The 144,179-nt window shown below is 41.6% G+C and overlaps 1 protein-coding gene, 1 long non-coding RNA gene and 1 pseudogene across 7 annotated transcripts; 2 read left to right on the top strand and 1 right to left on the bottom strand.

The window, feature by feature from the left end:
* Positions 1-46,453: 46,453 nt before the first annotated feature.
* On the bottom strand, positions 46,454-132,253 carry Rad18 (RAD18 E3 ubiquitin protein ligase). 5 transcript variants are annotated; one of them, XM_048438542.3, is made up of 14 exons: positions 132,107-132,253; positions 129,097-129,178; positions 122,796-122,857; positions 121,609-121,679; positions 111,388-111,704; positions 109,933-110,032; positions 108,182-108,220; positions 105,995-106,179; positions 101,892-101,968; positions 95,220-95,280; positions 85,409-85,543; positions 79,107-79,263; positions 57,524-57,586; positions 46,454-47,340 (listed from the first exon to the last, which is right to left on the bottom strand). In XM_048438542.3, the coding sequence occupies exons 1-14, from the start codon at positions 132,155-132,157 to the stop codon at positions 47,241-47,243; spliced, it is 1,500 nt and encodes a 499-aa protein (XP_048294499.3). In that variant the 5' UTR covers positions 132,158-132,253; the 3' UTR covers positions 46,454-47,240. The 5 variants fall into 5 exon arrangements, with proteins under 5 accessions (XP_048294499.3, XP_087760573.1, XP_048294501.3 ...); XM_087904447.1 differs by lacking the exon at positions 132,107-132,253 and adding an exon at positions 129,551-129,686; XM_048438544.3 differs by lacking the exon at positions 57,524-57,586.
* On the top strand, positions 81,369-81,555 carry LOC148122646 (Nuclear RNase P; annotated as a pseudogene).
* A 36-nt stretch (positions 132,254-132,289) lies between the features above and the next one.
* Positions 132,290-135,485, top strand: LOC125403274 (uncharacterized). Of its 2 annotated transcripts, XR_007232890.3 has the most exons (4): positions 132,290-132,434; positions 133,054-133,225; positions 133,466-133,577; positions 135,280-135,485. It is a non-coding gene; the product is annotated as an uncharacterized LOC125403274 (long non-coding RNA). The 2 variants fall into 2 exon arrangements; XR_015737465.1 differs by lacking the exon at positions 133,466-133,577.
* The last annotated feature ends 8,694 nt before the right edge of the window (positions 135,486-144,179 follow it).

Raw genomic sequence — 144,179 nt, 5'->3', positions numbered from 1 at the left:
TACATCAAGTTTTGACCTCTTTTGCTGCTAGGGGCATGAAGGCTATGTGGAAAGTAGCCCAGGCTAACCTTCTGGAGGATGAAAGACTGTAGAAGGAAAGATCCAGCCATCTTTCTGCAGTGATGGTGGTGGTGGTAGTGGTGGTGGTGGTGGTGGTGATGGTGGTGGTGGTGTTGGTGGTGGTTTTGTTGTTTTCTTTTGTTTTAATATTGGTTTTGTGGTGTGGGAAGTCCTTCTGGGTATGTATTGCTTTTATTGGTTAATGAGTAAAGAAACTGCCTTGACCTGTGATAGGGTAGAAAAGAGCTAGGTGGGGAAAACTAAACTGAATGCTGGGAGAAAGAAGGCAGAGTCAAGAGACTCCTTGTAGTCCTACCAGAGGGGAAAGATGTGAGCTGCCAGCTAGAATGGGTAGGCCATGAGCCTCATGGTAAAATATAAAATAATAGAAATGGGTTAATTTAATATGTAAGAGCTTTCATCATGCAGACATTGAAATCCCAGCTTTTCAAAGATATGATGCTATTGTGTTCAATTTCTTTCACGCAGAAGTAGATAAATATCAAATATTTTAAATGAGTCTCTGGGATCCTATGAATTCCCAACAACAGCCTGGCACTGTGGTGCAGCGTTAGAATTGCAGAATCACAACACAACAGGGCCAGGCAGCATCAGACAACATGCAGGGCTCAGCAGCAATGCAGGACAGTGCACAGAGGAGCAAGATGGGGCCATCGGCCAAGACGAGGGAGGTGGGGGAGAGGTGACTGTGCAAAGGCATGGAAAGGAGGCAACCTTCTCTAATACTCCCTTTTCCAGCTGGTAACCATGGATGCCTTCCTTGCCTGCAGGATTCCCTTCGGTTCAGAAGTAGTTGTGATCTAGAGACATTCTGCAAGTCTGACATTCTGATACAGATGCTGGTCCCCTGTACAGAGTGGCTGTGCTTCCTTCTCCTCAGGGACACTCGGAAGCTTTCCTTCCTTCTAATGTTCTGCATCCAGGCACCTTGCCACTGCAGAGGAATGTGACCGATTCCAAATGATGCTCATAGGGCACTCTTGTCTTTGATAATGCCCTGCTGATTATTTACCATGCCTCCTGCCTACTTCCAAAAGAGTTGTCATTATCCTACAGACAAGGTGGGGGCAGGTTTCCATAGTCACTCAGCCCAGAATGCGGGAACAGCACCACCAGAGTCCTGAAACCTTATAAACAACTCCATCACCACAACCCTGGAATTCCCCCTTGACTGCAGAGGTTTCCTATCAAATATGAATGAAGAGGAGGTTGGCTGTGCTACAGATTAATAATGTGGGGAAGTAGCTGCCAAAGGCATTCATAACTGTAATTGCCCATGCATGCATTTTCATGAAAGCAATTTCATGTCCGTCAAGGAGGTTCTTTCTCCAATAATACTACAGTAGATTGTACTTTGATATGCACAAGAAATACACTCTGAAAATATGTTTTCGAACTCTTGGAAGCAGGCTTTGCTTTCCCATCAAGCACAGAAGAATGGATCATTTTGTGTATGTATGTTTGTGTGGTGTACGCATTTACATGTATGTGGTGCACATGTGTGGGTATGACTGTATGGACCTGAGGTTGACTCTGTGTGTCTAGCTTGGTCACTCTCCACATTATATATTGAGCCAGGGTCTCTCTGAGCTCAAAGTTCATCATTTCAGCTAGTCTGGCTAGCCAGTTTGCTCTGGGTATTCTGTCTCTGTCTCTCGCCTGCTGGAATTACAGGCAGCCTGCCATACCCTCTTGGTTGTTTAAGTGGGTCCAATGGATCTGAACTCTGGTCCTTAGGCTTGTATAGCAAGCACTTTACCCATTAAGCTATCTCCACTGCCTGAAAATGTATTACTCAATGATAACAGTCTTCCGAGCTTTTGCCTCACTTCTGTAATCAGTTATATAATCATAGATGACTGTATAACGCATGATATTGTACAGAATCCAGAACTCGAGGCAGTTGCTGTGTGATCATCAACACAGCTGCAAATGCAATAGGAACTGGAAAGTGGCCCCAGGATCAGAGGGGTCTGTAGTTCTATCCTAAAAGTCTGCCTACTAAAATTAGGCTAATTTCAGGGGTTACAGAGAAAGGAGAAAAGTGAATGGGGAAACAGGAATAAAGTGCGTCCTTGTGAATGCAAGATTGAACCTCTAATGATGGATTGTTACCACCATTTCTAAGAGACAATGGGAGTATCACTTGAGGTAAGAGCTGGAGAAAAAAGCTCTGGTGGTTCGTGCAACAGATTCTGAGTCACAGAAACAGCATCATAACAGTTTTAAGTCAGGCACATTTGGAAGTTGAACCCTCACTTGGGCTTCCCACATATGGATTATGTATAGTAGTGATAACACTTAGTACCTTACAATCTACTTTCCATATTAGATGTAAGCTTGTTAAAGATACATCTTTAATAAATTCTTGCATTGCAAGGTGGCACGCTCCTATAATCCCAGTGCTTGGGAGATGGAAACAAGAGAGAGTCAAAGGTCATCCTTGGTTACGTTACAAATTTAACACCAGTGGAGTTACATTAGACTCTGCTGTAACAGAACAGGTAGCCCATATAATGTTATTGCCACACTTAAGTGTGTGTGTGTGTGTGTGTGTGTGTGTGTGTGTGCACATAGAAGTAGTTCATAGCCATGAAACTTGAAAATCACAAGGGAGAGATGACATCCCAAATCACAGTTAGCCTTAGACAGATCTGGAACTAGAATTAGAATCTGAACCCAGGTCTTACTAGAAATCCTATATTCTAGCAAAAGCCTCGGACCTGCAGACAGAGTATTCCTGGAGAGTGTCTAAAAGCTCAGTCCACCATGGTGCGGGAGAATTGTCTGTATTCTGTCAATCATGTATTTTAATAAAACGCTGATTGGCCAGGCAGGAAGTATAGGTGGGTCAACCAGACAGGAAGTAAAGGTGGGGCAATGGGAATAGGAGAAGGCTAGGGAGGAGGAAGCTCCCTCCGCCATTCCTGCCCAGACCACCCAAGAGGCAACATGTGAGCTGCCACACTGAGAAAGGTACTGAGGCGTGTGGCTAACATAGATAATGATAATGGATTAATATAAGTTACAAGGACTAATAAGAAGCCTGACCTAATGGGCCAATCAGTTTATAATCTTATGGATTCCTGTGTGTGATTTTCTTTGGGACTTGCCGGATGTGGGGTACTGGGTGGGAATAGATATCCCAACAAGCTGGCCCTCATGTTACACCACCAAAGTAGAGCAAGACCCTGCACGCTAGTCTTCAGTAAGGACCATTCACCTGAGAAACCAGGGTGGACAGTTGCTCGTGGACTCTCCCCAGGAAATCCTTAGAAGCCCAACTTCCTGCCTCCTGCCTCCCAACACTGGCTGAGTCACACTTGTCTGACCATTTCAGTGATCAGAATAGCTTTGTGCCCTGACTCACTGGGGACAGAGAAAAGACGAGAACTGGGTGGCGCTGATTTGTCCCTCATTCTTCCACATCCCTAACAAAGGGACATTCACTCTAAGAGCCTTGAGAAGAATCTTAGAGCAGAAAATTTGCTAAGAGAAGAAACCCTACTATTCAGGGAATAGTTTCCGGTTGCAGCACTCTAAACACCCAGAAAAGTGAAGTCCAGACAGCGGGCTGTAGGGCCATGCTCCAAAGAGGCCTTACTCAATGGCAGAGAAAAATTGGACAAGTTTGCTTGGTACCTTCACAAGCACCATGTACAAATATAACAGCATCCAGTATTGGGAGAAGTTTGTTCTCTCTCTCTCTCTCTCTCTCTCTCTCTCTCTTTCTCTCTCATTCTCTCTCTCCCCCCTCTCTCTCCATATCCCTCAGACTAACAACATGTAGATGCCTAAAATAACCTCTTACTAGTAAAATGGGCCATTATGATTGGATTCAACCAATCAAGATTTTCTAGGAAGACCTCACTTATTCCTGGATTCTTAGGGGTTGAAAGGATGAATGATGAAACAAAAAAGAAGGGGAAAGAGAGAAACAATAATTTCTCCTTAACCTCCCAACAGTGTTGCTGACCAACTTAGATGATTCTATTTGCTGACATCATTAGGTAAACATTAAAGTTATTACAAAAGCAATAAGGCAGCATGGATAGACTTGTCTAATTTAGTAAGATGACAAAGACCTGAAGACAAGAATGTATGTCTGTGGACAGATACATATACAGTAATGTGGACCACAGTGGATTATTAAGTGCCAAGATGAGGTAAATTCACTAATGTGTTATACAGAAGGATTGTGAATAGCTTTATTGTTCAGTTTCTAAGCATCCTGCAATGTAATGCTTAAACATGTCTCACATGCTAATGGGCTAAGGTGAATAATGAAAAACAAACAGACTTCTTACCTTTAAGTATGGTTGAGATACTGAAATGCAAGCAGAGTTCACAGACTGCTAGCTGAGGTCAGGGCTGGAGTCAGGATTAAGGGAGATTCGTCTGAAAAGCAGCTGGGTCGAAGCGAGTAAAGCCTTTGTAGCACTGGGGAGCCTGTCTGAATGGGAGCCTGCACTCTGTTTTAACTACAGTGTGAGAAAAAAAAATGTTACATGGATTTAAACTCAATGTGAAGAATACATTCTGAACACTTGTCTGACATTAAGTACAGCCTCCTTGGGCCACTCAGAGATCACCTCTGTAGGCCTGAGAGGACTGGGAATCACAGACAGTAATAATTCAGAGCCACTAATACAGAGCCACTGACAAATGGGTTTCAGTAGCCAGGATACTAGCTACACTCTCAGCAGAGGTCACTCTCCCTGACGGCTGCTCCGTGGCAGTGGAGCTTCTCATCTGGGCAGCTCTACATTGCAAGTGCTCAGGTGAACAGCAGCACAGTCTAGGTATTGACAGCTAATACTTCTCCTGGACACAGCCCCAACGGTCTTGGGGAGAAAAATGACCTGTGTAAAATAGGCTCCAGATTGACCGCCTGTGACATCGGCTTGAGAAAGGCTTCAGGTATGGAAGCTCAGCCTTCTAGCGCCGATTGTTTTCTTGCAGAAGAAACGCATATTCAGGAGAGTCACAGCTGCCGGCCTTTGTGTCAGGTACCCCGCTATCAATCAGCACATCATATACAGACAACCCCGTTTCAAAATGACATTGAAAACTGTGCCGGCTAATTTCATATCAACTTGACACAAGCTAGAGTCATTCAAAAGGAGGGAACCCCGATTGAGAAAATGCCTCCGTAACATGCAGCTGTAAGGCATTTTCTTAATTAGTGATTGATGGGGTGGACCCAGCCCATTGTGGGTGGTGTCAACTCTGGGCTGGCGGTCCTGGGTTCTATAAGGAAGCAGACTGAGCAAGAGATGAAGGGTAGCCAGTAAGCAGCACCCCTTCGTGGCATCTGCATAAGCTCCTGCCTCCAGGTTCCTGCCCTGCTTGAATTATTGTCCTGACTTCCTTTGATGATGAACTGTGATGTGGAAGCAGAAGCCAAATAAACCCTTTCCTCTCTAAGTTGCTTTGGTCATGGTATTTTATCACAGCAATAGTAACCCAAACTAAGACAAGTTGCTACCTGGATAGTGGGTTTTTAGACCTGACTGTGTTGTCATTTTGGGAGGATTGTAGAACTTTGGACTAGAACTTTGGACTAGAAAAGCCACTGAGTTCTAAGATTCAGTGGACTATTCTCTAGGAGCTTGGATGATAAGAATGTTTAGGACAATCCAGACGCTCAAGACTTGTGAAATTCTAGAGAGAAGCTTAAACACTCTATTAGAATTATTTGGTATTTTGAGTTAAGGTTCTGTGGTTCTGGTTAGCTGGGCTGCAAGAATCAGCTGTGATTAACAAGATCCCAGAGCTACTGAAGTGAAACCTTGACTTTGCTGGGACACCAATGCAGTGAAATCTTCTAAAAAATGTTTCCTGTGAGTAAGCACATAAAAGCTGTATTCCAGGGGTGGCCAATGTTGTACCTTGCACTGGGAGCCAAACTTGGTCATGTGTAAAAATCATCCAGGGGGTATTGGTCTTGAAAGTATGAAAAGGTAATAGAGAGAAGCTGTGAGGGGCCAGGAGATGTCACTGGAGAAAGTGTAGTCTCGGTAGCAGTAGAAGCCCTAGGATTGAAGGAGTTGTGGGGGAAAGTTGAGGCTTTGCACTATGAAAAGAGCCCAGAACAGGCTGTTGGTGAAAGTGCAGACCAGTTGCAGGAGAAAACCCCAGCATTTTGGAGCTACCAGTAACATGGAAGGACCAAGAACAGTAGCAGCAGTGCAGTGGAGCCAGCTGGAGTCAGAGAATAAGCTGTATGTGCTGCAGAGGGCAGAACTAGAGAAATGATTGGGGTTCTTAGAAGAGCCCAGATTGTGAGTGGAATATAGATATTGGACATTGAGTTATTTAGACTCTTGGAGGTCTGGTTTTGCTTTGATCTGATCTGATTGTGACTGTGTCCTGGTACATCTCTCTTGAAGGAATAAAGTATTTAATCTGCTTCTGATTTGACAGGTGCCCACAGTTGAGAGGTTTTGAACTTTTAAATGAAATTTTGGACTTTTAAAGAGACAAGTTTTTAAAAGACTGAACTGTTAATGAGTGAATTGTAGATGAAATTTCTGTTCCACCAATTTTCTGTTCAGTCCCAAATAAACATACAGAGGCTTACAGTAATTATAAGCTGTTTGACCTATTAGCTCAGGCTTATTATTAACTAACTCTTACAACTTAAATTAACCCATAATTCTAATCTATATTTAGCCAAGTGGCTTGATACCTTTTCTCAGTGTAGTATTTTCATCTTGTTTCCTCTGCATCTGGGTGACGACTGCAGACTGAGACTTTCCTCCTCCCAGAATTTTCCTAGTCTGCTCACCCCACATATATTTCCTGCCTGGTTACTGGCCAATAAGCATTTTATTAAACCAGTATGACTGATAAATCTTTACAGGGTATAAGAGCACTATCCCACATCAGTTCCCTTCTTTCTTTTCAAACCAAGAACTCTGAATCTCCTTTATTTAGCTTTTCTTCCTGAGCATTACCAATAACAACTTGTAACCAACACTCTAAACAAAGACAAACATCCATAATCCTATTTTTGGGAATGTGGACATAGTTTTCAAGGATACTTCCTGATGATTGGGGACCTAAAGAAAATTTAGGATTATGATCAAGTCCCCTCTGGAGTATTCTGTGAGGTTTAATCATCTCAGCCAGCAGCCTTGAAGCAGTTCTGTATGTAGAACTCAGAGGAAAATGCAATAGAGGTGCTCTGAAATGTTGGATCATCTGAGCCATCAGTTCCCACTGGAGATTTTTTAGGGGGTTTTCCTTGATCAAACCTTATTTTTCTTAGCCCGGAATGAATCCACAACCTCTCATTTCCTGTGGAAACAAAAGCAAAACCCTTTCTCCAAAGCCATGTATATTTTGACATAGATTTTGAAGTCAAGGCATTTTTAAAAATACATATGTTGGATTAATCCAGCACCATTTATAATCAAATGCCTTTTAGCAGCTGTTGCTCCTTCCTTAGCAGTCAAACAATTCAGAAACAACACAATAACATACAGTATCCAGATTCTCTGTGTGTTTTCCATCTTTGTGTGGCTTTCTTAAAGTCTATTTCTTTTATTTTTATTGTTTAATTTTTACTTTGTTTTGTTTTTCTGAGACAAGGTTTCTCTGCTTTCTTTGGCTGCCCTGTATCTCACTCTGTAGACCAGGCTGGCCTGAAACTCACAGACATCTACCAATAGCATTGTCTCTGGTGGGCTCTGTTTTCTGGTGGCAAGCAGAGGCTTAGCTCCTTTAAGAGAGGCTTCCTGACTCAGTGTTCTTGGCAAAAACTTTGCAGTTCTTTTAGGATGCCAAATGGTGTTTATGAGTAGCTGGTGGCATGCTTTTAGAATCCTTTTTATTTTCAAAGCTTTCTCATGCTTTATGTGGAAATTCTTGCCAAACATTTGGGTACCATTTGTAATCAGAGATTGCTTTTTCATTTCCTGGCCACCCAGACTTGAATTCCTAGATAGCTCTTATGTATGTCTTAAATTAATCAATTTCTATTAATCTGTATATCACCATGAGGCTGTGACTTAACAGTAAGGTTCTGGGCATCTTTCTCCTTTGGCAGCTACATGGTGTCTATCCCGTCTCCACCTTCTCTCTCTATCTCTCTCTCTCTCTCTAATATATTTCTTCAGACTTCCCATCTGGCTTAACTCCACTAAGTCATTGGCCAAAACAGCTTTATTCATCAACCAATAAAAGCAATACATATACAAAAGTATACAAAAGGACATCCTATATCATCTCCCCTTTTCTATCTAATTAAAATGGAAGGCTTTAACTTTAACATAGTAAAATCACATATACAAAACAGTTATTAATCAAAAATTATAGTTACAATATTTATCTCACTTACATTTGGCAAATTAATGAAAATACTCTATAACCTTTCCTATCTTGTGAGGCAAAAGTTTTATATCTAATTTATCTTTTAGCATAACTGAGGAAAACTATAATTATAGCAATCTAGTCTTCAACCCCATCAAAGACCCTAGAAGGCTTTAATATTAGGTAAGTAAACAGGAAGTACATTGTAAGCAACATTTAAACCTCTAGAATTGACAACGACATCCCATTGCCTGGACAATCACCCAAAGTTCTTTTGCAATATTGGGGCATCCATCTTCATCCTACAGGCCCATAATATCCAGCAGACTTTTCCAGGAAATTTGAAATATTGTTTCACCTATACTGGCAGTTTATCAGTCGCTTTCTTCTGTGTCCTGCAGAATGTCTGGCAGACTCTTTCATGAAGCAGGAACCCTGAAGGAGTTTTTCCTTTTGGAAAGTTCAGCAGTCATTTTTCTGTGGGTCCTCCATGTCCAGTTTATGCAGCATACTGTCAAGAAGTCCAGGCAAGAGCAATTTTTGTCCAAATGGCTAGCCTTGTCACATTGAAGGCAAATTCCATTAGGAGTTTCTTCAATGCCTATCAGCCTCTCTGAAGTAATTGGTGCTGTCAGAAGCAGACATGTCTCACTGTTGTGAAAAGTTTAAGTTCTTAAAACATTTTAAATCCCATATTCTATAGGTCTTTGAAGTATTGAAGATTATCTAACTGAAATGTATCTCTGCATATCTAGAAAACCCAACTAACATGACTACAAGTTTGACTATTATAGATGACTATCAATTAATTCATAATTTTTATTTATACATTACATTTTAAATGAGCTCTATAAACATTTAAACAAGAGTAGAAACCTTAAACAAGAGTAGAAATATACATATAACGAAGTTGACCTTCAATTTGTATCAATAAACCAAAGTCCACAACAGTGTAAAGTATTCATTTCTATATCATATCCTAACGCCCCTCCCAGCATTTTTTGTTAGAAAGAGATTTACTGTGACCATTAACCATGTTTAATCAACCCCCTTTAAATGAAAACAAACATTTAAAAACAATTATTTTGAGCAGGCGGATCTTTGTGAGCTCGAGGCCCGAGCATGGTGGCACATGCTTTTAATCCCAGCACTTGGGAGGCAGAGGCATTTTCTTGTGGCGTACTTTCACCAAAAGAAAGCAAATTCCATGTGGAGTTTCTTCGATGCCCATTATCTTCTCTGTAGTAGATTGGTGCTGCCAGAAGCAGACATATCTCATTGTTATAAAAAAAAACCTAGGTTATTAAAACATCTTAAATGCAATTTTCTGTAGATCTCTGAAGTGTTTGAAGATGACCTGTCTATCTAAAATATATCTTTGTTTGATTTTGTAAAACATACCGAATGTGACTACAAGTTCAATTATACTAGGTGATTAACTACTAACCTATATTTCCTTATCATCCTAACAGTTGGTAATAATAATATTCAAGGACTAAAAATTTGCATTATATTGTTAAATGAGTTTTATAGGTACAATACCTTGAACAAGATTAGAAAAGTATGTACAGTATGTTCTAACAAAATTAATCTCAAATTTGTATCAACATACAAAATTTGTATAAAATATACAAAACTCCAATCCAATGTAAAACATTTAAAACTAATAGTTGTTTTTTAAAAGAAGATTCAATAATCTACCCTTTTATCTTGTCATATCTATATCCTCCTTTTTTCTTTTCAGAGTAGATTTAATAATCTACCTTTTTATCCTATCATATCTATATCCCCTTTTTCTTTTTCTTTCATTTATTTATTATTTATTTATTATATTATTTATTGGTTTTTCAAGATAGGGTTTCTCAGTGGCTATGGAGCCAATCCTGCAACTCACTCTGTAGACTAGGCTAACCTTGAACCCACAGAGATTCATCTGCCTCTGTCTCCCAAGTGCTGGGATTAAAGAGGTGTGCCACCACACCCAATTATATATTTTTAAGGACTTTCCTTCTTCTCTCTCTCTCTCTCTCTCTCTCTCTCTTTACTTATTTATTTTGCTTTTCTCTCTCAAGCCTATGTATATTTTTAAGTACACTGTAAACTGTTTAGAATTTTTTCTTTTTTTCTCTTAGAGATTTTTAGAGGTTTTTTTTTCCTTTTTTGTAAAAACTGTGGGGCTTTTTTAAAATATTTATTTATTATGTATACAATGTTCTGTCTGCATTTATGCCTGCCCACCAGAAGAGGGCACCAGGTCTCATAGATGGTTGTGAGCCACCATGTGGTTGCTGGGAATTGAACTCAGGACCTCTGGAAGAGCAGCCAGTGCTCTTAACCTCTGAGCCATCTCTCCAGCCCAAGACTGTGGGGCTTTTAAAGTTGTGTTTTGTATTGTGAAATTAATATTAATGTGTCATCTTGGGGACAAATGAGAAAGGAAAGGTTATAATGGAAAAGTAATGTGTCTGTGTGTGAAGCTGACCAAGGGTCATTTGTGGTGGCTATTATTATGTCAACTTGATGCAGGTAGAGTTACCTAAAGAGAGAGAATCTCAATTGAAAAAAAAATGCCTTCATAAGACTGGCTGTAAGCCTTTTTCTCAATTAGTGATTGATGAGGGAGAGCCCAACCCATTCTGGATGGTACCATCCCAGGGCTGCTAGTCCTAGGTTCTATAAAAACGCAGGCTGAGCAACCATGATGAGGATGTCAGTAAGAAACATCCCTCTTTGGTTTCTGCATCAGCTCCTGTCTCCAAGTTCCTGCCCTGCTTGAGTTCCTGTACTGACTTCCTTCAATAATGAACTATAATGTGGAAGCAGAAGCCAAAAAAAGCCCTTTCTCCCCAATGCTTTTTGTTTTGTTTTGTTTTGTTTGTTTGTTTTTTGAGACAGGGTTTCTCTGTGTCGCTTTGGAGCCTGTCCTTGAACTAGCTCTTGTAGACCAGGCTAGCCTTGAATTCACAGAGACGCTCCTACCTTTGCCTCTGGAGTTCTGGGATTAAAGGCATGCACTACCACCGCCCAGCTTGCTTTATGATCATAGTGTTCCACCAAAGCAATAGCAACCCAACTAAGACAGATTTGTTGTTGTTGTAGGGTTCTGTTTTTCAGACAGGGTCTCACTATGTAGCCCTGTCTGGCTTGGAACTTACGATATAGACCAAGTTGGCCTCGAACTCACAAAAATTTGCCTGGCTCTGCCTCCCAAGTACTGGGATTAATGACATTACTATTTGCTAAGGTCAATAAAAATTTTTACTGTTTAGGGAATGGTTTCCAATTTCAGTATTTCAAGTGCTCAGGAAGGTGAAGCCCTAACAATGGGCTGTGGGGCACAAACCAAGAGGCTTTAATGTTTCCCAAGGACAGAGAAAAAACTGGCTGCTTTCTTGCTATCTTCACAAGTGCCGCCATGTAGCCATAAAACAAGTTCAGCTGCTCAGTGAGGTCTGGAAGGAGGTGGGCATTCTGCCCAGCAGCCATCTTTAGTCTGAAACTTGGCTCTCAGTCTCATGGTAGCAAGATGACCACCCCCACTGTGGATAATGCTCAGACATTACAACATCCAGGTGAAGGGGAAAAAAAAATGTTGATTCTCCATGCCTGCCTCCTTTTGACACTAGGGGAGGCTTTTCCAGAAACATCTAGAATATTTCCTTTTACAGTTCTGACAATAAGCGCACCAAATGCTCATGCCTAAACTAATTGTTGCCAAAGGAAACAAGCTGGATGTTTTTAAAGTGAAGAGTATGGCCTTAACAGGGGTGGACTCAACAAATGGAAGCAGAATTCTAGTGCAGTGGCAGAAGGAACGCAGTAGAGTATTAATTAGAGTGTCACTGTGCCTAAGTACCCATACCCTCGACATTATCCTTTCTCTACAAAACCCCACATCTCTCGCCTCTTCTATATTTAGATGTTGAAGTGCCTGCCTCACCTGAATGACAGCACTGTTAATTGGTTTGATTTCCAATCCACCCAGGTATTGAAAATCCATTTCTCAGAGATGTCTTACTTAGAAAACACAGCTACTTCCACGGAGCTGCTGTGAGCATTGCCTTTGGCCTGGACCCCTTCCTCTGCTGTGCCTTACGTCACTGTCATCCTTGCCTTTGTCCACCTACTGCTTCTGTGGACCATGTGATCGGTCTCTCCCAAGCTGAGAACAAGCATGATGTACAGCTTATGACCCTCTCCACAGCGTCAGCTCTGTTTCTGGCACACTGTCCGTGCCCTGTTGCTCAGTTACAGGCCAATCAAATAGCTGGCTGTGCTCTGCCGATCTGTCTAGTGCATCAGGTTCTGCTACACGAGCCCAATGTCTGTGTTCTTAGCGACAAACCATCTAACGGAGCAAGAAGCATGTGACAAGCTGAGTGGGAGGCTGTGCACTCTATTTGCCTTCAAGTGTCAAACACTCGTGAAAGCCTGCATTCTTGGGAAATTACTAAGCGGCGGAGTTGGGCCATTGTGAGCATCCCACGGCTTCTTCCCTAGCCCTGCAGGGCCCGAGTCATCACATAGCAACTGTCTCAAAAGCACAAGACAATACAGGAAGGAAATGGGTCAGTCACAACTGACCTCATGGCATACCTGGAAGACAGCTGACCCCAGGGTGCTTCAGTCTGTAGAATCTCCAAACTTTTGACTCAGAATTTTACTGTCTTCATGCATGCAACAACAGTCTGAATGCCTGTGACAACTTCCCATCTCCATGGCTCTGCCTCTGAAGCTAAGTCCTGTAACCCCTCTGTCATTGTTGGGATTTCTGTTGTGATGAAACACTGTGACGAAGGGTCTATTTAATCTGACAGCTTTTAGTTCATCATCCAGGAAAGTCAGGGCAGGAACCATGGAAGAGTGCTGCTTACTGGCTTGCTTTCCATAACTCGCTCTACCTGCGTCCTTAAGACACTAAGCACCAGCAGCCTAGGTATGGCATCACCCACAGTGAGCTGGGCCCTCCCACATCAATCATCCATCAAGAAAATGTACAACGGGCTTGCCCACAGGCTAATCTGGTGGACACGTTTTCTTTTTATTTATTTATTTATTATGTATGCAATATTCTTTCTGTGTGTATGCCCGCAGGCCAAAAGAGGGCACCAGATCCCCTTACAGATGGTTGTGAGCCACCATGTGGTTGCTGGAAATTGAACTCAGGACCTTTGGAAGAGCAGGCAATGCTCTTAACCTCTGGGCCATCTCTCCAGCCCCTGGACACGTTTTCTCAGTTGAGGTTTCCTCTTCTACAATGATGATTGCTTGTGTCAAGGTGACATAAAACTGACCAGCACACCCTCTATGTTTCTTCACATGTTAGCAACATCCTCTCAGTCTCCTGGAAGACCTAACTCACCCCCCCAACACCCTGGCTAGGAAATGTCCCCCAAATATTATACAGATGTCACCAAAAACCAGAGCCTGACAGTTGTCAGCACAATAACAGCAGATAACTAGGGGACAAGAGACCCGAGAGTCCTTGGGAAAACCATAAAGCATAGTTTGAACAAGTGGGAAGTTATAGCTGAGAAGCAAAGGTGAGGGGTCAGCAGCTGAACAGTTACTGCGAGGATGCCAAGGCGGTAGCGGTGGGTCCAGCTAAGCTGACCTCACAAGCTTGTTGCTGAAAGCAGGCCAGGTTGAGTGTCCTTAGGGTTTCCATTGCATGGTGAAGAGACACCATGAACATGGCAACTCTTAGAAAGAAAACATTTCACTGGGTTGGCTTGCCTACAGTTCCAGAGGTTCCGTCCATTATCATCATGATGAGGAGCATGGCAGCACACAGGCAGACATGGTGCTGGAGCTGAGAGTCTTGCATCTTGACATTTTGGTCAACTGACCAAAAGGAAGTCAACTGACTGTCACACTGAGGGAAGCTTGAGCAAAAGAGACCTCAAAGCCCACCCCCACAGTGACACACTTCCTCCAACAAGGCCATACCTCCCGGTAATGCTACTCCCTCTGGGGGCCATTTTCTTTCAAACTACCACAATGAGACATATGAAATGGGCAGGTCTCGAGGGGCAGGGTTTCTCACTAAGTTGTCTGTATGGGTTCTCGAGGAAACTTTGCTATGGAAAGAGAAAGCCATGATAAGAAAAGGACCTGGAAGAGCCTGACATAAATCTGATCAAGTGCAGAGTTTTGTTGTAACACAGTAGAGCCTGGTACACAAAATGGTTTCTGGCCAAAGCAGTTTGAAAAAAAAGGGACTTTATGTGGTCCCAGATCACTTCAGGGTCCCAAAGTGTACAGTGTTCAAGAAACTACCCAAATGACCAATTTGGTTGGTTTTCAGTTTGGAAAGAACTTAAAACTTAAAATAAGTTTTAAGTCAGAAAGTCATGGGTTCAAATCTCAGATTTGCCAACAATAGCTGTGTGATATTGGCCAGATCAAAACATCTTATTAAACTTCAGTTTCTTTATCCCTTAAATGTCAACATGACCTAGTTTTTTTGTTTGTTGGTTGGTTGGTTTTTGTTGTTGTTGTTGTTGTTTTATTTTGTTTTTATGGGTTGTTTTGTTTTGTTTTGTTTTTTGGTCTTTGGAGACAGGGTTTCTCTGTGTAGTCCTGGCTGTCCTGGAACTCATTCTGTAGACCAGGCTGGCCTCCAACTCAGAGATCTGCCTTCCTGTGCCTCCTGAGTGCTGGGATTAAAGGTGTGCACTGCTGGGCATGACCTTAATACTTCACAGGTTTGTGAAGACTGAACTAAAATGGATTTCTTATAAAGAACTAAACTACACACTGGAGCACTGGACTGAGCTCCCAAGGTCCAAATGAGGAGCAGAAGGAGGGAGAACATGAGCAAGGAAGACAGGACCACGAGGGGTGTGTCCACTCACTGAGACAGTGGGACTGATCTAATGGGAGCTCACCAAGGCCAGTTGGACTGGGAGTGATGGAGCATGTGATCAAAATGGACACTCTGAATGTGGCTGGCAATGAAGGCTGACTGAGAAGCCAAAGACAAAGGCACTGGGTTTTGATTCTACTGCATGGACTGACTTTGTGGGAGCCTGGTTTGTTGGGATGCTCACCTTTATAGACTTGGATGGAGCGGGGAGGACCTTGGACTTCCCATGGAGTAGGGAACCCTGACTGCTCTTAGGACTAGAGAGGGAGGGAGAGGGGGAAGGGAAGGGAAAAGGGAGGCAGGGAGGAGGTGGACATTTTTAATAAATAAATAAATTTTTAAAAAAAAGAACTAAACTAAGCTCGATAAATGGGTGCCATAGAGTGGTTAGAAACTGAGTTCCTCAAGTTAAGTTTACATATCTGTCTTCTGTTCAGTCCCCCAATACAGCTGGAGCGTGTAGAACCCACAGAATGTCAGAGGCAGAATACCGCTCAAATGCCAACTTATCTCAGAGGTTCTCATCCATAGAGAATCAATAGGGGAGACTTAAAAACACAGTATCTCCCAGACCAAACACTGACCAATTAAATGAATCCCTCAAGAGCCAGGCAAGGGCTCTTGTTTTCTAAAAACACAGAGTGGGAGCCACGGGTCTGAACCACTCTGCTCTCTTTGCAGAAGAAATAGTCCCAGAAAGGTGAGTAAATTTGCTGTTATTAATTTCTTTTCATATTTGATCTTGATTTTAAGCTATTAGAAGACCTTGATTCTATCAGTCAATGTCACAATCTCTTCCAACCAACATACTTAATTGGTTTGTTTTTTGGGTCCTCACCCAATCCTCTATACTACAGACCTTGAAGGGTTGTGACAGGCAGAGATGGGCAAGATGGTAGAGGAGCATTCCAGCTGAAGAGGAAACAGGCACGAGGGACACCAGTAGCAACACTGAATATTCAGAAAGGTTGGGGTGTTTCCTTCGTGCCCTGGCACTGTGCAAGGTGTTCTCCCGGGAGCAAGGCTCACTTACTTCTGCTGCCTGCTCCTCACCTAACGTCACAGCACTCTGGGCCTTACCTCCCGCCTCAGCCCCAGCACAGGTCAGAGAGGCCAAGGAGCATTCAAGAGTTATTTCCTGGGCACTTGTGATGAGCCAGGGCCTCTGCTCGCAAGAGGAGATGAACTAGGAACCAGGTACTAGGTCCCTGCCTTCATAGTGCCATCATTCTAGTGAGCAAGTGTTTCTTCCTGTGGCTGCCCTGCCAGAGCCTTTCCACGGGAAGGAGCTGCCATGTGATGGCTCAGATCAGAAGCAGAGTCCAAGAGAATCTGGAATTCAGAAGCAGGAGTGTTTAGGACCTGGTTGGTCTTTAAGGGCAAAACATGGCTACATTCTAGAAGCTGTTACAGATTCTCCCTTTTCACATTGGCAGCAGAGCTCCGGGGGTGCTATTGCTGCTTAGCTCTTAGCAGCACAACACTAAAAAAAAGTCAGTGATTGGCTGGTTGCTCGTCTTGTCTTCGAGGAAGCATGACTGGCTCTATGAGTCAGTCTTCTCTTCCCTTGATGCTAATGGTAGGGTTATTGCTGGTTCCCCGTCTAGGTCCTTCCTTGGGCCAACTCTGGATTTTAGGCTGGGCGGGCACCCACTACCCCTTAACTTCAGGAGGCTTACAGTATGGCTAAGAATTTGATGAAGTCCTAAAAGGAGAACCCATGGTGCCAGCAGGATGCTTGTTTGGCAAATATTTATGGTGTGAGCTCTAGCTGGTCTAGCCCAAATGAAAGCACCAGGTCCACAATGCACCTAAGCTAATGGCCAGTGGAAGAGCCAAGAGCAAGACGACAAACTGAAGTCTCCAACTGTTTCCACTGACAGGGTCTCAGAGGTCCCGGGCTGTAGCCTCTAAATTTAAAAGTTTAAAAAAATTCTGATTAGCTTTGAAGTAAATGACAAACATGTAAGCTGAGAGAGCAGGGTCTAGGAATCCTGAATCCTGTGGTCCAACTACCAACTAACAAAACAAGATGGCTGTTTAAGGGTGCCAAGGAGAGTGCATCTCAACGTGGATGAACACAGGGAAAAGCTCTGGCTTCCCTTACACCAGGTCCCCATAAGCACCCTGATTCTCATCCTAGAGATGTTGTTTCTGTTCAGTGTTACGGTATGAATGAGGCTTCATCTCGCTCGAGCTCTGCAAGGATTTCAGAACTGCACTTTCTGACCCAGGCTGGGGAAGAGTAGAATGAAAAGACACAGCCTCTGTACCAGAGAGGTCACCTATCTAAGTGGGCAGGCACCCAGCGCCTCCTCCACTATGGAACAACTCTTCAAGAAACCTCTCCAGAGACTGGTGCTGTGAGGGGGTGGCATAAACAGCTCGTTCGTTAATGGCCACAGCAACTAAGGACGGGGAACAGTGCCTGCTGGACCTGAAGGAGGTGATGGAGCGAAGACTGTCCTTGGTGGCGGCAACTGAAATAGCATCAGAGCGTCTCCAAACAATAACAGATATTTAATAGCATAGCCCTGCCATAGGGATATGTATGCCACAGTGAGCTGGATGTGCACAGAGGAAACAAAGGGACAGTTTTAGAGGAGTAATAGGGAGGATTATGTAAAATATTTATAAACAACAGCCCTTAGCCACAGTGGTTAGTAACAAGGAGGGTACTGCCCTGACCCTAGAGAGAGCTGCTGGGCAAATGCCCTTGCAGAAATTGCGTGTGTGTGTGTGTGTGTGTGTGTGTGTGTGTGTGTGTGTGTGTGTGTGGTTTTTAATATACATAAACATGAGATCTTTTCTTTCATGGTCTCTTGCTTAATTTTTTTGTCAAGCAAGAGCTTGACCAAAGTAACCCCAGATAATCTGCTTTCTTATGCCAGCATCTTCCCCTACATTCTCCACACTGAGCTTGTTTGCTGCCCCTCCCAGAGCACACTACCTGTGTGCAGTGGCACTTGTAGACTGACTTCTATTCATTGAGGACACCACGGGCAAGCCATGTGCCCAATGCTGGACATAAATGCGAACACCAAAGAGGGACCTTCGCATGCCCAAGTCAGATAAAAGTGAGTTCCAGGCCCTGTACTAGCTACATCTGTGTTTTACTTCTCTTGTTGTGAGGTAGGTGAGGTTTGTGGCAGAGTTCCAAATTAGCCCCATGATCTTCACCCTGTGCTATAGACTCTGTTAAGCCTCCTTGCTTCAGATGTGGGATGACCTAGCGTTTACTATGGGGTATCACTTCCTTGGTTAGGTCATAGCCATCTGTCATGGTAGACAGTGGTTAACAGAGAATTCTCTTCCTGGCTTAGGAGGAAGGAGCTGCAGTGTTGTAGGGTTATATGGAGAAGAGCTAACGTGCATTCTAAGATTTTAGACAAATCTCCACCTGACATCTTGCAATAAGTAAGAAACCGAGGCCAATAGTGATGCTTGGATTCTCAGTACCACCTGAACGAGCTCGGACAGGGACCCTGAGCTGCAGATCAGTATGCACTTCTTCCAGACACTTGAGTGTTGATTTTGAGACCCTGAGCAGGAAATCCAGCTGTGTGTGGCCCGACTTGTGACCCACAAAGATTCTGAAATTATCAGAGCACAGAATCACTGTATTCGAATTAATCTGATATTCAGAAGTAGAAAACTACGTCCTGGTTACAGTTAAAACACTGAAGAACCAGTCATGCATCAGCACAAGCCAATCAGAGTGGACACAGGCAGAGACAGGAGGTACGATGGGTAGGCCAGGCTGACGTCATGGAGGAACCTGGTCACAGACAAGGAAAGTGATGCTCAGTGGAAGCTAACGAATTAGTAAGAGGAGGGCAGGATCCAGACCCGGGGCTCTTGGGAAGCAATCTATACGGCAGCAAAAAGGAAGGCTTTGCTGAGATGGAAAGAGGGCTTTGAGTAGCACCCGTATGCATCTAGACTTGAGTGGGGCAATGGTGGGACACCGCTCAATCTCTTAGACTCTAGAATAGAATAACCAGGATTTGGCAGTCGTTAGAGCAGTGGTTCTCAACCCTTAATACAGCTCTTCATGTTGCAGTGACCCCAACCACAAAATTATTCTGTTGCTACTTCATAACTGTAATCTTGCTATTGTCATGAATTGTAAGTATCTGATATTCAGGATATCTGAGATGCCACCCCCAAAAGGGTTGAGACCCAGAGGCTGGAAACCACTGCTTTAGAGGAAGGTGAACTTTGGACTTACACAGGGGTTTAATCAGAAAAGCAGAAGGCTTCTGAGTGATACAGAAAGAATATGTCGGCCTTAGGCAGCCCTGCTCTGTTTCTACTACTCTGACAACCAGAGGTGATCAGCTCAGATTCATTCGGGCTCAGTTTGAGTTACCAGTCTGTGACCCCTTCCTCCTCCATCTCCCACTGCAAGGTTTTCCAAACGACCTGAAGATGTCACTCTGTGATCCTGAGCTCTTGTTTAATCTTTGCACAGATCTCCTCTGTGTTATCCCATCAAAGGCCTGGTTTATTTACAGCCTTGGATGATGAGCTCGGTAACTGTCAATGTGGTTTAGTCTGTGGATAATAGAAACAGAAAGATACTAGTTACGTGGAGCTGGGATGTTATCCAGTGGCTTGTGGCTTCCATTGTCACCTTTAACATGTGTCTTAGGGAAAAATACAATTTCTCATGAGTGGCAGAGAATACTGCAGGAACCTAAACAAATTCCCGTCTTGTGACTTGTCTTTGCCCATGCATTTTAACATCCACCGGTGGATTTTGCCTTTGGGAATTAGAATAATCAAAGAACAGCAGTCATTTTTCTATCTCTGTGTCTAACCGGCCCTTAGACCTCAGTACAGCTCATGCCATGATGGATACCATTCAGGCCTTGGAACCCAGGATGTAGGCAGCAGCCCCTGCTAAAATGAAAACAAAGACCTAACCCATCAAAGTCCACAGTTCTGAGGGGAGGGAGTGGGAACTTGGCTTGGGTATGTATAAAGAAAAAAAGATAGCTTGTTTCTTTTTAAAAAAAAATTAAGAAAAGGGAGAATGTGAAGCTAGGAAAAAAAAGTCCATAGTTCTGGAAAAGCCCCTGGCTATATCAACCTTGTCATTTGGTTTCTGTAGTCCCACTTCTGGCTAACTGTTCTTGCTAACAAAAGTGTGTCGACCTAGGATGTGGTTTTTATTCTTAAAAGCTCACCCTGAGAAAGGCTTGGGACTGCACTTGGATCCTGACCACCCAGAGTAGTTGCCAGCCAGCTCATACCTTACATTGGCTTGAACCTATGTCTGACGGGTCCTCTCTGGTGGATACCTCATAACCTGGAGATGTGTCAGTCTCCACAGCTGCAAAACAGAAGTGGAGAGAATTAAAAAAAAAAAAAAAAACATAAAGTGAATTCAGCACTGTGACTAACACGTGCAGAACTCTGAAAATATTAGCTTTTATCACTCAGACACATAAACCTTTCTGCAAAGGGAGACAATACCAGTTAAAATTCCCTAGTCATGTCGGGGTTTCTACTCACCTTCCTGAGTCTAAATGCTGAATGTGCTGTGAGCTGTCCGTCACCATCTGATGGGGCCTCCCTCACCAGGTGCCTGTCCTGCCTTTGTCAATCCCAGATGTCATCCCCTCGGGCAGATCTCACTAACCCTAGAGGCTCTGTGGATGTGGAGGCTGGAGGGCTGAGCCTGAGGGACAAACAGAGCTTTGCCATATGGCAGGAGACACCTGAGAGACTTACGACAGCTATCCTGTAAGTGAGCAAGGGAGATGGCTGGTGAGCTGCCAGAGAGATTGGGGCTCAGATCTGTACCTGTTATCATACCGCTGTGGGCCTTCACCCCAACCCAGCCTCTTCTCATTGCTCAGCTCTCTAGAGGAAGCATTTCAAGAAGATGTCCCTTACCACTATATACTGACTTTTAAATAGCGACAAGTATCCCAGAAGGAGAAGCTTCTAGAGATCAATTGGCCACTGAGAAAACAAAACAAGAGGCCCAAACACTGAAAGTGTGTGGCCCAAAAATCACATGGTCAAGTTGGCTTATAACTCAAGCCCCCTTTGTCTTATGTAATAAAAATCAACCTTTCATTTTTCTCCTTATTCCATTTCTTACTGTGTGTGTGTGTGTGTGTGTGTGTGTGTGTGTGTGTGTGTGCATATGTGAGAGGCCAGCCTCAGATCACATGCTTAAAACTAAGTTGATAAGAAGTCTACCAAATTCTTACTTGATCGACATAGGTAGAAAGTTTCTAACTCAAGTAAAGAGAAGACTAGACTCATCCCTAAGGACAATTTCCAGACTTCGACATGCAGCAATAGACATGTATCATGGAAGTCATTGGTCTTCCCATGAACCCCCATAGTCTGTAGCATCTGGCTTTACAGAACAGAAGGATTGCCTTTCCAGGCTGATTACAGCAACACCTAAAGGGCAACATTTGCAATGAAAGACTCCAAATATGAGGTGGTCTCAGTTGGAGCCCTCTGTTCAAGAACCAGTCTACTGGATGCAAAAGCATGAGGTAGTTTATTGGATACACAGGTGCCTGAGGATGCTACAGCAGCCAAGTTACTGAGCATGCCGGGCTGAAGGCACATTATGTATTTATAGGGATTTAAGAGTTACATAAGAGGCTGCATAGCAACAAGCATTTCATTGGTTCTCAAATTGGCGGGCTTAGCTCACCCCAGGAATGGCCCCATGTCTATTCCCGAATTTCCCCGAAAAACCACAAAGCTAGATAGAGAATCCTGCAGCAAGTTGGCAGTTTCGATAGAATGCCTTTGGGGTGGGGTACTCCCTCTCCTCAGCCTAGTCAGCGAGTCTGCAACCCATAGATATCCTGTTTTAGCATCGGCTGGGCCTGGGGGACTTTCCTTCCATGGCCCAGCTAAATTTTGCAGAGTCATTAGCTGAGCCTGGGGGCTTTTTTTCTATGGCTCAGTTAAGTTTCAACAGAGTTTAACATAGTATGTGGACATGGGGGTCTTTCAAGTATGGGGGGGTCTTTCAGCAAGACTAAGGCAAGAGTCGCTAAGATGCTGCATATTCTCCCAATTAGCATCCAATATGTGGTGCTGCTCTTCAACAGCCAGAATTCATGAGTCCAACAAACAAAAGTAGGAGTGGAAACATCACCACACAGTGGTACCCCTAGCAACCTATTAGCAAGAAGTTTGTTTTCTTTCCCCTTGCTGGTAGCCCCTAGTGCCAGAAGGTGCTATTCAGAGTGCTGGGCTAGCTGTGGACCCTGTGTGCTGATGTGGAATTTCCCTCTGTATGCTGTGATTACCATTAATAAATAAAGAAACTGCTTTGGACCTATAGGAGGGCAGAACTTAGGTAGGCAGGGAAAACTAAACTGAATGCTGGGAGAAAGAACAGTGGAGTCAGAGAGAAACCATGTAGCCCTGCTAGAGACAGATGCTGCTGGTAAGCCACTGCCATGTGGCGATACACAGATTAATAGAAATGGGTTAAATTAATATGTAAGAGTTAGCCAACAAGAAGCTAGAGCTAATGGGCCAAGCAGTGTTTTAAATAATATAGGTCCTGTGTGGTTATTTTGGTTCTGGGCTGACAGGACAAATAAGAGGCCTCCTCCTACAGTGTGCCATACTACTTACTGATTAGTCAGGCAAAATGTGACCACTGGTAAATAATGGCATATCTGTTATGGGAGTAACCAGATACTTTCTGACAGGATTTGAGGAGGGAATTCATTCCCGGTACTGTAAACCTGATCCAAAGTCCATGGCCAGGAGCTGGAGAGATGACTCAGTGGTTAAGAGTTTGCTGTAGGTTGAAATCCCAGCACCCACATGGAAGCTCACAACTCTCTGTAACTGCAGATGCAGGAGATCTGAAACCTTCTCCTGGCCTCTTCTAGTCTCTTTGGGCACTGTGTACACACACATGATACTTAGATATACATGTAGGCAAAACACCCATACATATAAAATAATAAATCTGTGTTTAAAAGCTCATGACTGAGGAGGTTACAGCCCTTAGTGGGGAAACTGCCTTGCTGTGTTTTGTTTTTTGCTAACTGAGTCCAATGTGTCTGCTGTCTATGTAAGTATGTTTATGCCCATAGGTTGGTACTGCTACCAGTTTTGGTTCGAGAAGCTTCTTTCGTCATGGGCAGCAGAACTACAGACTGAAAACTGTTCTAAGTCTAAGAATGATGACTTTGAATGTTCGGCCAAAAATGAGACACCTGTATCATCCTGTAGAAGGTACAGGGAACATTGTGGCAGTGGGGCTGGAAAGAAGGTAAGAACTGAAGGAGGGACAGAATATTATGGAACACTGTCTTATAGACATGAACTTATAGCTGTGGTTACCTGTACAAGATTGGTCCTATCAATATCTTGTAAAGAAGGGAGCAGGGACTTAATAAGGTTGTATCCGCCCCTGATGATTTACAGGCAGTTAATTAGGACAGAAGTCCATGAGGCCCCGTCCTTCCTTGAGGATACGTAAGTAATTACTCGTTTCTGGGGGTGGATAGGCATATTCTTTAGTGGAGCACCCACTGGCAAGGTGCCCACTCTCCTATAAGTAACCCTTCACCCACGTTTCTGTAAGTAACTTTAGTGAAACCCATTGGACCCATTTCAAAAAATTAGAAAAAGACCAGACAATAGAAGGGTGACAGGAAAGGCAGGAAAGCTGCAGGAGTGGAGGGGTCAAGAGAGGGCAAACAGGTGAATATGAGTCATAATACATTATACACATGCATAAAACATTTCATAACAAAGCTCATTGCTATGCATATTGACTAAGACTAAACAAACAAAAAACAATAAAGAGTTTGTTTTGTTTTGTTTTGTTTTGGCTTGGTTCCTTACCTATGACCTCTCTCCTGGCCTAGAGCTCCTCATTCCATAGGAAGGAATGTTTTCATCAAGATGCACAATGAAAAAACAAAAAAGACACACAGTGATTCCATTGACTTGGGAGTCAGTCATGCCCCTGAGTCAAAAGGCAAAGAAAGAAGTTACTGTGGTTGCTGGGCTGGGGACAGTCAGGGACACTCCAGAGCCCTCAGGGCATCTCTGAGCACTGCCCTGTGATTAAGATCAGTGGGAACAGACCCAGAGACTAGGTAATAAGGAGTGGGGGCAGGCATGGCTCTCCTTAGGAAGGAGAAACAGAAGAGATTTCCTGGGTGGGAACTTGAGGGATCTTTTAGGGGGTAGGAAAGGGTAAGCGTACTGAAAGAGACTGGAAAAGGGGAGGCTTTTTTTGGGGGGGTCAGGTAGAAACCTGATGCAAGTGAAACTCTACAAGGATGACCCCAGCCAAAATCCCTAGCAACAGTGGATATATAAGTGGCCACCTCCTGTGATCAGATTGGTGACTACCCCCATCAGAGAGCCTTATCCAGTAATTGATGGGAACAGATGCTGCAGAGATCCACAGTCAAGCATTAGGCCAAGCTTGGGGAATCCAGCTGAAAAGAGACAGAGAGAGAGAGAGAGAGAGAGAGAGAGAGAGAGAGAGAGAGAGAGAGAGAAAGAAAGGATTCTAAGAGCCAGAAGGGTCAAGGCCATCACGAGAAAATCCAAGAAACAACTAACCTCACACAGGAGCTCACAGAGACTGACCTAACAACCAGGGAGTCTTCATGGGACTGATCTAAGCCCTCTACATATATGTGACAGTTGTATAGCTTGCTTTATGTGTGGGACTCCTATCATAGGAGCAGGGGCTGTCCCTAATACTTTGACTCTTAGGAACCTACTCCTCATACTGGATTGCCTTGCCCAGCCTTAATTCAAGGGGAGGAGCTTAGTCTTATGGAAACATGATATGCCATGCTTTGTTGCTGTCTATGGGAGACCTACCCCTTTCTGAACAGAAACAGAGGAGGAGTGGTTTGGAGGGAGGAAGGGGAAGGGAACAAGAGGAGAAGAAGGAGGGGAAACTGTGGTCAGGATGTAAAAGGAATAATTTAATTAAATATAAAAAAGAATTTTTAAAAGATCAGTGGGAATCTTTTCCCACTGGTGGGACCAGTGATCTACTGGTCCAGGAATGAAGGTTTGGGCCACACCATCAGGTTAGGAACCACAGTGGCCTACTATGGCATTTCCAGAAGGTAAATGGGTAGAAGGTAGCTGCAAATAACAATAATGACTATGTGGGCAGCCACGAAAGCAAGGACTCTGTCACAAATATTTCTTTGTTTTGTTATGAACACATCTATATCCTACTTTACATTTATTATTTGTTATAGTAAACAAATGTATTTGTCTTCTTCCCTCTTATGCAACATGTTAAATACCATGCAACACAATATCTAAGCATTGTTAACTTTGTATCATCACGTTGAAGTACTATCAATTATAAAGTTAGAGAGGATATAAATTATTTTATCTTCTTTTCTGGAAATGGGATTAGTAAAATGTTCATTGTATTTAGGATAGCTATATCATGTTTGACAGAATGCCCTTGCTGTGGGTTTTTTTTTATCCAATTACACATAGCTATAGAGATTTATATAAATGTCAAGTTGAGAAGAATGGACCTGTAGAGGTTAATTTTATAGCTGTGTGACAAGGTCATAAATGCAAGGTAAGAATGGGTACGAATGTGAAGGCATTTATCAAAGAGGCTGGCATTGAACTGGGGGCTCAGCAGAAGAATGAGTGGATATCACTAACACGAGTGGGTATCATCCACTCCATCGAGTACCCAAACAAACCCAAAGGTAGAGAATGCTGAAATACTATGCCTGCCCGCCTGCCTGCTGAATGAAGGTACAGGTCTCCAACTGCCTGTGAACTAGAACTACCAGATCCCTTCACTTGCAGAAGAGACTTTTCAACTTCCATAGTTATGTGATCAAAGTTCTTTGATGCTCACTTTCTAAAATGAAAACTCTTATGAGAGATCTGATAGGCGAGTGGAGGTATACATCCTTCTGGATTTATGCCTCCTGGAGAACCCTAATAAATTCTCCCTGAAAACAATGTTTTAAAAGCATTAAAAAATATGTTATAAAAATTTTAAAGAAACTGGCTGTCAGTCAATAAAGAAGGGTGATACCTATGAAGTGAGAAGCCAGCAAAATAAGCAAACTAGAAACAGCTTCTGCTCACAGCCTTGAGATTCCAGGTTGGCCTGAGGCTGAGGAAGACACAGGAGCTTGATAAGGTCTCCCCGTTTGCAGAATACCTGTTTAACTATGTAAAGATGTGCTGCATTTCTTTATGCTGCAGAATATTTATTTAACTATGTAAAGATGTGTTATATTTGTTTAATCATGTAAAGATGTGTTGCTGTTTTACCTTGCCTGCCTAAGGCACCTGATTGGTATAATTAAAAAGCTGAAGCCGGGCAGTGGTGGTATACATCTTTAATCCCAGCACTCAGAAGGTAAAGGCAGAGGGATTTCTGTGAGTTTGAGGCCAGCCTGGTCTACAGAGAGAGTTTCAGAATAGTCTCCAAAGCTGGATAGAGAAACCCTGTATTGAAAAACAAAACAAAAATCTGAATGGCCAAGAGTGAGGGAGGAGGTATAGGTCGGACTTCCAGACAGGGAGAGTAGGTAGGAGAAGAAATTTAGGCTCAGAGAAGAAAGGAAAAAAAAGGATAATACGGAGATGCCAGGGGCCAGACATACAGACATGGAGAAAGCAGAAAGTAGGAAATACAGAATGAAAGACAGGTAAAATGACCCAAGGCAAAACATAGATGAATAGAAACTGTTAAATTAAGTTAAAAGAGTTAGTGGAACAAGCCTAAGCTAAGGTCAAGCATTCATAATTAATAAAACATCTCCATGTCTTTGTTTGGGAGTTGGTTGGAAGCCCAAAGGAAATTCCACCTACAGCCCACGACTTGAGGAGACAGGGCTAGAGAGTCCAGGGAGACCAAAGCCCACGACTGAGAAAACTGCATTCCTACCTTAAGAAGCTTATGGTGACATCCAGTTCAGGAGGTCCCCTCTGAGCCCTAAACATCACCCTGACTGAATCTCCAATCTCTGGCCTCCAATTAAAGCAAGGTCTTGTCTGGCTGTGTACCCCAAAGTATCAGACCAAGGGGGACATCAAATGTTAAGGCAGAAGAAATTCAGAAAGCCTCCAGCTCGGTCCTCCTTTGACCACTGAAGAAGCTGAGGTCTTGAGTGCCTGTCAGTCACTGAAGATCCTCCTAAGTAAATCTGCTTCCATAACATACAGGAGCTCTTTAAAGGGCACTTCCTGTCCATCCTAAGAGTTAGCCAACCCCTTGGGGTATAAACAGACAATCTAATTTCTGGGCTTCTGGGCTTGGAACAGCCATGTCACTAATGTGAACATAAGGTACTCAGAGGAGTTGCTTCCTCTCTCCCTCGGAGGCCTTCACAGGCCAATGTCTGGAGTTCTCTATGAGAAAACTGGCACTTTCCTTTCCCAAGCCCTACAGAACAAGCAGAGACTCCAAAGTCAGGAAGGCAAGAGCAACACACTATGGAGCAGTCAGTCTCTGTGGGCGCCTCTGGATGCCTCCTTAGGGCAGTGGAGGCTCCCATGCGGTACCTTGAGGCTAGAAGGATGAGCAAAGGAAGTCCCTTAAGGAGCCTCTCCTTTGCCTTTGGTGTCAAGTGCTGACTACATTTTGCTTGATTTGACAACCTGAAGCACGATTAATAAAAACTCAGAGAGGGAAATTGGGGTTCAACCTGAAGGTCAGAAAAGCAAAGCAGTCAGCCACTGGCTCCTACCTCGACCTCAGTCCAAAAATGATGATTCCTGCCTGCAGGAATCCTCAGAATGAGACTGAGCCTGAGAACTGTCTCCTCCCAGTCTTATAATCCACAATACTCTCTACAGATGGGGTTAAAGGCGTGCACTATTACTGTCTAGTTTCTATGGCAAACTAGTGTGGCTGCTAGGATTAGAGGTGTGTGTCATTGCTGCCTGGTCTGGAAAGCTGGCCAGTGTGGTTTACTTTTCTGTTTTACTTTTCTGATCCTCAGGCAAGCTTTATTTATTAAAATACAAAAGAAATACCACTACAAGAGCATATTTTCATTTACTGGGAGATAAGAGCTACGGACATGTTCATGCCACCGTGACTGTACACAAGAGGAGAGCTGTGGTTTGCATGTGAAATGGTCCCGAAGCCTTATATGTTCCCAGCTGGTAGCACTGTTTGGGGACACTGTGTTCCCTTTGGGACATGGGGCTTAGCTGGCAGAGGTGGGGCACCAGGAGCAGGCCATGAAGGTTGTATTTGCCTCTGGTTCTGACCTCTACTTCTGATGCCTGATCTGGGCCATGTGAACAGTCATGGCTACATGTCCCCAGCTCGACAGATGGAGCTGACCCAACACCATAGTTCTCTCACCACAATGGAGAGAATCTCAAGACTGTGAGTCTAAATAAATGCCTTGTCCCATAGGTTGCTCTTGTCAGAGTGAGAAGTAGCTAATTATCCACCAAATGTCCTTGGTAAACACCTGGACTCCCATGCTCATCCATGTCCTAAGCATATTTTTGTCCTGGCTGTCACTACAACGTGGGATTTTTTTGTTTTTGTTTTTGTTTTCTTGTTTGTTTCTGAGACAGGGTATCGCTGTGTAACCCCAGAACTCAGTATGTATAACACGATAGCCTCAAATCCAGAGAGATTCCCTGTCTCTGCCTTCTAACAGCTAAGATTAAAGACATGCACTACCACAGCTGGGAAAAAGCTGCTTTAATTAACTGCTTACTTGCTGGTCTCTCTACAGAGACTGAGTTCTTCATAGCCTGGCCTATGCCTTAAGGGCCCTCTGCATTACTGGTGTTAAGAAAGGTATGTTCTGTAAAGACCGTAGACAATGTGCTGAACAGAGTCCAAAGCTTCTTTCATAACATTCCTGGCAGGATAGTTTATTCTGATAGAAATTACTCGGATGAGCAGCTATCAGGGCCACAGGGAGGACACACACACACACACACACACACACACATTTGCTACAGTGACAGTGCTGCACCTCCCCTTCAGTGGGGATTTGTTGCAGACCCTGGAGAAGCCACTGATAAATATCTACACAGGTCATTCCGATCTGGGAGCAGGAGGCTTCCTCTAATGGCCACCATCCTTTCGTCTACCACTCCCTACTGAGCTAGCTAAAATTTTCTTGGCGCACCAGGTCAGGATTCTTCCTTCCCAAGCCTTCCCCTCTCCCATGCTCTCACAGGTGTCCAGAAGTCTCCTAAAGGCTCTTCCTGCTCCCTTTATTTTGGTTCCTTGGGACAGAGTGCCAGGTAGTGCAGGCTGGCCCTGATATACTACCTTCAAAGGTCTAGTAATCTAGGCATATGCCAACATTCCCCTCCCCTTTGTCCTTCACGGACATTCCCTCATTAATCTCTGCGCTGTCCGATCCGATTCTGGTTTGCTCTCCTGACTGACAAAGGGTAACAGGGATGAAAGAGAATGGCTGGGGTTGTTGATAAGTGAGCAGGGGGCAAAGAGTCTGCACTGGTGGACCCAAGTGTCCCATCCCTGTCTGTCAAAAGAAGCCCAGAAACGGCTTCTTGGCTTCCATGTCAGTTTGATGGGAATAGAAAGTGTAAGGTCTGGATTGAGTTTTAAAGCAATCTGCATTGCCAAGGAATAAAAGTGATTTTGACTGCCAACCAGGGGAAGTGTCGCCTGGTCACTCACATCCTGAAGAGCACACTCCTCCCAGAGCTGCAGGCGTGACAGCAGATACACAGGTCGACGCCGACACTGCGGTGATTAATCACTCCTAAAAGCTGCTGGCCGTGTCCAGAAGGAAGTCGGGCACCTCGTGGAGAAGGGAAAGTGGAGACTGAACCAAGATGACTGCTGTGCCGTTTCCACTCCAGTTCTTCGTACAGAAAGAAGCCTCGGGAATGAAACCTTAGCCTCGCGCCTGAGGCGGGGACAGCAGAGCCAGGGAAGGCCATCCAGCTGCAGGACAAGGCCAGATGGGACTGGAAGGAGTGACCCAAGAGGCTGAGGCAGTGGTGTGCACGCACCCATGTCCTGTCCAGCGACACCTTCCTGTCTTTGCTCTTCTCTGATAGGTGACGTATGTGAGGAACTGAGCCCAAAGACAGGACCACCCACTGGTGACCACCAAGTGCTACCGTTCTGACTAAAATACAGTGTGGCAGAAGGAATGGAGGAGTCAAAAACCAGAAAATCAGAAAAGGGGCAGTGGTCAGTGAGGCCACCACATTCCAGCATGATCTCTATTTTGCCTAAAGGAAAATTAAACAAGACTTTGGAGTTTAAATGGCTCTCGCAACAGCTGCTCCTGTCCCCTTATCAATTTTGTCCTCACTTTTCCATTGCCATATTTTAGTGTTCCTTCTCCAGCAAGGTCAGGGCTGGGCTGTAAGTCTGCACCTCCCTCCACTCCTGGGCAGAACAGGGTGTGAAACAGAGTTCAGCAGCAACCATCAATAATTCACAGGGCAGCTTTGCTTTTACGATTTGTGTTTAAGTCTGAGTTTAATTTCCACACATAAAAATTTATACTTTTTGCAGTGGACATGGGACAGTGATGGAGGAGTCCATTTCTTTAGTACAGGCTGATCAAGATAAGACATACAACAAAGTGCATTTGAGACACCCTCTCTCTGGTCTGGCCTGAGCACGGTCCAGGTAAGGTCAATATTGATCCAGGTATTTAGGAAGTTGGCACTGAGCAGAGTACACACACACACACACACACACACACACACACAGAGAGAGAGAGAGAGAGAGAGAGAGAGAGAGAGAGAGAGACCAGGCACAATAGAAGACTGAGGATTTTTTTTTTTAATGTCAACATAGAACCCCTTGAGAGACTACGAAATAGGCTAGCTCAGCCTCACAAATGATCGTGACCGATGACAGGACACCAAGAGGGACAATGAAATGCAGACGATGGTCCTGTATACCTCTGGAAAGGAAAATAACACATCTGTTGCACAGCCAAGTAGGCAGAATGATGGCCACCCAAGAATACCACACCCTAATCTCACAGACATTGAGAGTACTTTAGGGTCAGGGCAAAGGAGAACTGAGGTACACAGGAATGGAATTTACTGTTTTAGGGAGGCCATTCTGGATATCCTAGGTGGATCCAAATGCAATAAATAATAAGGATCCTAAAACATGGAAATGGGGAGGGGGAGTGGCTGAAAAGGTTAGAGAGAGGCAGTGTGGACCCAGTTGGCTATTTCAGGCTTTAAGGACAAAGGAAGCAGCTGCAAGCCTGCTAATGTGAGCAGTGTCCAACAGAGGCATGGGGCAGGCAAGCATTCTCCCCGAAGGCCTCTAGAAGGAATCATGTCCCTGCTGAAATCCTGAGTTCAATCCAGGGAAACTCAGAAGAAGACAATGTACCTGTGGAGCTTTATAACACAACGTTTGTGATAATTTGTTGTAGAAGCAACAGAAATCATAGCCCATAAACATAAGGTATCTAATTATTTCTAGTAGGCGCAAAGTAGGTGAGTCTAAGAACAGAACCAACAGACATGACAAAATTTAACAAGGGAAGGCCATACTAAGGCAGTCCTCCAATGGGGTACTCAATCAAGGCTGGACTCTGAGTGGGTAGTGACTGAAGAAGGCTCCTCCCGTCTCACTGCAGTAGACAGCCTCTCCCTCAGCCGGCCTTTCAATGCCACCTCTCAGCGGCCACCCACTGTTTAAACACAGAAACCCTGAGGAGACAGCTCTTACAGCTGGTTGTTAGAAAGGGCTCCACACTAAGCTGAATTGACTGCCATAGTTCTACTGACTAGTTCTAGTTACACATCTTAGTATATTTAATTTGCTGTAAAGAAAAGAGACAAGCACCACGCATATCTGTCTAACATTTCATCTCCTAAAAGTTCAGTTAGTGTTTATGCTAACAGTCCTTTCTCCCTGTGCCCCCTTTAAGATGCAGCACTCATGGCTGTAACACGAGGGCTGGCTTGTTGGGGTTTCTATCCCGCCTGGTACCCCACAACCGGCAAGTTCCAAAGAAAATCAATCACACAGAGATCTCTATAAGTTATAAAGCTGATTGGCCCATTAGGTCAGGCTACTTATTAGTTCTTATGACTTATCTTAACCCATTATTCTGATCTATGTTAGCCACACGGGCTCAGTACCTTTTTCAGTGTGACAGCTTACATGTTGCCTCTTCGGTGGTCTGTGCAGGAATGGCAGAGGAACCTCCCTGCTTCCCAGAATTCTCCTGTTCTCATTGCATCACCTCTACTTCATGTCTGGTTTTCCCACCTATACTGCCTGCCTGGCCAATCAGCGTTTTATTAAAATATGACTGACAGAATACAGACAATTCTCCCGCATCACATGGCCAAATACATAGTTACACATAAATACAATTTAGGAACAACATTCAACAGTTCCAATCTCAGATGTAAGGGCTGGACCAGCCAGGTCCTCACATGGTTAGGTAAAAGGATCTTGAAGAATGTGTCTAGCCCTAACAGCCCAGATTCTAAGATGAGGGTACTTCATATACTCATTTATCCAACATTTAATTTTAATACTAATTTGCCATGTTCTATCCTGGCACTCATTAAGACAATCAAGGGTTTTACGACCAGATTGGTATGGTGGGGGATTCTCTGTGGTTTGTCAAGTCTCTGCTTGGGAAGAGGGCACCCTGAAAAAGATGGTATCCTACAGGGACAGCTTGAGCTGTCTGAAAACTTCCAAGCAAACACCTACACTCTTCTAGAGGCTTCTGAGTCTTGGTCTTGGGACCATGTTTGATATCTTTACCCTGCAGATCATCTTCACATCCATTTACTTACTGAAGATTTGAAACTGCGGTTCAACAAGATGAAGCCTGTGGGGGAAGAGAGCTGAAACATACACAGATACAAGGCATACAATAGCTCTAGAAAGACCCACCAAGAACTGAGAGGCACTGGCTATTCCCAAAGGTGGGGACCCAATGGTTAGGAAACAATGGCAGCAGGGAGGGATGTAAACTCTGGTGTTTTATGAATAATGAATGTAATAATATTCCGTACGTAGATTTAGTGCATTAGTGAATAACTCTGAGTCACTAATAACACATTGGTGTCACATTAAGGAAAGAAATCAAGGCACACACCTGCCCCATTGTAACATGAGGGACCGGCTTGCTGGGGTTTCTGTCCCGCCCAGTACCCCACAGCCGGCAACTCCCAAGAAAAAATCACACACAGGACTCCATAAGGTTATAAACTGATTGGCCCATTAGGTCAGGCTACTTATTAGCTCTTATAACTTATGTTACCCCCATTATCCTTATCTACGCTAGCCACATGGCTCAGTACCTTTTCCAGCAGGGCAGCTTACATCTTTCCTCTCCGGTGGTCTGCACAGGAGTGGCAGAGGGAGCTTCCTGTGTCCCAGAATACTCCCAGTCTCTTTGCTCCACCCCTACTTCCTGTCTGGATTTCCCGCCTATACTGCCTGCCTGGCCAATCAGCGTTTTATTAAAATATGATTGACAGAATACAGACAATTCTCCCACACCATTTCCCTCTTTTTTTTTTAAACAAAGGAAAATACTCATAGTCCATTTGTTGGGAATGTGGGCATAGTATTTCAGGCTACTTCCTGCTGGTTGGGGGCGCTGATGATCTTATGGGGACCTAAAGAAAATTTAGAGTTATAATCAAGTCTTGACTGGAGTATCCTGTGAATCTTGATCATCTCGGGCAGTAGTCTTGAATCTGTTCTGGATATAGAACTCTGTCATCTGGGCCATCTGTTCCTATTGGAGATTTCTCTGGTGGTCTTCCTTTTTTGAACCTGATTTTTCTTAACTCAGAATGAATCCACAGCTTCTCATTTTCTGTGAAAACAAAAGCAAAATCTCTTCTCCAAAGTAGCATACCTTTTGCCTTTAATTTTGAAGCCAAGGTATTTTCAAAATATCTATCTTGGATTAATTCAGCAGCATTTATAAGCAAAAGTCTTTTAGCAACTGTTGTTTCTTCCTCAGCAATCAAACAATTCAAAGAGAGCATAATAGCATACAGTATCAAGATTCTCTGTATATTTTCCATCTTTATTTTAACCTCTACTTCTTCTATTTTTACTTTTACTTTTTGAGACAGGATCTCTGTGTATCTTTGTCCTGGAATAACTCTGTAGACCAGGCTGTCCTTGAACTCACAGAGATCTGTCTGTCTCTGCCTCCCCAGTGCTGGGATTAAAGGTGTGTGTTACCACACCTTGAGGTCACAGAGGTCAATCTACCCCTGCCCCCCTTGAAGTCACAGAGGTCAATCTACCTCTAGCTCCTGGGCATTGGGATTAAAGGTGTGTAACACCACACCCAACTCCTCTCTTTTTACTTTAAGAACTTTAACTTTTATCCTGCATTTATTTTTAAACACACTATAAACCATTTAGAGGTTTTCTTCGTCTTTGAATCTCTCTTTACTGTATATCTCTCTTTTTCTGACCACATGAGCCTTTAATTTACAAAGCAATACAGAAAGCCGTGGCTTTGACGGCTAGATCCAGCCCATTCCTTAGCTTTCCAGCCTCATGGCAGAGGTACCGCCAGAGCCATTTTTATCGCCACAAGTCTATGGTGTTTTAAGGTCCCTGCCAGCAAGCAAGCTTCAGCATTCTGCTCACAGACCACACTCAGTCGGACTGCCTTACTAAAAGAGTCAGAGTATGTCCTGGCAGGACAGCCGGCATTTTAAAACAGCGCAGCTTTTTTCCTGCTACAGCTGAAAGCCAAAAAGCATGCATTCAGCTTTTCATCAGCACCGTTTAAGTGTTTCGTGGCAGGACCTCTTAAAGAGCTGCAAAGTTTTGCAGCTAAAGCTGAGTCAGGAAGCCTCTCTTAGATGAGAGTGCTTGCTTGCCTCTAGCAAGCAGAGCAGACCCGAGAAATTGCTGCTACCAAGAAAACATGATTTACTCTATTCTTTCCCAAACTTTCTTAGGCTTTCTGTGGATGCAGTTATCCACGTGGGCGCCATATGTAGCATGGAGGCCAGCTTGTTGGGGTTTCTGTCCCGCCCGGTACCCCACAGCCAGCAACTCCCAAGGAGAAATCACACACAGGACTCCATAAGGTTATAAACCGATTGGCCCATTAGGTCAGGCTTCTTGTTAACTCTTATAACTTATGTTACCCCATTATCCTTATCTACATTAGCCACATGGCTCAGTACCTTTCTCAGCTGGGCAAGTTACATGCTGCCTCTTCGGTGGTCTGTGCAGGAGTGGAGAGAGAGCTTCCTGTGTCCCAGAATACTCCCAGTCTCTTTGCTCCACCCCTACTTCCTGTCTGGCTTTCCCACCTATACTGTCTGCCTGGCCAATCAGCATTTTATTAAAATATGATTGACAGAATACAGACAATTCTCCCACACCACCCCATTGTCATTTAACCGGGAGAGAGACTAGATCTGAATTCTCTACTTCACTCTCCACATCTTCCGCCCTGTTTGCCTGGTATATGAGTCTAGATCTGTGCCTGTCTGAAGGCTGTCTTGTGAATCTGTTCCTGTCTGTCCTTGTGCATTTGTGTGCTGTGTCTGTGCGTGTGTGTCCCTAACAAATAGCCTTGTTCTGTCTTTATTGACCAACACAGAAAGCATCACATAGGGGAAGAAACGAAGGATACTTTTCAGAAATCTTTAATTGTTTTACCAAGCGTTAAGTCACCAACCCCAACTGACCCAGATAACACTGTATTGCAAACATCATTACTTATCAAGCAATATCCATAAGCTGTGGTCAACATTTACATCAGATATTCATTTTGTAAGACTGTTTTCAGCCTCTATTTGTTGTTTCCAGAAAATGATTATCATAATACATATGCATTCCTCTGGGTTGGGGGCACGGAAGAGTATATAATTTAAGATTACAGCTATGCGTTAGCTTAGTTGATTACATGGGAAATCCAAGGCAAGTAAAGCTGGTTGTTACATTGCCCGCCCCCTCCCCGGCCCACCCCTGGTTTTTCGAAACCAGGTTTCTCTGTGTAGTACTAGAAGTCACTCTGTAGTCCAGGTTGGACTCGAACTCAGAGATCTGCCTGCCTTTGCTTCTTGAGTGCTGGGATTAAAGCATGCACCACCATCACCCAGCTATCTTGTTCTCTTAAAGCAGTGGTTCTGAACCTTTCTGATGCCGTGACCCTTTAATACAGTCCTCATGTTGTGGTGATGCCGATTCATAAGCTCTTCTTTGTTGCTATTTCATACCTGTGATTTTGCTACTGTTATGAATCATAATGTAAGTATGTGTTTTCCATGGTCTTGGGTGACTCCTGTGAAAGGGTCATTCGGCCCCCAGGTTGAGAACCTCTATCTTAACTGCAGGTTAAACCAACAGGTTGAGTGGAGTACATAGCAGGACAGCAGTGTTAAGTGACCTCAAGGCGTATCATTAACTCTTACTCTCTGAGGTCCAACAAAGTTCCAGACTCCTAGAATGGAAGCAGTATATCTGATCATAACATTGCACTGCCACAGTACCACAGAAGGAAAATATTTTAAATTAACCAATGCCATTAGGATACTGCTATTCCTCCTCTAAAGGGCCAGCACTCTTCTATATACAACTGGAAGCTCAATGAGAACACTCAAATAGCTACCCAGTTCATCAGGATATTTCTCTACAACACAGAAATGGACGGGAAGTCAATAAATAAGAAACATCCTGCAACAAAGATCCCACACCAAGCTTTAACAGCACTTCAGTAACTAACCCATGGCCAGATACAATGTCAGCTCCTTCTAATTTTGTTTCTCAACTGCCTCGCCTTACAAGAACCATCTTTCTCTCCGGACTGAATGGCCACACCTGGGAAAGAACAGCCCCGCACTAGGCAGGCTTCGTGGCTGATTTCAAGCTCCAACTCTTTATGACGACTTGAACTTATGATCAAAAAAGCTAAAGAGCAATCCAGACCTGCTTTCCCAGCTCTGTGACCACAGTCGCCCTAATCCTTCAGACAAGCCCTTGTGCTGTCTCCTGATGAGAATCAATCAATGTGTCCATAGCAGCAGAGCTTTCTATACATAACAAAAATCTCTGTGCTCCTCACCACAAACCCCCCAGAGAAATTTCAGTGCAGAGCATTTCAGTGTGACAGAGGCAGTCTGATAATCTGTTTAACAAAAAGGAAAGCTATTAATAAAATCCTTGAAGGCACCTAGGAAGACAGAGTAATCACTTTTAGCACCAGGAGTTTTTTAGCCATCTTTGAAGATGAATATTTGTGTATTAGATCTGTAGCTTAACACAAGGGTTCAAAGTAAAATGAAGTCCAGGCCCAAAGAAGACTACAGGTTATGTATTCAGTATTTAAATCCAAGACACAACATATCTTCTATAAAAAAAAAAAAAAGGAGCTGGGTGGTGCTGGTGCATGCCTGTAATCCTAGCATTTGGGAGGCTGAAGCAGGTGCAAGTGGATCTCTGAGAGTTCGAGGCCAACCTCATCTACAAAGCAAGTTCCAGGAAATCTGGGGCTGTTACACAGAGAAACCCTGTCTCAACAAACCAAAAATAAAATAAAATTTAAAAAGTACTTTCTATAGTGTAAGTCTTCACTAATGTCCTTGTAACCAGTTTTAGTTGGTAGGGGGTGTAAATTCTAGAAAAACATCAAACTTCCTAGAAACAGAAAAGCATTTAGTGTGTATAGGCTTACAATAAAGATCATCATACAGCTAGTGAGGACACACCCCCACTACTGAAAGCAGTTTCTGATCTATGAAGATTTGGAGGGTTTCCCGTACATGGTATAATTGCATCTTTTTCATTCAATTGAACCAGTCAGAAACCAAGGAAGGAAAATCTCCAAAGAGCCCTAACCTAAGATCTCTTTGCTCCTCTGCAAGGACTCAGTCAGGTCTGCTTTGACTCACCCACTGGTCTCAGATGCTAAGCGGAGCACCGGGAGCAAACATGTGAGCGTCACACAGGTCAGGCCCTGGCCTCAGACCTCACATGCCAGCAATGACAAAGAAGAGGCTCAACCTGCTTAGGGCTTGTTTCCTTCGTCTTTCAACACATAGGTTCTGAAAACCTGCTGTGTACTCGCTAGAACCACCACAGGCCTCGCAGACACAGTAGGAACTGTGATAGACCCCCCTATGCTTCTGAGCGCCATTCAGGTAAGGACACACAAACAATAAGCAAGTAGGCAAAGCAGTGCTTTGGATGGGGTAAGTATGAAGAAGGGAGGACTGTCGGGAGCGGATGACTGCTTGAAGGATGGAGTATCTCAGACAGGTGCAAGGCAGCTTCCTCAAGACAGTAACATGCAAGAGAAGCAGCCAGTCAAGTGAGCAGCCAGGCTGGAGAATTCCACAAGGAAGCAACAGTGAACTCCAAGCCCTTCTGGGCCATAGCAACTATTCACAGATGCATGCAGCTGTGGTCGAATAAGCAGTGGGGGAGAATGAAAGCAATCAAAGAGAAAGGATTGAGTGGGCTAAGTGTGGGTGGAAAAAGACTGGTTAGGAGGTCAGAATGGTGGCCTCCCTGAGAGACAGTGGTGCCTTAATGTGGTAGTCGTGGAAGGCGGAAGGTAAATTGTTAAGTCTAAACCAATTAACCCACAGGACATGAATGATTAAGAGCAAACATGAATTCTAATCAAAACAGATAATCTGATTTAAAAATAAACAAGAGACTTAGGACATGGAAGAAAGAAGATGCATCGCTGGCCAAGAAGCCCATTGGAAGACACTTAGCACGACAGCCATAAAAGAAATGCAAATGACACTCACTGTGAAGTATCACCTCCCACCCAGCAAGATCACTGTCTTGCTACAGAGCTGACTCAGGTTCAGAGCCCTTGCTGGTCTTGCAGAAGACCCAAGTTAGGTTCCCAGTACTGGCATCTGGAGGCTCACAACTGCCTGTACCTCCAGTTCCAGGGGATCAAATGTTCATTCTGTTTTCCAAGGGCACATGTGCATACACGGTACGTATATACAGAAAAACACACACAAACAAAAATCCAAAAATTTGCCTTTAATCCCAGCACTTGGTAGGCAGGTGGAGCTCTATGAGTTGAGGCCTGCCTGGTTTACAGAGTGAGTTCCAGGACAGGTTCCAAATCTACAGAGAAACCCTCTCAAAAAAGAAAAAAAACTTAAAAAATTAATCAGGGAGCTCCAGACTAGCCTCTGGAGTATTTTGATACTCAAGGTTCAAAGGTTCTATGGTTTGGATTTTGAAGGTTGTCCAAAGACTATGTACTAATGGCTTGGTTTCAACCATGGTGCTACTAGTCAGTTGCAGGAATGTAAAAGATGGAGCCTAGAAGGTCTTCCGGTCATTGGATCACTCATGCACTTGAAAGGGATTACGGGACACCAGTTCCTTTGTATTGCCACATGCTCTCTGCTATAATACGCCATCTTGCCATGGGCCCCAAAGCACAGAAGTACACGCCTAGATCAACCTTTATTGTAAACTGACTATCCCAGGTATTTCCTTTGTGATGGAAAGTGGACAAACACAGAAATTATAAATTAGGCAGAAAACAATGCTCCAGCAAAAAATACTGATAGGAGACCAGACTGATAGGAAGGTCAATTGTAGAGGACCAAGTAAGTTTGGTTGAGGGGAGAGGCAAGAGAATTCTTACTCAACTTTTTTTTTTTTTTGAGACAGGGTTTCTCTGTGTAACAGCCCTAGCTGTCCTGGAACTAGCTCTTGTAGACCAGGCTCGCTCACAGAGATCTGCCTACCTCTGCCTTCTGAATGCTGGGACTAAAGTAAGGCATGCACCACCACCACCCCGTTGAACCTAAACTCTTTTATAGGGGAGTAAGAACACATTAGATTTTTGGATGACAGACAACAAAGATAGGATAAGGTCAAAGTAATGAAGGCCTTAGGAGAGATCAGAGAATTGTTGAAAAGTTCAGCGATGTCAAGAGCAGGCCACAGGAGCTGATGGCGGCGGCAGACTACGGAAGTGATTTACCTGCCCAATCTCCATGAGGATTATCCTTGCTTACTGAAGAGGACTGAGTTTAAAGTTGATCAATTGTCCTCACCCTAAACCACTTCCAGAGCTTAAGGCCCAAATGGTCTCCTTGGAAACACAAGCAGCAGCAGCTATGCCTTTGGTGAAGTTGCTGGTAGAGCCTCAGACCCTCAATTCAGGAACCTACAAAACCACCGGCCAGGAACTACCAGACCACTTAGATCCGTGATTTCTCAGTGATATTGAAAGCCATGACATGGAAAGCACTTCCTTCCGGTTCCCTGGCGGGAAGACCTCTATTCAATACTGCTTTCAATGCAGCTCTCAAAACGAGGTTCTTTTTCTTTTTTCTATTTTCCTTTTTTTCTTTCTCTTTCTTTTCTTTGTATATCCTGGCTGTCCTGGAACTTGCTCTGTAGACCAGACCCCAAACTCATAGATCTGCCTGCCTCTGTGTCCCAAGCGCTCGGAGGGTCTGAATTGAGGGATTAAAGGCATGTACCACCACTGCCCAGCTTAAAAAGAGGTTCTTAATCACAGGAAGACTAACCCAATAGGGTCACTCCTTTATAGCAAACTCCAAAATCATCTCAGCCAGAGGCTCCATCTGAGAAACATTTGGAATAATATATAGCCAGAGACCCATAAACATAGACCCTCATTGAAACTAGCTTAGGAGGGGGCTGAGCTGGATGATGACAGCAAAGGCCCTTCATTTAAGACTCTAGATTCCAGTCAAACGCCCTATTCCACTGAAGTAGTAGTAGAGGCCCAGGTAAGAGAAAGGGCTCCACTCCTAGGATGGACTGCTCACATAGCAGGCTTTGTCTTTGTTCGGATTACTATTGCTGTGATGAAATACCAGAACCAAAGCAACTTGGAGAGAAAAAGGTGTATACCTCCATATCGCTGTTCATCATCAAAGGAAGTCAGGACAGGAGCTCAAACAAGGTAGGAACCTGAAGGTGGGAGCTAACACAGAGGCCATGGCAGGGTGCTGTTTACTGGCTTGCTCCCCACAGATTGCTCAGCCTGCTTTCTTACAGAACCCAGGACCACCAGGGGTGGCACCACCTACAATGGGCCCAGTCCTCCATCAATCCCTAATTAAGAAAACACCCTACAGCCAGATCAATTTTTCAACTGAGGCTCCCCCTTCAGATAACTCTGTGCCAGGGTGACAAAGGAGCCAACACGGCTGCTTGGGCTGCAGAGTGTCTCTTCCTTGCACGTTTGTTGTTACTGTGTTCTCATGCAGCGTTCACCAAGTGACTATTCAACTCATCAACTTTTTTTCCCAAAAGGAGGTGAGGCAAAATCACATAAAAGTAAGGGCTCTGGCAACTGAATGGCGGGGCTTGGTGAAGTGTCACTGAAGAGGAAACGATATGGGAAGTGAAATAACACCAAGGCAAATTCCAGCAAAGCTGGCACTGGTCTCTCCAGGGCAACCATCCACTGCCATCCTTCCCCAGGAATTGAACTAAGCCTTGAGCACACCATTCTTCTAGTGCTCTAGATGCGAAGCACATCCCTTTGTCAACGCTAATCCAAGCTCCAGCTCTCGTAAATTCTTACTAATTCACAGTGAAATAAAGGACGAGGAATGTGGTTCAGTGGTAGACGGCATGCTGAGCATGTAGGCCCTGGGCTTGATCCTCAGTAGCAGACAACAAAAACCAACCCCCAAACCCAGGATAGCTAGTGTGGCACAATCGCTGCTACACCCACTCTAGCTGGTAGCGTCTCCTAAAGCCATGTAAGGCCACCAGCCATGGCGGCTTACACCTATTATCCTGGCACTTAGAAGGATGAGGCAGAAGGATGGTGAGTTTGTTAACAGCCTGGGCTACAAAACAAGACCTTACCTAAAAACCAACACCACACAAGTTTGTGTGTGGTAATCTACATACATATTATCGATATATTGGACTTATTTTGCTTTGTCGTTTATAAACAATGCTTTCCTCCCTTTCTCCCTTATTTCCATTTTCAGGCTTGGAACACTCAGAGCTTGTAGTCACTAGTGTTTATTCTTAAGGTTATAGGAATAATATGGTCCTTTCTTAGGCTGTGAAGTAGCCACTCAAACAATGTCAAGGACGGTAGAATACCTTCATAGTTCAACCCCCTTTGCCCAAGCTCACATTGTGGTCTACCGTTTGATTTCTAACTTGTTCCTAAGCATTCTATCCTACCTACCTACGTTTATTTATAATTTGCCAACCCTCTGACCGATTTCTTGGCTCACAAGTTCCTTTAGCACCCCAGTTCTGTTTGGGGCTCCATTCCTTTCAGCTTACATGGCATCCTTCACTAGAATTTTCACTGTACCATAAAAAAAAAACCCTGCCTCTCTTCAAACACTACCTGGCATGGAGAGTAAGTGGATTCAAATAGAACAAGCTCACAACTCTCCCTAGAAAAACAAAACCAGCAACAGCTCTGGACAAGAGATGATTTGGAGGGAAATGTATTCTCAACTTCTGAGCAGCAACGATCAAATTTTCTATGATCTTCCAACAGATCTAGATAAGCAGGCCCCTTTAGTCTCCGCTTCTAGAACTCTGAGACGAAGTGGCTAAGCGCCTCTCCTGGATCAAATGTCAGCACTCCATCATGGATCTCCCTTAAGAGCCCCTCAAGCTTGGCTGTTGCCGTCTTTCTTGGTTGCCTTTTTGGTTTTATTTGTTTGAGACAGGGTCTCACTGTTAGTCTGGCTATCCCAGAATCACTCTGTAGATCAGGCTAGCCTCGAATTTACAGATATCCACTTGCCTCTGCCTCCTGAGTGCTGGGATTAAATCCCCTCAAGTGTTTAACACAGGTAAATCAGTGTCAAGTAATAAAAGCAGATATTAAACGGCTCTTTATAGATATCACACTTTCAGAAACTTTCATTCATGCTGCTCAGTTTTTAAAATCTGCAGATACTCTTAGGATTCAAATGGTTAAAACTGAAGAAATGTACCAGGGGCTGAGGCAGCAGCTTAATGAACCATGGCTTGCCTAGCATGCATGAGCCTCTAATCTGTGTTCTCAGCATTGAAAACGAATTAATTATTCCATTTGAAAGGGTCTTTACTTACCAATGAATTTAAGGTAACCTACAAATACATTTAGCAGAGAAGACTGTTAACAGCCATATAAGTTAAGGCTGTTCAAATGCAGGGGCTACATAAAAGTGGTGCTTATGTGATCCGAACAGAAACGAACAATGCTTTGTGGACCCCTACGCGTTTAAATAGTCACTTGTGAGCTCCAAAGTAAGAATTCAGGCACAAAAAAATTCCCCGCTCTCCCTCTGGGCTCCCATTCAAGCAGAGGCATTCACAGCAGAATGTCAGCCTTGCTTGCTGCTTGTTCACTGTGCCACATTCAATCCAGCTGGGTTTCTTTGGTTAGCGTTAGACTGGCAACAGCTGCAGAATGTCAATGCATTCAGGTGCTGTGCACCCAACTGCTACCCAAAGTCTGGGTCACAAAACAAGAATTTCCTAGTTGTACCTGTCAGAGACCTAAATATCAAAGCTATCATAGTAGAACACCAAGTCTTTTGGACCTTTGCCTGTAACTCCACGAAATTCTTTCCTTCAGTTTTAGGTCCTCCACTTTGCGTTAACAAAGCAAAACAGAAGCACACAGAAAACCTCATGTACTTGCTGAAATCCCCATCTGGGTGCTCCGATTTGTTCCTTAATATTCATGATTTTAAAACACACAGAGCAAACTTGTTTGGAACCTCAGACTGTGGTGCTTCTGAAAACCTGGTCACGTGTTCCTCAAAGCTGTTCTTGTCATTGAATGACTGGGACCCTCGGAAAGTAACCACGTGAAAAAGTGGTAACCTGTTCAGAACCATTTATGGCCAGAAAACCCAGAAGTAACTGAAATGTCTGAAAAAAAATATTTGTGCAAAATACAGCACATATCCCAGAGAGGATATCAGGTGATCAAAGACTATTAACAAATGCACTGTGGAAATGCACTTTATTTCAGACAAATAAAGGCATTGTGTGTGGACATATGCACATGTATACGTGTTTATTTGGGCATGAGTATATATGTGTATTTGAGGGGAGGTAGTCCTGGAGGAGCCAGTTTCTTTCACAATGCCACACTTTCCTTTGCTGCACTTGTAGCTGATAAATGCTTCTCTCTCCCGGTCCACAACAGGGGCTCTTAGGTTTGTACACCACTGAACACTCAGTCCTAATAGCTGAAGAAAGGATGCAAGATGTAAATGTTGATGAGGGACACAAAGGGTCTTGGTCAAGCTCAACTATCAAACCAAAAAGGGCCCATTGCCATCATTTCCACTTAGAACACGGAAAGACCAGGAGGGTCAGAAGTAGACGCTGCAGGGACAACATCCTCAGCAAGACAGGCTCTCTCTGGATCGTTGTGGTTATGCCAGGGGACAGGGTGGAAGTGGGGCAGGTGCCTGGAAGAATTATCAGGAGAGCAAAACATATTAAGACTTGCATCTGTCTGAATTCTGCATGGTCAGAGGCCTGATGATACCTGACAATATGAGGGAAAGGGAAAGGATGTACCCCTAGAAGATACAAGTGGGGGCCACACGCTGTCAAACCTGATGGCCTGGATTTGATCCTGGGACTCACATAATAAAAAACAAACTCCCTGAACACCACTCACACAAACTTTGCGTCACTGCTATTCTGAGCCAGCTGGGACACAGGATAAGAAAAAAATCAAGGGCTTGTGAATGGCAGGAAGAGCCTGGAATTTTACTAAGGTAAATTTTATAATAAGGAGCTTATTGTGTCCAATTCTGGATCAAACATGTATTCGATTCCCCAGACCTTGTGAAATAGGCACACTTCTCCTTCAGCGCACATACAGAGGTCACAAATGCAGTGCCCAGTAAATTTTGCTTTTCAGGCCAGCACATAGTTCCTTTCTGTTATTCTTAATTTTGGTACCACTGAGATTTCAGCCTAGATCAGTGGTTGTTAACCTGTGGGTCCCAACCCCTTTGGGAGTCGAATAACCCTTTCACAGGGGTAGCCTAAGGCCATCAGAAAACATACTTACATTACAATCATAACAGTAACAAATTTACAGTTATGAAGTAGCAACAAAAATAAATTTATGGTTGGGGTCCCCACAACATGAGGAACTATATTAAAGGGTCACAGCATTAAGAAGGTTAAGAACTACTGGCTGAAACAATTACTCTCAGAGGCTAAACTGTGCCCCTCTCAGTCATAAATGTAGGAAGTCTTAACAGCAAGACTATTTACAGACACTCATTAAGAGGTAAAGTAAAATGAGGTCACAGAAAAGGGTCTGATCCAGCATGGGAGGTGTCCTCATAAGGAAAGATCTAACACAGACACGTGTGCAGAGGGAAGACCACGTAAGGACACTCTGGGAAGGCAGCATCTACGAGCAAAGGAGAGAGGCCTCAGAAGACACCCTATTCTATTGATCTAGTCTTCCAGGCCCTAGAACTGTGAGGAAAAAATCAATGCTCACGATGATAAGGCAGGACAGTGTTTGACAGTGGCCCGGGCCTGTGCCCATAAGGTAACGCTCCTCCAACCCCTCAAGTCCTAGCAAGTGAAACCATCTCCCCATTCTGTCCAACTGTCCTTGGGGAACAGACTCCTTCTATTGCACTGAGAACCAGTTTTAGAATGCACTGACTGCTGGTCCTCACTATATTCCAAGTGTTCAGTACAGTGACTGTACTGTTTGGATCCATGTGCCTGGCTCCCCAGCTTGTGTTACATCTCTCCTCTGCAAACTGCTTTTGCTTCCAACTTAATATACAGCATATTATGTCACTTTAAGTGAAACATGGCTTTGACTATAGCCTAATCCTGGTAACTCAGCTCACTTATCCTATAGCAGGACAGATTCAGTGAGTGGTATTGCTGTCCATTTCCCAAACTCAGGGAACTCATGAGGAATACCAATGGTATCGCCAGTGTGAAAACATTCAACTCTTGCCATAATGAGGAAGCTCCCAGCTCCCCCCCCACCACATACACATTGTCAGAAGCCCCAAACCATAAATGGTTTCCCAGCAATAAAGTCACTGTTGTAAACCAGCCATACGTGTGACTGCATGAGAAAGCTTGTGTGTCTGGGATGCACAGTGGCTGAGGGGTCAACGAGGGCAGGCTGGCTTTGAAATGCCAAACAAAGGCAGGGAAAACTGGGAATTGAAGGCATTTTGCACACAATAACAAATTTTATGACAAATGCAATATAAAGATTTATAGCCTTTATTCAAATACAACACACTATTTCAAGGAAATTACAAATTGTGCATTCAATGATAAAACCCATTTGTGCTTTTTTTGTTTGTTTGTTTAACAGCTGGGAGTAAAAGTGTTAGAGATCTGCTGACCCCAGTGGCTAGCGGTAACATTTTTTAAGTGAAGTGTCACTTCAGAAGAATACACACATGCTTCAGACTTCCTACGACTTACCTTAAATTACAATACCAACTTACCTGACTTTTTAAAAATTATAAAAGTAACTTTGTGACTTTACAACATAATCCTATGCTATGAAAACACAAGTGTGTCTAACAGACAACTTAGGTGCTGACCACTAACTGCTGGCGGCCTGGCAACAGGCACTTAGACAAAGAGATTATGGTAAAAGCATGTACATTCTTACTAGCTTATTACTGTCATGAGGATGAAAAAAAGGTTTTTTTTTGGCAAAAAGTGAAAATGACTTAGAAACATCCTGAAATAGAGAAGTCAAACCGAGGCAAACACTCCTGCTGAGGAATGTGTCTGCCGTGCAAAGCTAGGGATTGTGTTTTTAGGGGAGAAATGTCTTAAAAGAAGGAAGCAACTGACCAAGAAGGGTCAAGGATCATTTTATAACTTTTCTTTTTGTTTTCTTTTCTAGAAAGGCAAAGAAGAATGAAATAATAAATTAACTATTACAATTAGAATTAAACATCATCACTGGGCATTGCTAAACATAGCAATAAAAAATATATTCTGGTCACTGTATGGAAAAGCTGGCGAAAGCCCATACTAATTCCTATTCCGCTTGTTTCTTGGCTCTGTCTCGGCACTTTCGGTGGCTCTAGTGCGGTGATTCTGTTGTGGGTTGATTTCTCTGTTCTGATCATTTCTGAAAACAAGGAAAAAAAAAGAAGCGACATATTAGAAAGCAGTGGTCACTGTTCTATGGGAACCCTGTACTAAGTCCTCTCACATGCATGACTGTACTAACACCTACAACTGCCCCCTCTTCTAGAGACATAGTTATAGTTCGTATTATTACTGTAATTATCATTCCCACTTTACAAGAACAATGAATTTGCAAAGACCAAAGAAAGAGTCCTTCCCTTGAGTCAAAATCCAGTAGCTTTAAAAAGCTATGTGTAGTGATAAACCTTTAATCCCAGCACTTGGGAGGCAGAAGAAGGAAAATCTGGTTTTGAGGAAGCCTGGTCTACATTCTGAGTTCCAGGCCATCCTGGAAGTAGGCACAAATACTATATCCAGACCAGGACTCAAAAGCAAACAGAGCTGGGGAGATGGCTCAGTCACTAAAATTTTGTTTTCAGTTCTATCTTTAGAATCCTGTGGTGATTTGAAAAAGAATGGCCCCTAAAGGCTCATATATTTGAATGGCAAGTCATCGGGTAGTGGCACTACTTGAGAATGATTAGGAAGTGTCACCTTGTTGGAGTAGGTGTGGCCTTGGTGGGAAGTGTGTCCTTCCCACCAAGTCCTAATTAAATGTGTTCTTTTATAAGAGTAGCCATGGCCACAGCATCTCTTCACAGCAACAGAAACCCTAACTAAGACAACCATCATTAAAAAGCCAAGCACACTGAGTGGCCTGAGTTTGTAACCTCAGTACTGGGAATGAAGACACATGATTAGAGCCCTGGGCTGAGGCTGTCAGCTGGCCTAACTTACCTAGTGAGCTCCTGACCATAAGGAGTCTTATCTATCGCTGTCTCCCTCCCTCTCTCTCTCTATTTCTCTCACACACACCCCAAACAAAACTCCAAGATAAAACAAGTCCCTCACACAAATTCCCTGACTTTGGGCAGAGCATTAAATAACAAAAGAGAAAGAGAGCTGCTGTGTAATCAACTAAACTTCTCAGGAATCCTTCCTTTTTTTTCTTGATGTTGGTGAATCAAGCCCAAGGTCTTGAATGTGGGATTCCCCTCTGTATGCTGTGATTACCATTAATTAATAAAGAAACTGCTTTGGGCCTATAGCAGAGTTATAGGAGAACAGAGCTAGGTGGGGAAAACTAAACTGAATGCTGGGAGAAAGAAGGCAGAGTCAGGGAGATGCCATGGAGCCGCCAGAGGGGAAAGACACAAGCTACCAGCTGGAACCTTGCTGGTAGGCCACAGCCTTGTGGTAAAATATAAAATAATAGAAATGGGTTAGCCAAAGATATAAGAGCTAGCTAACAATATGCTTAAGTGATTGGCCAAACAGTGATTTAATTAATACTGTTTCTGAATGATTATTTCATGGCTAGGCAGCCAAGAATGAACAGTGGCCTCATACAACACTCAAACATTCTAAATACAAATTTTCACCATGAATTCTTTGTTTTTTTTTTAATTCAAGTACTTTACCTTGTCAAATTTTAATAACAATGTGAGATGTGTTTTTTTTTTTTTTGAGATACTGTTTTATTGTGTAGCTCTGGCTAACCTGAAGCAAACAATGTATGCCAGAATAGCATGAACTCTTAAGTACAAGGTAGCAGTGTGGGAAGAACGCACAAGTCTACAAGCACTTGCAAGCCTCATTCCTCCACTGCCAGAAACAGGAGCACCTATAGAGATAGTCACTGAGGCAGGCAGAAAGCACATCTGCCTCCTGACATGTATCACTTCTGTAAAGAGTAGGAATACACTGGTCCCTGGGACTCAGACAAACATCTGAGTCTCTTACGGAAAAACAAGAGCTGAAGATCTCACAGGTGCTTTGGCCAACACAGCCAGAACAACCAATATAAATCAACTAGGTCAACTCCGGAATCTCCTGGCTCAATTCCCCAAATTAATGGTCACACAGAAGTAAGCTCTTTTCTAGGCACAAACACTATTTACCTCAGTCCCTGAAATCGTTCACAGTATGTTCAGTCTTAGGCTAAAATGGAAGACACAAAAGAAGCAAGAAAGAGACTCCACTGTCATGCACTAAGCAGCTGATGCAGAGGCAGCCCACATACTGGATCCACCAGAACATGGAACTTCAAAATAATTAAAACCAATACATGAAGGTCTCTAATAAAAAAGGTAGGAAACATTAAGAGAATTTCAGCAGACATAGACACAATATAAACAAATCAAATGGAAACACCAGGAAACCTCTAAGGTATCAGAGAGGAAGTATTTCTTCAAAGGACTATTAAGTGTAAGGAACAGAACTAATAAATGCCTCAGATGTGTCGACGGGGGCTGGAGAGAAGGCTCAGCGGTTGAAAGAGCTTGCTCCAGAGCACGGACAGTAGCTCTAACCTCCTTTAACTCCAGCTCCGGGGATGCAATGCTCTCTTCACTTGCTCATACTCACACACACACACACACACACACACACACACACACACACACACACACATAAATAAGAATCTTTTTTTAAAAAATTCAAATTGAAATAAAAAGAAAAAAGTGTATGTGAACGCTCGTGCATGCAAGAATGGGCACACATATATGTATGACTAGAATTCCTGTAGAAGAAACAATTGTGGAAAATGAATTACACAGCTGTGAGTATTCTAAAAATAATGAAAGATATTAAACAAAGACGAAAAGTGGTCAGCCTGCCCCCATTAAAAACTAACAAACAGAAAACACGTAGATAAATATTCAAAGTACTGCAACTCTTTGGAGGCAAGCAGAGAAAAGGGAACATTCTGTAGAGGGATGAGTAAGGTTTGCAGCAGGCTTCTCCTAAGAAACCAGACAGGCCTCACAGTCATGCAACGATAACTTTAAAGTGCCAGAAGGAAAACTGTCAACTCAAAATCCACCCCCCAGCAAAACATCTTTCAAAGGTGAAAGCTAAGAAAAGACATCTCAGACAAAAGCTAAGAGGACTGATGGCTAATACATTTAAGAAACATCATAAGAAACATTAAAAGGAAGCTTTTTACATCAGACAAGCATGATCACCAGCTGTAAATCTGGACGTATTTAACTTGCATAGGAGTAAATATGACAACAGGACCATGAATAGGAAGAATGAATTGGAAACACTGTTGTTAGGTTTTCATATACCAAGGGACATATGTGAAGGCTCATTGTAATAAATATGTATGTCACAAACCCCAGGACAACCACTATTTAAAAACAAAGGTAAAACTAGTAAGCTAACCCTGGACATAAAATTAAATCACATGCCATTGCCTATTGATTTAAAATGGGTTCAGACAGAAGGAAAGGAAAAGGCATTAGGCAAACAGAACATGGCTAAAATAGTCATGCATAATCATTACTGGATGGGACAAAGATTAGGTGTATATATAGAGAAAGAAGGCAGAGTCAGTGAGAAGCCATGTTGTCCCAATGAGGAGGAAACTTTACCTGGTAAGCCATAGCCATGTGGCAATATACAGATTAATGGAGACGGGTTAATTTAGGATATAAGAGTTAGTTAAAAATATGCTTAAGCTATTGGCCAAATAGTATTGCAAATAACATAGTTTCCATGTGGTTATTTCAGTTCTGGGTGGCCAGGAACAAACGAGCAGCCTTCAACAACATAGGTGGTAGGGTGCTTGACCAGATGCGGTCCAGCACTGCATTGACCAATCACATGGGGCAGGCCTGTAATCCTAGCATGTACGAAGCGGAAGCAGGAAGTGAGTTCAAGATCATGTTTGACCACAAGGCACATTGAAGACCAACCTGGAAGACACAATAAAAAGTATCTGCCAACAATTACATTAAATGTAACTGGTTGAACTACCTAAATTAAAGACAGACTACTATTATATCAACAAAAAGTGAAAAAAAAATCGTATGCTATAGGTTTATAAAAAGCAACCTAAACATGTCAAAAACTGGGAAGGGCCTAAGATAACTAAGGGCAAACTACTAAGTTAGCCTGGCAACTTCACAAAAACCAGAGAGTGGATTAGGCTTCTGCAGAAAGTGCAGTTTGTGTTTTATAGCATGGACAGAGTCAGAAGACAGGCATCTGAGCTGCTTAAGACCTGGTTCCCACAGGGTGACACAGAGAGGCCAGATGACACCAGTATGGGCAAGCAGCTCATGTCAGAAAATTCTTTTTAATGCTCAATATTTTGTCTCCTGTTTCTTGGCAGGCAGTCTTCCAATGCTACTTACCATCCAAACACCCTCAATACAAAGATAAAGCATGTTCACCAAGAGCAGTCACTGCCTGACTTTTCAGAACAAATAGAAAAGCAAGACTCTTAAACACATGTCGTGGGAGAATTGTCTGTGTTCTGTCAATCATGTTTTAAATAAATGCTGATTGGCAGGGCAGGAGGTGTAGGCGGGGAAACCAGACAGGAAGTGGAAATGATGCAAGGAGAGCAGGAGAATTCTGGGGAGGAGGAAGTTGATAGACCACCGAAGCAGCAGGATGTAAGCTGCCCCACTGAAAAAGGTACTGAGCCACATGGCTAAAATAGATTAAAAAAAAAAAATGGGTTAATCAAGATGTGAGAGTTAGCCAGTAAGAGGTTAGACCTAATGGGCTAATCAGCTTTATAACTTATGGAGTCCTTTGTGTGATTTTTCTCTGGGACTAAACAGTTGGGGGGGCCAGGCAGGACAGAAAAACCCCCAACAAACAGGCCCCCTCATGTTACATAATGGCGCCCACATGGATAACTGCATCCACAGAAAGCCTGAGAAAGCTTGGCAAAGACTAGAGTAAAGCATTTCAGTTTTCAGCTGAAGCAGGAAAAAAGCTACACTGTTTTAAAATGCCGGTTTTCTGGGCCGTCCTGCCAGGGAAAACTCTGACTCTTTCAAGCAGCAGTCCGGACTATGGAAACACTGTTGCAGCTTGCTTCCTGGCAAGGAGCTTGAAACGCCTTAAGAGCTTTTGAGTGTTGTCTTCTCCATATTCCTTAGCAAATTAAAGACCCATGAGGTCAGAAAAAGAGAGATATACAGTAAGGAGAGATTCAAAGAGTAAGAAAACCTCTAAATGGTTTACAGTGTGTTAAAAATGTATGCAGGCTTGAAAAAAAAAGGTTTAAAGCCTTAAAATAAAAAAGAAAGGGAGTAGTTGGGTGTGGTGGTACACACCTTTAATCCCAGCACTGGGGAGACGGATCTCTGGGAGTTCAAAGATAGCCTGGTCTACAGAGTTATTCCAGGACAAAGATATGCAGAGAACCTGTCTCAAAAAGCACAATGAGGTGAATTTGCGATAGTAAACCCAAGTATGAGGCCAGAATCCCAGACTCAGCAAGCAGAACAATTCTATAAACCATTAGTGGCTACCTCAGAAAGCCACATGGAATCTTGGCAGTGACTCACGACACTTGTAAATACCATCCACCAGAGGCAACACAGCATCAGTCACTTCAGCTAAAATCAAAGAAAACAACTGGATGGTTCTTACTGTAGGAACAGCAGGGTATGCAGACACCACCATTCACATTCCTCTAGAAAGCCCTCCCTGAGTAACAAAAGGCAGCTTCAGTCTGGAGAGCTCTCCACGATTGTCTGAGGGCCTCATAATCTACCAGTGGTGTTTCTTTGAATTCTTAAAAATTGATCATGATCATTCTTCACTAGTGTGTTAGTCATGTTTCTGAGAGAAAGGAAAATTAATACCTGGTTTCCATACAAGCAGCATAGTCTAGGGCACACCCCACAATAGTTCTCCCAAAAAGGAAGTAGTCCTCATGACTGCTGGCTTCCTAGAAATGGCATCAGCATCAGTGGGGTCCGCAAATTGACTACGCTTCCCCTGAGACTGTCTGGTTAGGAAGTAAACATCAAGATAGCTTCTCACTCAGCTCAAATAACTGAATCCACTCCTGGTTTTTGAAGAACCAGCCATTACAACACATTTCATGTGTACATGCCACCAGCAGGGTGGGACAACTGAGAAACAATGTGAGAGTGGAGAAACCAAGGACATCTGGAGGTAATAACATGTCTCTGTGTGAGAAAGGGCAGGATCTGCTGAACAGTTCAGAAGAAGGCTCTGATAAATGAAGAACAAATTATGTTTCAAGTCACCTGACAGGAGAGCAGGCAGGAAAACCTAAGGCACTCGCAACCATCAGGAGAATATCACAAGGGCATTTTTTTTCAGAGTGAAGAGCCTTCCACAGATTGCTCTGAACATCAGAGTCCATCTGTATATTTCTGTCTACAACTTCCTTAGCCTACAAGTTCCTGTGTTTAGATACCAATGTTATTAGTACTCCTTCTCCTCTACAAAACCAGTGTGTCCTTTCGCATTAGTTAGAATGTCAGCTGTTTAAATGATTTCCCACATTAATCTAGTCTTTTTACCCAGAACGGTCAGATGCAGGAGGGATAAGGACATTCCTATAAAACTTAGAAAGACTCTTTATACTCCCCATTTTTGCCAGGGTGGGTCAAGGTGGGGCTTCTTAGCCAGTAATGTACTCAACCAAACAGTTTAGACTTTTCTGATTTAGAAAAAGTGTTAGCAAATTTTCTACAATGGTCCAAATTATTTTGGACTTTGACAACTCTGCTGCAACTACTTGACTTTTCTGTAACACGAAACAACAACAACAAAACCAATAAGAACTGTGGGAGGTGATGTATGCTGTGAACATGTTTTATTGCTATTGGTTAATAAAGAAGCTTCTTTCAGCCAATGGCTGTTGTATGAAGGAGCGGGCTGCGTCCTGCTACCCGACTGGCTTACATCCGGGCTGGCGGGCTGCTTGTCGTCCCCCAGCTAACTTAGGCCTGAAATAACCACACGGAAATTGTATTAATTAAATCACTGCCTGGCCCATTATTTCTAGCCTCTTATTGGCTAATTCTCACATCTTGATTCAACCCATTTCTAATAATCTGTATGTCACCACGAGGTCATGGCTTACCGGGAAAGACTCAGCATGTCTGACTCTGGCAACTCCATGGCGGCTCTCCCTGCCCGGCTTCTTTCTCCCAGCATTCAGTTCTCTTTTCACTGCCTACCTAAGTTTCTGCCCTATCAAAAGGCCAAGGCAGTCTCTAATGGCTTAACAGAATATAACCACGCTGAAAGAGATATGTATAGAGGGTAGGCAGAGTCAGAGAGAAGCCATGTAGCCACCTGCAGGAGACAGACACCTAGACTGGAGCCCAATGGAACCTTGCCCGTAAGCCACAGCCACATGGCAATACACAGATTAATAGAAAGGAGTTTATTTAAATATGAGTTAGCCACAAATACATTTAAGCTACTGGCCAAACAGTATTGTAATTAATACACATTTCTGTGTGATTATTTCAGGAATCTGGATGGCCGGGAAACGAACAAGCAGCCTTCACTCACTGGGTAAAGGAATGTATGGCTATGTTCTAATAAAACTTTATTAACAAAAACCAGATAGAGGACCATATTTGGCTCATGGTTTGTCAATCTTGGTCTAGGGTTACAATAGCCCCCCCCCCAATAAAGTTTAACCCTGGCCAAACATGCACACAGAGGTTATATCAATATAGCCAATCCAGGGATGCTGTTTGGAAAGGGAGGGAGAGAGAGAAAGAGAGAGTGAGACAGAATTGTACACAAGGATGATTCACAGGAGTAGGTTCTCTATTTTTACCATATAAGCTTGGGGAATCAAACTCAGGTCACTGAGCTCAGCTGCAAGCATTTTCTCCCACTGAGTCATTTTACTGGTCCTAGAATCCTGAGTTTTTGAACCGCATAACCTCAATACCATTTTTAAAATCATTAACCACAAAAAGGCCAAAAAAGAGAAGATACCTTTCTGGGGACAGTAGCATTCAATGATCGATTCTCTTGATGCCTTGATCCTGGACTTCAGCCTCTAGAGCTGTGGGAAAAAGCCACCTGCTACATGATGCAGTTGTCCCCCGTGGATGCTGAAGACTTTGCCACTCTCTACTAGGGTAGTCCCATTTTGCAGTAGGTTATCAGAGAGTCACAAACCAGAGAGCTCGGTAGAACCCGCATGTCAAATGGAAATGGCACACAAAAGAGCACAGCCAGCCTCTGGCCTAAGAGTCATCGCAGCTTTACACCAGCCATAGCAGCCATACTACCAAGGAGCATTCTATCCTTTCTCTGTTACCTTACACATTCATCAAAAGTAATACAACAACAAAAAATAAACCCTAGCCATTACATTTATTTAAAAAAAAGTTTCAAATTACCTGATTTAAAGCACTATCAAATAGCAATTACAAAGTGTTAAAAAGACTTCTATATGATCAATAAACACAAGAGTGATTCCAGAAACAAATATATACACACCTATGAAATAGACATGGGCCATCTCTTTAATACCTAATGCTACAGCAATGGGAAAGCCTTATGCAAAAAAGAACCACTGAAACAGTCATCATCACACCTTATGACACTTAATAAGTTCCAAACCTTAATGTAAAACCTAATACTTCTAAGCCATAAAAAAACCCTAATACTTCGAAGCCATAAAAAAAATAGTGACTTTGAATTAGGAAAAGGTTTCCTGGGTTGGATGAAAATAATTAAAACAGACATAATACATTTCATCAAAATTAAAAGCTGTACTTTGAGAAATAGTACCAAGAAAATGAAAAGGCCAATAAATACAGAAAAGATGAGAACGAGAGCCAGGAAGGTCTGCGTCTTAGTGTATCTCAACAGTTCCTGACATAGCACTTTAAAAGAGCAGAGATGGGCAAGTGCCTGGAGAACACGAGGAACTCACAGAGCCAGAGAATTCCCAAGTTCTTTTGTTTTAGGAAACTATTCTCTGAGGAAGGCAGGAAGCCACTGGTGAATGGTGTACCATTGGCATGCAATTCTGCAGGTCCACTGTAACCTGCATGGCCCTCTATCCACAAAGGGCTGTGATGAAAATGAGTCTGTGTCCATGGCAACGGTTTTTGGATTTGTTTTGGTGGGGTGGGGGGATAAAATTTTACTCCGTGTTGTCTATGGTAGTTTTCCATTCCATTTTTAGCTTCATGTACTCTGGGACTCTTGTTACATGCATACATGTTCTCAATCATTTTGTCTTCTTGATAGTTTGAACTTTTCGAGCATCATAAATGTCTTTGGTTCTATTACACTTTTTACCTTCAAGTCTATCTTGTCAACATTATCATTATGTTAGCCTCGTTCAGGATGTCTATGGCATATCTTTTTTCTCTTCTTTTGATTTCAATATATTGGTGTCTTGGAATCAAAAATTTGTTCTTTGTAGACAAAGCACAGGGGCACAATACATTTTTTTTCAATCCATCCAGCAGAGTCTATATTCTGATTGGGTTGTATAACCCAATCTTATAATCATTCATAAAGCAGAATTTGTATGTCCCTTTTCTTTATTTTCATTTCTTTATCTTCTTTGGTGTTATCCAAATACCTTGTATTGTAGCATTTTCATCCACTTTGAATTTGTTCTACTTATCTTAAAACATCATCATCATCATCATCATCATCATCATCATCATCATTTTAAACACAAGGTCTCAGTAGCCCAGGCTGGCCTCAAACTTGATACAAAGCTGAGGATGACCTTGAACTTCTGATCTTCCTGCTTAGTATAAAACACTGCTAATGAGGCAAGGAAAATGAATTCTGAATGGCCTCTGGACTTAGCAATATGGAGGCCGTCAAAGAAGGCTGGAAATGGAAGATAAAGAAACAAATTGCAAGATGACATCACTAAGGAAGAGGGAAGAAGGATCACCTGTGGCTATAGAGGCTGCCACTGCACATTAAAGACAAAACAATAAAGACCCAACTAAAAGGGGAAAGGCTGCCTGTGTAAGATAAAGGACAGAAGAAGGTGGCTCCAAACAATGGGGTAGGAATGAGGCTGAAGGAGAAATTCACCTTAGACATGAGGAAGGATATTTCTTTATGTAGTCAATCTGTGTTTAGCAAATTATCACAATGTCCAAAAAATACCATAGACACAGAAATGAGATCTACAAGTAACTAGTTATTGCACCATGACTCCAGTTCCACAGTGAAACTACACAGTCAAGAAACACAGCAGAAGTCTTTGCTTTACACCTGGATTACTAATCTCTTCCATTGTCAGAAAGCATAAATGTCTTGCATAGAAGCAGCTACACAGAGTACTCATTTCTCAGGCCCAAGCTCACACATTGCTGAGTATGAGAACTCACCTGTGAGATGCTTCCCAAGCTTCCTCTTCTTCCAGAAGGTCTCTTATGATGTCTGAACTGGAACTAAAAGGACATGGATCAGCAATGCTACACTGTGAGGTCTATCCTGACGCAAACATGAGCACTGGGGAGCTAGGGTCAGTGCGGGAGGACAAAGAGGCACAAAGGAATACAGAGGATAGGCATATTCAGCGTCCACACTGTAAGATGGTTTTGTGGTCACATAACTATGTGGAACCTAATCAAATTGGGTCCCATAAATATTTACAATTTATTATATATCAACTAAATTTCAAAAAAGCTATAAAAACTTTAATGAGTCAGCAGTGATTAAAAACAACAAAGAAAGCTTAAATAAACTCTCAACATAAACCTGAGTCTACATAGATCAATGACATGATGCTTTTTACTCTTTTATGTCAATCAAAGATCAAATTACAATTTAGTTAGTTCTCAGCTCTACCAAAAAGGAAAAGAGAAAGAGATTGGGTTTTAAAAACTAAATTCTGGTGATGAGATCTACACGCAGTAGCTAAGTGGCTTTTAGTCTCTTGGTAACCAACATAAAGTAAAGCATAATGCATCTGAGCAGTGCTAATAATGGAAATGTGTTATAAAAATGTGATCTAGCTTAAAATGCTACACTCTCTAGTGGTGCATGGAAAACAAGGTCACAGAGAGCAAAAATTATTCCTTTAAAAGAAAAAAACTGAAGGTTTTAGCATCTTGTTCTTATAACCAATAAAAATTATTTTAGAAAGGCTGTGTGTCCACCAATATCAAACACGCTTCTCTAGACATTCTACATGGAATGTCAGGGGAACCAGATGGCACTCAAAAACAAATGTCACCTAGCAGAAAGAGGAGAAAGCTAAGGTGAGAAACAACTGGGTTGAAAATACTAAATGTGAATAATATCTCTAATGATACACTAATAAATAACAAAAGCTTTAAATTATGAAGATTTAAAGTGTCAATGAAGTACTTTCAACCATTTCTGACAAACCACATTGAAGCAGTATTTGCCCATGATGCCTAGGCAAAAGAGGCCACAGAAAGCATCATACAGAGCTTTGCACCAAATGTTTCACTCAGTGTATTTTTCCAAGTCCTCTAGATTCTCAAGGAGCCTCATGCAGGATCTAGGTGGAGAGGCTCTCCAGTCACACTACATGTGTAACCCCATCTAGTACATTCCCTGAGATTCTGAGAACAAGGAGCTCACTGGTAATAATAATTTCTGGTATCTGTGGCTTGAAAAATATCCATAATAATAAGGAACAGATGTGAATTCAATAATACTTTAGTTGTGTTTATTTGTAGAACAGTACACACACAATGATTTTTTTAAATGGCAGGACACTATGTTATCCACGTCCACAGTCAATTCACTTATCTACGTATGCACTGCAATTATTCCTTTAGGTCCCTGTATTGGGAACCATGATCCAGCCTGCCACAGTACCCATGTATGCACTGCTGTTTTCCACTGAGAAATGGCCCTTCAGTAACACTTCATCAGTCAATTTCACCCAACACTTGTTTGTAACAAACCTTTCCTATTAAACAGCTACTGAAATGGAGCTTTTATTAGAAGAAGAAGAAAGCCCTGCAGGTCAGTTAGTTGATTTCACTAACTTTATTACTCTCTGGGAGGCAGACCCACACAGCCTCTCACTGGGGAAGGCTCATGGCCATTGCCACTGCCATTTCCAAAGAAGCAGTTTTAAACCTTTTAAACTGGTCACAAAATCTCAACTCTGGCTCCTCCTTATTTTGCAGTAATTGTTCTAATTGCAGAAGAAACCTGAAGTTATTTACTCTTTCATGGTCCCTGACAACGTGTCTAGCAGTATTTCTGGGAGATACCTGACTATATTTCTGGCCAGTGTCACATGGTCAGTAGAAAGAATAAAGTCTGCTTCTTGTCCAATACCCTCATCCACCACCAAAAACACTTTAAATGACTTAAAAAAAAAAAAGATAACGGTCAGGCATGGTGGCACACACCTTTAATTCCAGCAATATCAAGTCAGAGGCAGGTGGATCTCTCTGAGTTGGAGGCTAGCCTGGTCTACAAAACAAGTCCAGTTTCAGTCTTGTCCAGAAGCTGGTAGTCTGTGATCAGTTTTCCTAGGTGCTTCCAAATCACCCAGCACAGTCACAGTTTGATATAGGGAACATGTGCAGCGCACAAGGCACACACTTGAAAGGCTTCTGCAAAAATGCCTCAGTGGAAACAGATAGCAGGCTCACAAAGCACACCAATTTGCTGTCTCCTGTCTTCGGTACTGATGCCCAACCATGCTGGCAATTCTCCAATGTCCTCAGTCTTCATTTCTTTCCACTACATCTTAGACCCTCATGAGAATGATCACAAAATCAAAACCTGACTGATACAAAAACTGAGGCAGTGCCACGTTCACTAGCTATGAAGTTCCAGGATCTTTGGTTACTGCTACTTCAATTTTTGTCAACACTGAATGTAACAGTGTTGACAGGAACACATGGCAATACCAGACAAAACTGTTCAAACCTGAAGTAATGCATTCACCGTGTCCTTCTCAAAAGCCAGCTGCCAGAAATTAAGCATTCAGTCTCATAATTAGGATTTTACAAAGGAAATCTATCACAAAAGTTAATGTTACTAAAATTATAACTCAAAAATTTCTTTTCTTTAGACAGAATCATTTAATATTTTTGAAATTTTAGTCATTTTTATATGCCTTGAAGATAAAAAAATTCTAAAATGCTGTTAAGACATCTTTAAAAAAAAAAACTTAGGACAAATTTAATTATTCACTCTGATATACCCAGGGTCAGACAAGTGCAATCCCACACAAACATAATTTTTCCATCTAGAGCAAGTAACGTCAGCATAAACCTCAGCATCTATACTAGCTAGGTTTGTAACATTAGGAAGTTGGATAAGCAGGAGGTCTGGCACATGAAAGCTACAGCATAACTATAGAAGAATATTGAGATTGTGTCCTCTGATGTGACCATCTGTCCAGCTATTGTGGACATTATTATATAAATTACATGTGAGAAAGTTCCACTGACAATTATATGAATCTTTTATATTCTGAATTCCCAACCTGGGTTCTGAAAGATTCTAGTAGGCTTAACTTTCCATCACTTAAACCTTATTTTCAGCTCACACTTAAGAATGATGAGCTAATGCATGTATTAGTGTACACATGCAGCTTGGAATAGCTGAGAATTCCATTCTTGCTCTTTGAACATTACTTTTAAAGAAAAAGCTACTTGCATATTCCTTTTCTAGCATACAATTTCATCTAACAGTAAAGATTTTACTGCCAAACTGACAAGATGTCAAATTCTCCTGTGAAGCTGGGGGGTAGAGGGCATGCACAGATTTCAGTGTCAGCATTGCAAAATTGAACTCCTGATCCTGTCATTGAATGTTCAACCTTAGGCGAGGTCTAGAACCTTTCTAAACCTCCAAGCCCGTATCTCTAGTCAGGACATGTATTTTCCAGGGATATATTTAAGATGAATCAATACAGCACACTAAATGTTAAGTACAGAGGTTGGCACATAGTAAATGTTCAATCAATATTGCCTCCACTTTCATAAAACAGATTTGAATCTGGATTTTCTAAATAACTGCCACAGCACTGCTTCAATTTGCCCCAGGAAACCTGATCACTGTATGCACCACTTTAATCTTTGATTCCCACTGTTTCTATGACACCAGGTACAAAATCATCAGAGCCTGTTATTTATCCAGCTTGGCATGTACTCAAGGAAGCACAGTAGGAAAAACACAAACATTTGCTATAAAAATCCTGTGGATTAAAGATTACTTACAAGTGGAATTTCCTAATAGCTAATACTCACCTGCTTCCACGTGTCTTCACTGTGGCAATAATTTGAATGTGGTTGAGGACATGCAACATTAAAATGAAAACAACCTCCTTTAGCACAAATCACCAGAGTGTTGATTAAAAGGGTATAACAGCCGTCAGACAATGATCCTTCAGTAAACGCTGCCTGCTAGCATGAAACCTTCCACAAAGCATGATTTCTAGTAATCTAGTAATTTCTGCTCTGTAGGGTGAGTCAATAGCTTATATGCTAAATACTTTAGTAGCAGGTTAACAGTAACATAATAAAATAGTCAACATTCATAGATTCTAACAAAAATCACTCAATGATGACAGAGGTTACCATTTTTCTGAGTAACTACTCTTACCAACCACTTTGATAATTACCTTACACACACTAACTTTAATTCAGATTTTTCTAGGTCTCTTACCATTTGCAAAATGGACACAGGCTCAGAAAGATTAAAGCAGGAAAAAACAAACAAACAGAAATACCAAGATCATCTTCTTTCCGTCAACGCTGCTGCTTCAGCCAGTGGAAGCAGAAACTTAAACACTATTCATCTGCAAGAGTTAACAATACCTCCCCTATATTCCTATCAGTAAGGTTTTACCAGACAGTCAACTGCAAGCTTTATGGCTAAAGAAAGTATGAGCTCCAGAAGATCTAGAAAACTAAAATGACAGGTAAGAATGTATTTATTCAATCAGCAATGAAGCTCATATTTAGTTTACAAAGTAGTCCCAATACACGACCAAGTAACCTAGGAAGGCTGGCAAAGGAAAATCAAATTTCATCTAATCAACGAGTGAAAGAAACTCAACCACCTTCTATATGCACAGTCAACGGCTGAGATAACTCCAACAATGGAACAAAGACAACTGACTGCCAGGTACATGGATTTCATGGAAGCAAAGGGAAGTCACAGACTTGATGTGACTGCATCTTGTACAAAGATTTCCTCCAAACTAAAAGAGACTCTAGCTTAGTTATCACCCAGTGATAACTTTTTAAAGCACAAATAATACTAGAAAATTATTCCACATTTTTATTTTTATTTTCTTGCAATTTTCAAACAGCAAAATTCACTAGGTAAATAACTGAACCATTTAGCTTCCAAGAGTACTCTAAAGTTATACATATTGTACCCTCAAAACTGCTATAGCAAAACATCAAACAAAGCATGTTAGTAAAAAAAAATTGTGGCAGTATTAAATTCATAAGATGTCACAGTGGTAACAGCTAAAAATTGAATGCAATACCAAACCCTCCAAGTGTAAAAAGCATTTTTAAAAATTCAATGCCAATATTTACAAAATAAATTATAAAACCTCATCAATACATCTGTCTTACCTCAGTGCCAACACCACCAGCTTTCATTAGTCAACATATAACACCTAAGATACAATGACTTTAAAATTTTATTTCAAAGAATGAAGGTATCTATACTTTTTGTTTAAATATTTACATGGTTTAAAATACAAACATCAAAAGATACACATTGAGAGCTAGAGATATAGCTAAACTGGTAGAATGTTTGCTTAGAACACAAAAAGCCCAGGGTTTGATCCCCAGCACAGCATAAAGCGGGAATGTTGGTACAAACCTGCAATCACAGTACTTGGAAAGTTCAAGATCATCCTCAGTTACCTTACAGATGAGAAATACTTTCAATTTGCTCTTTTATTTGACAAACCATTAGTTTATGGCTTCTTTCAATTCTTCTGTCTGTTTCCAGATTCCTTCCTTCCCAGTTTTCAGGCACTCAGAAAGCAAGTCCACACTTGAATGTTTTCAAAAGAATTAAATCTTTTTAAGTAAGAAAAAGTATTATCATCCCTTCTTTTATATCCAAAGTACTTCTACCAAACTATAGCACAATTTCTTGAATAAGGGACTATTTCTAGGTCCAGTTACCCTAACTGAAATAGTAATTTAATAAAGTTGTCTCCTACAACAGCACAATCTGTTCCCCTCTTCTGATCCCTACTCTGTAACTGTGCCCCTTTCCATGTGCAAATTTAAGCATCTCAGCCACACAGGATGCACCTTTCTCTGGGTCCGAAACCAGGTTTCTAACCAGGGGAGAGTTGGCATTCTCACTGTTGGAAGAAAACCATATGTTTGCTATATGGGCTGATTATTCTTCTTTAAAAACACTACATCTTTCACTCTGTGCTTCCTCTGAAGTTCTGCTATTAAAAGGAATGAACTGGGGAAACTCATGAACTTGTTAGTTTTAATATTTCAACTGTTCAATTGACTTCAACACTCTCAAAACTTTATTAATCTGGCCTTTCTGCTTTCTGAAGACTTGGCGAACTGAAAAATCTAAGAGCTTTACTATTTTGTTGGGGTTTATGAGATTAAACAACTTCCTGCCTCTTTTAATGTACCCTTACTTGTCAGAAATTAGGAAAGGAGGCTCCAATGCTGCTGCTGTCGTCCTACCCAAGGCAGCAGGATTCTATTTGTCTATAAAGACGCTCTCCGTCCACTACTCCACAGCATACTAGGTTAGCAGGTAACAGCACAGCTCCTAAGCAGTGTGCTCTCCCTAGCCCACAGAGACTGGTGGTACACCAAGTTCTAACTTTCAGCCTTTCAGCACCCAGGTTTGGTTAGCTGAAGGCCACAGAAGGCACTGCCAGGCTCCAGTATCCTTTTTTTTCTTTTTAATCCTGGCATGCTACCAAAACACTACCATTTTCTAAGTCTGCTGAAGGAAAGGGTTTAAAACGCAGAGTTAAGGAGTGAAATGACTCTTATGAAAGCGCTGAGAGGCTTTCTTTTTAAAGGAAATCAGAACATTGTTTCTAAATACTGGAATTATCTTGGCTCTCTAGAAGAATTCAAGTTTGAAACAGAATTAAATATTTGTGCTTGATTAACTTGAAACTTAAACAAAAGCATTATCTCTGAAAGATCAACTACCTAATGTAAGGAAAATCATTTTAAATTATCCAAATATTGACTATTACAAATAGGTACCAAACCCTTCTAGTTAAATGGGCACAGGAACAAAAGCACGAGGTGTCACTCTGCTTTTTGTTTTGTTTTGAATGATCAGGGGAATGAACATTTCATGCAAGTAACAACATAAAAACCCAAGATCAGCCCTGCCGCCCTGAGAATCATAGAACAAGCAACAATCCAAAGATGATATTTCCTATCAATGTAAATTAACTAGATGACAAGTTCCTCTGATAATGGGGGTGGAGGGGTCCACTACAATGGTGGTGCTCAGGCTAGCATTGGCTCTGTTCAGCCAGGCCAGCTGCAATTAAATTCATACTGTTTTCTTTCTGAGACTACATCAAACAGTGCAAGTGGAAGATGTCAATATCAACTATCTTGAGTGATATCAGCATGGGCAGAATAACTCTAGACTATGATCCAAGGAGGGCAAGAATTTTAAATCTCAATGACATGACTGAATCTCAGTCATGAGACACTGACCTTCCCTGGGACTCTGTTCCTTTAAGAAATGAAGTACTAAGGCTAAGCCATTAAATGTGTGTAAGAACCATCCCTCCCAAACTATGTTTACCCTGCGCTTCCAATAATCTGATATGTTTTAATTTTATATGCAATATAACCCAATAATAGGTTATAAATGACTCTTTAAAATATGCTTAGTACAACAAGGAAAGCAAATAATGACATCTTTAAGGCTTCTAAAATTGGCTTCTGTGGAATCAACTAAAAAAAATCCTCTGCAAATGCAACCCATCATCTGTAACGCGTGAATTACTCTGAGACACAAGAGCGTTGTGTTCTGCTTACTTGGTAAAATCAATAGAAGAGAGCAAAATCAGCAGTTTACTATGTACCCATGTTCCAGAATGTATCTGGGTAGGAGGGGAAAAGAACAGAGACACTGTGCAAATTAATTTGGTGCTGCCTACTGATGAGGCACCCTGACAACCATTCTGGGAAGAGATAATGGAGTGCTGTCTAGTCATCATGAAGGTAAAAACTGAAAACCAGACTCATACAGGGAAGCAGAGCCCACTTCGCTGCTCTTCACCTAACTTTAACATTCAGTTCTTACCAACTCAGGAAGCAGTAATAATCTAAAATGAAGCCAGATGAAAATCCTCACACTGAAACAGGGAAACATCTGGGCGGGAGGGAATGAGTAGCTTAGGTATCCCTATAGAGAAGAGCGTCAGCTCCTTGACCTTCAGCCTTCATCCATGAAAGCAGTTATTATATTTACGCTTTCTCAACACACTTTCTATTTTGAACACACTTGCATTCCATCCTAGCTCACCCTTTCCTCGGGCTCTCAGGGTTAATACCTACCTGCTCCTCTGATTTAAAGAAAACTAGTGTGGCAGTGACTATAACAACAAAATCCCAAGCAGCCAGCTAAAACCACAAAATTCCAACAGTATAATGTAAATGACACATCGTTTTTACCCCATCCAATTTTATACACCAGTACAAGAATAAAGATTTTATGATTTCAATTTTTTAAAAGTAAATGAGAGTTAGCTGCTAACTGGCCACCACCTTGGGGGCCTGGGAATATTGATTCAAACCATTACTGCATGCTTAACAGTTAGAAGGAACTAGGAGTTCCTTCAGTCTCTCTAACTTTTCTCAAAGTGCTCTGAAAAGCACTTTTTTTGTTCTTCGTTTTTCTCAATGAATAATTAAATTCTTCAACAGTTGAAAATTGATCTCATTTTTATGAATCAAACTAAGCACATGAAGACGTATCTTGGGACAAGAATTTCTCAAGTAATTGTCAATAACCAGCAACGCACTTTAAAAAGTTCAGCTCACCCAGCTGGTGGGCAGCAGACTCAGGCCTCACAGGCAGGGGTCTGACTGTGGTGCCTGCACTGCTCCTGCATCCATCACATACACGCCATCACTAATTGTGCCTTCAGTCCCTACCGCTTCCCCATCTCACTGGAAATCACAGTTTTCTCCATTTCTTGCCTCCAAAGATGTTTTGCTTGGAAAGCTCTTCTCATTCTTTGGTATTCCAGTCAGGTGCCTAATGTCTCCTGCCTACAGCCCAATCAATGGAGGCATTCTTAATTGAGGTTCCCTTCTCTCAAATGACTCTAGTTTGTATCAAACTGACATAAAACTATCCAAGACAATTAATTCTTTATCAATTTGATATACAAACGCATCACTGTAAAGCCGTATCTTTCCTTTTTTTGTTTATTCATAAGGGCACACATTAATCATATAAACATCACAATACAAAACATTTTACAAACTTAAAAAGTCCTACAGTCTTACAAATTCTAACGCTTTAAAAGTTTATTTAAAAGGTCTTACCCAGAGACCTAGGAAAGAATCAAACACAACTGGGGGGAAAAAAAGCATTGTAATGATACCTAATGATATTCTATTATACTCATAAACTGGTGACTAGCCCAATTGCCATCAGAGAGGTTTCATCCAGCAATTGATGGAAACAGATGTAGAGACCCACAGTCAAACATTAGGTGGAGCTTGGGGAATCCTGAGGAAGAGGAGGAAGGATTGAGGGAGGTGGTCAAGGTCATGACAGGTAAACCCACAAAATCAACTAATCTAAAGCTCATAGAGGCTCACAGAGACTGACTGAACCAATAACTATGGAACCTGCATGAGACTGACCTAGGCCCTCTGCATGCATGTTAGTTGTGTAACTTGGTCATTTTGTAGAACTCCTAACAGTGGGAGCAGGGGCTGTCTCTGATTCTTTGCTGGCTTTTGGAATCCTAGTCCTTATACTCAGTTGCCTATGACTTGGTCCCCATGGGGAGAACTCTATCTCTGGTTTTCTGAGGGCAGAAACTCAAGCAAGAAAGGAACCTGAAGGCAGGAGCTGATGCAGAGGCTGTGGAGGGATGCTGTTTACTGGCTTGCTTTCCATGGCTTGCTCAACCTGCTTTCTTACAGAACCTGGGACCACCAAGCCCAGGGATAGAACCACCACCAACAGGCTAGGCCTACCCATCAATTGCTAATTAAGAAAATACCCTACAGGCTTGCCTATAGCCTAATCTTATGGAGGCAACTTCTTAACAGGGTTCCTTCTCTCAGATGAGAGAGATGAGAGAATGAGAGATGAGAGATGAGAAGAAATGGGAGAGATAAGAGAGAGATGAGAGAGATGAGAAGAAATGAGAGAGATGAGAGCAATGAGAGAAAGAGAGTTGAGAGAATGAGAGATGAGAGAATGAGATAGAGAGATGAGAGAGATGAGACGAGATGAGAGAGATGAGAGAAAGAGAGTTGAGAGAATGAGAGATGAGAGAATGAGATAGAGAGATGAGAAGAGATGAGAGAATGAGAGAGATGAGCGTGTGTAAAACTGACATAAAACTAACTAGCACAATCAGATTATCCAAAGAAAACAATAGTTAATTTCTACCAGTGTAAACTACCTGATAGAAGAAATCCCCTTATTTCCTGGCTATATCCTTGGTCAAGGAGCACTGGAGAAGACAACAAACCCTCTGGACTTTCACAGTCCTGAGAGGCACCACTCAGAGCACTGTTACAAGTGTACATGCATTAATAAAGAAGATGGTGACTGAAAAGGGCAAAACACACTGTTTGAAGCCTGCATATCTTCCATTAGGGTAGAACATAAAGGCCAGGCCACATCTCTTATAGAGTGAGATCACTGTGGGCCTCTCCCCAGAGGACATCCAACTTCTAGGTCCCACCCACAGACCATTCTAACTGCCCTAACAGATAGACCCTGTCCCCAACCTACAAAGTAAAAAAAGTCCAATCTCTGGACTTAAAAATCACACAAATCTCCATCCTGGAAAGCTTCACACTGAAAAGTTTCACCCCCTCTCCAAGAAACTATATATACGCCCTGTCTTCTGCTCAGTTCTCCGCTGTTTCTCACCCAAGCAGAGGCACCCACCCTCCTGGTGTTTTCCCTCCGAATCTATCTCTTGTGTAAGGTTTGTTGTGCAGTGTGACTTTGTGGTATCCTTGGCTCCTGACTGTCAGGATATCTTTCCATCCAAGCTGCAATGCTTACAACCACTGTGTGAAAATTCAAAGTACTAGCAAAAGGTAATAAAAGTAACTTCTAAAATAATTATTTTCTCATGCTATGTCCTAAATTTATAACAAAAGTGAATTTTTATAGACTATGTTCAGACAAGATTCTACTGAATTATAAGTGTGTGTGTGTGTGTGTGTATAAAGTATTAAATAAAAGGAAAGTATCAGGCATGATGGGACACACTTATAATACTAGAACTTAGGATAAGGCAGGAAGAGCAACTAGATCCAGGACAGCCTGGTCACAGATCATGTCTCAAAACAAAAACAACCAAATAAAAGGAAAATAGAACATTTCGATAACTAAATTCACTAAAGTTCTAAAGCAGTTGTCCAATTTCTCACAGAAGAAATTGATTTCGATGACATTAGTTTTCCAATACTCAATATTCCCTGAATATTTTAACACTAATACCAATGATGCAGGTGCTAAAGGCACTTTAAAACAACAACAACCTGGGGTTGGTGAGATAACTCAGTGGACAGAGGTGACTGCCATCAAGAGTGGCAATCTGAATTCAATTCCTATAACCCACATGGTGGACAAAAAGAGCTAACTCCAGCAAATTGTCCTCTGATTGCCACACATGTGTTGTGGCATTTGCACGCCCACATACATACACACACAAAAAATAACTTTAACAATTTAAAAATAAGTAAAATGCTGGAGGTGTGCCTCTGTGGTAGAGTAGTTGCCTAACATGCAAAACACCCTGGGCTCAGTTTTCAATACTAAAAGTAGTTCGCTTTTAACTTAAGGGTGATTTTACAATCACAGAAAAGTTACAAAGTACAGAAAGCACCCATATACCTTACTTCCAACTTCCTCCACTGGTAACATGCTACATTAGGGTCATATATTAGTATAGTGGTATATTATTTGTGCTTTAATAAAAAGCTTGCCTGGAGATCAGAGGGCAAAGCAGCCACACTAGTCAGCCATACCGGTCAGGCAGTGGTGGCACACACCTTTAATCCCAGGACTCGGGAGACAGAGGCAGAGGCATCTCTGGGAGTTCAAGACCACCCTGGGCTACCACAAGATCAATCCAGAAACAGATCCAGGTGGTTGTGGTTCACATCTTTATCCCAGTGTTTGGGGTCACACACCTTTAATCCCAGCACTAGGAATGTGGAGACAGGAGTGATATGGGTGGGAGGAGAGAAGAATATAAATGGGAAGAGACAGGAACTCACTGGAGTGTAGAGTCAGGATTCATGGAAATAGGATTTACCCAGATTTGGTAGAGGTAAAAGGTCTCTCTAGTGGCTGGCTGCTTTGCTTTTCTGATCTTCAGGTTGAACCTCAATATCTGTCTCTGGGTTCTTATTATTCATGCTACATATTAGCTCCATCAAATGAAGTAAATGGTAATCCATTTGTTACTAACTGAAGCACATTTTCAATCTTTACCTAATATCATTTTTCTACCCCAGAATTCATGCGGGCTACATTACATTGATTTGTCATGTTGAGTTTCACAGACATTCTTTGGTTTTGATGGCCTTGACATTCTGGAGATTGGTCAAACATTTTATAAAATGACTCTCAACCCTCAGTGACTCCCCTGCTCCCCAATGTGACTTGGGCTGTTGGGTTTTGAGGAGGAAACATAGAGATAGAATAGTCCTTACATTTCACAGAGCACGTGCTATCTACGTTGCACAACTATTAATGCTGACATCATAATACTTCCATCTCTAGGAAGCCAAATTCAAGTTTTCATTTTAATACTTCCAATTCCAGTCCAGTACTGCATGGATGTTTTATCCATTTGTTTGTAATCCCCCATTTTAGCAGAGGAATCTGGCTGTACCTTAAAAACTAGCACTGCAGAAAATAATACACTAAACTACAGACAAGTAGAACTAAAATAAAGCCTTCCAAAATGGCAAGTTGAGTTAAAACAAGAACACTTCAAGAAAGCAGGATAATGAGGAAAGATACCCCACCCCCAGGCAATCAAAGAACTTCTAGTCCCACACTAACGCTCATCTACCTAAAGCGGGGAGAGTTTTATTTGCACACTGGTAAACTCCAGTTTCATGATGGATTATTATGTATTTGGTTTATTATGACATGAGATGAAAAAAGCACAGTTTCTAGTCAACACATTTTCTGTTTTCTACCTGTGGGCCTATTTGGCACAGAGCTTTCTGGATAATCTGTCTGTTTGTCACCCAACACTCTCTACAGTTTTTCAATAGCCCACAGGCATCTCTATGCTCCTCTTCTGGGCAGCAAAGGTAACTGTGCATGGAGATAGCTGCAGAGCACAAGGAGCTCTGGAACCCCACATTTATTATTCCCTTTTGTAGACCAAGGCTTAAAAAGCCCCATCTGTACTCATAAAATGTACCAAAAGCCAAAACCCTATTCCTACCTTTAATTAACATCACCACCTAGACTCAGCAGCTCTCCTTGTACCCTCTCCCTATCCCTCCAGTGTGCCAGGCTTGGCCTCACTGTTGCAGTGCACTCAATTTCCCCAGGATGAAACCTCAGTCAGACAATGGCATCTGGTGACATGCACCCTAAATGCTGTCTTTCCTTTCACTTCCCACTCCCAATAAAGTCGGGTGTTTTACTTTCACCCAAGTCCTCCTGTCAGGTCTGTTCCCTCGGGGCTAAGTACATACTTCTCTTTAGAGTTTAACAACTAACATTTTCTTTAAAAGGTGTGGGTTCCTTGAGGGCTCTACAGTCAAACAGGTGGGTTAAATCTGACTTGCCACATACTTCCTGACTAATCTCACTCCTGGCCATTTCATTTCCACGTCTTCAAGGAGCTAAGATTGAATATCTTACAGCACCACCAGCACTAGAGAGCACCAGAGGAAGCACACACAGCTCAGTGCCTCCTGAACAAGGCTTCACCATTCTGTAGTCTTGATCAATGCAACAGAACTATTCAGGAGGCTCTAAGCAGGAACACAATAACTGGATATTCTTGAGTCAAAAAAAAAAAAAAAAGAACCATTAGTTTTTCAGCATAAAACATCAAGGGACACACTCCAGGACTTGAATTCTTTCATCTCAAAAGCTCCCTACATGGCTTGCCTGCACTACAAGGCCTGAGTAAAGCCACACCTATACTGTCAAGTCCATCTGCACCCTTCTGACTATGAGAGAACACACTGGCTACTTAGAAAGTGCTTCCTGTGCTCCTCACTAAGCATTGTACTCGGCTGCCCTTACCCAGAACCAATGGGAACAGTATCATTCTTAGATGAAGGTCCCAATGTCATTTTTTTGCTTTAAACTATCTCCATTATTTTCCATTTCCCTCAGAAGAGAGGATAAAATTTAACAACTAACATTGTCTTTAAAAGGTGGTAATAAGTTGTTTTTTGCTTGTTTTAAGTCCCCCGCCCCGTCAATTATGACTCTCAAGTTTCCAAGACAGCTCTTTCAGAAATAAATGAAAGGGAAGAAAAGTTCTATGAAACTAGAAAACACAAGCCGTTAGCTAAGTGTTCTTTGGCATGGGCCCAACACCCTGTGTCTATACTTGTGAGGGATTTCTTTCATAAAGACGCTGTTCCTAATATAATACAAAAAGAGAAGTCACCTTTTTTCTCCTATATTTGGAAGTTACAATGTTATTAATTCACATATTAATGACTCAGATTCTTTTATGCCCTATCCTCACATCTATGGGAAGGCTCACCTACCTGAGCTAGGGCGAACTACAAAGCTAATCTAATGACTCAGATTCTTTTATGCCCTATCCTCAGCATCTATGGGAAGGCTCACCTACCTGAGCTAGGGCGAACTACAAAGCTAATCTTTATAAGCATTAAAAGTCACAACTGCCCATGCACTTTAATACACTGGCTCAGTTAACGATATGCAGCAAGCTCTGACAATAGGTTGAACAAATTAAATGGAAACTATATTCATCACCCTATGTAAACTCATGGGGTCATACTACTTTTAAAGTTAATTGTCAAAGCATATGTCTTCCTTTTTAGAGCATGTCCTAGATTTATAAAAATCAGTCATTTTGTTTACAGTATAACAACCAAAATTATTTCACAATGGATGAATTTTTTCCAGAAGACTCAAAATTTCAATGATTTCAAACCTACAAGCCCCAGATCTTCCAGTTGTTAACAGTCTATCACATCTGTGTTGTTACACATATACGAAATGCTCAACCATAGAAAGCAAGTTGCTGCCATTGTTATCTGTCAGTGTGCCTTTCTTAAAGACGAATTCATACAAAAAAATTGAACACTGCTACAGTAAGAATCCAGAGAACCTATTGTATTTCTCCACTCATGCCAAAAGACAGTGTCTTTTTCAAATTAAAAAACATTTTTCCAAAATAATGATCTAAAGATTCTTCCAAGAAAAAGTATGACACAATTCACAAATCATTCCTTCATGAAGATAGTGTCTCTCTTCTCTATGGTCATAATCAACAGCATCTTTGCTTCTAATTTAGCCTTCAATAAAAATGCAGTGTCCATGGTTTGCCAAGAATCAGCTAGCAAAAGTACTCTTTTTTTGATTAACGAGAACAATAAGCTAATTTATAGAAACTTGAACAAGTCTCTTGAACTCCCGGAAACCATCTAGCAAGGAACTGTACAGCAATCCAAAATTCCTATTCATCTGTTTACCATCTGTTTGCAAGCCAGCAGAAGATCAATATAGTATTAACAAAGTGTGTGCTTGACGCCAGCAACAAGCCCACTTTATTATAATAACTATTTGAATTGGACACACACACTGAATCTTAAGATTGTTCTTAGTTGTCAATCTTCCATGTTATTTAAGCTTGAATACCACTCTAGCACAAAGAACACTGACCTCATCATTCAACATGGTCAGTTCTATGCTGTGTAGACAACAAGGCTGCAAAGAAAGACAATTCACAGGTTTCCACTCACAAGAAACATGACATTTCCCTGACAAAGAAATTAAAATGCCATAGTACTACTGCTGAAAAAAATAAAGAACCCATTTAGTTACACCTATGCCTATCTGTGGAAGGCATATTTATGAATGTGCTAGTATTATTTCAAGCTAACTAAATTATGAAACTTTACTCTTTAATTCAACTTTTCTATTTTTCACAATGGACATACATAATATATAAGTATTTTTTTAAAGTTTGCTGCAAATGTTCTTTAATATGTCAGTATGCCTTTCTTAAAAACCAGTCCATATAATTACCAGAGCCAAACAACTTTCAAAATCAAGAAGTTGAATTCTGCTACAGTAGCAGAATCTGGAAATCTTATTCCTATTTCTCTAATCATGCCAAAAGATAGTGTCTCTTTCAAGTTAAAAAATACTTTTTCAGCCAGGCAGTGATGCTACATACCTTTTAGCCCAGCACGTGGGAGGCAGAGGACAGCCTGGCTTACAGAGTGAGTTACAGAATAGCCAGGGCTACACAGACAAACCCTGTCTTAAAAAATCCTACTTTAATAACCTAGAGAGTCTTTTTAAAAACAGCATATAATTAATATAATAAAATGGTCATAAAAAAGACTGAAATGTTTGATAAAATGCAAAACATGCAGATAGAAACATTTCACTATATGCTGTGGGAAAATGGTCTTGTATTGGTTTAATAAAATGCTGATTGGCCAGTAGCCAGGCAGGAAGTATAGGGGGGCAGCAAGAACAGGAGAATTTACCAAGCCACGTGGTTAACAAGAATTATGGGCTAATTTAAGATATAAGAAAGAGCTAATAGGTCAACCAGTTTATAATTAATGTAGACCTCTGTGTTTCTTTGGGGCTGAACGACTGTGGGACTGGGAAGGACATAAATCTCAGTCAACAACTATAAAAGAAAATAAATGCAATCCTAGGTTTATTTATGACCTATGATGGCGAAATGTTAGGTGATGAACATTCCATTCACTTGCCAACCAACCATGTTGTTAAAAAGAAAAGGATGACACAATTTTAGGGTTGCAGAAGATCTCAACAAAGTCACTATAGTATTCCATCTCCCTTCCCTTTGGTGCCTGAATATGCAAAAGATAAAACTGACAAAATAAACATTCCATCCTTTTGACAGGCTATGATTTTACTATGAAATTAAGTTTTAACTGGGCTCTTCTCACTCTGAATTCTTTCCCTGAATTCCACAGTGATAACAACAATCAAATGTGCATCTCTTGAACTACTTAAGTTCTGGAGTCACTAAATGATACTGGCACGAACTCTGGGACAGTCTTATGCCAGGCCACCATCGTCCTGCACTTCATGTTTTCCAATTAAACGATGGGAATTATGTCTAAACTAAGTTAAGAACCTTACTCATAGTCAAAGGCTGCATTTCAAAGTTCAAGACAACGCTAAAAGCAAGGCAAAACATACTATGTGACAAGTGAAGGAGTAAAAACAGAGGCCAATTTAACTACAGTATTTTCCTCCCATATAGAAAATTTAATTTATACACAACCAGAGAGTGCTTTTAAGACTGAAGTAATAAAAGGTTGTTTTTTAAAGATCAGCTTTATTTACTTATTTATGTGTGTATGCATACGCCCAGTGGCCGTGGAATCCAGAAGAGGATGTCAGATCCTTGGAGCCAGAGCTACAGGTGTTTGCACTATTTTCAGTTTGTTACTTAGTTCCACAGTTCAAACTCCAATCCGCATGATTGCATAGCAAGGGCTCTTAAATGCTGACCCCCTCTCTCGTGCCTCAACATAGGTTTTTAATACCATTTTATAAAAATACAACTGAAAGTCATTAAAGTATCCCTAAAATATATCCATCTCCACATCTTCGTGTTTGCTAAGCACCTATAAGGTTTTAGTCTTCCCACACAAACTCATGTTCTCTAAGGCATCATCAGCAGTGGTACAGCATAAGTACCTAGGGAGTTCATCTAAAGTACTCACCCATTCTGCTAACTGAGCTTCTAGGTATTTCTCATATTTCTTTTTAGTATTTTTTTCTTTTATCAAAGATGTATTTGTTTGTTTATTTAGTGTACATATATGTCTACATGAGTTAATATGCACTCCATGTATACAGATGCCTGTGAAGGTCAAAGGGCATTGGATACACTGGAATTGGAGTTACAGGAAGTTGTGAGCTGCCTGATGTGGGTGTTGGGAATCAAATTCAGGTCCTCAACAAGTGCTCTTAACCACTAAGTCACCTCACCAGCCCCATCTCAGCCATCTTCTCTGTGGCCTGAAGATGAGTGTCTACTCAAAGGCAGTACACAGCATATGAGAACCTGACAGCTGAAAAGCACTAACAGCCCTTTGCCACAAGCAAATGAGTCATGGTCCATTATTGCTTTGAAATTTCTTCCATTAGCTGGGCAGGGTGGCTCATATCTTTAATCCCATTACTCAGGAGGCAGAAGCAGGTGGATCTCTCTGAGTTCAAGGACAGCCTGACTATACAGCAAGTGCTGTATAATAGAAAGGCCTTGTCTCAAAGAAAAGAAATTTCTTCCATTTATTTTAAGGGATGTGACAGAATTATTTTTACTGCCTTTAGTTAAATATGTAACAGGCAATCCCTAATACATGGTTCATTAACAAAAATGTTATGAGTCTCTCTAAAGTTGCATCTTTCTTAACTAGATTCTGTGAAGAACATATTTTTAACAAAAATATAGAACTACCATCTATCCAATAATGAATACACCTCATTAATATCATACTATACCCTGCTGCACAATAACAGTTATTCTTAGTGGGCCATGGGTGGCTATGTGTGTATAAACACACACTCACACACATATAACCAATTATAATATGCATTAATTGAGGTCTAAATTTATTTTTAAAACTTTTTGAAGACTGGAGAAATGGGTCAGAAGTTAGATTGCAATTGTTGTGTTTGAAGAAGACCCAGGTTTGGTTCCTAGTACCCATACGGTAGCTCATAACCATCTGTAAGTCCGGTTTCAGGAATTCATTGTCCTCCCCTGGCTTCCAAAAGCACCAGGCATGTACATGGTGCACAGACATACAGACAGGCAAAACATTCTTACACATAAAATAAACCTTTAAAGGAAAAAGAACTTTTCCAAATTGTTGGATTATGCTAGACTGCAGCATCTGAGAACTGAATGAGTATCATTCAAGGCCCTGTTTCAAACAGAAAACAAAGGTCAATCCTAGCATTGTTACACTCATTTCCTTCTTAAATGTGTCATAAGGATAACTCCATTTAACCCTTACCAAAAGAAAGGCACTGGGGAGGACAGGGAATTATTTGTCAGTTATAATAGTACCTAAGATGTAGGTCCACAGGAAGGTACATAAAGAGGAGGCCAATACCTTACTGAGTGGCAGCAGAACAGTATGTGACTGACTGTAAGTACAAGAAGATATCTCACCTCTTTCCATAAGCAGTGAGTTATAACAGGACTTTGAAGTAATGTACTTCTATAAACATTTTCTATTATGGTCTGGATCTTGAATGTCTCCTATATCACATGGTTATAGAGCAAGTTCCTAGACAGGGGCTATGGGAAAGTGGTAGAACCTTTAGGAGGTGTGGCCTCATGAAAGCCCCTTAGGTCATTTAAGGGTGTGCTACTGAAGGAAAGGTAAGGACCCAGTTGCTTCTCCCTCTTTCCCGACTCCTCCTTTCTTTTTTGATTCTTGTTCATGAAGTGAATGGTTTTGTTCCATCACACACTGCTCCTGCCATAATATGTTGATTCACTACAGGACCAAAGCAATAGAGTCAATTGATCATGTATTGGGATCTCTGAAAGAGTATGTTTGGTTGGTTGGTTGGTTGGTTGGTTGGTTTTGGTTAGTTATTTTATTTTTTCAAGACAGGATTTCTCTGTGTAGCCCTGGATGTCCTGAAACTTACTCTGTAGACCAGGCTGATATCAAACTCAGAGATCTGCCAGCCTGTCTCCTGAATGCTGGGATTAAAGGCATGCACCAACATACCCAGCTGAATAAGTTAAAGTAACATTTCCTCTTTATAAATTGAGCGCTTCTGATATTTTCTTACAACAGAAAGCTAACTTGCACATGAACACATGGTAGCAAGAAGCTTATTTTACTTTTCCCTCAATCATATTCCTTTACCCTTTCTACTAGTAAAAAGACCATCTACCTCCTATGTATGGTTTCTTATGTAGCCCTGGCTGGCTGGAACTTCTTATGTAGACCAAACTAGTCTGGAGCATTATGCCTTCCTTTGTCCTGAATTCTGAGATTAAAGGAATGTGCCACCACATTCAGTCTCAATATTTTCTTTGTGACAAAATACTTAACAAAAGCAGCTTAAGGAGGAAGGAAGAGTTTAATTGGCTCATGGTTTGAGAGTACACTCTATTAGAAGGCAGGAAAGGCAGAAGCAATATGTGGTGGCTGTATTGTCTAGTGTCCATGCAAGAAAAAGAATGAGATAAATGCCTTTCCATTCAGTCAGGGCCCCAGCACTCAGGAAGTAGACGTCTATGCATTCAAGGCAAGCCTGATCACACAGCAACTTACAGACCAGCCAGGACTATACAGTGAGATTTTGTCTCAAAATAAATAAATAAATAAATAAAATGGAGGGAGGGAGGGGAAGAAGAGTAATCCAATCATATTTTAAAAATACTTTTCCAGGACCAACCATATAACTCAGCGGTAAAGCATTTGCACATACAAGCTCATAGGTAGGTTCAATACCCAGTACTAAATAAAACTTATATATTTAATATTTTCAAAATTGTCCATCACTAAATATTTAATTTTTAAAAATCATACCAATCGATTCCATGCATTGAGGTTAACTATTTAAAAATTTCTCTTTCCTATGTGCACTAGCTTTCTTTCTGATCAGTTCCTTATGTGTTTTCTTAGCAAAAAAAAAAAACCCCAAAAACCAACAAAAAATCCCCCCAAAAAAACCCAAACAACAACAAAAAAAGAAAAAAGAAAAAGAAAACAAACTAAAGAAAAATCTTGCTGCCTATCATGTTTGCTCTATCAACTCTAAAGGGAGAAAGAAAGCGAAGTCACTTTATGATCACTGTGCTACCCTCCCACAGCCCAGCTATCACTATGAAGACGACCAAAGAAATGAGGAGAAATGAAAGAGAACTAGCACGGACCATGAGACACTCCTCTAGATCAGCAGTTCTCAACCTGTGGGTCATGACCCCTTTGGGGGTCACATATCAAACTTCCTGCCTATCGGATATTTATATAACAATTCATAACAATAGCAAAATTATAATTATGAAGTAGCAACAAAATAATTTTATGGTTGGGTCAACAACATGAGAAGCTGTATTAAAGGGTCAGAGCATTAGGAAGGCAGAGAACTATTGGTCTAGATGATTATTGCTGACTGTCAACAGGATCTGGAAAGATCTAGGAGACAAGCCTCCAGGCACACCTACAAGGGTTCATCTTGATTAGGCTCAATGGGATGGGAAGACCCATCCCAGCAATGGGCAGGACCACTCCCTGGACGTGGGTTGTGGACGCTGTGAGAAGAAGAAAGTGACTGAGCACAGCACTCATCCTTCCTCCTCTCCTAACTGTTCGTGTGTCCAGCTGCATCAAATTCCTGCCTCCATCATCTTCTTCCCATGAGGGCCTGCACGTCAGAACTGTCAGCCAAATTAACCCTTCTCCTTAAAGTTGATTTTGTCAAGAAATCTTGTTACAGCAGCAGGAAAGTACGATGAAAGAAGCAGAGGTATAAAAGAGCCGGTCTCTACACACTCCTTACCTATTGCAGGACTCTGACTCTGAGGAGAGAAGATCAGTACAGCTAGAACAGTCATCCAGTCTCTCGGGCTCCGGCTGCACTGGGGAGTCCAGTTTGAACTGAGGAAAGTGGTTTGTTACTGAGACTGTATCCGAAAAGTTTACATTATCTTCTTGTCCTAACAAGGAAATAAAAGATTTTTTTAAAAAAAAAAAACTAAAGACAATGTTAAAATGTACACCCTCTATTTCTTTAACACTTAATAGTGTTATTTCTACTTTAAAAATAGAAGTAAAAGAACATTGGTTCTAAAGCTATAAAATAAATGATACTTTATTGCTACTAACTATCTTATTTATGTTTTCCAGGATTGATTTATTTAAACTAAAGTTTCCTTTAAAACCAGAGATAGGAATTCCTTAACATTCTAATGAAGATCCTATTAGCAGATTACTAAGGAATAATTGCTATTTCAAAATCAAAGAACAGTGACAAATTAACAAAACAGACATAAGGGAATCATACTATTTGCCACATGACATGATATCAAACATCTGGACACTTTTTAAAACCCATTAAATAAACTATTCACTATAAAGAAAAGGAAAAGCAATCAGACATAAGAATCCTGCCATTTGATCCGACACATCACATTTTTGTACATACTTTGTCATATTCTATTTTCAAAGTTTCTTTTTCTAAAGATAAAGACGCAGGGACACCTCATGGCGGTCTGAAGGACTATGACACACAGCACAGCCCAATATCTAAAACTAAAAGAATTAGCTGTGCCAAACTGTCTGTTGCCTAGGACTCTCCCTTTACAGTGTGTGCCAACATTATGGGGGTTTTCATCTGTGCTATCCTAACAATTCAGAAAATGAATAAGAAAATAAATGAATAAAAGCAGTTGTTAAGGTTTTGTTAGCAAAATAAATATTGAATAGGACAAATTCTTTAAAAACAAAACCCCTTCCCAAGTTCATATACTCAAGATTTTCAGAAATAACCCTCAATGTTTGTTATACAGAACTCATCATCTGTTGGGAGCCACCTGGAGGCACAGGTAGTCCTGCAGTTTGGAGGTAGCCACGTGGGGCTGAGCAACCCTGCCTGCACCCTTGCCTGCACATGCTCAGACCAGCAGAATGGCATTAACCAATCAGGACAGCGTTCAAGCTGCTCCACCGTTTAAAAGCAGATGCCTCGGGACCCTACTTCCTCTCTCTAAGCTTTCTCTCGTCCCTGCTCTATCTTCCCTTCCCCCAATTTTCCTCAAGGAAATGCTCCAAATAAAGATGTGACCAGAGAAGGAATTCTCGTTTTTGGTGGCGTTCATTCCTGCGGGACAGGATGGCCCCCCGCAACTGGTGCTCGAAACCCCGGACGCTGAGGGACCCTGACAACTACGCCGGGGGACCCTGAGAAAGCCCGGGAGAAAAAGCCAAGATCAGACACCAGCACAGAGAGCCTTGAATTTCAGAACTCTGAGAACATGGAGCGGTGAGTGACGTCGGTTAAAATCCCCAGAAAGGGGAGGAAAAGAAATGTAAAAAGGAATTTCAAAGGATAGGCCTAAAATAGAAAAGAAAATACAAAAAAAAAAAAAAAAAAAAAAAAAAAAAAAAAAAATCAAAGTTAAGGTATCTGAAAGAAGGTACAGAAAGCAACGGGGAAGAAAAATCCCTTAAGTTCAGTGCAGGTGGAGCTGAGAAAAAGCGAGGTTTACGGTTGGGAGATCCGCGGCTTCCTCCGTGCATACTCGCTGTTAGAGACTGGAGGCAACAGTCTCGCAGGGAGGCGAGCTTGATCACTGCCTTCCCTATTCTTAAAGAGCCACAGAGCTTTTGGAGGTGATTTTCGCCTAATTTTGTTAAGAGAGCTCAGTCTCTGGCTCTCACGTACAAAAAACTTTAATTTTTGACTGAGAAAGACAAGCTGCTTGATCGTGCTGAGAGTGCTGGCGGCAGCCGGCCCGCCTTTGAGCGGTAATGCCTGATTAGAAACATGGAAGTGGGCCGGGCGCGGTGGTGCACACCTGTGATCCCAGCTACTCAGGAGGGAGACGCAACCAGTTGCTGGCGGGGAGTTTGCTGGAGGCCTGCGAATAGCCAGGTCGCGGGCAGGCTAAAGTCCGTGTGACATCAGAGGCTATATGTCCCGGCCTTCTGGCGGGGCTATGGTTTTTGGAGGACTTTTTCAGCACCTGAGCGGACTCGCCTGACTGAGGCGGAAGCTGCGTGGTGAGCAGCGGCGCCATAGAAGGCAGAGAGGAGCTGAATCGGCTCTGCGGAAAAACTGTGTTTCCATAGCAACATGGGCGAGCGGGGAGGTGAGTTCCCAGAGAACGGGGCTCTGCGCGCGGGTGGACCGGGCAGAAGCCCCTCCACGGGTGGGCGGATGCCCCCCCTCGCCGGAGCTTGAAAAAGACTCACAGCCGGCGGTGCGAGTTCATTGCCTGAGGTGAAACGGCGAGCCCGCGCACGGCCCGGGGCGGAGCCATGCCTTTGGGCCATGCGGAGCGCGCCATTATGGGCTTCAGAGGCGGAGCTGTGGCAGCCGCCGCTGTCCGCCGCTGCCGCCGCCCTCAGCCAAGGTCGCTAAGAATTCAGTCAGATAAAAACATTTGTCGCCAAAAATTCAGTCAGATAAAAACATTTATCCCCCAAACATCGCCCCTTTGTCAGCAGGAAGTAGCCAGATGATCGACGTCCATTCTCCCTCAAAGAACTGGTCCTAATTATCATAATAAAGGCGCGTCAACCTGGTTACCATTACCTATTGCCCTTGGCAACGGGTGAAATAAACAATGTTACCTAGAGGTTTTTCCATCTAAATAGGGGAGCTGGAGAGATGGCTCAGCGGTTAAGGGCATTGCCTGCTCTTCCAAAGGTTATGAGTTCAATTCCCAATGACAACTGCTTTGGTTTTTAAACAATAGAGGGGGACTACACTACCAGTGACAGCTTCCCCCAGAGAAAGGATTTCTCTTGCATTCTTTACACTTAATTTTTAATTCAAAATTTTGCTGGTACAGGCAAACAAGATTTGCTTTTTGAAGCAGAGACCTACAGGTCTCTAAGTTCAAAACCAGCCTACTTCCAGTACTGATTGTGCTGAATTTTTACACTGAGAGTTTTTAATACTCTTAAATGTTTATTTGGGAGGAGAGTTTTGTTTATGTTTTTCTAGGAATGCTGACATACATCTGGATGCCAGCGAGACCGACCAGAGAGATAAAGAAGACGACCCAGTGGATGCTGAGTGTCCTGCTGTGGAAGATTCGTGCGGAGACAGCAGAGATGACCTTCTGGGCGGTGCCAAGAGCAGCTGTTTCACACCATCGACTTGAGCAACACCCTGTGCAACCTCTTATCTCTTACTCTACTTTGCCTTTTCCTTCCTTAGGAATGGGTGGGAGCAGAGATATCCTTGGCATGCTGCGTCTAGGTGGGGACCAGATTGGAAAATAGTTTTGCCTTATTGCTCTTAAAGACAATAATTAGGGGGAGATGTTGGGAGCCACCTGGAGGCACAGGTAGTCCTGCAGTTTGGAGGTAGCCACGTGGGGCTGAGCAACCCTGCCTGCACCCTTGCCTGCACATGCTCAGACCAGCAGAATGGCATTAACCAATCAGGACAGCGTTCAAGCTGCTCCACCGTTTAAAAGCAGATGCCTCGGGACCCTACTTCCTCTCTCTAAGCTTTCTCTCGTCCCTGCTCTATCTTCCCTTCCCCCAATTTTCCTCAAGGAAATGCTCCAAATAAAGATGTGACCAGAGAAGGAATTCTCGTTTTTGGTGGCGTTCATTCCTGCGGGACAGGATGGCCCCCCGCAATCATCAATGTAAGTTCCTAATGCTACCCAAGTACCAATAAACTACTGCCACTATTCATCAGGGAGAGAGGATGGGCCCTAACCAGTGACTTTCCATAAGGCCAAGAACATCCTCTTATAAAAAATACACCCTAAATCAGAAGGCTACACCTTCTGGTGACTGGCTATATTATAAAAAGACAAGAAAAATACAAAGCTTTTGCTTTTGGTCTGATTGTCATCACTCTCTCAACAAGTTCATCTACTCTGTTGCTGAGGTATTCCTTAACTGGAATTAGGACCTACTTCTTCAGGATTCCAACACAGGCTGAAGACTAGTAGAACTAGTTGGACTAAGTAACTACTGAATTCTTGGCCTTTACATTAGGAGACAGCCATTTTCAATTTAGCCAGTCCACAGACTGGAAGCCACTCTTAAGAAATGCCCCCACGGTGTATGTGTGCCTGTGTGTTCTATCAGTTCTGTTTCTCTAAAGAATCTAATATAGACGGTCTCCACAGAAGGAAACACACACTTAGAAGATGGTTTCCTCAACCAAGAAAACTATCCAGTACTGACAAGATGTGGAGAAATGGGAACTGGAATATACTGCCAGTGAGAACGTAAAATAATGCAGCGATTATGCAGCACAGCCTGTTGGTTCTTCAGAAGGTTAACCACGGCACTACCATATGAACCAGAAATTTCACTTAGACCTTAGACATTGTCTGGTTAGCTTAACTATCAATCTGACACAGTCTAGAACCATATGAAAGAAAACCTCAGTTGAGAAATTCCCTACATTAGTTGGCCTGTGAGCATGTCTGTGGGAGGACTGTCTTGATTGTTAATTGATGTAAGAGGACCTAGTTCAACCTAGGTAGGCAGGCCTGAAAGCTAGCTGAGTATAAACTGGTCTGAGAGGCAGGTAGTAAACAGTACTTTTCCATGGTTCCTGACATACTTCTTTGACTGTGGAGCAAATCTCTTGGCTGGAAGTCATGTCTGGAACAGCAAGCAGACCTGCCTTCAAGTTCCTGGCCCTGATATCCCTCAATAATAGACTGTGACCTGGGGTTCTAAGCTAAATAAACTCCTTCCTCCCCAAAGTTTCTTTTGGTCACAGCAAGAGAAATGAAACTAGAACAGACATGTAAAAAAAAAAAAAAAAGAACTGAAAGCGGGTCTTGAACAGACATCTGAGAACTAAAGAAAACTACAAAAACATCATACATAATTAAGAAGGCAAAAATAACTCAACAAATTAATAGATGAAATGCTGCATATGCATACTAAAGAATAAAGAAATTTTAATATTTGAAACAATATTGACAGGCAATAAAAACATTATCCTTAGAAAAATAAGCCAACATAACAAGACAGATAGTGTACACTTCTACTTGCATTAGATTCCCAAAGCAAGCAAACCCATAAGCAGACAAAACAGAGATGATCAGGACTATGTGGGAGAGCAGGGAGTGATGTGATACACCACAGAGTTTGTACGAGGGATGCTAAAAGGGTTTGGGGTATAGAAGGTTAAACAGTACTATGAAACCACTAAACAGCCACGAGTTGTGCACCTATGAATTACTAAAAATATGCCGGGCGGTGGTGGCTCACGCCTTTAATCCCAACACTCATGAGTCAGATCTCTGTGAGTTCGAAGCCAGTCTGGTTTATACAGCGAGTTCCAAGACTAGCTCCATAGCTACTGAGAAACTGTCTTGACAAAAACAAAAAACGTATACATGTTGTGTGTATTTTGTCACAATTAAGAAAAGTAGTAAGAATTTTTTGTGCCTCTTTTCCTATTATGATTCTGTTTTGCTCATGGTCTAAAGCCTTGGCAACAGAAAACATTAATCTCAAATTTAAAGCTGGATCAAAACTAAGTAATGCACTGAATGTGTTGGAATACCAGCTGCATTAGCATTAAACTCTCCATTGCAACACTTCAGCAAAGTAAACATCAGAGTTCCACAACAAAAATAATTCTCTTTGTCTTAGAATCTTCAGTAATAAATTTCACACCTAGAAAATATCCTCACACTTCGACAATCACAGAGTTTGGGATGCTTTATAACTACAAACAGGAAGACTTCAGGGGCTGTCTCTATGGGACATTCTTGCACTGTTTCCAAAGCAAGCAATATGCTACCTTATAGTCAACAACTGCTACATTAAGCTTTCTAAAAAGTACTTCTACCCCATTTCAAATGCTGAGTAACCTTATTAAATCACATTGGTTTCATATTCTTTTTACTTTAAAAAAGAGAGGACCAACAAGACGGCTCAGTGGGTAAAGCACTTGCAGCTCAGCCTAACAACCTGAATTTGATCACTGAACCCACATGGTGGAAGGACAAACAACTCCCACAGGTTGTCCTGTGATATTTTCACAGTGCACAAATGTACACACATGCACACATATACACAGAATGAATAAATAAATGTTTGAAAAAGTAACAAAATTCATTAGGCTTTTGTTTCAGTAAGTCTTACCCATGATGGCGGATGGCAGTTTCTCTGCAGGTCCATCTCTTCTCATTATTGTAGCTTTTGACATTCTGCCAGTTTTCTTGTATCCTTTTTTGGCCTGATTCACTAGAAGCTGGAATTCACTCTGATGCCTTTTACCTAAATTCAAAAGGACTGTGAATGGGTGAACCATCTACACGTGACACACTGAGAATCAGGCACAAAGTTGCTCAGTAACATCATTAGCAGAATCACCTGCACTGAATGAAGAAGCTACCATGAAGAAGACCACAGAGGGCTTAGGGGCAGCGGACAAATCTCTGTCTTTCTCTTCCCCAAAGCAAACAGGGATACATGATATAATTTGCTACTCTAGGGTTTTTTCTTCCTCCCTAAGCCCTTAGTATGTAGAGGCTTCCCACAGAGTACAAAATACAGACTGATAACCGTTTCCTCCCTCCCTCCTACCTACCCACCTTACCTTCTCATTTTGTTTCAGTGAGAAAGGGACTCAATTGATAGACTAGACAGACCTCAGATAATCCTCCTTCCTCAGTTTCCCAAATGCTAGGGTTTCAGGAATGTGACACCACACCCTGTGACTGACACTTCCAAAATAACGTCGAAAAGATGCTTTCTAATGTTCAACATACACATGACGACTAAGAATAAGTGGATTACATTAACTGGCACCGAAGAAAAGGCTCTAGAAAAGTAGTCTTACAAAAGAATGTTTTCCTAACATTTGTTTCCCAGCAGAATCCTTTTAACATTTTACATTCTCAGATCACCAATGTCTCCTGTTTTAAGATACATAACACCATCTTTACTATCACTTCAACACATAATTTCATAACCCTGACATCAAGGTCCTCAATATGGAGATTAACAACACACTCCTAGAGAACCCTCGGCGTTAGAGCACAAAAATTAGGACACTTACTTGTGAGTCTGAGCCATAGTTCCAGCAGCTGTAGTTGTACCATACTTACTGGTAACCATGGTTCAAAATAATATTGTCTGTAAATGCCCTCAAATTTTAGAAAACTAATGCTATAATGGTAAAGACAAAATTTTGAGAATTTTCCACACAGCCAATAATATGTATGTTTTAACACTTGGTTTCTTTTACATTTAGCACAATACAGAGTAGTAGGGAGTGCATTGGAATGAAGGTCTATACAGACATGTCCAGAGCTACTTTTCTGGGATCCTAACCATTCAAACAATGGTTAAACTGCAAGTTACAGGTAACCATTTTCTATAGTCATAGAAAATAATTTTCTGTAGGTATATAAAATTTCCTCAGCCACAGAATTGGCTGCAGTGACATCCCTACCCCACTATGGAAGAAGCCAGGTCTGCTTCCATGTGCACATTCATTATCAGATTCTAACTCAATTCTGACTGCTCTAATAACTCTTTTTTGTGTATCTCAAAACCATCTTCCTAATCTGCAATTGGTTTTTTAAATTCTATTTTTATTTTTTAATATTTTAAATATTTATTCATCTTTAAGTATTTAAGTATTGTTAACCTGGAAATCTGTATGTTCACCACATGTGTACTCAAGGAGGTCAGAAGAGGGCATAAGATCTACTAGAACTAGAGTTATAGATGGTTTGAATTGCCATGTGGGTACTGAAAACCCAACCTGGGTTCTCTTCAAGACCAGTAATTGCTCTTAATTTCAAGTCAGCCCCTAATAACTAGTTTTTAGGTCTCTAAAAAAATCTAATGAGATAAACAACTTCATCTGTTTCTGAAAAGCTATCCTTCAGCATGGTAAACAGCACAGAGTTATGAAACGCATCAAGTAAAAAAGAAGCTGGATTCCTGCATTCGAACACTGGCAGAGAGAGCAAGCCATTGAGGAGATTGCTTCTAATTCTAATTCTAATACGTATGTGTGCATACAAACTCCCAGTGAAACTAATCAGCAGGCTGTAAAATATCGGGTAAGTTATAACATAAAAGACTAAACTTTCAGCAAAAGAAATTACAAGATGGGCATAAAAATTACTGGAAAAAATTAGTTCTTTAGAAATGGATAAAATTCTATGAAAAGTGATTTTTCAAATGAAAAAAATTAAACATTAACATGGTAAAGTATGCCTTTAATCATAACACTAGGGAGACAGAGGCAGGTGGATTTCTGAGTTTGATGTCAGCCTGGTCTACAAAGTGCCAGGCCAGTCAGGCCTACAAAAAAGAAATTAAGAAGCTAAAAAAAGATTACTAGAGAAAGCCATCTCTTAAGAAGCAGGTTAAGAGAGTCTACACAAAGAATACACAACAGATAATTTCTTTTACACACTATTTTATTCCATGCATGTAAAGAGAATCACCTCATCTACTTCCTCAGCTCCCAGAATGCACAGGCAATACTACTGTCATCATTCTGGAGTTGCTATTAGTCAAGTGTGGTTTGTTATCTTGGTTTCTTTTTCTGTGGCTATGATAAATACTGACAAAAGCAACTTATAGAGAAAGGGCTTATTCAGGACAGTCCAGGTGCCAGGAGCTTGAACCAACTGGTCCCTTCTCATTCACAACTGGGAAACAAACAAATGAATAGTGCTCAGTCCCTTTGAGACATTTATGAAATCTAGGACCCATAGGGTTGAAGAGATGGCTCAGAGTTAGGAAAACAGGCTGCACTTCTAGAGGACCTGGGTTCAACTCCCACCAGTGACATGGTGGCTAGCCAGTCTGTGACTCCAGTTCCTAGGGATCGACACCCACTTCTGGCCTCTGAAGGTACACAAGGTGCACAGACACAGATACAGGCAGAATACTCATACACATAAAAATAAATAAATCATTTAAAAAATTTAAATCCAGCATTCCAACCAGGTGCCACTCATAGTGGGCAGGTCTTCCCATCTCAACACAACCAACTTATCCCCAAAGGCATTCCCAGAGGCCCGTCTCCCAAGTGACTCCAGTTTTATCAAGATGACAACAGAAACCACCATAGCCATTTTCCTAGATTTTCCTTCTGTTTTTTTCTAAGCCATCAGGAAACCTAAGATTGTTACCTGAGGTTTGCTCAAAAACCCCTGAAGTAATCAAATTAACAGTCAGAAAGGTTAAATGGCTTTACTCCTAAAGTATTAAAGGCTCAGATTTATATAGTGTCTTTTCTTGCTTGAATCTAGTTACTCCACAGCTAGGTTGGAAACAGAAACTAAAGAGCAGCCACCACTCTGGCTCTGATTCAGGAAGTCCAAGACTGCTGCCCTGGAAAAAGAAAATAAATGATGCCAACAGATTAACTAATAAAACTGTTCCCATTCATCATCTCGCTCATCTTAGGAAGAACTCTAGAATCGAAAATATGAGTTTGAGTTATATATGTCCTGAATTTTCCTCTGAAGAATTTAAGTGGTTCTGGGGGCTGCAGATGCAGCTCAGCAGTTAACAGCACTGGATAGTCTTCTAGAGGATCCAGGTTTAGCTACCAGAACCCACAGAGTAGCTCACAACCACCCATAACTCCAGTTCCAGGAGGTCCAACCCTTTCTTCTGACCTCTGTGGGTACCAGAGATACATGAGGTGCAGACATACATGCAGGCAAAACATGGAGACACATAAAATAACCGACCCATAAAAAAAAACTAAGTGGTTTGACTAGTTATGGGAGCTGATGAATAAGTTCATGTCTACCGACTCAAAATAACTATTGCTCATTTTCTACTCTTCATTCAAACCCCATCATAGCCTCTTTATGGACCCTCTTTGTAGACAAAAAATATATGAATTTATTTGAGGAGAAATTATCTTCTTCCAAGCACCACAACTCCTTGTCTGTGTACACATGCTTATCTTACAGTCATTCTCATGAAACTGTGTTATAATTAAAGGCCAACCTCTAGCTTATACTCTCGACTTCATCACAAAAACCTCATATATAGAATCTTTTGAAAACCATTTGTCTTAGTTAGGGTTTCTATTGCTGTGAAGAGACACTATAACCACGGCAACTCTTATAAAGAAAACATTTAGTTGGGTGGCTTAAAGTTCAGAGTTTGAGTCCATTATCATCATGGTGGGACATAGTGGTGGGCAGGCAGACATGGTGCTGAAGAGGTTCCTGCATCTTACCCAGGCAATAGGAAGTGGTATAAGACACTGGGCGTGACTTAAGCACATATGAGACCTCAAAGTCCACATCCACAGTGACACACTTCCTCCAACAAGGCAATACCTACTCTGTAGTAGGAGGAGCAGGCTGCGTCCCGGCACCCAGCTAGCTTAACCCCCGAAATAATCACATGGAAATTGTATTAATTAAATTACTGCCTGGCCATTAGCTCTAGCCTCTTATTGGCTAACTCTCACATCTTGATTAACCCATTTCTATTAAATCTATGTATTATCACGTGATTGTGGCTTACCGGCAAGAGTCTAACCTATGTCTGTCTCAGGCATAAGATTCACAGCATCTGCCTGTCTCTGCTTTCTTCCTCCCAGAATTCTGTTCTGTCTTCCCCGCCTACCTGAGTCTGCCCTATCAAAAGGCCAAGGCAGTTTCTTTATTCAACCAATGAAAGCAATACAAATACAGAAGAACCTCCTACACCATTACTCCAACAAAGACATACCTCCTAATAGTGTCACTTCCTTCAGGGGCCATTATAGTGCAAATTCTAAGCAAAGAAGAAGAGGAGGAGGAGGAGAAGGAGCAGGAGGAGGAGGAGGAGCTGGAGAAGGAGGAGAAGAAGAAGAAGAAGAAGAAGAAGAAGAAGAAGAAGAAGAAGAAGAAGAAGAAGAAGAAGAAGAAGAAGAAGAAGAAGAAGAAGAAGAAGAAGAAGAACCTGGTGTCAGATGCTTCACACAATGGCCTCTCTGTACCTCCTTTCAGGGTCACCCCTGACACATGCCTGGTCTCAGTGACTTTCCTTAGTACTCCTTGATTCTAAAGTCAGAATCACATAGCTGAAGGTGACAAGTTCTGCTGCTTGCTAAAGCTGGAACATGGCCCCCTCATTCAATTACATATTCACCAGCTTTCTGCTTTTGATGGTTACCTTCACTGCCTAATCTTGGCTCTTCTGGAACTTGCTCTGTAGACCAGGCTGGCCTCAAACTCAGAGATTACCAGCCTCTGCCTCTGGAGTGTTGGGATTAAAGGCTTCAAGCTTTTCCTTAATTCCTTTTCACAGATTGGAAATTTAGCTGAGTGGGACCTTGTCCCAAGGTCACCACTCCCTTTATTCCAATTCTTAATCTGTTTATCTCCTTGAACACAGGATTTAGCTCTACTCCACTTCCTGATATTCCTTTTCTCCTCAAATTTAACATTTTATAATTTACCCTGTTCAATTTGTTCCTTTTCACTATAAATCTTTAGAGTTACCACTAATAACTATACAACAGAGTCTATATTAGGCTGTTTTGAGATTATTCTCTGTCAACGAAATTATCCAAAACTCTTCACTTCAGCCTCAGGCAAACTCTTCGGACAAGGGCAAAAGGCAGCCACATTCCCTCACCTCCTCCCATTCCTCCCACCTTCCCCCAACACCCCCCCCCATTCACTCCTCAGAGAAGGTAAGACACATTGCTTTGGGGATGGTCCAAGGCCCTCCCTACTATATCTAGGGTGAGCAAGATATTCATCCAAAGAGAATGGGTTCCAAAAAGTCAGTACAAGCAGTAGAGATAAATCCTGGTGTCATTTCCAGTGGCCCTGCAGTCTGCCCCAGCCACACAATTGTCACCCACATTCAGAGGGCCTAGTTTGGTCCTATGCTGCTTCCTTCCCTGTCTGGCTCCCATTAGCTCAGGCAAACTGTTCCAGTGGGCATACCCATCACCATCTTGACCTCTTTGCTCATATTCTTACTCTTCAACAGGACTTTGGGAGGTCAATTCAGTGCTCTGATGCAGGTCTCTGTCTCTGTTTCCATCAGTTGCTGGATGAAAGTTCTATGATGATATTTAAGATAGTCATCAGTCTGACTACAGGGCAAAGCCAGTTTGGGTCCCCTGTCCTCTATTGCTTAAGGTCTTAGCTGGGGTCATCCTTGTAGATTCCCGGTAATTTCTCTAGTGCCAAGTTTCTTGTTAGTCCCATAATGGCTCCCTCAACCAAAATATCTCTTTCCTTGCTCTCATCTCTGTCCTTCTTCCATCTCAATTCCCTCCAATTTTCCTCCCCCCATTTTCCACTTCCACCCTCACTTCTCCTTCCACCCCCATGTTCCCAATTTTGTCAGGAAATCTTGTCTATTTCCCCTTTCCAGGTGGATCTATGTATGTTTTTCTTAGGGTTCACCTTGTTACTTAGCTTCTCTAGGATCATAAACTATAGGCCAGCACAAGTACCTTTTTTTTCTCTTGGAAGCAGGTCCTGGAATGTATATCAAGATAGCCTCAAACTTATAATCCCATGCCTCAGCTTCCTGATTGCTACCGTACCTGGCTTAGGATATCATTTTTAAGTGAAAGTACAACAAAGTGTGGGCATCAGATTTGAGTTCTGGCACACATAATCTCAAAAGTGAATGACAGGACAGGAATGTAGAGGAAAACAAACAAAAGTATTTTCTGCCAAAGAGAAAATTAAGACTTTTAAGTAAATACTAGAATGTTAGAAAAGTTACATGTGACACTGTGAGCGCTAACAGTTTCCTAATTCCTACCTCTTCTGAGGACTCAGAACGTCTGTAACTCCTGTTCCAGGAGATCAGTCCCCCTCTTCTGGCCTCTGCGGGCTACACATGATGCACGAATATGCATGTGGGCAAAATAGCCATACACTTAAAATAACACAATTAAAATAATACAAAAAGTAAACAAGATATGGAAAAGCATACACAGCCTGAAGAGTCTAAATTGCATATTCCCTGACTCTGGGGTGATTGATGTGCTCCTAGTTTTATGTCCATTAGACACAAACTAGAGTCATTTGGGAAGAGGGAATCTCAATTGAAAAAATGTTCCTACCAGACTGGCCTGTGGGCTTGCTTGTGGGACATTTTCTTGATTGCTGACTAATGTGGAAGGGCCCAGCTCACTGAGGGTGGTGCCACTGCTGGGCTGGAGGTCCTGGGTTGCTTTTAAAAGGCAGACTGAACAATACATGAGGAGAAAGTAACACTCTTTAGTGGCCTCTGCCTCTTGCCTAGAATTTCTGCCCTGACTTTCCTAGACCATAGACTGCAAGTAGTAAGATGATAATAGACTCTTTCTCCCCGGGTTGCTTTTGTTCATGGTATTTAGCACAGCAACAGAAGCCTGAACACAGGCAGGTGATCTGACTTTGCTACTGAGACAATATCTGAGAGCTCTTGAGGTTCCATATTTCATGAAGCTTTCCTGCCTGGTCTAATAGTGATGCAAGTCACTCATCTTCCTGTGTGGACCCCAGAAACTATTCTGCCTTGTTCTTTCAAATAGCCAAGAGTAACTGGCTTCTTTCACAGATCTTTGGAGCTGTCTTCTCTCTACAGTTGCCTTCTCACTGGTACTGTGCCACAAATTCTGGCTACCTTGGCTTCCAAGAAGTAGGATGTCTGTCTTAGCTCAGTGGTAGCAACAGGTTCCACATCATAGTATCTGAAAACTGCTACCAGACTGTGGTGCTTTCTATCTTGTTTCCCTCTCAGTCCTGTGCTACCTGTTTGCCAACATCTGAGACAAACCTTAACATATATTTCATCAGATCAATTTTTTTTTTGGAAGGAGGAAAGTCAAATCCGTTACGCCATCTGTCTAAAAGTAGAACTAGAACTGTATACTTATTTTTACATTTTGGGGAGAGAGAAAATTTTATATTTTTTGGTACATTTCTGACCTCTCAAGTAGATTAGATTTGAGGAAATCCATGTTCATTACTGTAAGCTGGTGGCTGGAGAGTATACAGACTGTGGTATGGAAGCTATTATTGCTGTTTTGCCAAATGAACATGCTATGATCATTAAAATGTTCTCTAACTATATTCATGTTTGTCAGTTTGGAGAGAGAAGCTACTCTCAGCAGTGGATGGCAGAATCAAAACTGGTTCAAAGTATTGAGAGTGACTGTTCAATGAGCAGCTGGAAAGGGACATCTGTACCACTGGAAAGTTGTCTTCTCAACCTTACATAGGGCTGTACCCTTGAACTTACAGCAGCTACAATTATGGGCAAAATAGTGTCCCCCTCAATATTCTGACAGGGGACACATGAATCCCCCACCCCTGAAGATGTATTAGCAATTATGGTTTCCATCAGTTGTATAAACAAGGGATAAGGTAAAAGTGCCAGTGCTCCTGAAATAACCCCTCACCCACACTGCTGTGAACAATCCTAATTAAACTCAATGAGTCACACGCAACAGCTAAGAAGAAAATGAGTAGGTTAATCTGATCAAATATATTACACATGTACTCTACCAGGCAAACAGTAGCCACCTATAGCTACTGGGGGGAGGGATAGTTTTTTGTCAGCTTGACACAAGCTAGGGTCCTTTGGAAAGAGGAAACCTCAGTTGAGACAATGCCCCATTAGTTTGACCTGTAGGAAGGCCTGTGGGGCATTTTCTTGATTAGTGATTGATATGGGAGGACCCAGCCTACTGCAGGCAGTGCCACCCATGGGCAGGTTCTGGGTTATGTAATAATGTAGAATGAGCAAGCCGGTCAGCATGCACTGACTTCCCTCCATGATAGTACACTTTCCTCCTTTTGATCATGCTTTTGATCATGGTATTTATCACGGCATAGAAAGCAAACTGGGACTATGTGGGTGTTTCAGCCTCCTTCCCTGCTCCTGAATCTGCTCTTCAAAGTAAGATTGGAAGAAAGAAAGAAAACTGCCTGAGCACAATGAAACTATACTATAACTGGAACACTCACTCAACCAATAATCATTATGTGCTGCTTGCTGGCCCTTAACTAGCGTAGAGGAACACACTTACATGCACAGCACTTGGAAGGCAGAAGATAGTTTGGGCTACTGAGCAAGACCTAGACTCAATAAAAAAAAAAAAAGGCAGAGAAAGAGAAAAGAAGACTGAGAAAAAGAGGGAGGAAAGAGAGGGGAAGTGTGGAGGCAAGGAGAAGGAGAGACCGGCAGAACCAAGAGGAATAAGGAATTTCAGTCCTCATTCAGTTTGAGGCTGGAGATGTAACCCTTCCAGGAATACTAGTCTACCACATGCAAGGCCTTGAATTCAATTCTCAGTGCTGCAAAAATAAAACAAAATTAAAATTAAAAAATAGAGGAAATCAGATCTCTGTAGATTCAAAGTCAGCCAGCCAAGTCTACATAGAAAGCTCCAGAATAGACAGGGTTACACAGAACAATCCTGTCTCAAAATAAATAAATACCAATCAACTAAGTAACTAAGACATAACAACTACCCAGTTAACAAAAACAGTAAGGTGTGGCCTAGCAAAGATACACAAGCAGACCACTTACAGGAAAGAAAATGATAAAGTGTGAGAGAAGCTAACAAGAGAAGGAAATCTATTTCTGTCACAAACCTACAGGCCACAGAAATGCTGACCTCCTTACAGTAGAACTGGTACTACTCTCCAGGCCTGAGACTCAATGCAGTCCCGAGTGCTTCTATGTCTGCCCAATTTCTCACAGAATGGTTTCTGAGAAATAACTCATTTGCCAAGTGCTTGGTGACAATGAACTCAAAGCAGAACGTCAGTCACAGATCTTAAGACAGGTGCCACATACAAAAGGCCATCTGAGTAGACACCTACTACACCTCAGTCTCTGATGCAACACTAACAAGATTATACTGAACATTAATATCAAACATTTTTTAATCACCTAAGATGTTAAACAGTAAGTTAAACTCTTTACAATAAGAACATGTTGCACAACTTACGATATTTACTGTGAATTTCATCTATCTCCTTCTCTGTCTGGTCCTTTGTAAAAACCATGACCTAAAATAATAAAAAAAAATCTTTAGAATTACATCAAAATGACAAAAAATGGAAATCAATGCACAACTTTCAAAACTTCAAATGTGGTTGCTTAAAACAGAGGAAGCCAATCCACTTCTGAGTAGCCTGCGCGCTTCCTCCAACTGTCGTGAGCAGCAAGCAGTCTTCCTCATCACTTCTTCCTCAGCAGCAGGTTTTTATTTTTGTTAACAAAAAAAGGAAAAACAACTTTTTCCTCAAATCAAGTAACATCCAAGAAGGAAATCTCACCATGATTAAAATATGTTTTTTTAAACAATATTATAGTGAAATCTGAGAGGTTGTATATACCCTGGTGTGTGTGTATGTACAGGTATGTATGGATGAGCATGCTCGTGCACATATGAAGACCCTCTGCCTTATTTTCTTGAGACAGAGACAGGGCTTCTCACTGAACCTAGAGCGAGGCTGGTGAGAAATCCTAGCAGTCTCCTGTCCCCACTCCCCACAGCAAAGGAGTTAGAGACATATGCAGTCATGCTTGACTTTTTACATGAGTGCTGGAGATTTGAACTCAAGTTCTCAGGCTTATACAGCAAGTGATCTTTCCTGCTAAGCCATCTACAGCCTCAGATGTTTATTTATTTGACAAATGTTCATGTTATAAATGAGTAATTTGGCAGTAGCTATAGCCTATATTTTAGGCCAAGGTGGGATTCATTTGTTAAGAGATTTTAAGTTTTGGTTTTTCCCATAAATAAAAATATCCCAATAAAATGTGTAAAAAAGCTATATCCAACTCCAAATAGTTGAGAAAGAAATATCCAAAATCAAAACACATATGAGCCTGTATCTAGAAGACAAATGGAGGAAAATTGTGTCAGGTAATAAATCTGATAGTAAAGAATAGTACCCTTCCTTCCACCTTTCTGCATATGTAAGGTTTCTCAAATGAAATATTGTGGAGAAATATTTGGTAGAGGAAGAGAGCCAGAACAAAGAAAGGGGCGAATATGAGCAAAGTACAATGATATGAACGTATGAAACACATAAAGAAATCCACTGTTTTGTTGTTACTAAAAAACACTAGTTAAAAATTAAGATATATTAAGAAAACAAAGACAAATTTTAAGCAAGTCTGATTTTTGAGTTGTACGAGTCATTTCCTCTTTCTGCTTTGAAACTTGCATGAATCTCTTTTCTTTTTTTTTTTCTAATTGGTGAAATTTCTTTATTTTTTTTTTTAGTAAATTTTATTAAATTATAAAAGTTTCCATTTCCGCCCCCCCTCCCAACACCCTCCCACTCCCCCCACTCCCCCCTCCTTCCCCTCCGTCCCCCAGGGCAGTCAGGGTTTCCTGCCCTGTGGGAAGCTCCAGCTCCCTCCCCCTCCCTCCAGGTCCAGGAAGGCGAGCGTCCAAACAGACTGGATCCCCAAAATCCAGCATATGCAGAGGAAACAGGTCCCAGTGTCATAGTCAATGGCTTTTCAGAAAGACCCCGGGCCAGCCACAGTCAGAGAATCCGGCCAAATTCCGAGAATCTGGCTAGATCACGTCCTCGTTCAGTCCCAGTCCGACTGGCCCTGGTAAATTCTCATCAGATCCGTTCCCTTGTATCAGTGGGTGATAGCATCCCTCGCAGTACTGATTTCGTCTTTCATGTTCCTCCTCCTTCCGCTCCCCCTCCGGACCTCGGGGGGCTCAATCCGTTGCTCCAATGTGGGCCTCCGACTGCATAGCCGTCCTTCGCCATGAATCTCTTTTCTAATTCTTGAAGTCTAGTTCATCAACTAAAGTGTGGTTCTGTATTAATAATATTACATTAGATACATAAAACCCAGGATAGCTGAAACAATTCTGAGTTATAAAAGAACTGCTGGAGGTATCACCACCTCAGATTTCAAACTATTATTATAGAGCTACAATCATTTAAAAAAACATGGTATTGACATAAGAAAGCATACTGGTCAACAGAATAGAACTGAAGACCCAGATATAATTCCACACACCTACGGACACCTAATTTTGGACAAAGAAACTGAAAATACACATTGGAGGAAAGACAGTATCTCCAACAAAAGTGCTGGTCAAACTGGACAGCTGCATGTAGAAGAATAAAAATAGATCCATAGCCATCACTCTGCACAAAACTCAACTCAAAATGGATCAAGGACCTCAATGTGAGACATTGTATCAAATTGAGATACATTGTATCATAAAGAAGAGAAGGTAGTGAATAGGCTTGAATTCACTGGCACAAGAAGAGAATTTCTAAACAGGACATCAACAACAGGCAGTAAGTAATAAATGGAACCTCATAAAGCTAAAAGCTTCTGTATAGCAAAAGACACCATCATTCAAGCTAAGTGTCAGCCTATGGAATAGGAAATTTGATAAAGGGTTAGTTATCTAGAATATATATATAAAGAACTAAAAAAATCTGCACATAAAACAAATGGGTTAACCCAATTTAAAAATGGGGTGCAGAATTAGTTTCAAAAGATGAAACACAAATGGCTGAGAAACACTTTTAAAATGTTCATCCTTAGCCATCAAGGAAATTAAAACTACTTTGACACTGTATCTCACCCCAGTCAGAATGGCCCTAAACAGTAAAAGCAAATAATAATAGTTGCTGGTGAAGATGATGCAGGGAAAGGGAACACTGATTCACTGCTGGTAGGGGTACAAACTGGTACAGTCACTATGGAAATCAATTTACCACAAGATTCAGCTGTACCCATCTTGGGTATATATCCAAAAAACTCAACATTCTACTACAGAGGTACTTGCACATCCATGTTAATTGGGACTCTAGTCATAATAGCCATAAATTGCAGATAGCATAGATCTCCATCAATTGAGAAATGGACTATTCATCTACTAAGATAACTGAAATAATGAAATTTGCAGGTAAATAGATGGAGCTAGAATCAATCATCCTGAATGAGGTAACCTAGACCTAAAAAGAAAAATATTTCATGTTTTCTTTTGTATATGGATGTCAGTTTTAGACATGTGTATGTCAACCTGAATAATTTCAGAGGTTAGCTAGTAAGGGATCAGGGAGGGGTATAATGTTCCAAAGAAAAGGAAATAGAATACAGTATTATAAAGGGATAAAGGAGAAATTAGGAGGACTAAATGGGAAGGGGAATGGAAGGGCAGAATAAAGGAGGGATTATATAGAGGGACATCTCAATAAAACACACAATATAAAAACTCAGAAACTGATATAGGTTTCAACCTGAAGATTCAAACAGCAAAGCAGCCAGCTATTGGCTCTTACCTCAACCTCAAGTCTGAAAATGGCGATCCTGCCTCCAGGAATCTCAGAATGAGACTGTGTCTGTGAGTTGTCTCTTCCTGTTTTATAATTCTCTCTAGTTCTGGGATTAAAGGCATATACCACTACCACCTGGTTTCTATGGCAAACTACTGTGTCTACTGGAATTAGTGTGTATTGATGCTGCCTGGTCTATAAGGCTTGCCAGTGGTGCTGTTTTACTCCCAGATCTTCAGGCTTTAGTTATTAAAATACAATTGAAATGTGACTACAGATACCTAACACTAAAGGCTGTTTGAAAAGCCATATGGAAATCTACTCCTATAGAAGCTTCCTAAAATATATACATATATGAAAAAAATTTAAATGGAGTCAATGCACCAATTAGGCATCTTAAGTCACCAAGTAAAACCTCCAAAGACAAGAATAGGTTATATCTTGTTGAATCGTGGCCAAAAATACCCATAGACACCTTTAAATACAAGCTATTATCAAGGTTATTGATTATTCTCTATAACCTGATAGTAAGGCCCTATTATTGATGTTATCAAACATGGGGAAACTGAGCTGGTGCCCAACTGACTAGTACCCCTACTGACTAGTGTTCATGGTACGAGAAAATATTCTTCCATACTACCAGAGGAGAAAAGTAATTATTAGTATCACTCAGCTACAACAGACACCTGCCTGCAAGATATACTGGCACAATGTTACAGGAATAATCAACTACTTTTATTTTATTAGATTTAAGGCCCACTCCATGAGTTGGAATTCATACCTGTGTCAGGTCAAAAACTAGTCATGGGCATAAAGGAAAACCTACTATTATTCTGTTAATGGAACAAAGCAGTAAAATGATTCCTAATGACATACTGCTATACCCATGTATCGGAGCATTATTCAATTTTCATCAGAAAAGCTTCTTCATGTAGTAGATGGTAATTAACAAAGAGATTCACAACTGGGCAGTGTTCAGAGAGTGAGAGACTGTGGAACACTCAGCCCTAAATGGGACATTTTTATCAAACTCCTCCCCTCAAAGTTCAAGGATCTATATGGGAAAAGTGGAAAGATTTTCAGAGCCAAGGAAACAGTGTCTTCCAGACACAACAGAACAGATGCACATATGAATTCAGAGACTGTGACAGCAGGCACAAGATCTGCACAAGTTCAAACCAGACAAAATGCCCAGCACTGAGAAGGGGAAGTGAACACAAAGCCCACCCCTAACCAAGAAGCCATTTGTAATTGAAACATGCCGGCAAAGGGAATATCAGTCTTCTTTAACAGACTGTCACTAGGTGTGCCCACCACACCCCAGGGCAGGTCTCATGCCCAGTACTTGGCCAACACAAAGTGGACTCTATTTTTTTTTTTTTTGGTGCACTTTATTTTGCGATTTTTTTTGCTTTATTCTATTTCTTTTAGTTTTTTTCTGATTTTTGTTGTGTTTCTTGGATTTTTTGTTGTTATTAGAGGAAGGAAAAGAACATAAAGTTGAGTGGGTTAAGAAGTAAGGAGGAGCTGGGGTAAGAAAAAGGATGTGATCAATATATTCTATGAGAAAACATTTTTAAAATAAAAATTTTTATAAAGAGTATTACATTAGCTGAGAGTGCTGTTGTGCATACCTTTGATCCTAGTACTTGGGAACCAGAGGCAGATAGAAAGATCTCTGTGAGTTTGAGGTCAGCCTGTTCTATACAGTGAGTTTCAGGCCAGCTACAAACTGAGACCTTATCTCAATATATGTATATATATGAAGTAGAAATAAGAAAGATAGAAGAAAGAGGAAGAAGAGGAGAAAAGGGAGAAAAATGATTACATTAATGGTGTTGAAGTAATAGCTTAGAAGTCAGAAGCATTTGACACTTATTTAGAAAACCTAAGCTGCTATGGGACAATGGTCTTTTATCCAGTCACTTGTATTATTTTTAATAAAACGCTGATTGGCCAGTAGCCAGGCAAGAAGTATAGGCAGGGCGACCAGGCAGAAAGTAGAGGCAGGGCAACAAGAACAGAAAAATTCTGGGAAGAGTAAAGATTCAGTCTGTAGTCGTCACCCAAACACAAGCCAGAAACAGAGCAAGCAAGATGTAACTGCCTTGCCAAAAAAAGATACCAAGCCACGTGACTAACACAGACAAGAATTATGGGCTAATATAAGTAAAAGAGTTAATAAGAAGCCTGAGCTACTAAGCCAAACAGTTTATAATTAATATAAACCTCTGTGTATTTATTTGGGACTGAATTACGGTAGGACCAGGTAGGACAGAAACCTTTGTCAACACTAAGCTTAGTTCTCAGCACCCTTATCAGTCAACTCACAAGTGCCTATAACTCCAATTCCTAGGAATCCAACACCCTAGTCTGTCCTCCACAGGAAAGCAGGCATACACACACACACACGGTATATATACACAACAACATACACATGTAAATAAAAATGTAATCTTAAAAAAAGAATATTATATTAAAATTTCCTAAGTGGTAGGCACTTGTGTTAAAGTAATATAGTTGCCTATTTTCCTTAAATTAGATTATTAAAAATTGACCCATGATTCATAGAAGCTTAGAAAGGATAATTATAAAAGATAAGTTGCTGCTGAATGTGAATTAAATTCTGGTCCTATTGTTTCTCCAAAGAGCTACAAAAGTCATCAGAAAAAGCAGAGTAAACCCAGAACTCATTCTTAACACTTATGAAGATTGTGCACTGCTGTTTATAAAGATTAAAAACCTTAGAATATTCTCATTTTTTTTTGTTTTGTTTATCAAGACAAGGTTTCTCTATGTAATAGCTCAGACTGTCCTGGAACTCAGATTGTAGACCAGGCTGGCCTCAAACTTACAGAGATCCACCTGCCTTTGCTTCCTGTGTGCTGGGATTAAAGGCATGTACCATCACTTACCAGATTCCTATTTTTCTTTAGTTGTTTCTTCTTTCAAATGTGTCCTAGTGACATACTCATTTTCCTAGCTAATAGTTCACATGCTGGTTTAGTGTTCAGCCCATGGCTGCTTGGCCCAGGCACCTGGGCAGAACACCACAGTGGCAGGAGTAAGTGGTGGAGGAGCAAACATCTTTACCTCATGGCAGATAAAAAACAGCCGAGGGCTTTGTCTAGGTGACTCCAGCTGTACTTTATGCTGTAAGTTTGTTAAACACAAATGCTATCTAAAAACATGAGCTGTAAAGAAATCTTAATTCTCTAAATAGCAATGTGTTCCAGTACATTTTCTACCAAAAAAAAATTTATAAAGGCTGGCTTTTAATTTTAAAAGTACAATTCAACAATTCCGTCCTGCACAACTACACAGACACTGAAACAGATTCAACATACATTTTCATTGAGTTTACTCGCTTCAAGGCGCATCCTGGTCTTCTCCATGTTTTCAATTTCTTGGACTATTTCAGCAACTATTAAAATAAGAACAAAATTAAAATCCACTTACTCTATGCCTATGTGAGGTTTTAACAATAGAGAAAGACAAGTGTATATACATGCAGATTCCTATCTTCTTTTAGCAAATTTCCAAAAATAAGTGTGGTGGTTTGAAGAAGAATGGCCTCCAATAACTCATAAATTTGAATGCTAAGGTCCCCAGTTAGTGAAATTTTTGGGAAGGATTAGGAGGTGTGGCTTTGTTGGAGGAGGTGTGTCACTGGGGGCTGGGTTTTCACAAAGGTCCAGTTAGGCCCAATCCCACTCTCTTTCTCTCTCGGCCTGAAACTTGCACATGAGATGTAAGCTCTCAGCTACTACATCAGTGCCATGCCTGCCTGCCTGCCACCCTCCCCCCATCCCTGCCATAATGGTCATGGTTGCTTGCTTTGCTCTTGGTGTTTCAGCACAACAATACAACAGTAATTAAAACAGTAAATCTAGCAACATTTCAAAGTAAAACATTAAAAAAAAATGTGGAGCTTTAGTTTTCAACTCTTCTACATATCAAAATAAAATTGTAAGAAATACTATGTTATTTTTGTCTTCTCTCTTGAATATATAAACAACAATTCCAAAGAAATATGAGAATTTACACTATGAGCAAAACTAAAACTCCAATATATTAAATGTATTGAAACTTGCCAAGAAGAAAGATCTGCAAATACCAGGGGAAATGTCCTTGCCTCCAAAACAAGTATCCATAGACAGTTTTATTTTTTTGGTTTTTTGTTTTTTTTGTTTTTTTGAGACAGGGTTTCTCTGTGGCTTTGGAACCTCTCCTGGAACTAGCTCTTGTAGACCAGGTTGGCCTCGAACTCACAGTGATCTGCCTGCCTCTGCCTCCCAAGTGCTGGGATTAAAGGCATGTGCCACCACCGCCCGGCTCCATAGACAGTTTTAAATCACCCACAGCAGGAGACCACACATTAAATGGCTCCCTCTAAACATAAACAGTGTAGATTTTGCAAAAGTTGTCTTTCAATACTAAAAGTCAATCTATTGAAGTGCATGAGGTACATAATAAGAACTGACAATCATTTATGTGTAAAAAGATATTAAGTCTGTAATTTACTTCAAAATATTCTATGTAGAGGTTTTAAATGGTAGACAAAAAACTAGGATGGCTTGACAATTGGTTATATTGTAGGGCTGACAATTGGTTACATTACATGGGTGAAATGAGAGTACTTCTTAGTAAACCCACTCTTACCCTCCTCATTCAATCTCCCTCTACATCCACCTCAATCTCCCCTTTGTATCAACTTCAAATAATCCTACTAAAGTTTATTTAAATTCAAAGCAACTGCTTCACTTAAACAAAATATTTTCTTTTCCAAGTACTGATATGTATCTGCCTCCTTAATTTTGTAGGGCTGATAGAAACAATGTAAACAGTATCATCTGTGAACAAGAACTGTTTATCTTCTTGTGAGCTTACTGAGTCACAGTATAATAGGAAAGCAAAAGTATTTACATTCTATCTCATGCATTAACACAAGTACCAATGAAGACATCTGGCACACTCTACAATAGTAAGAAAATTATACTACGGTGGGCACAAGTTAAGGGTTTAAGCTATTTTTAAAATTATTTCTGATTCTGATTAGGGTGTAGAGGGCTAACAATACTATCACCCTCACTATAATGACAAGGAAACACTAACAAGCTATCCAACTATAATTTTGCTTGAATCCATCAGAGTTAAAGTCAAACAACAACTACATGTGCTAAAACCCAAAAATAGGTGGCAAGATTAGGAGAGATCATGACCATCAGGTGACAAAATGAAATGACTGTACATCTGAGTAAGATCATGGCTAAACTTTCTGATAGATTACAAAAGGCCAGGCGTGGCTACCAAGAAAACATAAAAAGGAAACAACAACAAAAACACAACTGAGCTCAGACACAGGAACATCGATGGCAGGCTGTTTCTACAGAATGTCAGCACTCCCATGTTTCTGCTACCTAGCACAATGAGATGGTGGGAGTCTCGGCTGCACATTCAGCCTCATAAACACTGCCATGCCTTCCCCTCATGTCAATCAATCAATGAGACAAAATAAATCTTCCCTCTTTAAGTTGTTTCTTCTCAAGTATTTGGTCACACCAAAAAGGAAAGTAACTGATACCAAAAAAATTTAGTACAGAACAAGCTGGGCCTGGAGGGTACATGCCTTTAATTTCAGTTCTTGGAAAGAAGAGGCTGGTAGACTTCTGAGTCCAAGACCAGCTTGGTCTACAAAGCGAGTTCCAGGATAGCCAAGGCTACATAGAGAAACTCTATCTTGGAAAACAGAACAAAGAAATCAGCACAGAGGGGCTGGAGAGATGCCTTTGTGGTTATGAGCACTGGTTGCTCTTCCAGAAGACCCAGGCTTGATTCCCAGCACCCACAAGGCACTCACAACCATTTGTAGCTCCAGTTCCAGGAGATTCATCCAATAGCCTCCTATGACCTCTATGGACGGACACACATAAACACAAATAAGTAAATAAATAAGTATTTAATATCTTAAAGAGAGAGGGAAAGAGGAAAGAAAGAAAGGAAGGAAGGAAGGAAGGAAGGAAGGAAGGAAGGAAGGAAGGAAGAAAGAAAGAAAGAAAGAAAGAAAGAAAGAAAGAAAGAAAGAAAGAAAGAAAGAGAGAGAAAATCAAATGGAGTCACTGTGATAAACGGCCATGTGGTTCACTGGCTTTGGAAGTAACATGCAGAAGGACCGTGCAAGAGTGTGAGGCCGCAGGCTAAAGTGCTAGAATCCTTTAACTGCAGCTTGACAGGCCATTGGTGGGAAAGAAGAAGACCAGAATGCTGAAATGTAGACAATGTGTATTCAAGAGGTTTCAGAGGGCAACAAGAGCTCTACTAGAACTAGGACAAGAGTTGAGGCCATTTGTGTAATATTCTAGCAAAGAATCTGACTGTATTCTGCCAGTCTTGACTATAACAATAGGGCTGAAGTAAAAACTAATGGATTACTTTGTTTGGTGGAGGAAATCTTATAATAGTACAACATTGGGGCTATGGCATGGCTACTGTTCAATGCTGCTATCCTAATTCTCAGAAAATAGAACAGGAAAATATAAAAAATGTACAATTCGAAAAGAAAGGAGCTTGAACCTGGGTAAAGCAGTGGACAGAAATGTAGTGTAGCAGAAAAGAGCTCTAACCACAAAGGCACTGGAACAGGGATGAACTTGTGGCTATTACCCAACTCATTCAGCTCAAGGACACAGAGTAAATAGACAGTAGGCAGATGTATAGAGACAAAAAATACCTGGGAGGAGGGGATTCTAGAATTTTGACCGTAATCTCAGGAGGCATTTTCACTTCAAAAATTTACCATACCATGCACTTTTCTGTTTTTATATCACTCTTCATTTTTTTCAAACATAAGGCAATTCTAAATGTTCTTACCTATAAAGAACTCCAAAATGTATGCATGGTCAAGTGAAAACTACATGGAGAATACTGACATTTTTATGAATCAGTACAAACTAAGGATGTTTGTTTATGTATAATAATCATAATGGAAATATCTAAGAGTTATAAGTGCTTGTTGAGGTTCTGTACTTGATAGATGAATGCATCCTATCACCTCAAAAACATTATGCAGCATGCAGGATTATAATCCTCAATTTACGGATGAGAAAATTAAAGTCCAGAGATATGACTTATTCACAGCCACTGAGCATAAACTAGGAGGACTGTAGGCCTCCAGATCACTCCTTACCACCATGCGTGTGTGGTGGTAAGGAGTATCTGGAAAGATACTCAAAAAACTGGCAATAGTGATTACTCTGCGAAGGGAACTGGGGCCAGGAGACAGCCTGAGAGGAATGGCCTTAGCAGTGTTTCTCCAGGTAGCTCTCGAAGGGATTCACCTGCTTATCTTACCTGCTGCCAAAAAGGTACTTATTAAAATTCTTTCTGTGGTTTATAATCTCTGAGTCACACACTTCTTTATTCAAAGATGAGAACAGATGTATTACTTTACCTGATTTAGGATGCAAAGCATCACATTGGGAATTATACATGTGTACGAATTCTTGGTGCCTTTTAATAAGCTGCTGTTTGTTTCCTTGAATAGATAAGCCATACTGTTTCAACTTTTTCTTTAAATCACGATCAGAGAGCAAATTGTACACAGTTTTTGGCAGTGGCTTTCTTTTGTGAGCAGAACTAAAATGAAAAAAAAAAGAGATCTGAGGATTATTGTGAATTATCAAATAGTCTCAATAAAATAGTAATTTGCCTTCCCAACACCTGACTGACTACAAAAATAGTTGAGTCATTAAGATAAAAAAGAAGAAGATAGGGAGATAGTTTAGTCAATGAAGTGCTTGCCTCACAAGCATGAGTTTGACCTCTGGCATACATATAAAAAGTTGGGGAGGTAAAAACGGCATCCATAGAGCTTGCTAGTCAGATAGCCTAACTAACCAGCAAGGCCATGTCCCAGTGAAACTCTGTCTCAAAGAATAAGGTAGAATATACTCCTGGTATGATACCCAGGGTTGACCTCTATCTTCCACACACATGCTAACATACACACATACAGCCCCTACACATGAACATGCATTACCCACACCCACACTAAGGTAGAAAGATGGGTAGGTGTCAGCAAATGCATTCTGAGTAGAAGTTCAGTTCTATGGGCAATTAGATGTATAATAAACAGTTGTCAAAGCAGTCTTTACAGCTTTCAAAATGACAACAGCAAATTAATAAGATCTTAACAGTAACAGAGTTTAAAATAAAAAGATTTTAAAAAAAAGCAAAAAAAGTTCAAAAGGCTGATGTTTCTCAAACTTCAGGAACCTCAGAACTGCCAGGAGAGTGTAGTTTAAGTGCAAATCCTCAGTAACTTTCTCTGCAGCACCCATCCACATGATGCAGACCTAAAGTGAAAATCTTTACTTTCCAGTTTCCTAAGGTAACTCTGATGTGGTGGTCCAAAGGTCATACTGAGAGCGTTATTACCGTCAAGTAGAGATATAACAGTTCTACTCACACAATGACCATTTTCTAGCTAAATTATCTCTTTTATGCTCTGTTAGTAAAGCCTGGAAAGCCAGAAATAACTACTTAATTATAAAAGGACCTGAAAACCTCCACAGAGTATATTTTTCCAAATTGTTCTTATAATGGCATTCAATTGGGCTCCACAAGATTGATGACATTATGGTAAAATAAAATCACAGCAGGTAGTATCAACTGAATCATTCTGCAGTGTTTATGGCAAGCTCAAAGGGAGGAGCAATTCATTAAGTCTCTAACTAAAACATTTATTTGATCAAAGACAGACAATAACAACTATGAAATTCTAATAAAGATCTAAAGTGTCCACTGGCATTCACAATGAAAGCAACATCAGACATCAACCACCTCTGTCAAGAAGTGAAACTATGGGGGCTGGAGAGATGGCTCAGTGGTTAACAGCACTGACTGGCTGCTCTTCTGGAGGACCCAGGTTCAATTCCCTAGCATCTACATGGCAGCTCACATCTGTCTGTAACTCCAATTCCAGGGCTTCTCTAACACCCTCACACAGACAAACATGCAGGAGAATACCAATTATCATAAAATAAAAATAAAGAAAATAATTTGAGACTATGAAGTCATAGAAGCATTCCCCCAAGCATGGCATGATACTGATCTTTCCTATGCTTACTCAGTGAAGTGGAATCACACACGTCAGAAGTCTCAGAACTAGACAGCTATAGAAAGAGTTCTGCTCTGAAACAACAGACAGTTCTACATAGGGGGGGTGAAAGGGTTACCAGCCACACCCAGAAATTGACCTTTTAGTGTTGTAAAAAGAGTCCTTAAGACACAGAGACTTTTACATGACCAAACCCCAGGCCAGTATAAAACTAAGAAGAATCAGCTCCATATTTCCCTAAGTGTGCCTGAATAATGTCATAAAAAATGGCTTGTGAGTACAAAAACAAAAAAACAAAAAACAAAAACAAAACCCTTGGAATAAAGGAAATTTAGGAGTTTGAAACACAACAAACTCCAGCAGGTACCTTGAGTGAGGACATTCAGTCTACTAAGAGTGACAGCAACCAGATTTGAACACCACTGGACACAGCTAAAGAATTAGAAGAATACAACAGATATGTCTAGAAAGAGAACAATCTAAACAAGATCAGATCATTCATCAGTGCCAATTTCTTACTCTTCAGGAAGAAAATACTCAGCTTTTCTACTCCCAACTCTGGAAAAAAAACAGAAGGAAGAAAGCAAGTAATAAGATGCTAATGGCTTAGCAGTCATCCTGGAAGCTACCAGTTTATATTATCCCAAATTCCCCCTAACTAAGCAACATAAACATCTAAATTCTATTCCCATCAACAAACTTGTAGATACAAGAAGGCAGTCCTTGTGAGCACAGGACTGCCCAGGCTTGGAGTCAAGTACAGTTTGTGCTGTGAGTTAGCAACACAACACTACCCTTCAACATCAGTCTTTGTAAGATTCAGCAGCACAGTTTGTCCCTTGAAACCTGCATCCACTCCAAACTTACACAAAAAAAAATTGAGTGGCACCTTTTCAGTTTTAATAATTAAATCAGTAAGACGGCCCTCTCTTTGGAGAGAATGCTTTTGGGAGAAACTTTTCAAAACAGATGAAACATACACAAGAGCCCATCATCCTCTTCCCCCGCTTTCCAGGCATCACTAACACAGTCAGCCCCGTTCTCTTGTCCACAGCGCTCAATTCCCACCTATTTTCTAACTTTCCCTGTGCTCACCACTATTCTACTTACTGTCTGACAATGGCAGAAAGACTGAGGCCTGTATGCTACTTTTAAAAATAAAATCTTTCCTTGACCTTGCTGCCCATGCCGCTCCCAACTACATTTCCCTATCATCACACAGACTCAAACACGATACTTCGTCCTTACTGTTTTTACCAGCCACATTCCCGAAGCCCTACAATTTAACTTCAGTAAAAATATCACTCCTTGAACACACATGTGAACTAGTTTTAGATTTGGAGACTTTGATACACAAAGGATGCAAAGTAGCACAGTAGTCTGGATACAAATACTGACCTCACAGCTTATTAGTAATGTCATCTCTCGGTATTTTGGAGACAAAGTCCTTACATTCCATACACACTCTCTGGCAAGGAAGGAAGAAATAGAAACGTGGGGCTGGAATGTCACTGTGTAGCCTAGGCTAACACTACTCAGTAGTCTATGCTGCCCTTGATTCTCCTGTCTCAACCTCCTGAATGTTAAGATTGCAGGCATATACCACCATATCCAATTATAAATATTCTTCTGTATCATTTTTATATATGTAAATAGAACAGGCAATTCAAAAACTAATTTTTGAAGAAGTTCACTAGGTACTAGGTTTTAAATTCAATTCTGAGCCCTATATAAATACAGACAGTCAGACAGACAAAAATACAATAAGTTTGATTTAAATTAATATTTAAGATATTAAATTTCTTATTAATTAAATATCTATTTTAAATACCAAAACATCCTAAGAATTAATGAAAGATTTTACATGTTTCAAATTCAAGCTGTCCTTGCTATGATAGTTTGAGAATTCTAAAAACAAAGTGAACTAGTCTCTGTGAGTTTGAGGCCAGCCTGGTCTATAGAACGGCCAAGGCTACACAGAGAAACCCTGTCTCAAAACAACAACAACAAGAAAGACAAGTGATTCTAAGTCAGTAGTTTCTCTAAGTCATGATGTAGCAGTTAGCAAGCACTGATCCGCTACTGACATGGCAGAGTGTGAGCTGAAGGAGGAACAAGACTGACGGATGGAAAAGTAAGCAGTGTTGGAGGAAAAATCAAATAGGAAGCACTAGTCACAAGGACAAAAGCAGTCCCGGTTTTGATTCACGTCTATAAAGCACAGAAGCACCCAGCCAAAGCAGGTCAGCAGCTAAGCCCAGCTTTCTTACCTTCGAAGACTCTCTTTCTTCTCTCCACGTGACAAGCAACTGTCTAAATGCTTATTGATGTGATTTTCTGAAATGCTGACCTCACAAACAGGACAAGACACTGCATTTTAAAAAGAGAGAAAGAAAGGGGAAAAATAAACAAGCTGGCACAGACAGAATTCTAGGTAATCTGCTCTTAGAAAAACCCACAAGGCATGGAAAGCAGGTAAAACTGGTTACTCGTGACTAGCTACTTTGTGGGGTGTCATATAATCAGAATCCTAGGCCTAGAGACTACAAGTAAGTTTGGAAGTTAGCTAATTAGAAAATGCTTTAGTTACAATTTTGCTACCAAGGTACCAGCAAACCATAATACTGAGCCTTTCCCAGGCCCTAGGACTATCCTATCCTAGAAGCAATCTCAACAACACTGTAATGAGGTTACAACTATAAGTAAAACTAAGGCTTAGCTGGTTTGGTGCAATCTGACTGAGCTTACTGACCGCCCTGCTCCCTGGCCAGGTTTGCATTATTAAAACTGCAGCTTCATGGAGTTGCAGTGAATGTGGAGGTACCAGAATCCACAATGGGTAAAAAGCAGTGGCCAAAGATGGGAGACTTGTGGTATCACAATCTCTAGGCTCCCTACTCTGATTTTTAATAGAACACGGAGAATTTTATCTATTTTATATGCTATGGTTCATTCTAAGATTTCATTTGGGGAGAAAAAAAGTTCTACAAGAGTTGAAAACATGTCCCAATGAAATTAAAAACACAACAGCAAAAACCACAGAAAGTGGTCCAGGTTGAGATGTGGTATGAGATACATGTAATCAAAAAAAACCCAAACACTACTATTGGCTTTCGCCTGTGGGCTGCAAGGGTTTGCTGAGTCTTCCCACCAGAATCCTGGCTCTGTCATCATGAGGCCACTCTGCACCACATGTTAACACAGGAGGAGTGCATGTTCGAGCAAACCTGTATTTATCATACAGGTGACACAGTGGTTTTCAGTCACTCTGTCAGTCTATGGGTTCACTGTACAAAGAGTGAGATAACAACTTGGCTTCGGAGACATTTTGGAGGGTTACCAAAGTACATGTCATATGCCAAAGGGCATTAAACTTCAGGCAGAACATCAAGGAAGTATTCAACCTGTGATATAAAATGAAGGCCTCTTCAAGAGTTAACTGGAACTGGAAGGTGAGAGGGCTCCAATTTAAAAACAGAAAGCTACCACGAGAAGCATTAACTACTAAACCATTTCACTTCTGCACGAATCATCCGGATTCTATTCTATGAAAAAGACAAAAACTTCTACCTCTAAGCACTGACTGCATCAATGTCTGAGACATGGTAAAGTAATCCTGGTCTATGCCTTCTTACTCCCCCTCAAAAGCTCTGCCTATTACGCTTATACCACAAGAATGAGACTTCCTTAAGTATGAAAAGGCATATATAAAAATGACTTCCTACCTTTATTTTCCAGTTTCATGGTGGATGTAGAGGGTGTCACAGGTCCATTAGCATCTGAGGGACCAAGTACCATCTTTCCCTCAAGACTTGTCTCTTTAATCTCAGCAGAGGTGCTTAGCTCCTTTTGAGGGCTATACTTCCTGTCATTTTCTTTCCCCCCTGTCTCTCTTATCAGGAACTTGTCCATCAGCCTGCTCCCCTGTTTGACAGGGTGTTTGGTGGCTTCAGCATTATGCACTTTAGCAACAACTTTCTTTGAGGTGGAAGACACAGGAGATATGGGTGGTGACTCTAAAGCAAACTGCAACAGGCGAGTCCTTGAATCACACAAAAAAGGGGGAAAAAGATTGAAAACTATGATGCCAAATTAGACATAATAAACTGGGATCTTCCGAATTAACACTTGTTTCTCTGAAACACAAAATTCATGCTGCAATCACAACCAAACTAAAAAGTTTCTTTTAAAACAACAAACAGAGCAATACATCAGAATTAAAAGGTATTTACTAGGACTTCAAGCATATTGGGTTCTAGTTTGCTGCTATGAGTCTTCCTCTACAATGGCTAAGTAAAATCTGAAGAAATACATGAAGCAACAGTATCACTACAGCACAATCAGCACACAAGTCTGATCCTTAGTAGAAGAGACACATAAGTGACCTGACATTGTCTCAAGATCTTCCTTCACTTGGAAGCGTTTTCATGGATTTGCATACTAACCTGACACATCTAAGCAGGAAAAGTGAACTCAATTCCGGACAGAGGTGATAAGCACTGGGAACACAGGATGCTTGGCATGTGGGAGTCACGAGAAAAAAATCCTCTCACCCATCTACAATTATCTCTGGGGCACACAAAGACAAAACCCCCCCACAGGGGTCTGGTAGGAAAAAGACATTGGTAAACAGATGCCAGAGACCAGTGCTGGAAAGATGTTTAGCTTAGCCCAGTCAAAGTGCAAAACAAATACCCTCATGAAGACACGGGGATAGAAGTGAGATGTCACAGAGGCTATACCTTAGGGAAAGGAACACTGTGCATTGTGTTTTCACACAAATGTGCATTCATGCATATGTGTGTCTACTTCTGTATGTGTAAATCTCATGTGTATGCATGCATATATGTATGTAAAACTAAAATAGAATATAATAATATATCGTTCCACCCTTAATGGAACAAAAGCAAGACGATGGTAATTTAGTTGCTTGTCAGAACAAAATACACTATCTTTCAAAGAAAGATTTTGCAGATTCTACAACATTTGGTCCGTAATGTTCACAAAGAAAAAAGAAAATAGCTACTAATCAAGCCATAAAATATTCAAAAGAAACAGATGAGAGGTTTATCTTTATTATGAAGTACTATTGAATTGTATCAAATGCAATTGCACATTCACTATGATTATATACATTTCTCTACTTTATTTTGCTAATATAGTTACATTAGTTTGATGGAGAACCTCCTTCGGCCAATGATCTTTGAGAGGCTGGACCAGGTCGGATGTAGCCTTGGGTACCAAAAAGCATGCATTCTCTCCCTGCTTGCCACACCTGAACAGGGATTCTGTCCCTGTTCCCCGCTGTGATCTGTGAGTTCCCCTTTAATAAAAAAGCCCTTATTATACCATATCCAGAGCTAGTCTGGGATTATTTTAGTCACATTTCCCCCAATCTGGCTCATTCCCCTTTATATGCTGCCTAAAATGGAAACGAGTCCATGCTTACCAGGAACCCACCACCACACCCCGCGTTAACCAGCTAGGTCATGTTTCTCATCCGCAGCCCACCTGACACTGCCTAGGATCCCGACTTTCCCCACAGCAGCCCACCGTTCTTTTTATCACATTGCGATCCACTCGGCATTACATCTGCCAACTGTACGGCTCGTAACTGACAGAAAGTCACCAAAACTCTCTCCATGTACAGAATTGCATTAATTGTCCTTAATTACTGCTCTTAATTTGTTAAGCGAAACATATTTGTCAGTATCTAAATAGGCAACAAGCACGAAACCAAAGTGAGATTGTTCATGGCTCTTCACGTCTCTCCTCCACATTGTTTCACCACATGGCTGCAACCACAACACCTGCTAGCCAATAAAGATTATTACACCTATTCACTGAAATTTCATAAAGGATAATAGAGTGAATACTTGTGAGCTATTATTTATAGACAATTTACATTGGTATAGATTCTTGTATATTGATACAAATTCAAACTATATTTGTTATATTGAATATGCTCCTATTTCTATTTACAATATTTGCACACCTATGCAAAGTTATTTTATCATATTGTATGCATGCATGTCTCTACCTCTGTTTAAGATACTTTGATACAATTTTAGAATATATTTATCATGTGGCATTATACAATTCTACCTCTGATCAAGAGAGTTATACACTGTTTACATTCTGAGGTCATTGTCCTCATTTGCTGCAGTTTTTTAAAGATGTTTAATACTCTAATATGAAGTCTTTAAGCTACATAGGTATTAAGTATTATAGATCAATAGTCATCCATGTTTGTAATACTTATAGTTAGACTAATCAGATTCTTTAGATACATAGACTGTATTCTGCATAGATAGGTAATCTTCAACCACTTCAAAGAACTGTAGAATATGGCATTTAAATAACCTAGGGATCTGTTGAAGTGAGACACGATTGCTCCTGGCAGCACTGATCTATTCCCGAGAGAATGTTGAGCATCAAAGACACTCCACTTGGAGCAAGTTTTCTTGGCAAAACTGACCTTTGGGCAAGAAATTGCCCATGCCTCAACCACTGACAAAATGCACAGTGTCTGGACAGGACAATCAGGATATGAGAAAAAAAAAAGGTTACAATACCTTTCCAAGACAGGGTAAGACGATTTTGAAAATATTCCTGCGTCTGAAAATGGTCTGCCAGTTACTCTGGGCCTTAGTCAAAGTTGGTTGCTCCAATATTGCAAATGAGAGTTTTGCTACCTTGTGATTGCCCAGGTAGCCAGTTGTCTCTGTCATCTACTTTACATTTTGGAAGGTGCTTGATTGCACTTCCTGCCTACTCAAGTAATATTAGCTCCCTTCTCAGGTCTTCGATGGGGTTGAAGACTAGAGATAGTCATAGTTACTTTCCTCTTATGGCTTAGCCAAGCCATTTCTAATACAAGACTTAGACTCCTTAAGATAAAATAATTATTGAAACATTTAGCATATGTTTCATGCTTAATATTATTTATGCTGGTTAATTCTAATTTTTATACTTGATATCTCTTCTTATTGTATATAGTTTTGTATTAGGTTTAAAACTCTCTTATTTAGACAAAAGGGGGTGATGATGGGGAACTTCCTTCAGCCAATGATCTTTGAGAGGCTGGACCAGGTTGGGAGTGGCATTGGGTACCAAAAAGCACATAGGTCTGGCCACACACACACACACACACACACACACACTGTCTCTCCTGCTTGCCACACCTGGATGTTAGATTCTGTTCCTGTTCCCCTGTGTGATCTGTGAGTTCCCCTTTAATAAAGAACTGCTTATTATACCATATTTGGAGCTAGCTTGGGATTATTTTACTTGCATTCCCCCTATCTGGCACGTTCTTCTTCATTAGTTGATTTTTCAATGTATCTTAAATTTTTATGCCTAGGTTTTACTGTTTTGCCAATGATCTGGGGATTGCTTATGAAAGACTACTGAAGTATAGGTTTCCTTCTTTTTTTTTTCCCCAAGACTGGGTTTCTCTGTGTAGCCCTGGCTGTCCTGGAACTCACTCTGTAGACCAGGCTGACCTCAAACTCACAGAGATCCACCTGCTTCTGCCTCCTGAGTGCTAAGATTCTAGAATTAAAAGCAAGTGCCACTACCACTTAGCTGGAGTATAGTTGTTTTCCTTTCCTGCCTGTCTGGGTGTATCAAGATTCTGCTTCTTTCTTTTCTCTTCTTTCAATACAGGGTCTCACTATGCAGTCCTGGCAGGCTTAGAACTCAACCAATCTGATAAAATGTTATTAAGAAAGGAAGGAAGGAAGGAAAGAAGGAAGGAAGGGAGGGAGGGAGGGAGGGAGGGAGGGAGGGAGGGAGGGAGGGAAGGAGGAAGGAAGGAAAACTCACAACCAGTCCCAATCATGAGTGATAACAAATGAGACATCTCCCCCAAGACTGACCAAGATACAAATGTCTACCATCACCAACTCTCTTAAAACTGCAGAAAATGTCCTGAGCCAAAAGCAAGAACAAAAACAGGAGCCAGGGATAAAGAGTATAAAAATTACAAAAGGAGAAAGAAAAATATTCATTTCCAGAGGAAGAGTTAGGTGCAAAGTAGGTGGGGAGGGCAGTCATTATACTATCTTGCCAACTTTCATACATATTTAAAAATCTTCCACAGTTTAAAAAAGTAGATTAAAAATAAAGAAAAGCTAAGCCAAGGGTGATAGAACATAGCTATAATCACAGCATTCAGGAGACTGAAGCAGAAGATTCTAACTCAAGCCCAATTTCTGATACATAGTGATGCTGTGTCTAACAAAAGTCAAGAAAAGGAGGGAGGGAGATTAGGTAGAAGGAGGGAGATTGGGGGAAAGAAGAGAAGAAGGGAGAGGAGGAAGTCAGAGGGAAAAGCAGGAAGATTAAAGAAACACCTAAGGACCTTCGTCTTAGGGAGGAAATAGAAATTTAAAAAACAAACAAACAAACACACAGAACCATCATCTCTCTTTTCTTCCAGTCTCTGGAAGGTTCTGAGAAGGCTCTCGTTTCATAATGACAAAGGGCAGGAAAGGGCAGGAGACAGTATTCAACCACAGAAGAGACACCACTGATCTTTTCAGCATACTAGTGATAAGTTTTTGCCTTTAATCCACAATTCAGATGAATTTAATTATAATTGGCTCTGATATTTCAAGGAACGCCAACAAAAACTATGGCTGACAGTAGCAACAAGGTCACAATAAACTATTCTTGGAGTTAAAATTAAAGTCTATTAACTTCTTCCAGTACCACCTACTCTTGCCAGAGAAGCAGAATAGAAAGCAAATCCTATACTCCATGAAAGTTACAAAATAAGTGGAAAAGCACAGGTTTATACAAAATATGTGAAAAGTGATAATACAATGAAACCAAAGGGCTAAGAAAACAGTTTTTTGTTTTTGTTTTTTGGTTTTTGTTGTTGTTGTTGTTGTTTTGGTAGAGAGATGCCCTAGCATGTGGAAGGCTCAGAGTGCCAGTCCACACAAGAAAAACTAAAACAAAATAAAATAAGATGTGGCCAAGCATAAGATGAAGTCAGTATTCTTTATAGCTGGTCAGAAAGCCTCATTAAGAAGGTAACTTATGAGAAAAGAGTTCTGAGAAAGTATGTCTTAGCCAGGCACCACCTGGGCAGACACTGGTTCACCTACAAAGAACAGCAAGCACAAAGTCTAGGGTAGATGCAATTAACATAGAGGAGAAACAAGAAGGCCTGCAACTGAATAAAAGGCAAACATGAAGTCTGAGAAGGAACAAGATGGCAAGGCAACCAGAGGACTAACTCAGAAAGGGCTAGTGAGATGGAGAACTCAATCATTTGGATGTTAAATTCCTGAAGGCCTGAGTGTTAAATGGCATTAGTTTGGGAATTGCTGTGGATCTTGGATCTAATTTAAAAGGTAGGTCACAATGGGATGTCTTTAGGCCACTGGAGCGTGTCCCAACACAGGACTCTGGGCACATTCCTTGTCCTCTGTTCCTCACTTGGAATGCAAGCACTTGTTCCAAAACGTCCTCATCAAAGTCATGTAAGCCCAGGCCTCCCAATCTTGGACTGAAAGTTCCAGAAGGACCAAAATCCTTATAAGGTACACAATTTGGGCACTTTATTAAGATAACACCACAAAACTGCCTAATACAAGGAACTGCCACTAAATGGCTTTACAAATGACCCAAATGTTTGTCTTAAAGAAATCACTTTAGTTAGTACCACCAGGAAGTATTTTAGGAGAGCCATAGAAAAAAAAAAAAAAAGAAAAGAAAGAAAGAAAAAGAAAACAAAAAGAAAGAAAGAAAGAAAGAAAGAAAGAAAGAAAGAAAGAAAGAAAAGAAAAGAAAAGAAAAGAAAAGAAAAGAAAAATACAATTAGGATGCACTGACTTGGACCAGATTTATAGTAAAGAAGACAGAGCCAGGGAGACTTATTAATGGATCAACAAATTAAGTAGTAATAAAAGAGAGTTCAGGAAGACACAAAAGTCTTTAGCTAGAGTAGTTAAAAGGGTATTTCCAGTGCAGGGCCAAGGAGACAGCAGGTAAAAGTGCTTGCCGTATAAGCTCCACAACCTTAGTTTTGGTGCCCAAAAGTCATGTACAAGCCAGATGTAACAGCACAAGCATCTGAAATCCCATGGTATCCCTGTGGAGAGATGGGAGGCAGAAACAAGACAAATCCCAGACACTCAGGAGCCAGCTAGGCTGCTTATGCAGTGACAAAGAGATCCCACCTCAAATAAAGTGGAAAAGCAAAGAATGATACTTGATGGCTGTTCTTTGACCTCCATGTTGCTGGTTTGGTTTTTCTTTAGCTGTTTGTCTGTTTTACTCTTTGGGGTACCCGCTGCCCAGGTCCCAGATAATCACAAAGAGACTTATTATTTCTTATGAATGCCCAGCCTTAGCTTGGGTTATATCTACCAGCTTTTCTTAAATTATCCCATCTATCTTTTGCCTCTGGGCTTTTACCTTTCTCTATTTCTGTATATCCTTCTTTCTTTCTTATTCCATGTCTGACTGTGTAGCTGGTCCGATATTCTCCTCTCCTAATTTTCTTGCTCCTCTCTTTTCTCTCTCTCCTATTTATTCTGTCTGCCCAGCAGTCCCACCTATTTCTCTCTCCTGCCTAGCTATTGGTCATTCAGCTCTTTATTAGACCAATGCAGTGTTTTAGGCAGGCAAGGTAACAGTTTCACAGAGTTAAGCAAATGCAACATAAAAGAATACAGCACATCTTTGCATCATTAAACAAATATTCCACAGCATAGACAAACATAACACATCTTCACCTAATATTCCACAACGTGGTGGCACATGCCTTTTCCCAGAACTAGGGAAGCAGAGACAGGAAGATCTTTGAGGTCAAGGTCAGCCTGGTCTACAGAGGAAGTTCCCAGAAAACCAGGGAGTTACACAGAGAAACACTGTCTTAGAAAAAGAAGAGGAGAGAAGGGAAAGAGAGAGGAGGGGAGGCGGAAGGGAGGGAGAGAAAAAGAGGGGAAAGAGAGAGAAAGAAAATGACTCATCCCGTAAGAGTTATTGGCCGCCTTGGGGATGGGTGGGACTAAAATGTGTATATTCTTACATTATCAAAAGAAAATTCCAAACTTGACCAACCCAAACAATTCATAATACGGACACTCTAGATGGAGACTGGACTCTAAAAAAAAATAAAAAATAAATAATACTTTACCACTTAGGGCCAAAAGGATGCTCTCCTTTCAAAACACAACAACAACAAATCTAACTAAACTTTTGTTCAAAAGAGTAAGTTAAGAATTTCTTCCCAACCCCTTGAGAAATATCCAATAGGAGCAGATGGCCCAGATGTCTGAGTTCTACATCCAGAACAGATTCAAGACTACTGCCTGAGATGATCAAGTCTCTCAAGATACTCCAGTCAGGACTTGATCATAATTCTAAATTTTCTTTAGGTCCCCATAAGATAGATTATCAGAGCCCCTAACCAGCAGGAAGTAGCATGGAAAACTACGCCCACATTCCTAAAAAATGTACTATGGATATTTTCCTTTGTTTAGAATGTTGGCTACAAGTTGTAATGGATAATGGTCAGGAGAAAAGCTAAACAAAGGATATCAGATTCATAGTTGTTGTTTTTAAAAATGGTGGGGAGTACTGTGGGGCAATGGTCTTTTATCCTGTCAATTGTATTATTTTTAATAAAATGCTGATTGGCCAGTAGTCAGGCAGGAAATATTAGCAGGGTGATGGCAACCAGGCAGGAAACAGAGACATGACAGTGAGAATCATGGGAAGAGGAAAGTTTTAGTCTGCAGTTGTGACCCAGATGCAGAGAAAGCAAGATTTGACTACCTCGGCCGAATAAGGTACCAAGACATGTAGCTAACACAGACAAGAATTATGGGCTGATATAAGTTATAAGGATTAATTAATAAAAAGCTTGAGTTACTGGGCCAATCAGTTTTAAAAAAAAAAGAATTTCTTCCCAGGTGGTGGTAGCACACACCTTTAATCCCAGTACTCAGGAGGCAGAGGCAGGTGGATCTCTGTGAGTTCAAGGCCAGCCTGGAGTACCAGGACAGGCTCCAAAGCTATCCAGAGAAATCTTGTCTTGAAAAACAAAAAACAAAACAAAAAAAATTTCTTCCCTAAACATAGGGTCCAAATGCTAGAATGAAGGTGAGTTACCACACCTGGTTAAGAACATTACTTTAAATTAAAATGAACCAAGAAAAAGTGTGCTGTTTAAAAATGAATGCCAAAGGTCAAAAGAAAGTATAAAAGATCCACATCATCCTGTATCTGAAACCTCTTAAATTATTTCCCACGTCTTATTATTCAATTTAGAATATTAAATTTTTAAAAATCAGAATGGCATATAAAATGGAAATGGCAGATGAGAAAGACAAGAAACAAAATCAAGAAGCAATATAAATACCTTACATTTTAGTCATAAGATTAAACTTTTCCCCTCATCAATCTTAGACCAGCATTAAACAAGTAATGCTCTCGATTAACTTCTATTTCATTCCTACTAATTTTGCAGAAAAGTACTACAGCACTGTACATGGTGAACATCCAAGAAACGTGCACCTCAAGGATGATGCTAGCAACGGTACTGCCAAGAAGGCAAGCACAAGAAAATGACAGAATCCTTTTGGGGGTCTTCAAATACACAGACACATAAAAATAGATCTTAAAAAGCAAAATAAAACAAAACAAAACAAGTTGAGGAGATGGCTCAGTTATTAAGTGACTTTGGTGGAAGCAAGAAGACCTGAGTTTAAGCCCCAGGACCCCCATAAAAAGCTGGGGTTGGCCATGCAGGAATAGGCAGACCCCTGAAACTTATTAGCTAGCCAGCCTACCAAATTTTTGAACTTCAAGTCAAAATGAGGGGAATGATCAAAGAAAGGCACCCAATACTGATCTCTAGCTTTCATACCCTCACACGCAGGCAAGTGTACCCACACACGTGTACTGATCCCAAGCTTCCATACCCTCATACACAGGCAAGTGTACCCACACACGTGTACTGATCTCTAGCTTTCATACCCTCACACGCAGGCAAGTGTACCCACATGAACAAGTATACATGTCACATCTATACATATTCCCCACCCCCAAAAAAAGTCCTAACAGACAAGAGACTTTACAGTAAGAAAGCAATGACTTCAATAAGAGAATCAGAGAACCACATAGTCTCTTAATCTAGAATAGTACACCACCCTTATGTGACCTCACTAAGAAAATAGCTAACCAGAGTTACTGAAATGAATGTCAGGAGAGTTCAGAGTGTCAAACGTAATCATCTTTAGGATACAAACCTATGAATAAATGTGCAATTCTAATAGCAGTCTGGTGACATTTTTAGAGGCAAGGTAAGATATTTCCAAGAATGTTCCAACAAGCCAAGAAGTCCTATACATGGACATGTGACTAATAACATGATTAAAACAATGCAAGATATGTTTGGTAAAACATGCCTTTTTATATCCCTTTGGGTGGCCATATTCGCAGTCACACATTCATGCATTTTAAAGTTAAAGAGCAAAGCTATGTATAAGAGTTTTACAGAGAAGCAGTTGCATTCACACACAGCATACCATATTACACATGCTAAGCAAATCTGATTAAGAATAGGTTAAAACAAACAAATAGAACCAAATACAGTTAGTATACACAACTGCATAGACACATATATTCTCTAGCCCTGTCCACTCAAACCCTAGGAACCCAGAAGCAATACAGCATCAACTATAAATAAAGAGTCAATTTATCCACACTTTAACTCTTAATTATTCAAAAGAGGAGATTTTCTATCAAATAGAAAACATCCTATGACTACATATTAGAACTCTCTGATGTGTGCAGTAGCTACTGCCACTTCCCTTCTCCTGCTCCAGCATGTAACCCTGCACTCCCTAACTGAATGGGGATGGAGAAGAGGCACACATAAAGAGCAAAGGCAGTTAGAGGTTAGTCACAAAACTGAATCATACCGTGCAAAATTCATGCTTTTTACCAGTTCATCTAAAAGACGATTATTTCTCAGGTCTGGTTCTGTTACTGCCTAGAAAAGAAAAACAGCAGATGGAAAAGGTCATAAACAATAATTAACTTGTCACAATTCTGTTTTTAAAACTGTCTGACCTGTCCTCCTGGGGCTCTCGGTCCCACTAGTCTTCTAGGAAAATCTCAAATTAAAGTAGGTTCATCTCATACTAACATGGAACTTTTAAGCTAGTGAATTAGGATCTGCTAACTGGAAGCCTGGTTACAGCTCAAAATCATGTTAAAACTACTTGCTATTTACTCTGAACTAAGACAAAAACCCAATATGAACAAGGATTTTTCTTCAAAATACCAAAACTAACTTTCCCCAAATTACTCAGCAACAGGAGAGGCTTTTAAGTAATAACACTGGAAGAGACACTAACTATTCAAAGGTTAAAAATAAGAATTCAAAACTACAGAAACACCATCCAGCACTGCAGCATGGACGTTGTCTGATACACACTGGTGCTAAGTCCAGCTGAACAAAGGCACAGCAGTGGCAAAGACCTCCGAGGTTGGAGGCAACTGCACTTTTTATGGCAGAAGGAAACAATTTAGACAAGTTCAGTGACATCCTGCTAAGGTGTACCAGCCAGAGCAGTCACACCTCCAGCTCCCCAGTGTCCTTTTCAAGAGAGCCCTGTCTCTTCTTTCTTTCCCCAGACACAGGTTTAATTTCCCGTTCCATCTCCTTCTCTGCCTGTTCTCACTGCAAGAACAGTCTCAGGGACAGACAAGTACTTGCTAATGTTTGTTTTGAAGGGCTGGTCTGGGAGGGCACTAAGAGACCAGGCTGAGCACAGTTGCCATCAATCTCCTACCTCCTCTACAAATACAAACATCAGTTCTTCACAAACAAAGAATCCCACCAGTAGTGTTCATCCAAAGTGAGAAATTATAAAAAGTTAGGAACCATAAAAACATAAATTATAGGAGTCAAATACATTTAGGTTGTCAAAACCCCTGATGAGAAGTGAAACAAAACCCAGGTCTCTTATGTATACTTCGGAAGTCTTTCCTGGAAACAGTCAAATGGTTTAACTCAGTCACTACATATAATCCTGTGCATTTTTGTGAACACAGAAAGCAAAAAAAAAAATTGTTCCAATTTACAAAGAAAACAAAAACTTACCACACAACAAGTTGGGCACTGAGTTTTATAGGACAAAAATTTTCTTATACAGAGAGAACAATCTGCAAAAAGACACAAAATGCAACATAGGAAGTTATGCTATTTAGTGACGCAGGAATCTGACTATTAACAAAATTCTGGCCTAAGACTAGAGTACTTCCATCATTATATCATTATAATTATAATTTTAAGTTTCTAGCACCTTCTTGCTCCACAAGTATTTACATCTGTAACTAAAAGCACTGTTAAGGAAACACATCTAGTACAATGAATTTCTAAGCTCTCACAACTCTGAGCACACACCACTCCCTCTTTGTTCCATTTATGAGCCACAGAACACACAGAAGCCTAGGTTTACTTTATACATGTGCCAGATACCTACACCCTAACTAACCCTGTGATGCCACCACCCTATGCTTAACAAGTACTTGGGTGGCAAGTGCCAAAACAACAGACAGGGCTAAGGTTTTTTACTTCAAAGAGCCAACAAAGTACAGGGCAACTACATTACAACTCAAGCAGGAAATAAGTATCTACCAAATTCTTCATAGCTGAGGCAGTGTAAGATGTATTCCCAAAGGAAACTACCTGCTGTAACAGATGATACCTCAATGGTGGCTCCTTTACACAAAGCCCAAGCTCTGAATTAAGGAGCCTTATTAAAAACAAATCAATTTAGTTGAAGAAGCAAAAACAGTATGATTTTAATGGTGCAAGTATTCAAAAATAAAGTATTGCTGGCTCCAACAACAGTCCCGGGGGGGGGGGGAACATATTATAGACAAGTTGAGAGTCTCTGGGCATTGCAAAGAAGCTGGAAGTTACCATTCAGTTGTGAACAACCTGAAAAACCAACAACTTTCCTCAAATTCATCAGAAATGCAAGGTCACAGGCTAAACTGCTACCCCTCCCCCTAAAAAACTAGACAGGAAGCACTACAGCACTACAGGGAGGAGAGGCCACAGGCAGAAAGCACCTCAGGAGCCAGAAAAAAAAAAAAAAAACCCTATACTGGAGCCAGCATCAAAGAGAACATCTGAATGAAGTGTGACGTGTGACTGACAGTTGCTGGAAAGATCTGAAAGCTGGTATCAGGAGTGGGATAATATTCTGAAAGGTTTGACCATACTGGGGTTTTTTGTTTGTTTGTTTTGGGGAGGAGGAATGTGGATGACTTTGAGACTTTAGACTAGGAAAGCAGTCGAAATAGGGCTTAGGGGGCCATCCTAGTAGGAGCTTGGAAGGCAACAGTGCTGAGAGCATGTGGGACGATGAAGGCCCAGCTCAAAAGGTTTTAGAGGGGAACAATATTAGCAACTGAAATAGAAAACATTCTTGTAATATTTTGGCAAAGAATGTGGCTACTTTTCACACTTGTCCTAAATTAAAAACAACAGATTAATTTCCTTGATAGAGGAGATTTTAAAACAGCTGAATATTGATTCAGTCAAGTAGTTCTTAGTAATCCCTCTTATGCGAGTCTTCAGTGAAAAAGAGCAAGTGGGACAAGATTGTGTGTGTGTGTGTGTGTGTGTGTGTGTGTACAAAATGTAGTTTGAGAAGAAAAAGAACAGCAGAAAATTTAATGTCAGAGTCAAAGACTGTGCTGAAAGAGCTGAGAAGACTAAAGAAAGAACTGTTATACAATAAAGGGAGGGGTGCACTCAGGGCAAGACCCCATCCAACAAGGAAATGCCTGCGGAATTTTTTGCTGCTAAAGCTTCTACAAATGTAATTCAAGGAGGGACTAGGCTCTTTGCCAATTGGGCAGTAAAATTTGTCAGTGTTATCAACGTAATTCTTGCTTTCAGTCATGAGGATACACAAGTACAGTAGTTGTGGAATCTTCCTCCAAAGCTAAATAGAGTCAGCCACAGAGATGAGGAATGTGGCAGGGGAGTGCCAGCACAGAGGCCCTGAAAGGCTATTGCATGAAGCTGTGACAGTGAAGCCTGGACTGTGTTGGGAGACCCCAAGGTATTAGAAATACCAGAGCCTTGGGATATCTGTCAAGGAAAGCTGTACACAGGGAGTGGAACCAGCCCATGAACAAGGAGCGTGCTGCAGTCAGCAAAGCTGGAATGGAAGGAAAGAACCATCTAAATCCTGGCCTGACGTCAGACAAAAAGCTAGAAGATTTGGAGTTTGTCCTTCTGGGTTTCAGCCATGTATTGGCCCAGTATTTCCTCACTATGCCCCTTCTCCTCCATTTTGGATGGTAAGGTATATTCTATGTCACTGTATGCTAGAATTATGTAATTTGCTTTCTGATTTTGAGTTTACGGGAAGTAACAATGAAAACACTGTCTTGAGCTTCAAAAGAGACTTTGAACTGTTAAACTGTGTTGAGACCAAAAAACTGTGGGGAATTTTGAAGCTTGACAAAATGTATTTTTGCATTATTGTATGGCCACCAGTCTATGGAGGTCAGAGAGTGGAATATGGTGGATTGAACGAAAATGACCCCATAGGCCACTTGGTGGAACTGTTAGGGAAGGATTAGAAAGTGTGACTTTGTTGAAGATGTGTCACTAGGGATGGACTTTGAAGTGTCAAAAGACTCGGGCCATTCTCGGTCAGGTCTCTCTACCTCATCTCATGGTTGTGGATCAAGATGTGACCTCTCAGCTACTGCCCCAGCACCATGTTGCCTGCCTGTTGTCATGCTTCCCACCATGATTGCCATGGACTCTAAAGCTCTGAAACTGTAATCCCAAATAAACTCTTGCTTCTGTAAGTTGCCTTGGTCATGGTATCTTTTCACAGCAACAGAAAAGTAATTAAGACATACAGAAAGTCTCCCAGGCAATATTTTAAGCCACAAATTCCTAAACATGGTTGCTGAACTCCGGCATCTACAGAGATGGTTACTCCTTTTAATTCAGTTTCCCAGACTCTCACTTACATTAATTCAGTGGATGTGGATGGTTTAAAAAAAAAAAATACATCACTTTAAATCATATTAATTCAACAAAAATTTAATAATTATTTTTAGCTAGTAAGAAAACACCATCCAACCAAGGACCAGCACTCCATAATGTCCAGAAGTACAACTCTGCCTAATTTTGTCACCCTCATCTGGAACAGCAACACAGTGACTTTGGATCCAGTTTAACTAACCTGCTTCTTAATTCATTCAAACTTTAATAACTAAATACAAATATAGTGTTTATTGCTTGCTTCTGAAAAACAAGCAGAGTGAAACAGAATAAACTGATTTACCGTAATGAATCCTGGAATGTTTAAGGAGCAGCAAGCAATGAACAACTAGGATTCAGACCCATCAATCCTATCAATCCAAGACAATACCACATGATAGATCTAGCTATAGACAGATCTATGGGTATTTCAAAGACCACATTATCTGTTGAAGAAACTTAACTGTACTTGCTATATGACATATCTGTCAGAACTCACTGAACATGCTCATTTTAATGTATGATTTTTATTGTTTGTAAAGATATTAAAGTTTATTTAGGAACAATCCCCAATGTTGATCCTGGCTATTAATATGACTCTACCTGGAAGGAAACTAACATTTGTAAAAACTCATTATTGATGTGGGATTCCCCTCTGTATGCTGTGAATATGTTTTACTACCATGGTTAATAAAAGAAGCTGCTTCTGCCTATAGCAGGGCAGAATATAGTCAGGCTGCAAGAGATAGAGTAGGCAGAAACGGAAAGACACCATGTAGCTGTAGAAGGAGACAGACACCAGAACTTTATCCAGTAAGCCATAGCCTTGTGGCGATACACAGAATACTAGAAAAGGGTTAATGTAATATGTAAGAGTTAGTAAGAGTTAATAGAAGCCTAAGCTAACAGGCCAAGCAGTGTTTTAATTAATATAGTTTCTGTGTGATTATTTCGAATCTGGGTGGCCAGGAAACGAATGGGCAGTCTCCACTTGCACATTGTGGTGGTTTCAATGAAACGGCCTTTATTTTTCTCAGGCACTTGAATACTTGGTTCCCAGCTGGTAGGTAACGCTTTAGAAAGGCTTAGGAAACATGGCATTGCTGGAGGAAGTCAGTCATTGGGAGCAGGCTTTGAGAGTTTAAAGACACTGTCTATTTCAAGTTCCATCACTCCACTTCCTATTTATGGTATAAGATGGGAGCCCTCAGGTTCTACGCTTGCCTGCGGCCACAATTCCCTGAAGTGATGGTGATGGACTCTTACCTCTCTGGGAGATCAAATAAATCTTTCCTTCCAAAAGTTTCTTGGTTATGGTATTTTATCACAGCAACAGATAAAGTAATGATACACTTAAAATGAGCCAAGCAGTGAGGGGTTTTGTTTTGGTTTGGTTTGGTTTTGGTATGTCTATTATATGAGGAAGCACTTACATGGATGCCAATGTTGTGCGCCCTCCTCAATCACCCTTCGTCTTATTTTTGAGACAAAGTCTCTTACTGAACCTGAAATTCTCTGTTGTTACTGTTGTTTTCCCAGGTAGGTTGACTAGAGTGAGGCCCCAGGATTCACCTGTCTCTGAACACGAGTGCTAAGGTTATAGGTTTACATTACTACCCTTGGCTTTTATGTGGATGTTTGGGTGAGGGTTTCACTCTAGCCCCTGGTATCCACATGTCCAAAGAGTCTGGAATGTTTGTATGGAAGCTCTACCTCAAGCCCCCTCCCCTGGACCTGCCTCAGTCCAGACTCCATCCCTGAGAAAGCCCACCAAACAACGATCCCTCCCCAGAGATGCTCAAGGCCAACCACAGGGTATTTAAATTGCCTCCCCCAACAGAACAAACAAGTGGTTGTCTGGCCTTCCTTTCCCGTCTCCTCTCTAGGGAGTTGGAAAGTCATCCAGGAGCATTTCTATCCATTAAATGTGGGCTTTTTCTAATTCAGTTTGATTGAGTCTGATTTGGATTATTGCATAGGAGGAGAGGCTTATCGGGGTGCAGAAACTTTGTAGTGGGTAGTAGGGATCAGAATTCATGTCCTTACTTTGCCTACTAAACCATCTTCCACAGTCTCAAGTTTTGCATTTTAGTTCTCAGAACTATATGAAGTAAAAATTACTCAATAGTCTTTTCCATTTAGAGAAATGTTGGACAATAATTTTAAACTCATCCACTTGGTAAGTGGTACTCAAAAGCAAAGCGTAGGTGTATCTATCTGCAAAGCTGACATTTGCCAACATCTTATTATGACTTAAAGAACTTTTTGTCAAAGCTTTTTCCCAATTAAACCATCTTTTTTTAAAGCCAAACTGAACTGATTTTTAACTTTCCAAGACAAATATCCACTTGAAAGCAGAGGAAAAAAAAAGATCATAATGTAAATACTCAATAAAATAGATGGCCTACATGACAGGTTAACTAGCTAGCAATATCTTACCAGAGTAGCAGAGCACTTGCCTAAGTATATATCTATGCGGGCATGTAAACCAACATCACCTAATAAACAGGTAAACAAATGAATAAGCTTATACACCAAGCATTTAAAACATATTTCTCATAAAGAAGATAAACAATTCTACTGCACAACTCTTTTCAGTATCACCCAGCTGCTAAGTGATAAAACCATCTGAATACTCTTCAATGAGGGAATTTTGAGGGAATCCAGATGGCCCTTGAATTATGATGGTTTGACAATTTTCCAGCCATAGCAGAACACAAAAACAGTATTCATTCAATAGAAACCATATTTTACATTTTGATTTCCTCCGTCCTGCTCCCCACCATCCTCCCATAGCAATATGCAGTAAAATACTTTTGAAATGCCAGTCAGAGGAGGTAGGCACAGCTCCCCACCTCCAGTTGGTCACGAGTGTCAGTTCGTTCTACCTGTACTGTGCTACATACAATAGGAAATAAGTAAGGTGCATTAACAAAATTTTAACTTAACAGTATTTTCAACTCCTGACAGGTTTACTGGGATATAATTCCATGCTGAAATGTGTCAATATTCCTATTGTTTTGAAGGTTAAGATTTATAATTCCACACCAAGTGGCTGAAACATTCACCTGTCATTCTGCTTAAAGCAACATCCCAAAGCTTAACACATTAAAGTGCTCAGGAAATAACCATATATTGTTATCAAAATCTTCACTGCTGTAAAGTCAATAAAAAGCACATAAAAATATCCAAAGGGGGAGGTAGTAGAAAATGTTAAGAACCTTGTAAGAAACTATCATATTCAAGAGGAGGTGATGGCATAGACCTTCCTAAAAGTACAAGATAGAGGAATGGACGATAAAAAAATGAACGTGTGAATGAATCTTCAGTGTTAATGAAAACTACTTTGGGCTTTTACTAACACAAAACAAAATGTACTTACAGTTATGAGAGCACTGGGGAATTATCACTGCAATGTTGAAATACTCGAAGCAAATCCCACAGCGTAGCAAATCATCTACTGTCTGAAATGTTAAAACACATGTGTATCAACAAGACATCAACAATAGAATCAATGCCTGGCACACAACTTTCCCTCTATTTCCTTAAAGCAGTTATTTGTAAGTTATACATATTCAAAATCTAACAACAGATAAACATGAAAGTCTAATGACAAACAGAGAAAAACCTCCCCACAAATATTCAAATTTGCTGGGTGTAGTGGTGGCAGGCCTTTAATCCCAGCACTCAGGAGGCAGAGGCAGGTGGATCTTTGAGGCCAGCCCGGTCTACAAAATAAGTTCCAGGAAAGCCAGGGCTATTACACAGAAAAACCCTGTTTTGAAGAACCAAAAACAATTAAAAACAAAAACTTAAAAATTCAAATTTCAGTTTACCCCAGTTGCTTTGTACAGTTGAATCTGTGGGTTCCCATGAAAACTGTTAGGCCTTCACAAAGGGCTCTGCATTCCTGCTCTTCTTCTCCCATACTCTAGCTCTTCAGACCCCATCCTCTGGCATATGGTAACCACTTGGTGGAAGACATCAACAATCAGTCACCACATAGCTTAAGAACCAAGTTGGAAACTAGCAAAGTCAAACAATAAAAAGCCTCTAGCAGGGTATGACCACATGCACCTGTAATCCTAGCATTTCAGAGGCTGAGGTAGGACTCCGAGACTGAAATACCCATCCTCCTCTTGGTAGTCCAACACTTTCTGCATGATTCACCACAGTGCAGACACATGAGGAAGCCTTCGCAACAGCTGGCTACAGTCAGTGTCAAATTGGACAACAAGCCAAACAGAATAGGATTTTCTCTTGCAACTTAAACTTTAGCTGTTTAAGTAAGGTAATGACAGTAAGATAGTAAGGTAGGCTGCTTTATTCTCAGGAAATAAAAGTTTGGGAAGCCGAGGAGGTAGCTGAAGAATGGAGTCCTTGTCTAGCATGAAAGTGGCCCTGGCTGCCACCCTGAGCTACACACACACACACACACACACACACACGGGCATGCATGCATGCACGCAATATGAATAAAAATGTAGACTACAGCTAGGGATAGTGGCACATGTTCCCCAGCGCTTGTGAGTTCAAGACCAGCCTGATCTACACAGTTTCAGGACAGCCAGAGCGACACTGTGAGACCCTCCTCAAAAAAACAAAAGCAAAAGTAGAATGTATTACACATACGAAGAAAATTCTGTAAAGATACAATGAAGTGAAAAATTATAGTTACTAAGATCAAGGAACTGAGGCAGGAAGGAAATCTGTTTCATTTTAAGTATTTCTTAAGTCACATGAATCTATTACTTAAAAACTGTAGAGACTGAAGAGATGGCTCAGCAGTTAAGAGCACCAGTTGCTCTTGCAGAGGACTTGGGTTGGATTCCTGGTATCCATACCACGGCTCATGACCATTTATGACTCTGGTTCCAGGGATTCAGTGCTCTCTTCTGACCTCTACAAGCACCAGACATGCATGCAGAACACATACATATAATAGGCAAAACACTCAATGCACAAAATAAAATAAATAATTGTTTAGAATAAATAATTTAAATATAAGCAAATACCATTATGGTGGCACACACTTTTAAACCTAGCACTTCAGAGGCAGGAGCAGGAGGATCCAAAAGTTAGACACCACCTTGAGCTAGACAGCAAGCTCCAAGTCTGCCTGGACTACACAGGGAGCCTGTCTCAAAATCAAACACAAACAAGTTGTCATTAACAATCCATATGATAAATATCATATAGCTATTAAAAACTTGTGCTGGGCAGTGGTGACACACATCTTTAATTCCAGCATTCGGAGACAGAGTTTGGGGTCAGCCTGGTCTTTAGAAGGAGTTCCAGGGCAGCCAGGAATACACAAGGGAAAACCTTGTCTCAAACACAAAACAAGCAAAAAAAAAAAAAAAAAAAAAAAAAAAAAAAAAAAAACTATCATAGGGAAATACAGTGTTTTATGAAAAGTAAGGAGAAAGTCTACATCGGGGCAGAGGCAGGAGGGTTACTGAGTGATTCTTAGTCAAAAAAATAGCCACCCAAGTAAATATTACTTAAGTAAAAAATTCAGTGTGCAGTAATTCCTTAAAATCAAAGGCTAAGTACTGGGCCCAGGTCCTAATCTCTGTTTTAAAAAGGTGTGAGCCAGGGATGGCCACTGACCAGCGAGCTGGACGATGGTGGCGCACCCCTTTAATCCCGCGCTTGGGAGGCAGAGGTGGATCTCTGAGTTTGAGGCCAGATTGGTCTACAAAACGAGTTCCACCACAGCCAATACTGTTACGCAAAGAAACACTGTAGCGTAGCGAGGGGAAGGGAGAAAAAAATAGCGCTCAGGATGCTGGATCAGGTGGATCGACGCTAGGCTGGTCCTACCGAACACCAGGACAGCCAAAGACCTGAGTAAGAGCTTGTCTCATAAACTAATAAAATAAATAAAAGTTGAATAAAAGAGAGATGTGTCGTTGAAACAGGCAGGGCACATTAGGGAGAAACCGGTTGCAGTGTGCTAAGAACGAGGAGCACTTGTGAACCTCAGCGAGAAATGGAAAGCCATGGCAAGCAGATCCCATTTTGCTACATGATTATTAAAAAAAAAAAAGTCATCAGATGCAACGTCCACCCAAATCACGCGTGGTGTCACTGTTCACACACGAAGTCTTCCGAGGGTGAGCTGTCACCATTGTTGACGCCGCGTTACGGTGACTTTATCCTGATGACGAGGTGCTTGTGACTGAAATCCAAAACACCCTGTTCGTTAGGGCGGCCATCCTGGGCTCACAGCGTAGGCCCGTTGCGCGTTCCCGAACAGTCTCCGGCGTTGGAAACTGAGACCCGGCGTCGCGAGGCCGGCCAGGATAGGGCCGAGGCGGAAGCGCGCGGCCCGGGCCGTCCCGCTCGCAACAGCGCCGTCCACGCCCCGGCCTTCCCGGGACACTCACCTTCATCATCGACAGCCCCGGAGGCCACCTTGGCTCGGCCAGGGTCTCCATGGTCGCACCTGACAAGGCCACCAGCTACCGGCCTGCCGCCCAGTCCTTCTACTCGAAATTCCCCGCGCTACACCTACGTCAGCAACGCGCGACGCGCTCGAGGTGAGCGCACAGCATGCTGGGCGTTGTAGTTAGCATGCACCGGGCGACGCTGAGAGTTCCGGGGCGCAGTTTAGAGTGTTGTAATCCTTAGATCTCGGGAAAGAAGAGGATGATTGGAGGATTAAGGGCAGTTTGAATCTGCCTTAGAAAAGGAATAAACAAAAGATTCCCGAAGGTGAATAAGTACTAGGAAAAAGACAGTCAGGAATCAAATGAAGTCTAAACCTTGATAGATATCTCAAGGTTAGGCTCTTCTCTTCCCCTTCAGGTCGTACTCTCTGGTTACTATAGAGATCTGTCCTGGTCCTTGAAAACATCTAAAGTCACACTTCTGTCTCAACCCCGCTTTCTGTGAGCGATAGTGGCATCCCCCAGAGCCACACAGAGCCTACATGATCTAAATAGGAACTCTTGCTTTAAGTGGGGGGAGACATTAAACACAGTCTTAGCTGCACTAAGCATGTGCTCTATCACTTACCTACTCCCCACCCCTTCACACCTCTAAACTTTAAAGTTATTTCTGCTCTTCAGAGATAGCTACTGTTAATATTGGCACTTAGTTCCCACAGGCTTCCCAAGCTTAGTTCCCAGATGCTTCCCAAGCAAACTGACAGAAATTCTCCTTGACCAAACTTCTGTCAGGCTCTTGAAACATCTCCTAGCCAATCTTCCTCATAAAGTTCAGTTTCAACAAAGAGTATTACTAAATTAGTTTAGAAGGAGCCCACATTCTTCATATCAAATCACTCAGACTCCTTGATAGGTTCCTCGTCCTCATCCATCTTGTGTTGCAGATCAGATGGACAGGGATCCTGGCAGTCGGAAGCCAAAGAATGCTAAGCGCTACAGCTCAGATGGAAAAGATGGAAAAGTATGCTGGCAATAGGAACCAGGAAATACGGAGTGTTATAGTCACGATGAAGGAATATTCTGGCAGTTGGGAGCCAAGGAACAACACAGGTCATAGTAAGTGTAGCAGCTTGCAGCCCTGCTCTTGGGAAAGGTTTCCCCAGTGTAACAGCTCTGCTCCAGCAGGAGAGGGCTTCCCATGGTGAATTTGTTACAGTTACAGTTCTATTCTGATATGTCCAAGTGTAACAACTCCACTGTGTTAGAGGAAGGTTTCCCCAGTGAAAGTGTTACAGCCCTGCCTGGCTCTGGCATTCTGGCAAAAAGTTGTTACTTCTCTCCTCTGATCCATTCCAGCTAAAGAAGTTCTCACCCAAACCTCATTAAAGAGATTTATTGGGAGGGAAGAATCCAGAAGAGTGGCCGCCTCTGCCAGGGTGGAATAAAATGGCAGCATCAAACTGAACAGGTGCAGGGTTTATATAGGGCTTCTTAAGGGCAGAGTTTTTCCAGGGAGATTTTCAGGGTGGGAATTGGTCAGATTTCAGTCCCTTGAGCTCAGATTGGCTAGATCTCTGCTCAGGGATTGGTTGGTTTTCTGCTTAGTTGGTCAGGTGCAGATTTGACTCTGGTTTCAGTGAGTTTCTTTCACTGGCACTTTTTAACTTTTGGCTCTAATTTCAGGGCCAGGGCATATTTCTTTTACTGGCTCTGATTTTAGGGCCAAAGTGTCCTATACATCTCCCAAGCAATGTCTTCCCGCCCTGATCTCTCTCCAGCAAGAATCATTTTGGTTGATTTAACCAGAATCCCTTCATCTGGGTGTGTAATCCTGACTACTCAACTCAGCCTTCATCCTCTGCTTCTGTGGGCCTCCACTTCACTAGGTCTCAGGGGCCACAAGTTAGTCCAGGTGCCACGTAAGACAGAACCCTGCAGCTTGCCATGTCACTGACACACATGTGCCTGTGCATCCACTCATGCAGCATGTTTGTTTTGAAGGCTTACAATGGGCCAGGCATGTGAACTTTCTTGGGAAACAGACAGAGGTGTGGCTGTCCTAGACTCTTTACAAATGTAAAGACTGAGACCCAACAGTTTAGGACTTCATTCTTTTGAGTTGTATTTATAAAGGGACCTCTGTACTCTGAACCAATTAATTTTTCATAGCCTACACTCAATAATGACATGAACAACATTTAGACAATAGACTTTAATATCCATCACAGTAATAGCTAACACATATTAGACCACCTGTGTTCAAAGCATATGCAAGTGTTTTTACATCTACGCACTTATTTGGCTTATTTGTTTCTCATTCAGATGAACAAGAATAGGTCATTGGTTCAGGGCATTTTGCTGATAAGTAGAAGCAGGGTTTGAACTCAGGCTATCTGGCTTTTGAGAACATACTACCTACCACAGACTATTCTCGTAAGAATCCAGTCAAGGCAAGTCTTCTCACAGATAAAGGAACAGAGTGTCAGAACAGCAAAATGAATCATCAGGGTGACATAATTTTGTCAATGGCAATGCTCAGGGTTGAACCAGATTTTTAACTTCAACCCAAAGAGATCACCAGAGATACTTTGTTGAGCAGACAAGAGCACAGAGAGCAGAGCCAAGTCTGAGAATCCCAGGACACTGGCCTGAGCAAACCAACAAACAGGCTAAATGGAGGATTAGGGGCCTGGTGGATTTGTACCAACCAATCGGAGAAGAGTGTGCAAATGAACTAGGTTAAGTTGGGTGTTGTTGGATAGTTGTGAAGGCATCAGGAGCAGGTATGTGTGCAAATATAGGGCAATACAATAAAACCAGTGTACAGTGGCTATTCCTTAGAGTCCTCTTTGGATAATGGGTAAATAAGTTGACAAATGGCAGCAGGGGTGGGGAGGTAAGAATAGGGAAGAAAGGAAGAAGGAAGGAATGGAAGGAGGGAGGAAAGGAGGAAGGAAAGAAAGAAGGGAGGGAGAGACTAGGCAGGAGTAAGGAGGCACTCCCCTCTCTGTGCAGAGCCTCAAGGCCACGCCCCATGCCATTCATCTCTGAAACCTTGCCACCAGCCACATGGTGAGATGGCATGAATGGACAAATTACCAGTGAGTTCACATTCCCAGACTGTCTTTTCCTCTCGAACTCAATGTCCTCTCTCCTGTTCTCTTTGGCAGCAACCGAGGAGCTAAACACTACTCCAGGTCACCTCTGGACCTGTGGAGGAAAGTTCCACGGGATAAGCAGATCCTACGAGGCACAGTGGGCTCAGAACAACAATACATTGACACCTTCCCTTAAGCCTCAAGAACCATTCTCCTGTAACAAGCTGCCATCTGTCTCTGAGACATGTGTCCATGTGTCCTTTTTTTTTTTTAGATCAATAAAGAGTGTGTGCTTCTTTATTCAGGAACAAAAACAAAATGTTCTGTATTTAAAAAGGATACTAAAGTCAGCAGGATCTCCCACAACACTTAGAACCAAGTAAAGAACCAGGATAGGGTAGCTCCATAAACGACAGTTGACCAGTAAACTTGAATTTCAAATACAGAGCAAATAATTTTGAAGCATAGTATGCCACAAATATTGCACATAACATACTTATAATTTTAAAAATTATTCCCTGTTTATCTGAAGTTAACTTTTAAGCTGGTCACCCTGTGATTTTATTTGCCAAATCCGACTACTCTAATCAGAGGCATGTGCTTCCAGCCACATGGGGCCTGTCTTGGACGCACCCTTGATGTTTCATAGTCCTGAGCACCTGCCAAAAGCATCTTTGCATCTTGCCTTCCTCTCTGCCCTTCCTTCCTTCCCATCTTCCTTCTCTCTTCCTTCCTTTCTTCCATCCTTGTTTTTATTGTTCTTTATCTGTTTGTCTACAGTACTAGGTATCAAACCCAGGGTCTTGAGTGAACTAGGCAAGCAATCTACAATGCTATATCCTCAGCTCCCCGCACACACACACACACACACACACACACACACACACACACACACAATAATACACCTTTAAGGTTTAGTTATTTTGTGTTTGAGTGTTCTGTCATCATGGATGTCTGTGCACCACATGCATGCCTGGTGTTTGCATAGGTCAAAAAAGAGAGCTGAATCCCCTGGATCTAGACTTATAGATGACCGTGAACTACCATGTAGATGCCAGAATTCGAACCTAGGTACTCTGGAAGAGCAGGAAGTGCTCTTAACCACTGAGTCATCTTTTCAAGCCTCAACCTTTTGGTTTTTGAGACAAGGTTTGGCTATGAAACCCAGGGTATCTACTTTGACTACCCAATCTGTAGGGCACTATAAGACCCAGCCCTTCCATTCATTTTAGTAGATGTTTCCAAACCTCTGACAACTTTGCCAGCGCCTGAATGACAGAAGTGAACAAATAAGATGTGGTCCCTGATCTTGAGGAGCTGACATGGTGTTGGAGGGGTGTGGGTCAGGGATGGAGACAATATAGACAAGAAAGTACAAAAGAAAGTGAACGAATACAAATTCCCTTACATGGAAAATGGGTGTTAATATATTAAAAGTTGATGGTTTAATGGAAGACACCATGAACTGGACAACCTGGGAAGTCCCCTGCAGGAAGTAACATGTGCATAGTGACCCATTTTGAAAACGATACCGACAGCCATGTTAAAACCTAGGGCGAGGAGTTGGCAAAGTGTCTGGATTTCAGTGTGTGTTAACTTGAGCAAGTAGCTGAGCTTCGCTATGCTTCAGCCTTCTCGTCTGTAATTGAGCTGATTGTAGCATTTGTTTGAAAGGAACTTTTAAGATACATGCTAATGCCTTGCAATGATATTTGGAATTCAAATACAAATCAAGCATAGAAAACACACATGATTTTAAAATCTGAGTGATAGATATAACAAATTTACTATATTACTCCCTGCATTATTCTTTGAAAATTTCCATCAAAATTGGGAAGTTTACTGTCTGCCATCTTACAAGAGGCCACATGGGGGCACCAGAGTACCATCCAAAAGTGCCATACAAACGCCATGCTCAAACTGAGGCTGAACCAGATGGTCAATCACCCCATTAATCCTTAACTCATTTATATCTTTTCATTTAATTGACTTTAGTGAGTTCTGAGCATGTGTGGGTCCTTTACCAAACCTAAAGAAGAAAAAAAATCAGTGCATGGTGACAACCACCTTTAATCCCAGCCCTCAGGAGGAAGAGGCAGAGACAGGCAGATCTCTGGAAGTCAGCGATGTAGTAAGACCCTGTCAAGAGAGAATGAAAGAAAGGGGGGGAGGGAAGAAAAGAGGGGAAGAAGTATCCCCCTGCCTCACCCCTGTCTTTCTGAGGTCACATGTGTAATTTCTGAAAGACACTAAGTGGGTGGTTACTAGGAGGCTCTGCCTGGTACTGGTGTCTGTTTGGAACAGAGATGTGGCCAGGCATTTTGGAAAGAAGCAAATTATGCTGAGAAGCAGAGACAGCTAGTCACTCGTCCTGAGTGGACCTCCTGGTCAGGTTTACTGCTTACCAAATATGGTTTGAGGAAAATGACCCTACCTCTCCAAACCTGGGGCTAAAAATAGTTGACTTTATAGCTTTTCTGTTAAATGAGAACAAGACAGACCATGAGACTCATTTAGAACAGTGCCTGGGGAATCTGGTGAGGTGACTCAGTGATTAAGAGCACTGGCTGCTCTTGCGGAGGACCTGGGTTCAACCCACACCCACCACGTGCTGCCTTAGAACTATCAGTACCTCCCGTCCCAGGGGATTGGATGCCACCCTCCTCTGGCCCCTGAGGGTACAAGGCATTAATAAAATGCACTTATGAATATGATTAATAGAAACTCAGAGAGAGAGAGAAATTGGGTTTAACCTGAAGACCAGAAAAACAAAGCAGCCAGTCACTGGCTTTTACCTCTACCTCAGTCTCAAATGGCGATCCTGCTTCCAGGAATCTCAGAATGAGACTAAGCCGGAGAGTTGTCTCCTCCTCTTTTATATTTCTCTCTAGTTCTGGGATTAAAGGCACACACCACTACTACCTGGTTTCTATGGCAAACTAGTGTGGCTACTGGGATTAAAGGTGTGTGCATTTGTGGCTACTGGGATTAAAGGTGTGTGTCATTGTGGCTACTGAGATTAAAGGTGTGTGTCTTTATGGCTACTGGGATTAGAGGTGTGTGTCATTGCTGCCTAATCTGTAAGGCCAGTGTGGCTGTTTCACTTTTCTGATCTTCAGGCAAGCTTTATTTATTAAAATACAAATAAAATACCACTATACATTTATATTCTAGTTATCCTTGATACGGTTAAGAAAAAAACAGACTTGAACCTCTGGCTCAAGAATGGGCATGGAATCTGACTAAATTAACAACAGTTGGACCATCATCTATGTACTGATTAATCCACAGAAGCATGTGACTCAGGCCAATCAGAGACAATTCTGGGATTTATACCCAGGAGTTGGAGAAGAGATGAAGTTTTTCCTGCTAAGGTGGCTAAGTGCTAAGGTGTGAGGCTGTGGTTCCTTAGGGCCATCTTTATCACCACTAGGGAAGGAGAAGGATGGGCAAATGGACCATGTGAGGGAGGGAGAACTGAGAGGAAGACATCTGGAACTTGGCATCTTGGATCTCACCTTCTCATCCTCCACTCAGTTCGATCCCTGAGCACTGGGCTGGAGGTGGGGGACACTAAGTGTACCTTTTCATGTAAGCCAGGCCATGCTTGGTTTCTGTCATTTTGAACTGAGTCCCAGTTAATGCATCTCGACAGCTTTAAGGCGGTGAGGACCAAGCTATTATCAAGGGATGAAAGACCTGTGAATGTCAGTCCAGATAGAATTTACAATGAAGAAAGGAAATCTTATTTCAAACATGACAGGAGTCTGAAGTTGCCTGGGAAGAAGGGTCTGTAGCTTTGCCTCATTTGGGTGAAGGGTTCTAGCAGGCCTGAGCATGGCAATCCTGGCACCAATAGGTTTTGCCTTTCACCCTTCTCCCCCTTGCTAAAACCCAATAGATTACATTCCTAAAACTGGTCATCAGGGTCTACCCCTTATTTGGCCCCTTGCTCCTCCTGAGGCTGACCACCAGGGTACAGCTATCACAGTATTGAAGTCCAGCAATCAGAAGCCTCCTTTTAGCTCACCTAATTAACATGCCCAATCAAAACAAACCAACTCAGTTAGCCCTGTTGTGGGATATCTGATTGCTCTGTGACACTCTGGAGACCATGTTAATAAAATTAACTTTGGATCAGGAGGCAGAGTCAGTGACTAGTTGGCAAGAATTAGCCATAGAGAGTATGGAGGACCCAGGAAGATGGATGGAGAGAGGCAAGAAAGGGATAGAGAGGGACTTAGAGATCCTGGGGCCTTCTGGGTATGGGACCAGTGGAGAGATGCTCTCATCCTGGATCTCCAGCCAAAAAGGAAAGTTTCTGCTCCAGCAAGTTTTCACCCTAATAGCTGTCTTCCAAGTGCTTATTGGTAAATAGAACAACTTAGATAAAAACAACACAGTCCTTTGTCCCTCCACCTTCTCCCTTGGTGCTTTTCCTTTCTCGCTCGTCCTCTGTCTCCTGTCTTTGTCTCTTATTTGCTGTCCTTTGTCCTTGTGGGACAAATAAATCTCTTCATGCTGAAAACTTGGTCTTGATGTGTCCGGTACCATCTCCAGTCCTTTCAGTGAGCCACTGACCTCCACGGTGAAGAGTGTGGATCCGTTCCTCAGAAGGAGAGATGCGTGTGTGTGTGTGTGTGTGTGTGTGTGTGTGTGTGTGTGGTATCTGTATGTGTTATTTAAGTTTTTCTTGTTAATCAGTTGTCAGTTGGTTCTGTGAGACAGGTCTCTTTCAGAAGCTTAGGCAGGACTAGAGCACTGGCCTTGAATGTGAGGGAATCCTCTTCCTCCCTTAGTCTCTCAAGGGTGAGCTAGCACTCCTGGTGACTCCCGTTTTCATACTTCAAGTCAACAGAAGCTGTTCCTTTGTAATATGGGACACAAGACTATATCAAAGACTCATGCTACAGCCAGATCCAAATCCCCAGCAGCATAGCAACATGTCCTCCATTTCTAAAGACTAGCTGAGGTTGTTTTTTTTTTTTAGATAAGTTCTCACTATATAGACAAGGTTGGCCTTGAATTTGAGATCTCCTGACACACCCAATCTTAACAATAATGTTTTTACTTTTAGTTGGTTATTTTTTTAATTTTGTATGTGTGAGTATTCTGTCTGCATGTATGTACACATACTACCTGCATTTATGGTACCCACAGAGGTGAGAAGATGTTGGATTCCCTGGAACTGGAGTTACAGATGGTTGTAGACCACCATGTGGGTGCTGGGAACCAAACTCAGGTCTTCGGCAAAAGTAGCAAGTGCTCTAACTGCTGAGCCATCTCTCCAGCACCTACCAGTAATGTTTTAACAACAATCAAGAGGAACTCTACTCCTACCATAACCTTACAAGGGCTCCTCAATCTCAGAAAAATTTCATAGTCTTTACCCTGGCTTGAAAACCAGCACTCCGAGTACTCCACACCCCCAGTCTCTCTCACCTTTCTGCCTCTGCTCCAGCCTCTTAGACTTTCTCCATTCTCCCCACACAGTAGGCTCTTTCAACAATCACTGGCCTGTGCATCCTTTCAGCGGTCCCACCCAGCTTAAGCCTCCTCTTCTCAACATGGCAGCCTCAACCTCCCAGCTCAGAGCTGAAATCAATTATCTGCCCATTCTCCCGCACCTTAGGCGTTTCTGGTTTTGCTGATGTCATCTTTCGACCTCCAGCATCTGACCCAGTGCACAGGCATTTTGATCCGCTTTGCTCCTGGCTGTGTCCCCTGACCCCCAGCGTACCTGACACATGTCGTGGTTCATACCATCAATATGTCAAGATCTTGAATCACAAAGATGAACCTCTGTACACCTGTGTACAGGTACACCTGTGAGGGATTGCTTAGTCTCCGCTAATTGAAGTGTATTGTCCACTAATTTGAGACTGCACCGTCCTATAGAGTTGGGTCATGGGACAATAAAAAGTTGAAAACTAGTTGAGCATTCCTTCTCGTCACTGCCTGCTCCCTGACTGTGGTTGCAACGTGACTTCGAATTCTTGGCACTGTTGCCTATATCCATCAACTCGGAGCCAAGAGAAAATTGTAGTGGGCTTTTGCTGGGTATTTTATCACAGCAACGCACAACTGGCCTACAATGGGCTCTCGGGAACTGTCCATGAAATCTGTGCTTGGTAGTAACACCACAGCTCCTTTCAGAAATAGCATGTGGTTCCTCACTGTGGACAGATACTCATCTCAATCCCTCAACACTTACTGAGCCTCTTCTATGTGCTGGGTACCAGATTTCTGTTGCAGGTTATTTGTTTACACTGCATAAAGATGTGTCTATGTTTTGCCTCATCTGCCTAAGGCACCTGATTGGTTTAATAAAGACCACTCTGACCAATAGCTAAGTAGGAGAGAACAGGTAGGAGCTCTTGGTAGAGAGAGGAACTCAGGGTTAGAATCTGGTACAGCAAGAGATGCCAGCGAGACACTGAGGAAGTTGGGCACGCAGAACGGAGGAGAGGTAAAAGGCCAAGTGATGGAATATAGATTGATAGAAACAGGTTAATTTAAGTTATAAGAGCGGAATTGGAAACAAGCCTAGTTAAAGGCCAAGTTTTTATGATTAATAATGAATCTCTGTGTCACTATTTGGGGGTGTGGAAGAAACAGACAAATCCCCGGACTTTTTAGAACTTACTTTCTAGGTTGAAGGAAGAAACAATACAAACAAAATAATTCTGATGGTAACTGTGAGAAAGAGACTAGAGCCTGTCACCTGGTGAGAACTGGGGAAGGGGCCTCATTAGGCAACTGAGACTATGTGACTGGAGACTGAAGGAAGAGAGGGAGACAGGGAGAGAGCCTGTGAGTGTCCCAGGCTGAGGAGGAGCCAGCATAGAGGCTGCAGAGCTCAGAGGGACAAAGATTTATGTCGTCAAGAAAGTGGAAAGTGGCTAGGAGAGGCAGAGAGAGGACTGAGAGAGATAGGCTGTTCTGATTAGGGTTTCTATTGCTGTGATAAATGCCATGCCCAAAAGCAACTTGGAGAGGAAATAGTTTATTCGTTGGGGAGGATTATTTTAAGGTGTGTTACTTGTGTGTATGCTGTGGGACATTTGTTTAATGATGTAAAGATGTGTTGCTTTGGTTTGTGCTGCATTTGTTTAACTCTGTGAAGCTGTGAGTCTTTGCCTGGCTAAAACACCTGATGGCCTAATAAAGAGCTGAACAGCCAATGGTGAGGCAGGAGCAAGAATAGGTGGGGCTGACAGATAGAATAAATAAAAGGAGAAACGAGGAAGAGAAGAGAGAACAAGGGGAGGAGGATGTCAGAGGCCATGCAGCCAGCCACGGAGTAAGAGTGAAAATAAGATAGTGGCCAGAATAATTTAAGTTAAAAAAAAAGTTGGTAAGAAACAAGCCAAGTTAAGACTGCACATTTATAATTAAGAATAAGTCTCCATGTGTGACATATTTGAGAGCTGGGTGGTGAGCCCCCCAAAAAGCCAAAAGAGAAAACAAAACAACGTTTATTTCATCTTATACTCCCAGGCCACACTTCATCACTGAGGGAAGTCAGGGCCAGAACTCACAGCAGGAACCTAGAGGCAGAACCTGGTGAAGAGGCCATGAAAACATGTGGCTGACTGACTTTCTCCCTGTGGCTAGGTCAGTCTGCTTTACTGTGACACCCAGGACCATCAGGTCAGGAATAGCACTGCTCATATCAATCATTGATTAAGAAATTGCACCACAGGCTTGCTCGTAGGCCAATCTGGTGGGGGCATTTTCTCAATTGAGAAATGACTCTGTCTTGTGTCAAGTTGATATAAAACTATCCAGCACATGTATCTTTGATCCAAGAAGCAAAACTGAGAGTTGTACCCTGGACTGACTATGTTCTGATTATATATGACCCTGTTTGGTCCCCAGCTCTGAGGGAGAAGGGCAAAGACTGGGTTCCAGAGTGATGTTCTCTTAATCTGTCCCCAACCCTGTGCTTCTTAGCCACATGTTCAAGGTCATTTATTGGTGTCAATCAAAGCTGAGATCTATATTCAGGTCTGGGTGACCCCAGAGTCTTTGCATGAAAGCCTTACAAACTTGTGTGCAGAAACTATAGAATTCTGGAGTGGGTGTGCCCACTGCCTGTGTGGGAGAGTGGGGAGCAAGGCCTTGTGTCTGTGTCAGGACAGCCAGAGGCCTCTATTCTTCCTGTCCCAGTTAGTTTTCTGTTTGTTTGTTTGTTTGTTTGTTTTGGTCAACTTTTACAACAGAAGCTGGTGTTATCTAGGAAGAGGGAAATCAATTGAGGCCGCCTGCAGGCAAGTCTATGAGGCATTTTCTTGACTGGTGGTCATATAGCAGGGCCCAAGCCACTGTGGGAAATGCAGTCCTGAGTTAAAGCAAAAAGGCAGTTGCGCTAAGATACTTCCTCCATCTGGACTTGAGACATGGGTCTGAATCCTCTTCTGCCTTCCGCTTCCCATCTCCTACATTTAAAATCCCACCTGATACAAACCCATATGCTCTGCGGAGAGCTAACGTAGAGAAAAGGAGAGAAAGGACAGAAAGTGTTTTTATAATAGTAAAGACCAACATGGTACAAATGTAGAACATCAATTAGAATTGTTCCCAATATCAGCATTTAAAGGAAATTAATGAAGGAGCAATCTATTCCCCCAGAAGAAGCTGGGGGCACACTTAATTAGTGGCTGTCAGAGTAACCCAGCCTCTTAACAATCAGGCACTTGGTGGCCACGGAATCCTGGGAACTGTGTCCTCCAGCAAGCAGGGCAGCAGAAATGACACTGTGGAGTCCCAACTGCAAATGTCGGTTTCCTCAGTTATAAAGTAAGGAGACAGATTCTTCTTCCATGGGTTCTTGTATGAATGCAGGGAGGGAAGTCACGTGTGGTGGTTTTGAAGAAAATGGCCCCCAAAGGGAGTGGCACTATGACAAGGTGTGGCCTTATTGGAGGACGTCTGTCACTGTGGAGGTGGGCTTTGAGGTCCTGTATATA

Source organism: Myodes glareolus, chromosome 3 (genome assembly GCF_982192425.1).
Source record: "Myodes glareolus chromosome 3, mMyoGla1.1, whole genome shotgun sequence".
NCBI classification, from domain to species: Eukaryota; Metazoa; Chordata; class Mammalia; order Rodentia; family Cricetidae; genus Myodes; species Myodes glareolus.
Note: the sequence above shows the minus strand (reverse complement) of the source record. Positions and strands in the feature narration are given on the sequence as shown.

Excerpts from the sequence above, each read along its gene's own strand:
- Rad18 (XM_048438542.3), bottom strand. The coding sequence starts at position 132,157 with ATGGAGACCCTGGCCGAGCCAAGGTGGCCTCCGGGGCTGTCGATGATG. Across the intron at positions 106,180-108,181 it reads GAGTATTTTCTTCCTGAAGA|TTCTGCTCACAAAAGAAAGC; the intron begins GTAAGAAATTGG and ends TTTTCATTTTAG. Across the intron at positions 95,281-101,891 it reads CGAGTAAACTCAATGAAAAT|GTCATGGTTTTTACAAAGGA; the intron begins GTATGTTGAATC and ends TTATTATTTTAG.